The sequence below is a fragment of the Calidris pugnax genome, unplaced genomic scaffold, assembly GCF_001431845.1.
Source record: "Calidris pugnax isolate Ruff unplaced genomic scaffold, ASM143184v1 scaffold28, whole genome shotgun sequence".
NCBI classification, from domain to species: Eukaryota; Metazoa; Chordata; class Aves; order Charadriiformes; family Scolopacidae; genus Calidris; species Calidris pugnax.
The window spans coordinates 19,209,538-19,335,949 of record NW_015090842.1 but is presented as its reverse complement, the minus strand read 5'-3'; the positions used below and the strand labels follow the sequence as shown (position 1 = coordinate 19,335,949).

The following is a 126,412-nucleotide window of genomic DNA, read 5'->3' as shown; positions in this document are numbered from 1 at the left end:
CTCAATGATTCTATGAAAGGTAGGCAAAAAATGTGTCTGCCTGGACACGTTCCTGTGCAACCTGCTCTGGGTGGCCCTGCTCTGGCAGGGGGTTGGACTAGATGATCTCCAGAGGTCCCTCCCAACCCCATGTCATTCTGTGATTCATTGAGCCATCTCTCTGAGCCAATGCTTTTGCTCTTGGGTGTGTGGTTCTGTCAACCCTCCGAGGATAGTTCTCCGGGTTGTTTCACTGAGAACAGCACGACAGATTGGTCTGTGAGACAGCAATCTGAGAAACTATCCAGGCTTTTATCTGGAATAACATAATGATGATAATAAAAAAATTGCAATATGAGTTTTATAGTTTAAGTTTGTTCTCTCTCTGAAATGGTAGCTGCTGATGGGAGCGGGATGGTACCAGTGCCTGCAAGACAACAGCCAGGAAACAACTCTAGGGTGCGCTCTCTACCGGGTATTTCTTATTTTATTTTTTTAACAACAGTCTTTGCTTTTTAGGTTTTGAAAACCAAAATTCATTTCACTCACACTTTGAAACTAATGGAAGGAATAAAGCTTGTTTATTTGTAAATAGTGTGCTATTTGTAGAGAGAGCATTTTCACACCTTCAGAGGGCTGAGTATGTGCACAAGTGTCCAGCAATCACGAAGGGTAACACCTATTTGCAACCATTCTTTAGGTGCAATAAAAAAAGTTTATGAAAACTTTCTCATTCCTCAGACTTCTATAGGTTTAACTATGAGATATTAACTATTTTTTTACCAAATGTAAACTTTTAATATAAAGGTGCTGAGAAACACATATGCATTTATTCCTTATGGAATTTTATGCATTTGGATGATGCATCCACCTCACAGAGGGATTTCAGCACCGTCTATTACCTGACCCAAGTAACCTATTTATGGCTTCATTATGTTTATTATGAATATCCTTACGGATATATTACAAGAGGTTTTGGGAGGTGATTCTGTGCAATGTGGATTAAAGAAAAAAGCCCTAATTCAGCAATGTGTGGTCCCCGAGGATTTAATAGGCTCCAACTATGTAAGACATCTCTATATATAGAAGGTTCAAAACAAGTTCCTCTGAGACTTGGCTTACGTTGAAGTGCAGGGTCTAAGGGTGCAGTGAAACCTGGAAGTAGCATGGAAAAGGTCGTGTAAGAAAAACATGGGTGAAAAAGGTAATTTCTAGTTGAGTCAGCTTCTGGCAGGGTAACCGAACGATCAGCTGCCGTTCCTGTCCCTACCCTAAAACCCTTTTTTGGTGAGGAGATGAGAACATCACAATTAAAATACAAGATTACAATGTTGATTCAAGCTCTTCGGGTTACACTTAAAGCCCGTATGGTTTCATCTTTTGTCAGTGAGGTTGACGGTTGGACAAGATGATCTTTAAGGTCCCTTCCAACCTAGAAGATTCTGTGATTCTGTGATTCTGTGATCCTAATAATTAATGGGTTATTCAAAAAATCCTCCTGTAACACACGGGCATCAGTTTGCTTTAGCTTTCACCTCCCGAGAACCCTGTGGCCAGGGGCTGGGTTAGTTCCCTCAGGAGCAGTGTGGTTTTCCCCTCATTTCCGTAGCTCCGATGCCGTCACTCACAGCTTTTGCCGTGGCCGCGGCCACCCGGCAGAGGGCACGGCCACCTCCCGCGGGGGTCCCGGGCCGGGGGATGCCACCCAGTCACTTGGAAATTCATGTTGAGTGGTAATTTTTCATGCTGTTCATGCTGTACTTCTTTGAATTCTACATGCGCTGGTAGGAACCGAAACATGATAAATTAAAAAAAAAATTTCCATTTAAACAATGCATCCTCCTCCCCTGTCCCCATTTCTCATTTTCTCATCTGCGTCATCCGTAATAATGTTTGCTTCTTCAGCGGGTCCCCTGGGAAGGGAAAAACTGCCTGGTGCTGTGCTCTGAGGTCAGAAGCTCTCGTTCCCTGCTGGGGTGATTGTCCCCCCCACAGTCACTGGCCCATCTGCTGCTGCCAAGTGCCGCTTCCCCCGGGAGAGGTGCCCAGGGCCCGGGATGTGCCACCTCGGGTGGCAGCCGTCAGGAGCGTGGGGTGGTCCAGCAGGTGATGGGTTTTGGAAGAAAATTTGCCGTCGCAGTCACACTATTCCTGTGTGCCTTGCCAGTGGACAATTGACTGTGCCACCATCCAGCATGACCTGGACAGGCTGGAGAGCTGGGCAGAGAGGAACCTAATGAGGCTCAACAAGGACAAATGCAGGGTCCTGCACCTGGGGAGGAAGAACCCCAGGCACCAATACAGGTTAGGGGTGGATCTTCTGGAAAGTGCTACTGAGGAGAAGGATCTGGGTGTCCTGGTGGATAGTGAACTCTCCATGAGCCAGCAATGTGCCCTTGTCACGAAGAGGCCAATGGGATCCTGGGCTGCATAGGGAAGAGTGTGGCCAGGAGGTGGAGGGAGGTCATTCTCCCCCTCTGCTCTGCACTGGGGAGGCCACAACTGGAATCCTGCCTCCAGTGCTGGGCTCCCCAGTTCAAGAAGGACAGGGAACTGCTGGAGAGAGTCCAGCAAAGGGCAATGAAGATGATTCAAGGATTGGAGCATCTCCCTTACTAAGAAAGACCGAGAGAGCTGGGACTCTTTAGCCTGGAGGACGCTGAGGGGAGACTTTATCAATGCTTCCAAGGATCTCAAGGGTGGGTTGAAGGAGGATGGAGCCAGACTCTTTTCAGTGGTTCCCAGTGACAGGACGAGGGGCAACGGGCACAAGCTGGACCATGGGAAGTTCCACTCAAATATGGGGAAGAACTTCTTTGGGGTGAGGGTGGCAGAGCCCTGGAAGAGGCTGCCCAGGGAGGGTGTGGAGTCCCCTTCTCTGGAGATCTTCAAGCCCCACCTGGATGCTCCTGAGTGATGTGCTCTGGGCAGCCCTGCTTTGGCAGGGGAGTTGGACTGGATGGTCTCTAGAGGTCCCTTCCAACTCTGACAATTCCCTGATTCCGTGACTGAAATGGAGTCTATGGTTGGCAGTTTCTGTCCCAAATTATCTCTCAACCCTTAAAGTAGAGCAGGTGGGCCTCTGGCTGCCAGGAGAAGTGTTGCTGGGGCATGGCTGCTCCTCCAACTGGAGAAGGTTCCCACTAGCCCGGCAGGTACTGCTTGCTCCTGGCTGGCCTGATGCTCATGTCTTGGCTCAGTACCTGCAGGAAGCTGCTCCTGGTGCTTCAAGAAGTGCCCGACAGCCAGTGGGCTTACCGTGTGTGGTGGGGTAAGCCTAAGCGGAGAACCAGGTGACAGGCTGAGGAAACAGGCCAAGTTCAAGAGGAACCTGGCTGGTGCTGAGGGGCAAAGGCAGGGGTCCCTGACTTGTCTCTGCACAGGGCTTTGGCTGAGGTTCTCTTTCGCTTCTCTGCACTGCCTGGTGGGACTCCAAGGACATCTGTCAGCTCCTGACCCATGGGATCTCGGGCTCTCCAGCTCGCAGTGACTGCTGCTGGTCCCTGGCAATGTCTGGAATACCGATGTCACCCCTGCAATGGAGATGTGGCAGGATGTGTCCATGGCCCAGCGAGATGGCAGTGTGAAGGGGTTAGTCACAAAGTGAGAGACCTCGGGCAGAGGTCCCAACCTTTTAGAGGTCTGTGCCTGCAAGTAGGGCAGTGACGTTAAAAGAAATGTAAGAGGATGGGACTGTATGCTGCAGAAATGTCATCCATCATTAAATAAGTAAAACAAAAATTGATCTATCTCACCAAAGAAAGTGTTTTTACAGAATTGCTAGAAGAGCTAAATACCAGCTGGGTCACCAATCTTCTATGTGATGGCAGGCAGGATCTATGGCTGCCTTATTCTGGGTTGGCTTCCACAGGGAGCTGAAAGCATCAAGCTCCCATTTTGGTGCAGATATACTCAGTGCTTGGACACTAACCATCTGTTTCCTCTCGCCCAACCCTGCGGTGCTGATGTTTCTGCTGCCAGGTACACGTACAGCCATGGAATTCTTGCTGAACATTCCTCTCAGCTTAAACCTAGGAAATTTCACGGCGGGTTTTGGGTTGCCATAGCTTGCTACTGCTTCGGGAGGCAGTGCTGCCTGCCCTCTCCTGCTTCTTCTCCTGTCTCCTCCCTCTGCCCATCCTGTGCTGGCACAGGCAGGCGTACAGCAATGGGATGTCCCTGTAGCAATGGGATGGGATCATGCCTTTTGGCAGCAGTGACACACTATGCCCATTTAAACTCCTCTTTAAAGTGCAGCATTGGGTGTGAGATGAGATAAAAGTTAAACGGCTGGCAAAGTCCTCATAAAATGATGCTTTTTCAGAAGAACCAAAGTAGGCAATTCACCACATATTTGCCTTCCAGCTTCAAGATGGGAGATGCCCTCCTGATGTAGCTTCTTCTCTTTCCAATAAAATATCACTGCCAGGAGGGCACAATATTGACTGTACACCTCCAGATATACGGCAATTTCCAAGATTCAAATACAGTAAAATATTGGAGGGATTTGAACCGTAGCTGTCACAGTGTAGACAATGCACCACATACACTCGTAGTTGGAGGGTTTAAGATGAACATCAGCTTTGTGGTTTTGTACCATAGGGGTGGCCTTGGCACTTCTGCAGCTCAGAGCAGTGAATCTGAGTGAAGGTTAAGTTCTTTTTTCCAACCCAACCCAGGCATTCAAATTTCAAAAAACAATACCTTTGAAAAGCTCTTCTCATCAGCAAACTGGAATGTAATGTGATTTAATACCACAGTATCTGTACCTATTGTACAGACCATGACTTACACTGCGCAGTTGTGTATGATGCATATGACGTCAATAGATGTGTGCTCCCTCTCTGACAGCTTAGTCCCTTGCATTGTGTATCAACAAGAGGCAAAGCCAGTAGCCAGCAGAGTGTGTGAATGAAAAAATAGCTCATAGAAATAGAAAAAGGAAATAAATTACCAAAGTCAAGAAGCTTATGAACTGATCTGGGTTATTGTTCATTTTTCGGTTGGATCTGTCAAACGTCAGGAAGTTACTGCTTCTACAGGAGACCCCCTCTCAGTCTGCAAGCAACAGTAAGGATTTTCAGAATTACAGTTTAAAATACAAATTCCAAATCCAAGACTTAATATAGGTAACAAGGGTAACAAGGTAGCAAGTCATATGAAAGCAGTACTTTGCCAAAGCTGCCTGCTTTATGTAGCCAAATACACAGGATTTTCTTGTTACACGTCTGAAACAATTTCCGAAGTGTAGCAATTAAATTCATTCTGCCTTTAAATTTACAGCTATGATTAAATATCTCTATTCCCTTCCATTAGATTAAAAAAAAAACTCCGCAGTTAATAAGGAATCAATTGCTGGGGCTTAAAAATAAAAGAAATCCGCCATAGAAGCACTAAAGATCTAAATGGAATATGTAAATAGTACCCATCAAAGTAAGCTGGCTACAATCAGGAATGAATGCATTTTTAGTTGGCTCCTTTCATGTCCTTCAGCAGAGTCCACACAAGCTGTTCCCACAAGGTAACTCTTTGTGGCTTCTCTGCTCTTTTCTCTTTCAAGGACGAGCACAATGAGCTTCCCCAGAGGCAGCTGTGCCCCGGGTGACGTGCCGCCCTCGGGATTGTGTGTGGACCATAAACTGGCACAACTTCTCTCTTGTCAGGGTGGCTCTGTTTTTCATAGAAGTGTAGCTTGGTTGGGCTCCATTCATTACCTTTTTCAACACCTTGCTTGCATTTATGGAGATATTTTTCACCTCAAAAGTGCTTATTGAAGTGGTCAGCCAGGCCAGCCAGCTAAAATGCACAGGCTGGAAATAAAAAACAGATGAGCTTTACTCCCACCTGTCTCAGGTGGGTTCAGCTTAACTCCTGTGGCCTGTTTTTCACACCCTAAAGCCAAAGGTGTCTAAGATTCTGTTGTGAGCAAAGCTCAGCAGTTGTGCTGTTAACAGAGTGCTGCACAGTTTCTACAATGTGGTTTTTTCCCCATGATTTAGCAAAGCTCAGCAGTTGTGCTGTTAACAGATCGCTGCACGGTTTCTACAATGTGTTTTTTTCCCCATGATTTCATGCAATCAGAGGTCCCTTCCAAAGTCTCCTTTGGAAGGGACCTTAAAGATCATCCACTCCCACGCCCTTGCCCTGGGCAGGGACCCCTCCCACCAGACCAGGTTGCTCCAAGCCCCATCCAGTCTGGCCTTGAACCCCTCCAGGGATGGGGCAACCACAGCTTCTCGGGGCAACATGGGCGGGTGTCTCACCACCCTCACAGTACAGAATTTCTTCCTAATATCTAATCTAAATCTCCCCTCTTTCAATTTAAAACCATTACCCCTCATCCTATTGCTATAATTCCTGACAAAGAGTCCCTCCCCATCTCTCCTATAGGCTCTCCTCAGAGATTGGAAGGCCTCTATAAGGTGGGGGCAACCACAGCTTCTCGGGGCAACATGGGCTGGTGTCTCACCACCCTCACAGTACAGAATTTCTTCCTAATATCTAATCTAAATCTCCTCTCTTTCAATTTAAAACCATTACCCCTCATCCTATTGCTATAATTCCTGACAAAGAGTCCCTTCCCATCTCTCCTATAGGCTCTCCTCAGAGATCGGAAGGCCTCTATAAGGTGGCCAGAGCCTTCTCTTCTCCAGGCTGAACAACCCCAGTTCTCTCAGCCTGTCCTCATAGCAGAGGTGCTCCATCCCTCCGATCATCTTCATGGCCCTCCGCTGGACCAATTCCAACAGGTCCATGTCTTATTTAAGTAACTGCCATCTCTTATTCTTCCCCTAAAAAATGAATGCTGTGATATTTAGTTCCCTCACAGTAATAAGCTTATTCATAGAAGTTCTAGGAATCCTCCAAAGGAAATTTAAACCATTGCCCCCTGTCCTATCACTACACTGCTTGAGGTGGGCAAGATCTCGAAATCTGAAGAAAAACACCATCACAAACTACAAAAAAAACCCAAATAAAACCACACTGTTAGTGTGATGTCCCCTGGTTTTGGCAGCACGGGCTGATTTTTGAGTGCTAATTCCAGTAATGAGACCTAGGTCCTTCAGCTGTTTCGAGGGGTGGGAGTTTAAGCCTCAAGTACTTTGCTCACACGCCTCAGAGTACGTCTTGGTTTTGGAAAATGCACTTAGCTTCCTCGAGTTTATTCTAAATAAATTGTCCCTGGATGTCACAGTGGATAGGCCAAAAGGCTAAGCGTACCAATTATAGTGAATAATATGGTGCAGGCAGTATTATTCTTTGCTATTTTTCACAACTTCATCACTAAGGGGACTCTTCCCTTATGGATGAGCATGATGAGGTCTCCCATGGAGCTGTGCTTCCTGCATCACTGTTCTGGGTCATTCAACACTGGGCATGGGCTCTTCTGTGAAAACAGAATCACAGAACCTTCATGGTTGGAAGGGAACTTTGAGATCTGAGTCTAACCACAAAAAATAAAACCAAACAAACCAAAAAACCAAAGCAAACCAACAACAAACCAAAAAAAACAACAACAAAACCCAACCACAAACAGACACAAACCCAACAACCTCGGGCACTAGAGCATGCCCTGAAGTGCCACGTCTACAGGCTTCTTAAATCCCTCCAGGGATGGTGACTCCACCACCTCCCTGGGCAGGCTGTTCCAGTGCCTGACCACCCTCTCAGGAAAGTCATTCTTCCCAATATCTCATCTAAACCTCCCCTGCCCCAACTTCAGACCATTTCCTCTGCTCCTGTCGTTATTCCCTTGGGAGAAGAGGCCAACCCCCCCCTCTCTACACCCTCCTTTCAGGGAGTTCTGGAGTGCAATGAGGTCTCTCATCAGCCGCCTCTTGCTGTAGAGGGCAATGAGGTCTCTCATCAGCCACCTCTTCTCCAACCTAAACATGCCCAGTTCCCTCAGCCTCTCCTCGTATGACTTGTTCTCTAAAATGCCCAGGCCTGCGGCTTCCTCTTGAGGTGGGCCTATGAGGGAGGCCACCATTTCCCTCCGGCAGCCCTCGCCCTACCTGGAACCACCCCATAAGATCTGGAGAGGAGCAAGAAGGAGCAAAACCAGCTCTGAGGGACTGAGCTGGCTTGACCTGAGGGTGTTGGTTGGGGGGGAAACAGCCAAGGTGTGTGAGAGACCAGGGAACCCCGGGATACGGCCATGGCCACAATGACTGGGGATGGAACACTCACTTCACCTACTTTTTTCTTTTTGTTTCAGTAATGAATGGAAATGGGCATAAAATCTCCATAACTGGGTAAAACAGAAGTGTTTTACCTCAGCATCTGTATGGTCAGGGCATACAACTTAAGACTGCATAGTGATGTGGACAACATTGGCTTGAAAGGCAGTATGGCTGCACCCTCACATGGCTAAATCCCATCCTGATGTTTGCATCTTCTGCTGCCTCCTGCACAGAATTCCCTTGGCTTCCTGCATAGACTGTACCTTGGGTACGTGGGCAGCTTGGGGTGCTGGCTTTGGAGAAAGTAGATTATTCTCTCTGCAATAGTTAGAGATCTTTCACTCTGAAGGCTCCTTGATCCCCACAGATGTAAACATATGCAAAATAGGGGAGATTAATTCAAAGCACAGCCTCTGATCTAATGCACGTGTCAATGGCTAATGTACATAAATAAACGCTATTGCTGTTGAAAACTGCCTAAGACAGATCCAGTTACTTGTCTCATGGCTGCAAAGACTAGTACTTGTTGGAGAGGAGGTGGAGGAAGGACAGGGACATGAGATGAGAACATCAAGTCACAAGTTTTTTACCACATGCCCTCTAGGGCCATGAATTTATAGCCCTGCAACTTCCCCCTCCACTGTAGCGTTCTTCTAATAGAAGGAGGGGTTTATTTTCCTGAAACCCTCACTTTGCATGAAGTTAGGACAACAATGACAGTAGAAGTGACAGAGAGGCTCTTTAATATCATTCCTGATCTACACAGAAGAAGTAAGTCAGAGAAAACTTACTGGGAGACTGAAGTTAGAGGCAGTCTTTTTTCTGTGTTAATTTGCCTCTGTCGGTGAAGCCTGCAGAGAGCACAAATCCTGTTAGAATTCACAGTGCTTGTTTAATTGGACATTTGTGATTATGCCAAGAGTTTGTTCTAGTAGGAGTATGCGTGGGGTGCCCTTTCTCACATTGCAAGTCAGCGCTGTGGGGTTACAAAATGAATAAATTTGGGTGTGTGGTTTTATAGCTAATACAGCATGTGCCTACATTTGTCAAGTTACATTTAGTGTCGCAATCTAGTTAAAGAGAGGCAGCTCTTAGTGCAGAGTCTGTAAGGACGAAAAAGTCACTCCTCTAATCTCTTCAAAGTCTAAAAAGATTAAGAGGCTGACCCTTCTTACACCAGGCTTAAAGTATCAAAATCTAATTAGAATCTCGTTACTAACCATATGTCCACAATCAAATCCTGGGTACTACAACTTGCCTGTCAGTATTTTTAGGGAAACTCAATAATGTTTTTAAATTGGGTAAACAGTGGCAAATTTTCTCAGAAGCGGAGAAGGCATCTTAGAAAAAAAAAAATTAGAAGTCAATAGTCCTACCGATAGAAGGTTTAGAGGACAAAGTCTACATATTTTAGCAAAGTTGACCTTCTCTTGGTGCTGACATTTCTTTTGCTTTAAGATACCAAAATTGGCCACAAAATTGTTCTCACCTAACTAATGAATTAGAAATGCTTCAACCCCGGATGTCCAAGTCATTTTATATACTGGCATCATGAAGGAAACTCATGGCAAACACTCCAAAAACTCCATGGCAAGAGACTCCAAACCGGCTGCATTAGTGTACTTGCCCTGTGCCATCTGTAAGTGTCTTGGAGACAGTAGAGCTCACGGAAGTAGGTGAACTCCCCAGGAAACACGACTCAATTGCTATCACGCTACTCTGGGCCAATATTTCAGTTAAATTTTGGAGTTCAAAATGACCAATCGCTGTTCAGTTTAAAATCAGAAATTACTCCAATGCAATACTGTAAATCCGACTTACTGGACTGAAGTGGAATTTGGATGAAAATTTTGCAGGCATCTCCACAGGATACTCGTACCACAAATAAAACAAAAAAAAATCCTTAACTAGGTCCAGGTACCACTGCTAAGCCAAAGAAAGATGCTAGAGTTTTTCTTGTGTTAAACTCCTCTCCTCATCAGAATTACATTTGGAAACCTTATTTACTAGAACAAATACATGGTTCTTCATACCGCTTGCTTTACTGTTGAAAACCAAAGAGACAGTAGCAATAAAAAAAATACAACTTCTATTTCAGTCAGCAGGTCCAATTACATTTGGAAACCTTATTTACTAGAACAAATACATGGTTCTTCATACCGCTTCCTTTACTGTTGAAAACCAAAGAGACAGTAGCAATAAAAAAAATACAACTTCTATTTCAGTCCTGTGCTCAAAAAACCATTCATTTCAAAAGGACAGTTAAAATACGCTAGGTTTAATGTTTTCTTTGTTACCTTACCAGAAATGTGAAATAAAACTTGTCTCCGTCTTTGTCTCCCCTGGGAGAAGTTGAGATTTCTCCTCTCTGCTCTCAGCAGAAAAAGAGTCTCTGGCTCGAACCCAGAGGATGTAGTGACCACCCTCAGCACATAAACTCAGCGGGGTACAGGAGCTGTTCTGCAGCCACGCTCAGCAGCAAGGAAACCCCCATGCTTTTTATTTGTTGGCTTTTATTTTTGGGTACAAAATGTCAAGCATGTTAAGAATGGGCACTAGTTCCATTAATGTCACTTGGAAAGTGACTTTTTGTGTGTCATATCTCTAGCAGTCTCTATAGCCACTTCTAAAAGCCTTCTGAATTCTGAAAGAAGATAAGGATGTGCTCAATATATTGGTGTAATGTTTCTCAGGACATGCTGTAGAAACAGAAGCCTTGGGAATTTATGTAATTTCTTGTTCACGACTGAAATTGTGCAACTAAATGCTGTTCTTCCACATTTCAAAATGTGTTGTTTATGTGTTCACTGGTAACTTCATGAAGTTTCATATTTGAACACTTACTTTCAGGAAGAAGTTTTTTCCTCTGAATAGATACATTTCAACAAAAGATTTCCTAAACATAACTTGCCAGATGCTCAGAGTATCACTATGACCAAATGTGAATAGACACAGCCTGTAGTGCCACTCTGTACGGCCTGTTTGCCTGAATACCACTATCTGGGCTATCACATTATTGAGTTCATTTCTGTTCCAGCAACTGTGCTTGATAATATTAAGATAAGGGTTCTCTTTCCTCAGAGAAAGGCTGATCTTCTCTGCTCCACAATTTCCCTTGCTGGGCCTCCAAAATTTCCTCTCTAGTACCTTCTCCATATGGTATGCTTGCACTCTTTCTGAGATACCAAGGCTTAAAATCCACCCTCCAGGTTGCCCTCTACATGCTGCTTGGTTGTAGCCTCTATCTACTTTGGAGGTTTTGGACCATGAGAGCTATGACACCCACCACTGGGTTACTAGAAGTGATCAGAAAAAGGGTCCTGAATACCCAGAGAGGGCACCTGGGGGGACAACAGGTGAGGCAGAATTCCAAGGCCCAGATAACAGCAATGACAATTAGCTAGTTGGGTTTTCTGTAGACCAGCAGTGATTGCCACTCAGGTCTGCATCATTTCTAACAAGTATTAGCACCCGCTTGTGGAAGGAAGAGCCCTGTTTTCTCAAGGTTGTGGCTGTACTCTTGAAGTTTCTGTCTAGAGCAACTTCTGACTTGGTTCAAGTGGAGTCTTGCATACACCAGAGCATCTTCCCTGAAAGCAAAGTTCTTGGGAACAGCATGGTGCTGTGTGCCAACAGTGTCTGCCTGTGGCTGGTAGTTTATCTTTCACTGCTTTATCTCTTTGGAAGCACTGGTTGTCATCTGAAGCTTGTAAAGAACTATTTTCCTTGCTGTTCCTTAAGAAAGCAAACTCTGCATCTCACTTGTGTTAGCCTCTGGTGATTGGGGGGCTTATGATTAGTGTGATTTGGGATTTTGATTATTCTTTGATGTCTAGAAGCCCTAGTGCTCTGCTGCAGATTTCTGTTATTAAGGATTTTAAGCCATTAATGGTGCAGTACTCCAAACGTCTTTGTGAGAATTCTACAAGATTCCATCTTTTGCTCAACACATTTGTGAGAGGCATTTTATGTAATACATGTGTTGTCTGTGACTAAAGCCGTTCCTGATTAGTAGTTTCTCTTGAGTGCTTCGGTCTTTTGGAGAGCTTGAAAGGAAGCTGTTGTCAAAGTTGCGACTCGATCCTTGGACTAGTTGTACTGTCTCTATGAATGTCTATTATTTCTTGTTTTTTTAGAATAACCTCAAGAATCACTGTGGGGACTGCTTGTGCCACCTCACGTGTTTGGCATTAACAAGCATGTGTATCTCTCCTATGGACTCGTAACTGAGGAGGAGGCAAGACCATTAAACACTAATAACACAGATGGAAAAATGTAACTCTTCTTCTGATTAGTCTATCAGCAGATAGGGAAATGGTCTCCTTGGTGTCCATTCTCTTTGGTCAAATTGCTTTTAAATGTGATTATATCCTCCTGAAAGACATGACCAAGCTCCTGAATGAGCAGCCCTATAAGGAGAGGAAATGTGTGGAGGCACCTGAAAAAAGGATGAAAGTCCTCAGGCATCTGGGAAGAGAAGGGCAAGACGTATACGTGGTATCTTCTAGGATGGTGAGGTAAAGCACTACTTTAAAAACCTAAGATCTGCGTGTCAGTTTCGTAAGAGAACTAACTGGGAAAGATATAAAGAAGAAAAGCTCAAAACCTCTAAAGTGACTCATCCAAAACTTTTCCTGTTGAGAGAGATGCAAGAAGCAGTTTGGCTTCTTGCTGTTTTGCCTGCACTGGTCTACAGATCTTTATGGAGAAAAGCCTGGGCTTGCCCTTCATACAAATGATAAGCTGGACACAGAGTAAAGAAGCTTCCTTGCTTGTCTTCCCTGCCCTGTTTATGTCCATACCTGCATTACTGACTGCTGGTAGCTGCTGTGGAGCTAACTGAGCACTAGAATGTTCCTTCCAGTGAGAGGATAGACATACCTTCTCAAAACACTGTGCCCTGGGAAAAGGTGCCTCAATGAGAAATAAAAAAGCTGCTGGTGCTACCTGCTTGTTTTCCTGGTTATCAGAAGCAAGAACAGGATTATTGAGGGAACAGCCAGGAGGCTTCACAAGATGCCCTGAAGCTAAGGAAAACCAACCAGGTCCTGCTAGATAGATGAGCTAGTGGGAGAAATCTAACCCTAGTGTGAGGCCTCCCAGCTACAGGAGAAATGAGGCACTACAGAGCCATACCTTTGCCTTCCCTCTGTCAGTCTAAGCAAGGTATGAAGTACTCTTCAAGAAAAAGCTGCAGCTCAAGAAATGGGATTCCACAGCCTGCCATTTTTGCTTTGAGGTAATCCCAGTTTTCTCCTCCTCATCTGCAAGAATTTGTGCTGCCCCAGTATCAGTATTGAGCAGAGCTGGCACTGATTTCTGTAGGACCTGGCAAAAATATAAGGCTTTTGCTTGATTAAACTTGTGGTCCCACAGTCACTGGAGAGTTCAATCCTTTAAGAAGTAGCTGTATGAAAGTGAGGAGGTCAAAGCAGCATAGAACCCAGTAAAACGAACCAAAGACAACTGGTCTGCAAGTAATCAGAATAAAAAGCAACCTGTTGCTAGTGCATGCTGTTTGGGGAATACTGAAACCAAATCCTGTTTTTGGTGCAAAACCTGGCTAGTCTATGGGAAAGCTGCTGAGACTTATCTGGGGAAATGGTCAGAAGCTGCCACTGCTGCTGCTCATAGCTGTACTTTTTTTTAAAAAAGTCTGGATATACTTAGCATAGACTTCTGTTTGAAATATTTAATTTTTCAGGATGTATTTTTTCTATATGGACAGCTGCAGGAAAAAGTGATATGCATGATTCAATATACCTAGATTTTTTCTGCAAATGAAGCAATAGGAAAAAAATCATCCAGTTGAAAAATAAAGACAATGAATTGAAGGTGCAGCTGGGACAGCTCAAAGCAGCAGGATTCTGGTTTCTTTATACTTGAGAGACAGTAATTTTGCCCATGCCAAAATACATGTTTATGATATATTTAGTGTGAGAAGCATAATTGGAGCTGGCTGAGAGACAAAATTTCCACATTACTCAAAAACGTTTTGTTTATAAAAACATCTCCCAAATGGAGACAAAGTAAAAAATAAGACTTTTTTTTCTGATTTGTGTTGCCTTTTCCAGATATGCACATGGTACATATGTGAGTTGTCAGAGAACAAAGTAGATCTTTGCCAGAAGTTTTTATGTGAGGTTTTTGTTCCACAGAATCATCACTTTGACAGCCATTGTATCCGAATAAATGATTCTATCTACATCCTTTCTTCAAGAAAGATGTCAAAGCACTTGCTAGAGCTCTATGGTCACAGTGTAGCCATGTTTCTGGAATGCTGGTACCCATGTGATGGACGGCACCAGTCTCTACTGTTGCACTGAAAGTTTGTTATAAAGCTGGGACCTGTTGCACTTCTTCCATGAAAGCTGCAAAGCAAACACGTAGATGTGAAGTAATGAGTGTTAAAGATGTCCTGTGAGCTGGTGGTAAGTCTGATTTGGAAAGAATTTGCTGACGAGCTGGATGGTTGAAAGAGTGGGGAGACAAATGTTAATTTGATTGAACATTAAATCTGAGAGCAAAATGAAAAAGGAAGGAGGCAAAAATCTGCCTTTTCCTCTACCAATTCAGCCTATTTTTATTAACTCTCTTCGCCCAGTGGGCTGTCCATGAGCTGCAGTCAGAACGTGATTTGTGGTTCAACTGGGTAGGAACAACTGTCAGTTATGGTGGATGCCTACACTCATCAGTATTAAAGGTTGTGTAGGGTGGGGAGGGGAAAAGAAGACTGTATTTCTTTACAGTTTTTCTGCAATGTTTATTTTGTCTCATTAATCTGTTTGGGGTGAAAATTTTTTTATCCAACTACAGGGTAAGATGGGATGTAGTTTATGTGGTAATCACAAGCCCCTTGTGAACTTGACTTTATGAACTAATATCCATCATCTACGGATAATGCTTCTGAGTGTACAAAGAAATTAAGATTTAACTTAGATGTTCTAAAATTAGCCATGTTTTTGATAGAGCAGGAGGTAGTACTAATCAAACTCTAGTTTTGCTTGAATACCCAATTGCCTCCAGGAAGCTTGTGTGGTTTTATTCTGAGTGGCCATATTAGAGTTCCCAGTTCTTCCTGAACCTTCATTTCACATGGGAACTTGGAGTTTTCAGCTTCAGAAACGATAGGGTCTGCTCAAGGCTACTGCCAGCAATGGAAGCAAGATAAACTTAACAGTAGTGTGACTTTCCTAAACAATAGAGAACTCAACAGAGCTGTGAGTTGATAAGCACTAGTGATCTCATCCTGGAAACCCAGCACAGCAGGGGATGATAACGATGTCCACAGGGAGAAAAATCATATTCAACTCTGGTTTTGTTTGGGGTTTTTTTTTGGAGGAGTCCAGCCTCTGCTGTTTCACTCGTAGCAAAGACTGGTTTTTGCAGTAAATATGAAACCATTATACCTCATTTGACAGCCTCAGTGCGATGCTGTGGGATTTCTTTCAGCTGTAGGAGGGAAAACTGTACGGAGAAGTTATGAAAAGGTGAGTAACTTTTAGAAGGCCTGTGGGGTTTTTGCAATAATGCTTTGTGGTGAAGAAAGTAAGTAAGTGCAAAGCAAGGAAGGAGGAGTGTGTTAAGACAGACAACAAAAGGGTGAAATCTGTCATGCAGTAAAGAGTCTATTCCCAAACTGTGCTTTCTCTACCCTCCTCCCCAAATATCAAAATATCCCCAGGCTACTTTGTGCCAACCATTGCGACTTTTGTTCAGGCTTAGCCCATCCATGATGTTAACTTAATAATATTATTGTCTATCCAGGACAACACTGTTACATTAACCTAGTGCTAATGTGATCATTGAAGAAGAAGAAGGCGAGATAACGTGGTGCCCTTGTTCCCTGCCATTAGGAGTTTTTTACCACAAGGAATAGTGGAGAATTAAAGGAGGGATGCTGGTAGGACAAAATCCAGAGCAGTTGCTGAAGCCTGAAGATCTACATGGAATAAAGCTTTCTATTCAGTGCATGAGTATGATTGCACTGATTACTAGTAATGAAAAATGTAGAACAAAACAAGTTAAGTACTCATTTCTTCTCATCAATGACTATGACTTTGTTTAATCAGGGAATGCACAGCAAATATCCTCAGTTCTCAGAACAGCAGATATAAAATAACTGGTTCATATATCGAGTTTAGGGCAGCCTATTGGTTTGCTCAAAGGTAAGTTGTAAATGATGATAGGACTGAACTAAATCTAATTATTCTGTGACTATGGCAAAACAGGATGCATTCCTTTCAAACTTGAGTTCTACATTTCAAATAGCTAGGATTTTTTTTTGTCTAGCTACCAAGACATGCAGTCTAGTTGAAGAACTCTTCTCAAGCCCTCTAATTTCTACCTTAGACTTATTCCCAGTTTATAGCCACTTGATCTCATAACAAAACATCCCTTCAGCTTAAATAACTCTTCACCTTCATGGGGGTTTTTATTCCCGGTAATATTTAGATATGACAACAGAGTCCCATTGTTTAGCTTTAATTCAGCTGGTTTTTCTAGGCTGGCAGAGGCAAAGTCTGTAGGGGAGAGTTTACGATCTGTATCAGTTCAAGAAGACAAAAAACCCAACTAAAAATAAGAATGGGAATACTGACTTTACTGAGATCCTAACAACAATTCACTGGATTCACCTGGTGTTTGGCAATGCTGTCTGACTGCAGGATGGAAATAAAGTAAGGAATATTCACCTGATCACATTGCTTATGAGCCTTCATCTATGCCCATGTTAGACCATGTACAGTGCTAAGGAAGTAAAAGGTGGCAACTTCTGGCTAAATACTCAAGTTCTAGTTTACCTTAAAAAACCCACTACAACAACAAACAAGCCTCAATTGCTTTTCCAACAGTGAACAAACTGTATAAACAGTCCCATTTGTCGCTTGTGCCTGTGATTAAAAGAAAATACTAACTTCTGTAACTTAATTCCTTGAGCTGAATCAGACCAGATGAAAGACCAAGGGGAGGAATCTACTTCAGAAGTAGAAGACTCAAGCTGTTACATGTGCTACACAGCCTTCAAGAGAAGGAGAAACTGCAGACTACTTCTGCTATAACTTGGTACTACTTTCTCTTATAATGTCTTATTCTCTATTCATGCTGTGGTGAGCTAAGGGGACCTGAGTTTTTTATTCTAAGCCCTGATATGCAGTAGATCTCATCAACTGAATGTAAATTCTAAGGGACTCCATCATAACGACTACACTTATTGTATGAAACTTTCTAGCGATCGGAAAGCTTGACAATATCAGGGTCAATAAAAATGATTAGCCATGTGCTCTTGAATGAGCGTGTATGACTACAGACCATGCCCAGAGCACTCAGCGTGTTCCTGCTCCTTACTGTATAGGAAAAGCATTTAATGCTGTGGTAGGTGAAAGCAAAACTCTCTCACAGTTAGAGAACAGAGAAACAAGAGTGGGGGACACTGACAGAAAGTAAGCTCAGCAAATGAGGCTTTGTTCTGTTTGAGTTTGGGCACAGCTTGCTCGAGTAAGTGGTACTTCAGGATATAAACCCTTCTGAGACTGCAAAAAGCATTGTCCATGTGTGGATGTTCAGTGGTGATCTTACAGCACTGACCTGGGGCTCTGCTCTTCAATGGGTTCTAGTACCTTGTGTGTAGCTGCAGCTTTTACGTGGCTGCAGACCTTCTCAAAAAGCTTGTCTACAGAAAAACGGAGTAGAAGGTATCTGTGTAGCAATAAATAAAACCTCATTTTCTCTTGCAGTGTTCGTCCTTTGAGGACATTTGTGATATTGTAGCACAAAATATACTTTGAGACAAGACACAAAGCAAACACCAGGTGCAAAGGTCACCTTAGTTCTAATTGTTTAGATGGAAAGACATAACAGGAAATCTCCTAATTTGCTGTGTTTACTAACTGCTTATAAGTCACAATTAGTAAAAATGTTCTAGTGAAAAATGGTATCAATAGTCAATCATGAAACTAGTCCAGAAATCTGGTTGGGAAGGGGGAAACAGTAATTCTAGTTTAATGATAGCTGAAGTGGCTGAAGTGCGGACAGGCAGATTTTTGAGGCACAAGCGCAGAAAAAACAGACACAAAGACTCTACCTTTTCAGATACTGAGGGGGATGCCTCAGGGGTGGCCATCGCTTGTCTCCTCACAGCACCACAAGTCTCCTTCTCCAGCACCACAGTTAAGTTTGTGGTAGCACTGCTTGTCTGCTTCACTGAAAGTGTTTTTTTTAAGCACCAAGCAGAAAGTGGTGGTGTACTGGGCCATAGAAAAGCTTGAGGAGCAGTTTGATAGTTGGTCCAGACATTTGATCTGCCTTCATTTGCTGGTCCACTGTGGGGCAGGCACTGGAGGCGCGTTAGTTTCGAACAACGGCAAGCACAAAGATCTGGTGCCATAGTAGAAGATTTTTAAATTCTGTTATTAACAAAGAGCAGACCTGTGCATGTGGTGGCACTGTTGATAGCTGGCGCTCTGAAGGAAAATGTAAGAATCAAGTAATATATCCAAACCTACGGCTTAGGTTATTTGGGGGGTGTGGAAGTAGAGATGGCTTATCACCCAAAGCTGGGATCTAAATGTAGCTCCAGGCAAGGATCTGCTAATATATTTGGCAATAAACTAGTCCTGACTTAGTGATCTGTAAACTTTAGCTGGGAAATTCTGTGACTGTATAAAACTTTGTTTGTACTTTTGTCAGTACTTCCATTGTTTTCTGTTTCTGTGAGACAAGAAGAGCTTTTAATTTTTGAGAGAAACCAAGATTTTGGTTTGGGTTTTGGTTGTTGTTTATTTTCTCCCCACTTTTACCAATAAAGAAAGCCCTGCATTTCTTCCTATTTAGCAGATTGTATACAGTTTAGATGAGAAATTGTGATTTAGAGCTGGGTAAGCAATTCTGAAAACTTTGAACAGTACGATACTGGTTGTGTAGTACTCCTGGTGGGTTGGTACGATTTTTGCCCATGTATTGAAATCATGTCATGACAACATGAATTAACCAACAGAATTACAGTCAAAAGTTATGTTTTCAGGCTTATATGTATTTTTTTATTCTTTTGATTCCATGGGAGGTATTGTATTTGAAACTTATCTTTTTATGTAGGCTGTTGTCCCTAAAAATGAGAGTTCAAAACTGCTTTTTATTATTCTCTTAGTTTTACTGCTAAGACCTTGGTGAAATAACGCTGAGATAAATTTTCAGGCACTTCAAGGAGCAGGCTATGACCCAAGAGAAATGGAACTTCCTACAACGAGCGTGTTATCCAGGTAGGCCTAAAACATATACTTGAATAAAAAAGCTACAGCTGGTACTGCAGAAACAGTCTTCAGGGTGGCATGGATTTGATGCCTTTTTTTTTAATACTTGCTGCTTGCAATTATGGGCCCTGCTGGGATAGTCTGGGTTGTTTTACTACTATAATAACACTAAGATATCAGGTATGTTACTTATTACAAAATGGTGGCTTTTAAAAAAGTATTTTCTCAGAGCTTTTCTGGCATATAAGCGGTTCTGCTGAAATCCTAGCTAGTTATCTGTGAAGTCTCTGGCTTATAAGTCTTTTTGACATTGTTTTGAAGCATTTAATTTCTCGCCCAAAGAAAATTACATAGGGAGTTAGTGCTGTTGACAGTCTCAGCTCTTATTTTCTTGACCGTTGGAGAAGCTTTTAATTCTGGATCTGAAAGATTTTAAGTATGACACCAATGTTCTGACAATGTTACGGTTTATAAAAAAAGCCCCATGTAGTGGGGCTTAACTACAAAATCTTCTAAGAGGGCACAGAAGTACAAAAGGGAATAAAGCAATGTACGTTTTTCTTGCTTTTAGTAAATGTAAATATCATCAAGAAAAGAGAATGTGTGCCAAAAGCAACGGATAATTGTTTTCTGTTCCAATGTAAGCATCTGTCCTTAAATAAGAGCAGCAAGTGTACCACCTTTCTGATGATGAGCAGTTCCACTTGCCTAAATTGTTCAGGGAATATCAGCTGATCCCTGCTTCCTGCTATTTTTCAGATGTACTTTTGGTTGTGTGATGTTGTAATGTTACAGGCTTTTAAAGTAAGAGGGTGCTGATTTTACTGCCTTGAGAATTGGTCTCATGGTTAGTGATGAGATGACTTGGCAGTTTGGAATCTGTCTCCACTGGAGCTGACCTGCTGCAGTTACCGCTGGAGACAGAAAGAGCTCTGTCCTCGGTCTTTCCAAGAATGGCAGAGTGTTGGCTCGGAATAGTATTGGTTCCTCCCTCACATCACAAGGGATTAATTTATTAGAAAATACTGACTGTTAATAGGACTTCAGCTTCCTAAGTTTGGCATTTCTTTACTTAGCCTTCTGGGTATTCCTACAAAACCAGTTTTTCTTCCGCTGTCAGTATTTACTTGGCTCCTGGTATTTTCCTAACTGAAAATGTACCTCTGAAGCTCTAAGCAGTGCTTGCTTGGTGCTATATTTTGAAAGTGAAATGAGCGAGAAGTGTATTACCAGGCAGGTACTTCGACTGCCATATTGTCCCAAAGAAACATGTGAAGAATAGCTGTGGCTGGAACGCACCCTTGCTAGCCACTGAAAAGCAGAATCCCTCCCTCCATTCAGACTCAAGGAGAAACTGTAGAAAGACAAGCAGCAGCAGTTCCAGCCAAATTAAAATCAGGATAACCAGCAGAAAACTAATTTAAAAAAAATTAAAACATTTCTGATGCATCAAAACTCTTTAAATAAGAACTTTACTCCAAATTACCCCTGCATCAAAACTCTTTAAATAAGAACTTTACCCAAAATTTAATTGAAAATACAGTTTTCTGCCAAAAGTTTTGTCAGGGAATTATTTATCATCCCTTAAAGACGCATACATAGTACCTGCCAAGTAGGCAAACGGGTAAGTAACAGCAGACTAAAATTATAATGCTGCTGTAAGTGGGGAGTGTTTGGAATCCCTTAAGAGCTTCTATTCATTAATTATATGATTAGGCAGAAGTGAAATAGAAATTAACTGTGGCTTCTTTTCCAAAGAAAGGGACAGAAAGGTTTTAAATAAATTTTTCCGGAACACCCAGCATTAGAGTTTTTACTGTGGAGATGGGCTCAGGTTTCTGCTTCTTTGGATTTGGAATACAAAGAGGAGAATCTGTAAAAGGGGTGCCCTCTTGCTGGCTGTAGTTGTTAGTTTTTGCTTCTTTGATTCTGCTGACTTTTAAAATTAATATTTATATTATTAAAATATATGAATGAAGGACAAAACTGTAGAAACCGCACTGGTTTTTTGAGCAGAAGAATTCTTGGTTTCTGGCCAGGCATCTTTTAACAAAACTTAAGTTTTAAAATGTTCCTTTTCTTTTTTACTATATTACATTCTAGTGTTCTGCTTCTCTAGATTTCATCCAGGCTTGGATCCAGAGCTATGAAATGCTGTAAGAGAAATTGCTTTTTCTTTTCCCCCTTCTCTTCCACCATGCTGTCCTACCTTGTGAGATATTAGAAAGCTTATGAAAATGCCTGCACTTTTGAGATTTACAGGTCAGATAAAGAGACAAAAGCTCAACCTTGTGTGTTAGGTCATATCCAGACCTTTTGAAGCTCACCTTCACAAATTGAAAGCTGAACTGACTTTGCTATCAAAAAATTCACCTCTTTTTACTTTATTGTAATAGCATTAGGGAATGTTTTAAGTCATCAAATCTAATTTTCTGCTATACTATGTACCATTTACCAGTTTTGCTGTGTACTGGGTGCTAGATCCATGACTTTTCTGACTCAGAGAAAAAATGTATATTTAATAATAAACGTGTGACTCTCTATACTCTCCTCAGCCAAAGCAGTTGCTAATGTAACAATACTGTTTCCCTGGATCAAAAAATGTACTAATGAACATATTTTGAGGATCCTGTAAAACTTGATAATGTCTTACAGTAAAACACCTATAAGATGCTGCATATTTCTTCAACTTCTTACAGTACAGACAGTCACAAATAAATTTGAAACAAGGTGTTTCTCTGTGAGTGAAAATGGTTATTTATTTCGGGTCATTGGTTTGGGAGAAAGGAAACCAGCAACTTTGTTATGGTTGCGTGGTGACATTTCATTGTATCTTCGCATTCCATTGCTCAAAATCAAACCAGTCTCTGACACATTTGCTGGTTACCCATAATGTAATTTTTTCCTTTCAAGGAAAAAAATGAAATTTTTGACCATATGTCAGATGCTGTAATCTAACATGATCCTAGATGCTCTAGGGAGAAAATATTATCACAGCGATTAGGAAATCAGTCCTTACTGAAATGTGGCATTGGAGTGCTATAGGGACAGTCTTGCCTGGGAAGACATACAAGACTAGTTCTTGTAAAAATCAACTTCTACTCCTTTTTCATCTGTCAAACTATTGTCATCTCTCTCAAACTATTTCACAGCTCTGTGAGAGCAAGGCAGTGGTAAGTTAGTTTTTGAAGAAATAAAGTCCCCTGGAAAAACAAGGTGTAGCCATGATGCAGAACCACTAAATGTGGTCTAAGAGCTTGAGCAGTGACACTTCATCAGGCTTGGTCCCATAGCTAAAAAATTTCATGCTGGTTTATGAGTAAGTTGACTAGTATTCAGTAAGCGAAAAAATAAACAACCAAAATGGAAGTGTTAAAGCTGTCATACTGGCTGTGATCACCCACGGACGAACGCTTCGAGCTTGAACAGGACAGGCGCTGTGTGAGCTACGGTGTGTTCATTCATTCAGTGGTTTGTTGGTAGCTATCCTTGTTGCTTTGCACCTGGGAAGGGTGGGAAAAGTTGTATCTCCCTCTGGAGTTGTTTTTGTACGGTGTAGTTGGACTGCAACTGAATGAAGAGGTAGGACAAAAAGGGCACTTGGAAGTGTAGAGGAAAGTCTGATGTGTGGGAGGCAGTGGGACCTGTGTTAATTTTCCCATTGGCTCAGCAGAGGTGATATTGAGGCCTGAGACCTCGTACTGAAAGAACCTCTTTTGAGAAAAGCATTTTCTTCAGGTGCTAGATTGAACACTTGTTTCATTTGGTGCCCCCATGTGTTCTGTTTGTTGACAGTGCACAAGCTTGTGGATTGTGAATTTTGTTAGTAAGCCTTTCTATTTAGCTAATAGTGCTGTTTGTAACTGTTACTGTATTTGAATAGTTGAGGTCAAAGTCAACCTTCACGTGTCATTTGTTATGGCACAACAATTCCGGATAAGCTTACTCCAAACATTAAGTTATATGGCTTCAGAAAAAAGCTGTGTGCCTTGAAAAGCTTTTGTTCAGTAGTTAGTCTGTATTATGCTGTGCTATCCTTGATTTCCAGAGTGACCAGGTTAATCGGAAATAACTCAGAAGCATCTTGTTGTGGCTTGGATTGATTTTTCATAAATTCCTGTTGTGACGGTGTGGTAACTTCAATAATTTAGAAAACTATCTTGTGAAATGCTGCCCTGGCCCCACCCCCTGCCAGGCCGCACGTTCCCACAGCTGCCGCAGTTTTCCATTGAGGGTATTTTTCTGGAAACACCCTTGAAACTAGACCACTAAAGTCGTTAGACTTAAACAAAAATGAAATTTTTAGAGGGCTGCAATCTGTGGAGGATGCTTGAGACAATGACCTGTAAGGCTGCTTTTCTGGAACGGGGCCTAGGTTCCCCACTGTGTGTTGATGGAGATGCTTACAAGATAGTTTTTTCATTTGCTCTAAGGCACCGAATAAGGTTATCCTTATTATGGCTGCAGCTAGAGTAAGAAGGCACAGCTGCAAGCCTCCAAAGGGTGTTAGTTGTGTTCTCTGTCCAAACAAGGAAATATTTTCACACCCGATCTGTGGAACTCAATGCAGTAAGGTATAGAAGCTTGTTTGATTTAGAGGTAAGTGTTCCTCTGAATTGCACTATGCTCAGCCACATGGCGATTAGATGGATGCAAGAAATTACAAATCCTTTTGCAGCAAAAAAAAAGCTAGTAGGTGATAGAGGTTAGTGGGAAAAAGAAATCCAACTGCCAACAGTTTTGTTGGCAGTAATAGATTATCTAATATTGACCATGACCCAGCTAAGGAGTTGGTGTTTCTTTAAAAATCTCCCAAACTTAAAATTACTTTCTGGAGTTTGTTTCAAATGTTTGTTTGAAGTTCATATGTGGACACGTAGAAATGACAGTTACATAGAAATGACATTTCTAAAAACAATAGATAAGGCAATTATTTACTCTCAACAGGATTACATTTTGTACTAAAAGAATTCAATATTTTTTTCTAACTGCTGAAGGACTTTGGCTGCAGACTGAAGCATAGCTGCTATGGAAAATTCCAGGAAAAGGTGTAAAATGATGAGTGAAAAATGTCAAGGGTAATATTTGTTTAATGTTATTTCATTCATAAGTTTAGATCAAAAAAGACTCTTTAGACCATCTGGGAGCTGTACTGTTGAGTCATGTTAGCCCTTTCCTTTTTCACATTTACTCCATTTTATTTGTACTTCCCAAATCTATTTTATTTTTCTCATTTTCTTATACCCTGCTGGTTTGTTCTTTCTTGGCTTTATTTTTAATTAGTTAAACATAAGTGGCCTTTGACATAGCAAAGATTATGAAAACAGTGGGACACTGGTTACTGCTTTGAAAGCGTAAGGCAAATATTTTTGTGTGTTTGCTCTCCTTTGTCTGCTACCTCTCTCCTGGGGTTGTATTGTCAGCGAGTGAAGCAAAAGAGCCACTTGAAGGGGGGAAGGGGGTTTATTTCAAACCTTACTTAGTTTTCTGTGTATTATGGTTAGAAGCCCTAATAAATCTTAGATCCTTTGCTATGCAAAGCTATGAACATGTATTGAGAGCCTCTGAAGTTTACAGCATGAAGCATTTTGCCAGACCGGACCCAGCAGGGAGGTGAAATTTATTTTTATGCGTGTGGAACAACAACCAAAGATTTGGAGTCGGCATCTAATTGTGTTTAAGCTCTCGTGAAAAATCTACCCTCCTGCAAAGGAAGCTCCTATATGGAAGCTAGCCTACTGGAAGTCTCACCTTCTATAGTCATTTCAAAGTCACAGAGGGAGAGGGTGTCATGATGTCAGAAAGTGCTTTCTAGCTCTGGTGCAGCCCAGCACTGTAAGCTTGAGAATATACCCTTTCACTCACTTCAAACCTTGTCATACCCAGTACCAAAGGTTGTCAAGACTGTGAGCGTTTGGTCTCCATTTGAGATTTGTATTGTACATAATGAGATGCTGCAGATTCAAATTACAACTGGCAATTTAGATGGCTGATTCTGTTGCAAATGCATAATAGAGCTCCCTGAATAACAAAGGTGTGCATTACTGTTCCCTCACTTGACTTACAGCAAAAGTTGTTACTAAGATTCTGCTAGTTAAGTAGCACTTAAATTTTTGTCAAAGGGAACATGTAAGATAGTCACAGAATCCTGCAGCTGTCTGTACATTTCTCTGTAATGGGAACAAGTTACCTTCAAAGACGTTCAAGGGTACTTTCTTAGAGATTTATCAAAAGACAAACTCCTGTTACCTGTTTACTCTTACAGAAGATCCATACTCATGTTACCTTCCTAGAGAAAGCCAGGGAAAGAATGGGAATGAACCATTGCTGCTCATCACAGGTGGGAAGTATTAAGTGCCTTGGGACTTGCACAAAGGAGTCTTTACAGGTTGCCCAGAGATGCCCCATCAGCATTTGAGATCAGGCTGGATGGGGCTCTGAGAAACTTGGTCTAGCTGAAGATGTCCCCCTGCCATGGCAGGGGGGATTGGACTAAATGACCTTTAAAAGTCCCTTCCAACCCAACTTATTCTGTTTCTATCATCTTTTGAACAGGTCTGTTTCAGGCGACCACAAAAAGACTAGTTTTTTTCCCGAGCTGTTGGTGCCTCAACTCCAAAAGGCATTACATTTGGAGCATAACTCATGGCCTCCCACAGTTTTTATACAATGCACCATAATTTACAAAAGACTGGAAATGGACATGTGTCCCAGAAAAAAAAAAAAAAAGAATCACATGCTGTATTTGTGAAGGTGTGCATGAAATATACAGTGGACTGCTAAACTCACAGATTTTCATTCATTGCCATCTATACATGGTCATCCGTTTGTACTCAGACACAATAGTCATTTATGTTAATGTGGACTCGGCCCTCTGGGCCTCACAAATCAAGGATGGGATTGGAGTTCTGCTTTTGGGAATGCCTTGAAGTGTCAATGAACCAGTAAATCCTCAGTTTCCTGCAGCTAGTCAGCAGCTTGGGTTTGAAATCTCCTTGGAGATTTTCAAGACCCGCCTGGATGCAGTCCTGAGTAACATGCTCTAGCTCTAGGCAATCCTGCTTCAGCAGGGGAGTTGGACTAGATGATCTCTATGGTCCCTTCCAACTCTAAAAAATTCAATGAAATTCAGTGAAATTCAGTGAAAAGCAGCAGACAGTCTATTGCCCTGCTACTGTAGGTAAAAGCTAGGTGGTGGTGTACAGGAGTGGAGCACTCCGTGTTCAGCTCCATGGAGATACCTATATTCTTATAAAACATCCTCCATGAAAGAAGGCTGATAACAAAAACACTGATTCAACTGTAAGGAAGCCACTGCAAAGTTTCCCCTGCTGCAGGACCAGAGTTCTTAAGAAACCGCCAACCTTTAAGCTGTTTAAATAATTTTAGAATATAAAGGCGTACGCTTTGAAGATTATACAGATCAGACCGAAAAGCAAAGGAAATACAGTCAGTAGGAAATTATATTGTCTGGGGTTTTTTAGCAGTGACCAGCTACAATCAGTTACACACTTTTTAATGTATTCTAAGGTACTTAACAATGTGGGCTATGAAGACGTAAACAAGGATTCAGAGGTAATGAGCTTCTTTACCAGTCCTGTTCATTCCAGAGCCTTTATCCAATTCACACACCTCGATTTCAGTAGAATGGGATTTTTGTTTCTGCTTTACAACTAGTAGCATGAGAGAAGCGCCAGTTTATTTTACTAAACTGGCAGAAGAGGCCCCCATTTGCCTCCATATGAAAATGGGATCAGTTCTTGCCCTAAACTTGTATAAGTCATGAGAGAAGTGGTGAGTGAAGCTCAGGGGAAGGAAGGCCAGAAAGACTGTTCCTGAGAACAATGTCCAATACAACTCTGAATGTACTTTACAAATAGAAAGAAGGGACATAGAAAAATGTGCAGAGTACAAAAAGCAAGACCCAACCTTCAAAATCCAGTATGTCTGCTCAATATTTTAACAGCTGCTTGAGTAACTTAACTCTGAAATGGTCAAAAATGTGATTAATTTTTAGTCTAAATGTGGGCCTAGAATTATGGGGTTTGAGCAGTGGAAAAGCATCATTTAAAGTAGTATAGTGAAACTACTGTGATTTTTTTATCTCTACTTTCTTTGCATGACATTTGACATGGGCGGATATAGGGAAGAAAGTTGGAATCCCTTTTTGAATAACTCAATGTCGTGCAGAAACAATAATATTTCTTCTGTACTGAGGGAAGTAAGTTTGTATGTTTATCCAGTTTGTGATGCCCCAGTATGTAGCTCCTTGGAATTAAAGCAAGCAAATATAGCCTGTGCATTTTTAATGCTTTTATCCATTTTTACTAGGAAATCCTTATACATTTGCATCTAGAGCATAATCTGGTCCTTGTTTGTTTGAAACAGTGCTATTTTCTCCATGATTCCTCCGCCTAGTTCTGTTACAATCTGCGTTTAAAGGTGACTGAAATGTCAACTTTATAGGCTGAAGCAAGTATTAATTACGGTCTAGAGATTTGAATTAAGCATTACAGAAATGAAGGAAAAGTTTGAGGCGGTGGAAGTATTGTGGGAAAAATGAAGGTGGTGGAAGGAGTGTGGAAGAGGCACTGGAAAGAGGGAATGCAGTCCACAGCATTTACCTATAGCTTAAGCACATACCAAGGCGTGCATCTGAGGATGATCTTAAAGCTGCTCATCTAGGGATGTTAGTCACTCCTGGAAATAAAAGTCACCGTAACTGTCTGTAGCAGTGCAGAAACGGGGAAACTAAGAAAGGAACCTGGTGCTGAGGATCAATGTGGAACGGGAAAAATTCTCCAGTGCCTCTGTTTAGCAGTGTTTACCCAGGATGTGTTTGGCTTCACCTTCTTCTGGGACACTTATATTTGTTTGTGTAGGAAGCGCTTCTTTCAAGGGCTGCTTGTAAGCATGTAGCTCCGATGAGTCCGACTGCCAAAGACATGCCTTGTTCTAGTCTGTTGTAAGCAGGAACAGAATCACAGAATCATCATGGTTGGAAAGAACCTCTGAGGTCACCAAGTCCAACCATACACACACAAAAGACCCCCACAATCTTGGGCACTAGAGCACGCCCTGAAGTGCCACGTCTACAGGCTTCTTAAATCCCTCCAGGGATGGTGACTCCACCACCTCCCTGGGCAGGCTGTTCCAGTGCCTGACCACTCTCTCAGGAAACTCATTCTTCCCAATATCTCATCTAAATCTCCCCTGCCCCAACTTCAGACCATTTCCTCTGGTCCTGTCATTATTCCCTTGGGAGAAGAGGCCAAGCCCCACCTCTCTACAACCTCCTTTCAGGGAGCTGTAGAGGGCAATGAGGTCTCCCCTCAGCCTCCTCTTCTCCAAACTAAACATGCCCAGTTCCCTCAGCCTCTCCTCGTAGGACTTGTTCTCCAGACCCCTCACCAGCTTGGTGGCTCTCCTCTGGACACGCTCCAGCACCTCAATGTCCTTCCTGTAGTGAGGGGCCCAAAACTGAACACAGCCCTCGAGGTGAGGCCTCACCAGTGCCCAGTACAGAGGCACCATCACTGCCCTACTCCTGCTGGCCACGCTGGTCCTGACACAGGCCAGGATGCTGTTGGCCTTCTTGGCCACCTGGGCACACTGCTGGCTCATGTTCAGCTGGCTGTCCACCAACACCCCCAGGTCCTTTTCTGCTGGGCAGCTCCAGCCACTCTGCCCCCAGCCTGGAGCGCTGCAGGGGGTTGGTGTGACTGAAATGCAGGACCCAGCACTGGGCCTTATTAAACCTCATCCCATTGGCCCTGGGCCATTGATCCAACCTGTCCAGGTCCCTCTGTAGAGCCTTCTGACCCTCAAGCAGACCAACACTCCCACCTAGTTTGGTGTCACCTGCAAACTTACGGAGGGTGCACTCAATCCTCTTCATCCAGATCACTGATAACTATATTAAACAAGATTGGCCCCAGAACTGAGCCCTGAGGGACACCACTGGTGACCGGCCGCCAACTGGATTTCACCCCATTAATCACAACTCTCTGAGCACGGCCACCCAGCCAGTTTTTTACCCACTGAAGGGTACACTTGTCTATGCTATGATTCGCAGCTTCTCTAGGAGAACGCTGTGGGGGACAGTGTCAAAGGACTTACCAAAGTCCAGGGAGACAACTTCCACAGCATTCCCCTTATCGAGAAGGAGTGTCACATGGTCATAGAGAGAGATCAAGTTGGTAACCTTAAGGGCCGTTGGCTAGGAGCACGGTGGGGAGAGATCTTTACTGCAGCCAGCTGTCAGCAAGATTTGTGAGACCGCAGATTTGTGGTAAAGGCATTTCTCAGACTCTCAGAACTCTCAGAAAACTAGGTGTTACCTTCACCTATGAAGTGTTTTTGGTAATTTTTTTTTGTTGTTCTTGTTATTAGGACAGCCAAAAGTATTTATTTTTGCTTAACATTATGAGTAATTTGAACACTCTTCTCCTCGGAGGCCTATGGGCTTCCTTCAATAGAAGGAAGAAAACAGAAGCAAAGCAAGCTACTCGTGTGGAACAGTTCCAAGCATTGGAGCCTGTATGGCCATAAGAATGAATTTGTGTAGTATTTCCAAGAGCTGTGTGTTGGTACTTCCCGATTCACTTACTTTAGACCGGTACAGTTTTCAAGCACGGGCAGTACTGCCCTGGTCCTTCCACAGAAATGAGCTGAAGGAAAACAGAGGCTGAGTTTGGAATGAATCCTTTTGGAAATATCACTGTACCGTAGAGTTGATCGTGGCGAGATTGCTACCAGTTTGGCAATAGTCATGCACAGTTACAATTCTGCACTTGGAGATGATGCGCTCTAGACAGAAGAAAGACAAGTGATGACACTGTAATAAAAGTTACCAGAAAGGCTTTGCCTTAATTTGGTCTGGCTACCATAAAAGGGGTAATAAAATAATCTACATTTGGGACATACATGCTTGAATTAAATTGTATGTAATGTTGTCTTGAATGAACTGACGAAAATAAAAAGGAATTCCCAAATGCAAAGTTTTAAAAAAATGGACAGTGCCTTTTGATTTATAAAGGGCTCGGGCTATAGTATTAGAAATATAAAATAGTTGACATTTAAAATGTCAATAGTTTCAGCATTTACCACAGACTTCTGACATTTTAATAGTGACCATTAGAGATTTTATTTGTTTTAAATGCCTCACTTAAATTTTTAGCAAATTATTGACACTCTAGTCACCTTTGAAAGGTGGCATCCTCTTTTGGGACTACAGCTATGGGGGAAACAGAGCTCTTAATTTTGATGGTTCCAGTCAGTGACATAAGGTCACCCGTATGAAAATGGGCACTTATTTCCTATTGCTTGCATTTGCATTTGCTCTGGGCAGGATGAAAGACTCAGCACTTATTTCCTATTGCTTGCATTTGCATTTTGCAAGACTCAGCAAGTGGTTTTTTGTTTTTTTTTTTTATTTTGAAAATGTAATGTGTATTAAAACCTTTCTTTAATGGTCAAAAGTAGTGGGCTGGAGCTTCGGAGATCTCCCTGAATTTGGTCAGTTGGCTGGCTTTTGTGCATCCCTTCCCTCTCTCTGCCTTAGTATTCAAGGTTTAAGAAGTGTTAATGATTTTTTTTTAAATATTGAAGTCAGTGTTAGGAAGAAATTATTTTTTTGGTTTTTAGAGACTACAGAAGCACCTCAAACTATTTTAGAAGCTGACAACTGTGGTTTCCCTATTGAGAACTTAATCTATACTCAGTTACTCAGTGTTTTATGACCATTACTGAAGGGCTTCCATCAAAAGTTTTTCTTATTATAATAATGTAAATAACATTGAACCAACACTTCTGTCAGGGAGATATTGGGAAAACCAGCATAACAAAACAAAGAATTAATTCGGTGCCATTCTCACTTCCAGTGCATATCCTTGTTTCAGATATACTTTCAATACAGCTTTGTATCTTATGAGCATCTGAGTGCCAGTTTTAGACCAACAAATAAAGGGTCTGGTCTGAGGATCCATTCCACAAAGTTTTATGTCTACACCATGTACACAGTAAAAGGAATCCCCATCCTCAGTTTCGTATGGGGAAGTGAATCAAAGTGCAAGCGAATGCCTTTTGGCTGAAGAAAACTGCACATCACAGCTTGCCAAAGTCTACTTGGTCTACATGAAACTTTGCTGGGTTGCGGCTTTTTCTGTAGAATGAGGAATTCCTGTGAATACATAATGTATTTTGGTTGTTGCTATTCTTGGCTTTCTTCATAAAAAACCAGCGCAAGCTATTACTGCTATTTATAAAAGCACTTTGACCCTATACTATAGTGTTGAACTGCAAACAGATTGCCTGCCAGTTTTTAATCCAAAAATCTAGCATTGCAGCTGATAAAAAGCTGATAACTCTGACTCTTTTTAAAAATACCTATTTGGTTAAAGTTCATTGGTGTAGGAAGGGTCTAAAAACCCATTACATCCTTTTTTTAACTTCTAAACCACTATGTTTAAGTGTTTGGTCTTTTTTTCTTAAACGTGATTTTTAATGTTGCCTGGAGATTTTGTTTATTTTGGCATAGCTTAGAGGTTTTTTCAGAGCCTGCTAAGGCTTTGGGAATCCTGACTGTGACGTTCTCAAACTAATTGATTTGTTTCACTTAAGTAGAATATGTGGTGGGCGTCTTCTGGCTTCTGCACCTGCAGAGATGTGTGTAAGATTCTTTAACTGTGCTCAACTAATGGGTTTATATTGAATCTTGTGATATTTCATCCTTTTGAAGGAAATTGCTCATGAAATTTCAGTTGAGATTCTTTTCCCTTTGAAGTGAACGCTATTTAATAAAGGGGACGTATAAGCCATCTCTAATTCCATGAACGGAATGATTTAATGATTTGTATTCTCTGGGATATTAATTCATTATATATCTTAAATATTGCATGAGCAATTTGTGACCCAAAATGTCTAATCAGTACCTTGATTCAAGGAAATCTAAATTTATTCAGCACAATGGAAGATAGCATCTTCTCTTCTGCTGCTCCTGCATAACGGAACTCCTGAGGAAAATGAAAGAAATGTACTTCTGAAGACTGGGTTAGTCTGAGCAAATCCACCCATTTGTTTTGAGGTCTTTGTTTCTTTACTTTTTAATCCTCAGGGCCAAACCATCTACTGAACCCAAATATGTCGTCTATGGCAGAATGCTTAATAAAATTAGTAATTTCAGAGGGTTTTGCCCCTGCAAAATAGAACTGCATTAATGTATGTCAGGATTGTATGTGAGAAGGGCAAGAAAGAGTTTGGCTTGCTTTACTGAAGTCTTATCCTGACATAGAGAGCTGTTATCTACAATAAGAGACCTTAACAAAACCCACTTTGGTATTTTATTTCTGTCTTTCCTATTCTGATGAAATAAATGCATCAACATGTTTTTTAGTGAATTTATTAAATCCATGATTTGTAATTTTGATTCAAAAGGAAAGATTTAAATATCTGTTCTGTACTCTCCACCAAAGTATAACTTCAATTGGCATTAATATGATATATGTGCACATTTATGGACATAGTGCTTCATATAATATTTTATGGGCTTACACATGAAAGGCACATGAAATCTCTGACTCAGCTGCGATGATAGTTTTAAAGCAGCATTTACCAAACTTTGATGCACAGATTGATAGCCATGTTTTGATAAATTCTTGGTTTTGCCTGCTAAGTTACAAGATAAGAATTTAAACTCCTTTGGCTTGGCATAGTTTCTTTGCTATTATTGGGACAGAAAACTGTGCTATTACGAATGGGCATGTAGCTGGTTCCCAGATATAACTATATAAAAAGATTAGAGACTCCCTGCTATATAAAGTTCAGTATTGAATGTTTTCCTTTGACCAAAATCCTACGTTCACTGATATGAAGCTTGTCTTTGACTTAATTGGGATCAAAACAAGTTATGTCCTATAGGTCCTGTTAAGTGGCCTCATTGGGAAAGTACTCTCTTGCTGGAATTGTTGTGTAGGGACAGAGGGGATGCACGATGAGTCTATGGAAGTTGTGATACAAAGTCCTGGAGTATTCAAGTGTTCTATAGTGTTTGGCAAAATGGAAGGGTCTGTAGACCCTTGGTAGAATACAGTAAATGAGAAGAAAAATGTAAAGGGGAGAACTGAATGGGCAAACGAAACGTGTGTAGCCGTAGGCAGATATTTATACACAAATCTTGAATGGATTGAGCAAAGTGAGATGAGAACTGAAGTGAGGCAACAGCGTCCTGGCTTCTTAAGAAGAGACTGTTGGGAGGACCTATGTGAGCAGTAGATGATAATGGCAGATGGCTCTGATTTGGCAGTCTGAATGTGCAGGATGTAATACACACCGGGGGTGAGCCAGCTCTCCCTGAGTGGAATCAGTGGAAGGGATCAGAAGCTAATCTTGATATCCACCCTCTGATTCCTTTGGAAGAGAAGGGGAGCTGGGTTTGTACCTTCCATACAACAATAAGCGCTACGGCCTTTGCCTCTGAAATAATCTTAAAAACCTGTAGAGATACCAGCATTCTGGTGCTATGTCACAGTTCCATTTCTGCCTGAAATGGTACATGAGGGGTCATCGGATCCCTGAAGTGAAAGCTTGTAACTTTTTTGCATCTTTCTGGCAAACCCAGTTATTCTGTCTCTTTCTTAAAGGAAAAAACCAGCTTGCAGCGTGCCTTCTGCCCAGACCACGGGGAGGAGAGGAGCTGGCGGAGAGACTCATGCATGAGCGAGGGGCAGGCTCTGTGTGTAGAATGTCATGGGAGGAATGTCCATTTCTCAAAGAAAAAGCTGTAACTGGATCTCTGCTTTACACTGTTTCTCTCCTGATGTTGCTATCCCTCACCTTTCCAAATGGGAAGCCACCGCAGCTGCGCCTCACCATAGATGTGAGTGCCCTACAGCTATTAAGGGAACAGATACAGATGGAGATGAATAAGTTCTGTGGAACACAGTTCTGCACACGCTGATTAATTGTGCTGTGTCAGTGGCCTTGAAATGCTGCTGGAGACACTGTGGTGCCTGCAGGTTTTCCCAGCAGCTTTAGTCTCTTGGTGTCATGGGAAGATTAATGCTGTGAGACACATGACATAAGGGTATAAGCTGACCTCATGTGCCCCCGATGACTTTTGGAATTGGTAGATAAGGATGTTCTCCAGTTTTCTTGTTTTTAATGAACTATTATCTTTCTGCAGGATCCTGCAAATAGAGCAATGACTTCTCAGTAATGCATAGGGGCTAAAAAGATTCCCTTTTATGGCAATGCCTTAGATGTGATACAGTTTTCAGTAAGGAGTTAATGTTGGAAGATTATTGTTACTGCTACAGTGGGTCACACAGGCAAGTTTACTTTTTGTCCTTGGTTATAAAATCTAGAAGGAGAGCAAAAAAAACTTGAATCAAAGTTCTTGATGACATTAACTCCTATACGACCTACTAACGACAGGGAGAAAGGGAGCGTCAGCCTGTTTCTCCAGGCAGAGAGAACTGAAAACAGCAGCAGTAATGGATTCTTCTATCTTCAGAAAGCCTGATCCAGACCAAACTCTTCAGGGCCAAAGGTCTGAAGCTTTGGATGTTCACCTTTGACTGGAAGGCAAGGAAGAAGCAGCTTTTTCCTTGGAAGGCCCTCTTGGTATACTAATGAAATCTTTCTGCAGGTGACACTGCATCAATAGTTTACTCTGCTTTTTTTCTCTGCTTCCTTCTGTTTTCTTTTGAGACCATGTTTTTAGAGATGTTTAAGTGGCTCCTCTAAGAATAAGGTCTCTGAAAATTAAAGATATATTTTCTGGGAGCCTTATCTATTGATCTTCAACACATATCCGTAGCCTCCCTTTGTTTTTGGTGAGCATGAGTGGGAAGGAAAGGGTTTGGAGATCTAGTCACAAATCTTACCATGTTTTAAATTGTCCTAGAATGGCTTTCTCCAGCCGAACTATTTACAGTCTGTGGTTTAAGAGATGACAGTGTAAATTACTCTTTTTCATTTTTCTTTTTCCAGAAGGTGAATCTGCCAGTTACAGCTCTAGTTGCCATATAGCACACATCAGCTTCAGCTTATAAAGACCCACAAGACTGAGGAAAGTTTCGGTGTGAGGATACTGAATGTTGAAAAATGTCTCTCATTCAGAACACACTTCTGTCTTGCTTAAATACGTTCCATTTTGCATTATTTATTCTTTTTACTTCAATTTGAACAAAATTTGCCTGAAGTAGCAAGGTTTTTGCTCAGTTTTATGTGCATTTTTATAGCCATCAGATTCCTTTGGTGTGCTTATTTCCATATTAAAATCAGGATGCAAGAACAAATAAGGCTTTCTTCATTAAAAACATGTTACAAAAGATTTGAAGGATATGAATTGTTGTCCATTTTTATATGTCATGTGTCTTTGCAAATCTTATGACATCACTTGATTAGATTTTGTCTGTCTTTATGGATATAGCATTAAAAGTTCTGTTCAGAACTAAATCATGTGGTTTTGTGTCTGGTGCTGTGGCTGCTTTTCCCGGTAGCACAAAAGATGAGAAATTTTCTGATATTTAAAATGCATATTTAGTTGTGAAGACTTTAAAATATTGGGGGCGGGGGGAAATTCCTGTAGCAATGTCTCTGAAATCTGAAAAGCTTTCTTGCATGCTGATGTCCTGTCACAGCTGTCTGCTGCAAAGTTGCCTGGTATTTGTCCTAACACTATTTGCCCTGGTGGTCAGTAGATGGGTAGGGAAGAAAAGGGAACAGACAATGACTTGGCTATCCAGCCTTTGATTCTCCCTTGTTTTCCAGACTCAACTGTTGTGGGAAAAAAAGCGAGATGAGGTGGATCACAGCTGTTAGTTTACTTCCCAATCTCCCTTCATTGTTTGTCTGTTGTTTCCTTCACCTGCATGAGGGACCAGTGTCCTACCACCGGGGTGTAAATGGGTCTTAGTTGAGTGAAAAGGCAGCAAGATTGAGACCTGCCTGGTAGTAAATACAACTTTGGTCTGAAGTCCCGTGTTCTTTTTGTGATCACATCATCTAGAGTCCTGCAGGAATCTCTGCTATATCTGCGTTGGCTGAAATGTACTTGTTGCTTTCACAGATGTCAAATAGACTGAAGTGGCACCTTTGCTGCTTGACCGAGCTCTTGGTTTGGGTTTCAGTGCATGCCTTATTAAAATAAGAGGACCTTAACTGGTCTGAATCAAACCAAATGAAGCTTTTTAGGTGATGGTAAAATGGCTTTTTAGGGCTTCTGGCTTTTGCTTCTCACTTGCATTATTACAAGGGTCAGATTTTCCTTTGAATAGAATGACCTGGGTCTAATCTTATTTTCCTGACGATCCCATGTTTCCAGCCTAATAAGGATGTCAGAAATGTGAGCAGGGGAAGGTTTCTGAATAACCCCCATATCAGAAGGGCACTGATAAAATGCAAGAGTAATCTTCTGTGTAAATTGATATGTAGATGACCAGGAGACTTGGCAAAGAGAAGGCATAGTGAAGAACTGGAAGTTAGGAGTCAAAGCTTGTAACAGACTCTTGGTATGTGTATATATACATATTTAAAATTATCTGCTGAATTGCAAGGGGCATTTAAAATCAGTTTAATATAAATCAGTTTAGTATAAAATTTATTTGAGGTCTGACAATTTCTAAATTTTTTTTCATTTTTTTTTTCCCCCAGCAGCTCTGACAACAAAGTTTATGGGGTTGTATTCTGAGGCCTCTCATTTAGGCTGGCAGAGCTGTTAGTCCACTTTAAGTTAGGAGGTATCTTGTTATTGACCCAGTCCTCCTGTTCAGCTCCACACTGGCAGATAAGCTTTATCAGGAGTTGAGAGCCCCAGTATAACTGAGAGACAAATTCATGGCTGAGGTAACTCCATTGGAGTCAGTGGGTTACAAAAGCCCACAGGAATATTCAGCACCAAATCTATTTCTATGTAACTAATGAGTTTTATTAAAGAGGTAGATTTATGGGACTTAGTTTTTAAATCTCATGGTCTATTATCTGCTTGTCTTCTCAGCCCTGTTTACTTCAACAGGAGCTGCCATTCTGGTCAATAGGAAGTAGTGTGTCTCTATGGCAACTTTGAATAAAGGAATGATTTATTTGTACACACACACATTTTGTACCTCATTTGTAACTTAAGGGATATGACTGAATCACTGCAAACATGAAGATTTATAGTTCTGTCTCTTAAATAAATAAATCTCTACCCTGTTTCAGGCCCACCAAGAGAAAATAATAAGCGATGGAGACTTGCACACAGAGCAGGAAGCTATGATGTGCTGTAGGAATGTTACATCTGGATGGGGTGATAGACACTGATGCTTTACTGAGCACCTATAGGTTCAGAGACTTCAAGCTGTGTACTTTCTGTTCATTTTTGATATTTGGAATTTGAGGAACAGTTCTCAAACAGATGGAATCTGTAAAGATCAGCCCCATGGGCTTTCTAAAAGCATTATTTTACTAGTCATAATTACTATTTTTCATCACTGTTTATAAGTTAAAATATTTTAAAATGTATGGAAAATATTAATGTTTATCACCTTTGGTTAATGGGAGAGAAAACCAATATTATCCAAGTAGAAGGCAGCAACTGAAATGAATCAAGAACGGTGGCTGTGTATAGTGTATTAATCAGAAAAACTGAGAAATTATATTAAATTCACTATTTTTCCTTTGGAGGATTCCTAGAACTTCTATGAATAAGCTTATTACTGTGAAGGAATTAAATATCACGGCATTCACTTTTTAGGGGAAGAATAAGGCATGGCAGTTAATTAAATAAGACATGGACCTGTTGTAACTGGTCTGGGGTGGGGGGGTCATAAAGATGCTCAGAGGGCTGGAGCACCTCTCCTATGAGGACAGGCTGAGAGAGCTGGGGTTGTTCAGCCTGGAGAAGAGAAGGCTCCAGGGAGACCTTATAGTGGCTTTCCAACATCTGAGGCAAGCCTACAGGAGAGATGGGGAGGGACTCTTTGTCAGGAATTATAGCAATAGGATGAGGGGGTAATGGTTTTAAATTGAAAGAGAGGAGATTTAGAGTAGATATTGGGAAGAAATTCTGTACTTGAGGGTGGTGAGACACCAGCCCATGTTGCCCCGAGAAGCTGTGGCTGCCCCATCCCTGGAGGGGTTCAAGGCCAGGCTGGATGGGGCTTGGAGCAACCTGGTCTGGTGGGAGGTGTCCCTGCCCAGGGCCGGCATGTGGGAGTGGATGATCTTTGAGGTCCCTTCCAACTCTAACCATTCTATGATTCTAAACCTATGCCATGAGTCTGATCACACTTTCAGGTAACATTATGGACCTTGGTGATGTGCATTTAAAATTGCAAAAATACTTATTCCACGTTATTAAAAAAAATTTAAAAAATCTTTGTACTACTAGGTACTTCAGAGTCTTATCTAACACCAAATCTTGGTAGGGGTGGGATATGCTAGAAGTGCTTCCTGAGGGTGGAAGTACTGATTTGTTATTGCTATAAGAGCCCTCTTCTGCCTCTAGATATTGCTGTCTAAATAGTTTTTGTAATAAAAAGCCCCAGTAGGTCATGTCAGGCTTGTTTATTATGATTACTTCTAAAATTTCTTTGGTGTTATTTTTATGAAAGCCGCGCAGTGTCACAAAAAAACTGTGGAGCTCTATGGTGCTAAGAAACCCTGAAAATGAGTCAGCCTTAAATAATTTGTAACAAACAACAAAAGCTCTGTTTTCCAAATATGTGAAAACTATTAGCAGTTGCTACGCAAGTTAATTTGACATTAATTGCGTGGTATTTGTCTGTGAGCCAGAAAATATATGGAGCGAGCTTTGTTTATTGTCATGTTAAGCACCAAAAGCATGTGTGTATCAGCTTACCCCTAGGAGAAACACCAGCTTCTCCAGCAATGATTTTTCATTTGGGAAACCTGCTCTGTCATGGAACTGAAACTTTTTTAAAAAATTTGCTGCCTAGAAATGATATGTGACCTGGTTTACTTACAGTTGGCAAGACATGGGGAAAAGGATGTAGGAGTTGAAGTAAAATTGCATCTCTCTTATTTTTACTGTGTGGATAATACGTCTTGGGCATCTCTGGCACTGTGTATTAGGAGACAGAAGTCACAATATTTGTGCATCTTGCACATCAACATAAAGCAATATGTATCTGTTGTAAGACCAGTTCTAATAGTGGTCCTGAAGGTACCGCTTTTCCTCCTGGTCCAGCCATGTCACCCACAGGAGCTTGGGGATGGTGACTGGTTTCAAAGACAGGATTACTGCCAGTGCTCCTTTTTGGGGCAGTAAAATCGTTCAGCAGCTCAACACGGTCCTTGGTAGTTTGGTTGTCTTCATGTCTGCGTACAAATTTTATTTATTCAGGTTGGAGTGGTCATTTTGTTTTACAGGTTATGGATTTTTCTTGTGCTTTGGCTTTGCTTGCCAGGTCAGAGGCTTGAAATTCTTTGCCCATGTATAGCAGGAGCACAGTTTTTCTTTCTCTGTTTCTAAACCCTTTAAATATTTTAATCTGGTGACTTGGTAACAATTAATAATGTTTTGGTAATGGATTTTGGTATTTGACAAGAAAACTGTTATTTATAGGGAATGTATTGCATAGCCCATAATAAACGCTGTTTATAAATGGCTGAAGCTTTTTTATTAGAGAATGCAGTTGAGTATTACTAATATGGGGAAAGGAAAGCTTCCTTCTAGAATTCTAATAATGTTGTTCCAGACTTAAAATAAATAAATAAAATAATTCCAACAACTAATGAAAAAGTTTTTTCTGCTTGTTACAACAATTATATGTTAATAACCTGATGCTTGTATAATCCTGGAGACATCTTTCTGGGAGTTTAAATATGCTTTTTCTTTGGTTTGAGTGAAATCATGAGAGGAGTCCATTTGTTTTCTTGGGGCAAAGGGCACTGTCATAGCTCAGAAAAAGTAAGATAGCGTGCGTGATTCCTTAAAAGTATTTGGAAAACATTTTCACATTTTCATTTACCACGGCCTTTACTGTAGTTGAAAGAAGCATGGAATAAACTACAGATGTTGTTCTACTGCCTCAACTGACAAGCTAACAGTACGAGTTTGTTTACTATTTTAAAATAACACAGAATGCAAAGTATAGCCACACTTAGTGTGAAATTAAGTAAGTGTGGTTTCAGATTAAATGTTCAGAAATTTGTTTGCTATGTTCTTGAATTGATGCCCTTTTCATGCATTTGTGTAAAATATTTTATAATTCATAAGATTTAAACAAAACAACAACTCTAAACAGAACGAAGTCTAAATTTCTTCAGTGTTAATAGAAAAGCACAATCACTATGATCTGTTGGATCTCTGCTCATCTGCTTTGGATGTCGGGCTGCAAAAACCAGCTGTCAAATCTGTTAGCGGCTCACAAAACAATCCCTCCATCCCACCTTTTATTCCTGGTATGAAACTTCTGTTAGACAGATAAAATCCTTCAATGCATTTATTGTTCAAGGTTCCTTCTCGTTATGTCTTTCAGCAATTTTATTTTTAATTATTCTTTGAAATGGTCAATTCAAATGTATGCCTGCGTATCTGCATCACTCAGGAGTAGTTGTGGTCTCAGACTGTCCATATCAGAAGGTATCTCTGGAGGCACTGCTTGTCTACACATCCAGCTTTCAAGAGAGTTGATGTCGGGGAAAGTGAAGTTTGGTGGCTCAGTTAGGATGCTATTCCAGATGAAATGTGAACCTATCATACCATAATTGACATTCAGGATTACAGGATCTAGTTGATGAAGAACAAAGACAGAGATTGCAGACAAAAATTCAGCCTAGTAAAGATCTGAATCTTTAATGCTGTCTGGTGATGCCCTTTTCTACTGACTGCAGAGGAAGTCTAAATGTGTATAGTTCAGTATTTAAATTCAAATTGGGATTGTGCTTTTAACAGACATTTCCTATTTGTGTCTCCTCATGTTTTGGCTTGCATGGAGAGATATTAGAGCTGTCTTCAGTGCACCTTACCTTCTGTGGTGGTGTCCACAGAAAGTCGTGGTCACACTGTTTTCAGTAATGTATTAGATGTTTGCCTTTTCCTATGACTTTAATATGTGACACAAATACATGAAGACAATATGGTCATCTAACTTCACTTTTACCAAGGTGTCTGGTTGCACAGCTTTGTGGTCCTAAATTATTCCACAGGAGTTTAACATATGCAATTGGTAGAATGGAAATTAGCTCCTCAGGGGCCTCTTTCATTCTTTGAGCAAAAAACTTTCATGTTGGCAGACACTTGTCCATTCAAAATTTCATGTTGAATTCTAATAGATATTTGTGCAAGACATTCCCCTATATTTCCTCCGCCCAACATTTTTTTTTTTTTTTTGTCTTTGTGAACATTTCAAAAGAGATTGGCTATTTGGTGAATGACCAAGCTTGGGAATTTTCTGCAAATCTTCTGAATGCATTTTGCTGGACAGATATGGAAGTGTTTGCAGAGTTGAATCTGGGTATATTTCTGGGTTCATATTTTATGAAAGTATTGCTGCAGTGGAAATTTTAGTAAATAATGAAAGTCCCCTCTGTAGGGATCATGCTAACTGTCGTCAGTGGATTTGAGTTTATACTTTAATATAGCCAGGTTTAATATAAGAATTTTCTCTTGGACTAAACATGCATCAATCCAGTTGCCATTGGTTGGGCACATAAAGTACATAAACAAGAAATTAGGAGGAATCTATAACTGTGCATACTTGAATGGTAATAGGGACAGGATTGGAATCGAGTGTTCTCTGAGAAACGGAGAAAGCTGGAACAGCAGCTGAGAGGTTGTTTTATGAACTTCTTTTTTTGTGGAAGTGCTATGGTAAAGAAGCTTCCTATAAATGGGCATGTTGCATTAAGTGACATCAGACTATTGTATCTTGTATGTTGTATGAATCTTACAAACTATATTAATTACAATTATATATAGAAGAAAACTAACTGCAGGAACTTTAGCTTCAGGAATTACTTTGCTTTCTTGGATATTTCTTAACTACTTTAAATTTGGGACGGTATTTAATGTTTATATTTGTAAATCATGAAAAGGGCTTTTCTGGAAGCTTGTACAAGAGTCAAAATAGTGTACTTGCACATCCTTTTTCCTGCTAGAAGATGTTTGACAGGTTTTTATACCGCTTGAAAACATTCAAAGAAGATCAAGTGCAAGGTTTTGAGAATGGTGGCTTTTAGATCAGGAACCAGACAGATTAATGTTTTGTGAATTAGATTAGAGTGGAAATTGTCTGAATGAGTTTGATACCAGACAGCTAACAAAAATTTTTTTCCCTCTTGAATTGGATTAAACTCTTGTAGTCACAGCAATTATGCTGTGGTTTGTGGGCAGTTTACTGACTTTTATTATTTAAATAAATTTTAAGGAATTTTGTAAGTTTGACCTTTTGTAACATCAGATAGCAGCAGGAGTTTGGAAGGAAACCAGCTGGCTAAAGACCTGTTGAAATGCCAGGTTTTCTCAAGCATATAATCATTATTGAAGATGGATTATATTAAAACTACAGAAGATCTTTGAAACCTCTCAAAAAATTCTAAGGGATACTTTTCTAATTTTTAGTGTTTAGCTCACAGCAGTTTGTCTTTATTTCTATGTTGGAAATTAAGTCCTGAAAATTAAGAATTGGTGGAAATTGTTATTCCAAATACTTTGATACCCTCCTGATGTATTTGTTTTAGCTAGGTAATAAGTACTTATTCTGCTATACAAAATCTGTTAAATAATAACCTCCAGAAATAAAGGAAGAGCATCCCTGGGAGTGTCTGGCAATCTCTGTGGAGCTCTTATTTATCATTTTGACTCAAAATAGAAATATAGCATGTAGAGACTAAATTATCAATTCTGCAAACCGAAGTTTTAAGTACAGAACTTTTTCAAGCTCAATACAAGTAGAGGAAAAATCAGAGACGTTAATAGCAATAAATTTCTACCCATTTTATGTGTATAGGATCAAAATATGTATGGAACATTTTTTTGGTATGTGCAGTCCAATAAACATCCTTGTAGATTGTCACTTCATTTTTGGCTCAGAAATGGGAATGCAGTACCAGAAAACTCAGGATCCAAAGTTGTTTAACTTTCTCTATTGTACGTACTTATTCTGTATTATGTAGTCTGGTCTTACTAAATAAATGAGCAAAAGTTAGCTATTCAATATACATAAAAGGACTACTTTTCCTGAAATCATAGCAAAATGTTACATAGAAGAAAGCAGTAAATAATCTCTCTCCTGCTTTCTAAAGAAAAATTTTCTGAAACAAAATTTTCGGAGTGCTATCTTAGTTTTTAGACAGAAGATTTAACTTATTGCCTGAAAATACAGTCTATATTTTACAAAATGCTTAGCTCACAAGCCATTTTTGTGACTGAGGCCCTCATCTGGTCAATTCTAATTTTAATCTTATGGAGACTGAGATTGCTAACAAGAAAATAATCCAAAAAGGCTGTTCTGGTGTAGCTATACAATGAGTACCTGGGTTGAAGATACTCCTGGAAATCAAGTTGGTGGTAACAGGTGCTAATGGTAGTTAATGAAAAATAGCAGTGATAACATCATGGACTAGAACTCAAAACCCAGGGAAAAATGAAATAAGTCTCTTTAAAATATGAAACTGAAATATCTCAGAAGTCTTTGGAACAGGTCTAAAAAATGCCTAAAAAGATGTTTCAAGGGATATTGCTTAAGGCAAAGCATCTGGAAGAGGTGATGAGTTATGTTTGAGGTTTTGTCATACATGGGACTCCTATGTCTGGGGAAAAAAATGCGAAAAAGCCTGACCCACAGAACAGAGCCCGAAATGAACTCTTCCTGACCTGAACTTGCCTGTGATCCTGGTTTGTATTGTGAAGAATGTCAGAGCTGATATATCTCCAACAGAGCTCTGCATGGAAGGGGTGAATGGGAGCAGAAATGGTTGATCATGATTCTTTTTTCTTTATTTTTTAGTTGCTTAATTGTATCTTAGCTTTGTATCCAGTGACTTTTCTGTGCTGCCTCTTTCCTGATAAGGGACTTAAAGGTACTTAAAGGGTAATGTCATTTGGGCCTCAGAAAGCATTGAAAAGTCAGTGGAAAATGTGAACTACTGAACTGGCATATTGCAAGGACAAAAACATCACATCAGATGAGTTGAAAACAGCTCATTCTGTTCTTGGATAACAAAGAATATCCTTCATGCCTAGGAGGGACATTAATATTTCAGGATGAATTTTTAAATAAAATATTTTAAAACAAAGAGCAAAATAGTTCAAGGGAATCAGGGTCAGTTCAGTAGGTACACTCAGTTATTTGCTCTGTAACATGCTTAACAAAAAGCAAAAGAGCAAAATAGTGATTTATAGATGGAATTTGAAATTCCTAGGCTGTTTAAGTGCTTCAAAAGAAACCACGGCTGGTGAGGACTTCTGGCCTTTCTAGGTAGGTACACTGGCACTCAATCAGCGCCCAAGGTCTTTTCGGCATTCTTCTGGATGAGAAAACCTTAAATTGAAAAACAATTTGTTCTTTTCCAAAAACAGAAAATCAACATTCTTACACAGTCAATTCTCAGCCTTATTTGCTCTCCCAATAGGATTGGCGTCATTGATGCCCATTGAAGCAGGAAGCCCAATTTAGTATTTACATAATAAAAATAAAAAAAAAAAACCCACCTCTTTCTAGCATTCAGACTTCATCGTTTTCAAATCCAGACCCTCATCTATGTTTTCTTAGATTTTGGAATGTTTTATGGAAAACTTAACACATCGTTCTGCTTCAAAGGGATGGCAGGTTACCTTTCTCTCATGCAACTGCTCTGTTACTTGTCCTAGGCCAAATGAGCTCCGAAGGTCGTACATAGCACAGCTGACTCCCATCCTTGTGAGTAAAGAGGACTAGGAAACCCCGAGAGAGGTTGCACAGCCAGCAAACCCGAGGGGACAGCAAAGGCAAGGCAGTCACCTGTAGCACGGTGCAGGTAAGGGCAGTATTGGTGTCAGTGGGTAGAGCTGATGCCAGTCAACGTGTGTTGTGGCGTTACCTCATTAAAACTGTATGTTCATTTAGAGGGCTCTCACTATGAGAAACTCCTGGTGAGCTGTGTACTTCACCATGCAGCCCTTCAATGCTTTTGTCCCCTTCAGAATCTGCGTTACTGATGGTGACAGCTTAGTGACAGCAGAATTAAAAATTGGCTGTAGAGTTAAATCAATATACCCTTTACAATCAAGTTTAATTAACTTTAAGGTTTGAAAGCAGAAGCTTAAGGGAAGCTGTCAGTGACCTCTTAGCAGAACATGGAAGACTTAATGTTGTTCAGCTCTCAGGACCAAAGTTCTAATGAAGACAGTAGGTGGCAGAAAAATCAATCAGTTCTAGGAACTAAAACCAGGAAAGATCCATTATCTTGCAGTTGGTGCCTGTTTCACCTCAGGCTCAAAAAATTCTAGTCTGTGGTTCTTTTAATGTGTGTTCTGGAAAGAAGTCAGGAAATGGTTTAGATACGTGTTCATTTGGTTGCAAGCAAATCACACATATTTAAGTCTTGATTCAAGATAAGCTTCCCTTCTTGAGGAGGGAGGAATTAGCCTTAGTTAAATATATACTAAACAGGTCTCCAATTTTTTTTTTCCTTTATTGCACTAGGAGAAAGAACATAAGCTCTCTTTACAATTGGGCCACCTACACTCAGAGTAGCTTGTGAGTCAGGTGTTTGTAGGGACCAGCTTTAATTTTCTGTCTCTGTTTTGGTGGGTCTTGCACCATAAAGAGAGTAGGTTTTTTGCGGAAAATATCAGTCTCCCAGGATTGACTCATGCATAATGTTTAATCGCCACAATGAAATATTTGATCTTTTGTTTTAGTTTTTTGGGGTTTTGACATATAAATATAAGAATGAAGCATCATTCTTTTGTGGTACTATTTTAAAAAGTGATATTTCACTTGCATCTGTTACTTGATGGAACACTGGGTGCCCTGGCAGGGTTGTGGTCATCACTGTCTGCATGTGTGAAAGCAGTAAGTGGGGAGTAAGGCTTGCTCTGTTATGGGCCGGAGTTGTCACAGACTTTCTTCTAGAGGAAGCTGCTATTCAGGCAGGTGGCTGCCGTGTTCCAGCTCATGGGCTCTCATTTGCCAGCTTTGCCAAAACTGTAGCCTTATTTTTGTGTCTCTTTGTCTCTTGTCTGCTCTTGGGGTGAGATGCCAGTATAAGTTTTTTGTTGAGCTCCTTAGTTAACAATTGACTTGGAAGTGATTAACGGTCACAAAGACATCCCTGGACCTTTTGTTCTTCCAGAGATTTTTTTTTTACCTTTCTGTTCTTTCTCTACACCTTTATATACATGTGTATGTGGTGATGTGCATTTGGCAATGGGTGCAGTTGTCTTGGAAGACTTTGTCAGTAGCTTCCACTTTATCTTAGTGACTTGAAACATCTTTTGCAAAATGCACGTTTTGTTGTCAATTTTTCCATCTACCAAAGAATAAAATCATTATTTGCAGGAAACCCCACTGATTTTCAGAAAGAAAAAAATATCCTTACAAATATCCTTTTATATCCATACAAATACACAGAAAAAGTTATCCTTACAAATATCCTATATTTGTACCTAGGCACTCCCTATTAGAACTTTTGTGACAAAAGACCAGAAGTAAAATACCACCTTAGAAGGATGTATGGGATAGCTTTCCTATTTGTAACATTTTATTGGTTTAAAGATAGATGTGTTCATATTTTTAAGGTGGCCTATTGCTCATAGGCAATAGTTGCTCAGCGGCAGGCGCTAATGAGAAAAGATAGATACTTGGCAATGAAAAAGTATGTTGTTGACACATGTGTCAATCTGCAGATTAGGTGCTTCAGCTGCTCTAGCAGAGGTTTTATATACAGATAAACTATAAGCAGTAGGTGATCTATATTTAGCGTGGTCAGCAGTAGCCAGACAGCTTTGCCTGTGGAGGTAAACTGCTTCAGGCCTTTTAAAAGGTTGTGCCAACAAGTGTGGATTTAGTTTGGGGTTTTTTTATTCTTAAAACTTGCTTGACACTCCCATTCTTTGAATAGGCTTATTATATGCAATAGTAGTACTGCTGATTAAGATTGTGTTAATGACAAGTAGCACCACATAGTTTGTGATATTTCCCAAAATTGTCTTGGCTGGCTATAACATTAGTAGGGCATCCAGTGTGCTTCCATCAGAAGAGAAAGAATTATGACAGTACTAGCACAGGAGTGTGTGGCTTCTGCTCTTCTAATCTGTGCATTAATGTTTGAAAAGCATAATAGTATGTGATTTTCTTACATGTAAAGTTCTTACTGTATGGAACATTACATTTAAGTGTTCTCTCATTGTAATTTTTAAGGACTTTTCAAACCATAAGATCCTAAAGTAAAGTTAGGGTAGACATAGAATTTTTACTTAAGGCTGCTTGAGAGAAGAGATGGAACTATGGAGACAGGGTTAAATTTAGTCCCACGTTTGTCCTGTATCTTTTGAGTCCTTGGGAATCCCTGGGAAATTCCATCTGTGTTGAATGAGGGTATCTGAGTCTCTCAACAGAGCTTTTTGGATTGGCGGCCCTCACTAAGGGGGTCAATACTATCAGAGAATTCTGCTATTGCAGGGATGGATGTTGTAATAGAAACACATTTTTTATTTGTTAAGTTTTTCCTGTCTATGATTTTTTTTTCTCTTCTTCAAATTAAAAATGTGACTGAAATATGTTGTCTCAATTATGAAGTTTTCAATTTTGTAACTGCAACCCTTTCCAGTCACCATCAATGTCAAAATACACAAATTTCTCAAAAGACTTGCTTTCATGGGCACCACAGAATGAAGAGTCAATCATCTCTTCTTTGAAAGGTAGTAGTATTGTTTATCTACCAGAAATGATAACTTTTTTGTGATTATTTTTTTTTCCTATCTGCATGAGATGTATTTCTACTGTAGCAGTCTGGGAAGGTCTGGGAAGGTTTAGGTAAAAACTAATGAGTCATGAAAACCAAAATGGAATGGCACTATATTGGTGTAGGTGAAACCTTCAAAGGGAACGGGATTTCCAGTCAAAGTTACGGAGAGGTGACAGTAACAGATGTAACAGGTAACAAAAAACCTCAACCTGCATAGTCACTGCCAGGTTCGGAACAGGGTGAGGAGCAACTTGATGCAGTATCTGGGCTGAAAATCAGCCTGTGATGCTGACTCATAAAGGATGGTGTTCTGTAGACAGACAAGCCGCTTGAGAGTGAGATTGAAAGCAGGCCTGCTTGAACTGGAATAGGACTTGGGCCTAGATCTCTTGCATTCTGTACAATTCCCTACCTATTAATTGGATGTGTGGAGCGAGGGACACAGCGACCTCCTTCTTGGTGTATTGAGAGTACACACGTGCAGGAAAAATTGCAAGGATGACGCTTTCAAAAAAAGTATTCTTGTCCTTGAGCCCTACTCCATAACATCCATTGAAATGTTGAATATGAAACTAATGACTAACACCAATTTCACTCTGTTCTCAGTGTTCCCTGAAACATGTGCTATTTTCATGTCCCCTGATGCAGGTTTCACTTTTATGGTATTTGGAAAAGTTGGTGGGAAGCACCTTACTAACTTTGTGTGTAAGTGACTATTCAGCTTGAACTTAAACAGCCAATCTGCAACTTAATTGGTCATTTGGCAAGTGGGATTGTGGCTTTTTAGATTTTTATGGTTTTTTCTAAAACATCTGCTGCAAATACAACTATTATCTTTAGAAGCAATCTGTTGCAGTCAGAGATCATTGCATGTGGTTTATCTAATGGGATCTCAAAATTGGTTATTACATCTTCAGAGAATAGCTTGATTAAAAGCCACTCATTGCATCCATGGGATGAACTATTAGGTACGGCTTAAAAATAAGTGTAATTTTTCTTATTTCTTTAGCAATGGTATAATTGGTCATTGTAATGAATATGTAGATGTCCCATGTAACTTTTAATGAGGGAATGATTTGTGGTTATTCAGACATCCATGATCTACATCCTTTGAAAATGACACAGAATGAGCTATTATGAACCCTTCTTTAGACGCGCTCATCTTTTTCTTTGTCCAGTTTATACAATAAACAAAGCAGTGACACGAATTGGATTTTTTACTTAAAAGCCAAGTTGTGAGCCAGGTTCTTTCATGAACTTTCTTCTATATGAAAACCAGTCTTTTAGAAGTACAAATATTACAAGAAAAAATGCTTGCATGAACTGGGTTGGAACTACTGAATTGAAGCATTCAGGCTGGGAATATTTCACTGAATCTCAGAATATTCATGGTTGGAAGGGACCTTTGAGTTCATCAAGTTCTTCCTTTTAAATTTTAAACTCAGCCACAGATTTATTTTTTTTTCTCCATTGAAGCATTCAGGCTGGGAATATTTCACTGAATCTCAGAATATTCATGGTTGGAAGGGACCTTTGAGGTCATCAAGTTCTTCCTTTTGAATTTTAAACTCAGCCACAGATTTTTTTTTTTTTTTCTCCGTACTGAAATAATTACACTGAACTGAAAAGACAACCTGTTTAAACGTGTTATCACTCTGTTCTTAATCTTTCAAGTTGAAGACTTGGGAGCTAATAGGTCAAGTGGGGCTTTAATTCTACCTGCCTTATGTTCACTGAGGCTGACCAATCTGGAGTAAAAGGTGGAATCAGTCTCCAAGGACTCTAATGACTCTTTGTACAAATTAGGCTGGTGTAGCTGTTCTTTCACAATTCACAGCATAGCAGGGCTGGAAAAAGAGACCAGTCATGTCAATAATGCTGGTGACCTAGTCCCTGCTGGATTTCACACAATTAAGATTCCATATGAAGGTACTCTGAATTCATCCATGACCCTTGATGTGTTGCTCAGTTGCCCAGAATCAGTGAATTGCAAAAATGGCTTTACAGTAGAAATGGTCGTTCTGCATATTTGATTTGGCAGGAGAACGGCACAAAGTCATTTAATAATAAAAGGCGTTCTATGTGTTACGATAAAGGAGCACGGAATGAAATGTGATTTCCAGAGTGGTTTTTAAGTGCAGAGGTATGCAATGTGTAAGCTCCCGAGGGACAAGAACACTCCTCTACAGCAGTGGAAATTCAACAGTGGCCATGCGCAGTCACAAGGACCAAACATCAGCCTGTGAACCTGAGGAGCGTAGGGTTGTACTCCAAGCTGTCTGAATTGCAGAGGCACAGCTGAGCAAATATTTCCTAAAATTGTTCACCAATAACCGTTTAGACCAAAATGTCAGTTTTGTTCTCCGTCTGAAAACCGTTGTGTTCACATTTGTTAATATTGTTGCAAATAGTTGCTTGCAGAAATATCTGTAGAAGCAATAATTTTCATGTTTAGTATTTGTGAAAAGCAAATGCTTTTTTGGATAAACCTGAAAACCTAATCTGAGCATTAATCTCATGAATTTTTCAGGACTGATATTGTGTGTCAATTGCTAAGACAACTTGAACCTCAAGTGTTGTTTTACAAGCCAAGTGGAAAACTCATGATAAGGAATTTACAAAAACGTTATAGACCAACAATATTCCCCATTTGATTGTTTTGTGGCTTTGGCAGAAAGAAAGTCATTACAAAAAATGGATTTTAATTTTAAAGGGTGTTTCACTGTTATGTAGGTATCTTAAATCATGTTTTGCTTTTTTTCTCAGTCTCAGTGACTACAAGTAATAAGACCTCAATATTGATGCCTTCTGAAAATGTATGCAGTGTCATATATTTTGGTTAAAATTGATTTCTTTCTGTGTAGTTTGAGAACTAAATCTTTACTGAAATGGAAATCAATTGGCTTGACCATACATTTTTGCCTGAAATGACAGTAAACTTTACAATTAATTTTAACAAGACGCTGAAGAGAGATGAATTAATGAGTGGCTGCATATTTAGTCTGCTTATGTGTGTAAGGAGAAATTAAGACATCTACTGATGTTTAGCTTTCCGGTTTGGTTCAATAGTGGGGATTTGTATAATGTTGAATAACTGTTCATTAAAATATCTGTGGAAACATTCACACACTGTGTAGACATCTAAGAAGAATATTATTGCCTTCTTTCTATTCTTTATCACAGACCATGAGAAAGGGAGACTGAAAGTTGGGTCTCCCCTATCACAAGAGCTACTTACTCCATAGTGATTTATAAGACAAGGAACTTCTTTTCTTCAACTAGTTTTCTATGTCTACATCCAACCAGCCCCCTGACAACTGTATCTTTCCAGGGACTCAAGTTATATTCTTAAACGTAGTTTTGAGGAAATGTTTGCTTATTTAAATTTTTCATGTTTTTTGGGGGGACAGTTCTACAGTTGATTTTGTAGTAAGTTGCTTTAGTTGTCCTTTGGAGGTGATGTTACTGTGAAAGCTTGAAGGACAAAATGACAAGTGGTAGGTGGGAGTTAAAGGAGTAAACTATTCATCATGCATTTTCCAGAGAATTTCCTTTCATTGCTTTAGGATGGAGTTAGCAAAAGTGTAATGAGCACCAAATAGCAGTGTGTGCTGGTGTGAGGAGACCAGGTCCTCACAAGAAGTCACAGACCCCATCTGACTGTGATCTGAGCAACAGAGAAGCAGGTCACTTTTCTTTAGGGTAACTCTGTGTAGGAGGAAAAAATAAATTATTCTGTTTATATGTTCCGTTTTAAGATCACTGCATCAGACCAGTAGAAAAACATTTTAGAATGAATCAAGCAAACCCTTGGAGCTGACACGGTCACCAGATGGAAACACAACAGGGGATGTTCCTGCAGCATGGCATGCTTGTTTGGTGCCTTGGGGTTTCGCTTTCTGACAATGGACCCAAAGCAGGACAGTGATGGCTACGTGAATAAAAATTCTTCTGTGCTGTAGTTAGATAGGAAATGAAGTTCTCACAGAAGTCAGTTTATAGGGAAAAAAAATGTTTGCCAGCTGTTTTGGTATCTATGGTTAGCGTTTAACTAATTCTCTATATTGGGAAAAAAAAGAGTTGTGAAAAATAGATTCCACTTGTTCCTCTAGAAAATCTGGCAGGTAGATGATTGAAATCTGAAGTACTGAGATTTCTGTCCTCTAATGGGAAATGCAGTTGTGTATCCAGAAAGATCATCTAACTTCAAATACACTGAAGGAATTGCTGCTTTATTAAGCATTCCAAGTATAGCTATTGGAATAGTTTTCTTCCATAACAACAAAAACCCAAGAAAAAGGACAGTGTATCTGCAAAGAATTTCAAACATCATTGATTTTGGGGGAAAAAAAAACCACAAAAAAAAAGCAGGAATTCTTGAAGACAAAAGGTGTATATAATTTATGTATCTTCCTCTGGCCAATAATTTTTTCCTCTGCTTTCCAAGTATTTCACTCCCACAAAAGAGGAGAGGGCAGAGCAGCATATGTCTTCAGCCTTGTGAAAGCTGAAACAGCGATTTTCAAAGTGGTTGGCACCTACAGGCTGATCAAAATTTGTTTGATGGGTAGACTTCAAACCTGGATTATTTTTGGCTCTCATTTATTTTTAATCTGACTAAACAATAGGAAAACCCTTTTAAATCTTAAATGCTGAATATTTTGGTTTTGTTCTTTTCTGCTTTGTTCTCTTACCTCTGCTTGTGATGCAAGGCAATCAAGCTAAAAATTCTGTTTATTATATATTTATTTTTTAGTTTTGAAAAGTGTTTGTTTTCCTATGGAAGTATTTGGTTTTAACTTTCATCTTCTGTGTTTTCTGCTTTGTGTTTGGCGGTATAAATACACAGTTCTGTCCCTCTGGGATGGACCACTTCCATATTTTTAAACTTCAGCTTCTCTTATGTATTTCAAGCCTTTCGAATGGTAATGCCTGGATATGAGACTTTCTCTGTAGTTTGAAGATATTTAAAACTTAGTGCTTAAGTCAGAACAAAATGACTTCTGTAGCACGATTATCCTGCAAAAAGTAATTCTGAAAATAATCTAGCACGATAATTTATTTAGTCACGGCACCAGCTGTGGATGTTTCTGTCGCATCTCATCACATTCTGTTTGTACATCTGCCCACAGCTGATGTTTGCCAATCTGAAATGAAAGCGGCCATGCAGATTATGCTTGGATTTGGCAGAACGGAGTTTTTGGGGTAGATATCAACTTTATGCAGCTCTACAATGTGTCAATTTATTTTGAATGTGCAAGAGGAAGATATGATGATGGCCCTTCCCTTCAGCAACTCATTTGTGTATGCTTATGTAAATGATACTGCTCCTTTTAATGGGTCCATGCTGGCTCCAGATTTCCAGTGCTGGCTGAGGTGGAGACTTAAACCTAATGAGCTTCTTATAAGACCAGAAGATTGATTCCTTGTCCTATTGCTATGACATTTGAGAGAACTGTGCTTCAGAATGCTAATGTTAAACATAATCTATTATCTAGAATAATTCAGTGGAAAATACTCAATATTTGAAGGTATGTGCTGTCTGGGCCTGTAAGCTTATTGTATGCTGTTATTCCTGTATTCTGAAGGAACATAGGAACTGACCAGTTCTGCCACGCCAAAGAATTATTAATCTTATGGCAAGAGTATAAAGATGATGTTATGGGAAATGGTTAGACAACAAATTGTGATAGGATAGGGAAAGATCAAACTGAGGTAAGAAGAAAACTGTAGTAGTCCCTCTAAATGTGACTCTCTAATTTCAATTTCATGTTTTACGTTCACAGCTCTTTAAATACAGAGGTGGATACCTGAGCCAATTTTGCCTGTCTCTTGACTTGCACCCAGAAGCATATTGAGAAACAATTGAATATAACTTGACAGCTGCAGTGGTATGGTAGCTGAAGGGCTGTGACTGGCCATTCTTCTCCTAGTCTGTGTGACACAGTGATTTTGCAAGTTTCTCACTGGCCTTGTGAGAGAAATTATCTCTTTTGCAACTTTGGTCAAGTTTGAGGGCAGGACCCATGAGGGGCCTTGGCATCCCAAGGTGTATTTCTTCATGTCTTGACTCTCAGACTGGGATGCGGAGTGCTGAGTTCGGCAGTAAGTTCCCGTATATTGTGTGTGGGGAAACCTTCTCCGAGAGGAAGGTCTCTGGGAGGAGATGGTGGGCTTCTGAGATTGCCAAGGCATCTCCTGTGGATCTGGACCTTTGTCTGCCTGGGACTTCTGTAAGCACTAATAGCATGCTCTTATGAGGATGTTAGGAAGATAAAGGGAGAAAGAGGCTACCTGGTTGCTTTCAGGAGGGTACTAAAACCCCCACAAAACATATAGGTGACTTTCAAAATAGCACTGAAGAAAGTAGGAGTAAGAGGAGCAGGTGTGTGGCTGGATTGGAGAGGAGGAAGCAGGCACCAGCAGATAGTTTCGGCAGAAAACGTTGTTGAAGTTACTTTCAGAGCCATGTAAAATGCAGACCCTTTCAAAGGCAAAGTGCTTTTGCCACTTGAATGATTTAAAGACCTTAACTGAAAATAATACGTTTCAATGCAAAAAGGAAAGAAAGTGAAGGCAAATTTCCATCCAAAATACAGGAGAACTTATAGGAGGGTACAACATGCCGGGGGAGGGGGGTTGGTGCTTTAGTAAGTTTTAGTAACTGTAAGAGTGAAGTAATATTTGGGTCTTGTGTGCCATTGCTCTGGTCTGTCCAAGACGCTGCAAAACTTTGTGGAGATATGCAGTATTATCCCTGGTTTTGCAGTGGAGGAAGCAAAGCACTTTTCTGTTCTCTAGGAATTACTTTTGATTTATTGCTGGAGTTACGCATTGGTGGATTACACGAGCATTTCTGGTTCTCAATTATATCAGTATATTTTTAGTTTTTAAAAAAATGGCTAAACTAGTTTTCTTTTTAACTTTTAGAAAACAGTTACTCGTAATTACTACTTTTAAACATATCACATCTGTTTTTCTCTTTTCATTCTCTTTGCATTTACAAGAGCATAACCTCCTAAGTTTTTGGCAGCATTATTGATTTGTGTTATAATGAAAACAGGAGCAGATGTATTCTGACTTTTTCCCAGCCTTCAATTTTCTTTTCAAAGATAATTTTTGTTGTGGTTCTACATTTTAAATTAATTTAGGCTATAAACATTAACTTAGGTAAGAAGACAAATTGAAATGTCAAGTTTACTTGCGAGAATCTGAGACAATGAAGACTCGGGTATGCTGTTGTCTTTACTGCTAGAAGCATCGGTACTGAATCTGCCTCTTCTCTTTTGGGTGTTGAAAAAGGATGTAAATTAAGTTTCTGCTTTTAGAGTAGATTAGGGGAGTATCAGAAGAGATGATGTAGTTATTCAAAAGCAGACAGGAAACTTGGTTAATATAATACTTCCAGGACAAAATTCCTCCATGAGTTTAAGTAAGCCCTGCCTAATGTTACTTTCACAGTGCTGTGCTAATGCTGAGTCTAAAAGACTTCTCAGTTCACTGAAGCTCGGTGAAAATAGTGAATGGGAGAACGACGACTAGGGAAAAATGAAAATTTTGTAAACAGGCTTTCGTTAAACAGCAAAATAGATTAAAAGAAACTTCTGTGAAATCCTTAGAGTATTTTGAAATTAATTAACTTTTAATTCTTTTAATACTAATTTGTGGTTTTAAGTGTTCTATGTTACTGAAACCTGACATAGGAAAATTTCATTATTTGTTTTTTCAGATGTAGTAGAAAATAATTTAAACTATGTTTTTCTTACTTGCTTGAAGACCGTGGAGGACCGTGGAGGAAAAATTGAAGGCTGTACCTTAATAATTGAGATCTGTTTGGAAAAAAAACAGCACTGAGGGAATAGATTAGTCTCTGTATGTGCCAAATATGAAATTTACATGGAGATAATTGAGATTGCCCAACAAAATGTGCTTCGGAAATTGTGCTTCTCATATTTTTGTGATGTTTCTTGTGGAAATATAAGAAAATGGTTTAAGTTTTAGTAAAAAAAAATAACAGTCTATTCTATCTACTCTTCCTTCATATCACATACGAGTAGCCCTTTCCTGGCTGATCCATAAATTAAGAATAATGCTCTTACGGCTATTGCTACTTATGGCAAAGTTAATGAGACAAAAAGAATTGCTTGTAAAAAAAGCAAAACAATGTAGCCCTGGGGAATTACAGCTTTTGTGCTATGCATTTTGGTTCATGTTCCTAGGTGGTCTTGGTTATTTCCTTTCAACGTGTGGTTGTGAAAGCTTCGTTGCGTTACTCCTATCCCCTGACAGGAGTTCAGATGGAGAAATGAATCTGTTCACTGCACCCCCTGGACACCAAGAGGATGTGAACTAACTCAGGAAGGTTGAGAGCTACATAGGGTGGGTGCTCCTGCTTTGGGGCTATATTTTCGGTTGTCTGGTAGTCTTTAGGGTGGGCTCAAGACTGGCTTCTAGAGGCCCTTTCCACATGGGTGTCCGTCAGTCCTGCTCCAGAGACACCTGTCCCTGGGAGGCACATGTGCCACCGCTGGGGAGGCCACCGCAGAACCAGGGGCTGGCTGTCACTGTGAAGCTTTAGCTGCAAATAGTATCCACAACAAGCAGAACTTTCATTTCAGCTTTTAATTGACTGTCATAAGTAAATTCTTGGTACATAAGACTTTTCTTTATACTCTTTTTATGTGCATATTTGTCAGATTTTTATTTAAATAATCTTATACACAATATTGGAATAATCTGTTACATTAATGCACAGCTTAAAACAGATCTTATTTACACTGATCACAGAAAGACAGAGGAATGAGGACAAATACTTTACATTCACCATCTTTATCAGCATTTTAAGTATAGTTAACCAGCACACATCACACACATCCATATCCATATTTATAAGAAATGTAGTTGTTTCTAGTTACACACATGGGCATGTAGGTGTCTCCCTTTCAAAAAAAAAAAAAAAATCATTGAAATGCCATTTCCCCCAGATAACCAAAGACTTACAGAAAAAAAGGCAAATGGACCTGCAGATTGCACAATTAATGGAACCAGGCATGGAAATGTGGTGGCTGTTGGACACTTTTGGTCACTGGGGCACTTTGGAGAGTATTTTTATCAGTGGCAAGTTTTGAACTCCTATGAAAACCTATTCCTGAAAACTGCAATGTGATCTCTTGCTTTTGAAGTAGACCTACTGGACACTAACACATTTGGTTTAATGTTAAGTCATATAACAACACAAAATTGCAGCCAAAGGATGCTCTAGATTTTTTGGTGTTTTTAGAATATAAATTAAAAACACATGACTTCGTTTTATGAGATTAAGGCAGCAATGGAGAATATTGTGCTACAATGTGCATTAGCTGTAGATAATGTTCTATTCTCCTTTATCACATTTTTACATTTATCATCAAAGGCCAACATATTATTGAACTAGACTGGCTGACTACAAAATCTTATAATGGAGAAATAGGTCTTGTGTGATAACCTTGTTACATCAAAGTTGAATTTCTCGCCTTACAATATACACTTATATTCTATGAAAATTAAAAAAACTGTTAAAAGTATTAAAATATTTCCTATACAGAGGTACCCTTATCTAAGGTAAAGTCTAGTCACTGCTATAAAAAGGCATTAAAAATTAAGTAAAACACTGGTGTAAACCAAGTAAATGCTCACTATAAAGCTTTTATTTGTAAGGCAAATCTTCACCAGACCTATTAGAAGTTGTTTTCAAAAGGTACTATTTGGAGATTCTCCCTTTGCAACTGATATGACCCATAGCAAACAAAAGCTTGCAGATAGATTCACAGAGTGTACAACAAAAATTACAGACGCAGGTCACCTGCAAGTTTGAGGCCTCTTGGCAGTGACCAAGGAACAACGTGACACCTTTAAAACAGAGCCAGCTTAAGGCTTAGTAATTTTCTTAGTTCAGTGAATTTATCCTGTTCCCTTACTAAAGAAATTAAGCAACTTTTGTTTCATATGGTGGCTAAAGGAAAGGAGGAAAGCGAAGCACACAGGTGGCCCAGCCTTGCTCTCAGTGCTTAGGTAAAAAAGGCCCACTGTTCTCCACGTGAGAACTAAGGGCAGTAAGGGTTAACACGCGTGAAGGCTGCTGGACTTAAGCCCCTCAGTTTCTCCTCTTCTTGGCTCCATCCCAACCACTTGCACCTAGACACCTATGTGTTCTTCTAAGGAAGATTTTCACTGAATACAATTATGATATCTGTGTTACTTAGAGTCTTCTGGCTTTCTTTCTCTGCGGGTTCCTGCTAGGTTGGTCATACAGTGATTGCAATTTGTCTAAACATATTCCGTTTTTAAAGGGTGAAGGAACACTGATAAAATTCTGTCCTTAAAAGCAGCTATATTGTACTGTTCTGTTTTTCTGCTGGTTGAAATGTCTTTATTGGCCATCTAGTTCTCTATAATAGAGAATGCTTCTAAATTCAGTCTCGAGCAGGGAGCAGCACCACTGTACAATTAGTCATCAGCTGAGGATCTTGGTCTTACGTTGATTTAATTTTTATTAGGAACACTGTGAAAAAATATGAATTTTTTCAGCCTAGTAAAAGTTTCTCTGTGCATGGCATGGCTTTGAAGTCTTGTCATTCCCTAGCTAAGCTTAAGCAGGCAAAACCGAGTAATTGCTCATCTAATCACAGCTAAGGGACACGTGCACGCCTTGTTGGTCAGTCTGAGTGGTCTTGGCCGACTGTCAACAGAAACTCCTCTTTGAGAATATGGATTAGAGGGGAGCAAGTGCTTGGCGAAATGTTCCAGTTGAAGTCTGAGTTACAACAGACTGAAATGGTTGAACAAGTCAGAAACACTCAAACATGGATGTTTGAGATACAACTATTCCTTCTATATGATCCTCTCTGAAACTCAGTGATATGAGGTCACAGGCCTAACAGGGCTTAACTGAAGGATTACCCTCTGTGAATTAAGCTCGAAAATGTTTTTCAGACTGTTTTGCAGTATCCTGTACTAATGCACCATTAAGCTGGAATGTGACTGGCTTTCTCATGTACCAGCACACGTTAGTTCACTAAATGAAGACCTGTAATAACTCAGGTATCCAAGCAGCTCACAGATTCAGTCCTGTACGGTGATCTCTGGCCAGCTTTGCTTAAAATAGTCCATATTCTACACTCAGCTTGTATATTGAGATGAATCAAGTAAAGTCATCATGGAATTTGAAGGTTCTGTTTCTGACTTTCTAATAAACTGTTTACCTTCATGTTCTTACAACTCAACTTTCCACTGATTAGCTAGATCAGCCCACAGTTGCCAACAGGAACACTGCTACGAGTCAGAAGAAGGAAGACTTTTGAAAGAGTGCTTTCCTTCAGAGGAGACTTTCTGGAGGTGTTTCCAGAAGATCTATCTCCCTGTACTGCCAAGGCTCCAAACTTATTCAAGGGTCTAATCTAAAACATCACGTTGGCCTTTAAGGAGGTGGAGTTCTTGCACATGAGCTGCTTGATGAACCATAAATATTCTTAGCCCTGAGAAAATAAACTGTATTAGAATAAACATATCCAATTTTACTGCTCTGAGAGGGTCAGAGTGCCCACATAATTTCTGCAGGTACATCATATGCTGCCATTTGTTGAGCTGTGATAACTTTTATCTGAGTCCTTCAGGCACAGTTTAAAATGTTACACTGCAAGTAAAACATTTCTAAGTCTCATCTCTCTTGAAATTGCTGATCTTGGGTTTAAATTTGGTTGTTAGGAAAGAAATTCTTAAATGTTTGCTAATGCCTCATGAAACTTAATGAATTGGTCCAGGTTATGAAGGAAAGCTATCTACTCCCATAAAAGCAAGTATCTGCTAATTAGTGCTGTATGAACTGGAAGAACTGCAAATGAGACATTAAAAGCAAAAGAACTTTCTGTGTGGCCTCCTATAACCTAACCGTACAAAATAAACTTAATTCATGTCAAAACAATAGTGTAAGAAGTGGATGTATATACAAAATGTTTGGGCTTGACCTTTTTAAATAATAGCATTTAAATGGATTTTGCTGAGAAGAAACGACCAATTATATGGCATTTCCTCTGGGAAAATTACATACAACATACATTGCACGTGCAGTCAGGGAACATGTACAATGGTAACTACCAAGAATTTCTCTTAGATTCTATATTTAGAATATCATGTTTGACCCGGGTTTCCTGCAAGATCCCTCACTATGGTAAGAGGCCTTTCAAGTGGTGCCAAGGTGTATGCCTAGGGACACGACAGAACACAAGGAGGACTCACAAAAAAGATATGGTTCAAACAGGGGCCAAACACTAAACAGCACTAGTGCTTTTTGGACTGTTGCCTATGAAAGACTGACTGTCTCTCTACCCGAAATCTACACCTCTGGAGTTTTATAGAGCAGTACCAAGTACGTGAAGAATTATTCTGCTGAATGACAGCAGGAGTACAAAAAAAAGGGAAGATCTCTTTTCTCGGTGTGAACTAACTTTCTGTGAATTGATGGAGCAATATGGATCACAGGTGGGTCTTTTTCACTGACAGGAAGGAAGGTCGGAAGAGACATGTTAATGTATGACAGCTGCTTCCTTTATCAAATAAAAAAAGAAAAGGCTTTCAAGAAAATATTTTCTGGAACTGTCAAATGAGCTATTTAATTGCTTCACTCAATTCTTCCCACTGGCTTGTTACCAAAAATCCAACATAATTAGCAAGCAGATGATACTGCACCTTGAATGCGCTTGTATCAAAAATGTTCATCTTTTGGAAGTGGGCTGCCTACTCCCTCAGCATGTCCTTGCCATCCCACAGGGATATCTGGGAGAGCACCAGCCCCCAGAGCTGTTCTGTTCCCACAATAGGTGTAGCTGAGGGAAAGAGGGAGCTGCTTGGCTGAAAATTCAAGACTGAGTTAGAGGAAGACTTAGTTAGACCAGATGGGTGATAAGGACCTGACTGTGTGACTGATTTTTTTTTAATTTTTAAAGTACTGAAGGTTGAACTGAAGGGGCGTGAGTATCTTGGTAGCATTTGATATTTTCCATATTGAAAATCTATTAGCTCAAAGCAGGTGCCTAAGAAGGGCTGGGTGCCAGAGCTGTGGCTTCTTATTGAAATGTCTGTACCATATCACTGGAACGAGGAAAAGAACGTAACCTGGTCTTTGCAAAGGTGTTTGCCATTTGAACGGATGCTAGTTTGTTTCTAAGGGCATCATTTATTGTCCAAGAGGCGTGAGGTAGTTGATCATCTTATTCTGCGTGAAGAATTGAAGACATTGTTCTTCATCTCTGGGACAGAAGTTGTATTACTTTTGGGGAGACTTCCTTTGGGCAACATCTTGAACTTAAAGCCTAGCTGAGCAGGCATGCAATGTGTATTATCTTTCTTTCTCACCTGGGCTATTCTTGGTAATAAGATTCCCGCTTTCTCTGATTTGCCTATTTCTTCTGTATAGGTTGCAAGTCTGTAAAACCTCAGAACAAGATGGCAACAGTGCAATGGAGTCCTGAGCTATAAATACTATGCTGAACCTAAGAAATTATACACTAATAAAAATAATGTAGTAGGTAATTGCCTTGGGAGTTGGTATTAGAAGTACAATCAAACCCTAACACGCTGGGTAAAGCTGATTTCAGTCCCATGTTAAGATAACTTTGCTGCTATTTCAGTGCAGAGTGGTGATGAACTGCAACTTTTCCTGGTGAGGAGCTGTGTCACAAGTGCACATTGATGCAGGTTCTTAGCGTTTCCAATCATGAGCAAACCAAATAATGTGTAATGTGACGAGCTGTTAAAGCCCCCAAGAGTTTCAAAACTTGATAATTATATCTGTGCTAAGATATGCTAAGAAGCTTTTGAGCCATGCCAAGCCAGTGACTGAAGCAGCTGTATTATAGAAAAGTAAAATTTACAGCAATGAAAAGATTCTAATGTAGTTTAGCAAACAACAAAAACAGGATTAACTATGAAGTTTGTGGGATGGCTTTTCTATATTTTCACTGTTTGGCCTCTTCTGTAATTATAGAACTAGAGCTGCAACATTTGAAACTCCTTTATTATTGAAATATATTTAATAAAAGGGTTTAAACAGCTATTGGCCATCAGCTGGGCCAGAAAATATGACTTCCTTTATCATGAGAAGAAAGTATCCTTTTGGTTTAAAACCCTGTTTAAATAAAACTGCTATTTGTCACAGAGATTCTTTAAGAAAAGGACAATAACTGATACATTCCGAAGTATTGATTATGTTGGATGAAGAGGATAAATAAGGAGAGAAATTTCCCTTCCATTATTTTGAACAGAAATCAATGTTAAATGGAAAAGGATAAAATCAGTTAGGACTTTTAAATTCGGCTATTTATAAAAAGGAAAGAAAACCCTAAAAAAACCCTGTATTATAAATAAAAAAGCCCCATCCTTTTAAATGGTCTTTTTAAAAAGAGGCAGCACTACACAAATTTAAAAGAAAAGCTGAATTGAGCGTATAAAGGCAAAAAAAAAATAAATCAGAGGTAAGGTCTAGAGGTAAACTCTGGGCTGGATTTGGCTGAGAAGCCTCTGAAAATTACTCTAGATTTAGTGATAAATAACTACAAGAAATAACTCAAAGCTACCAAATCTAGTGATCACTGGGAAGATACTACAGTGATAAGTGACCACAGAATAAGAACAGCACCCAAATGCAGAGTTTGTTCTGTATCTTCTACTTTGCATAATGCTACCAGAGAGAAGAGCTGGAATAGGCTTAGAGAGCTGAGTATGCCTAAAATAGCCTTCTAAACTATTCAATGCAATCTTACTATGGTTTGGTAGGTGAATCCAGGTTAGATTATCATAAAAGCATGTTCACAGCAGGAGAATAAAGCCAAAGTGTGGTATTTTGGTGCCTCTAGCTAGATTATGTAATTCGAAGAATCATTCTTCCTATGTGTCTTACATTCTTTATTTGGAACAAAATCTATCAAAAAGATGAAAGTCTGTCTATGTGCATCTAACTTTCATACTTAGCTGAAAAAGTCTGTGGAGTATGGATCGTATGAGAAAGCCACTTTAGTTGCTGATATAAGGGAATATATTTTTAATGAAGTACAGTGGTAGTAGACTGTATTCTGTACTTAGCTGTAACAGGAATTCTGTTCCTGCTGCTCTTCAGCTTTTATAATTAAATTGGACAGAAAATGGCATGGACATCTACAGGTAGCAAAGACAACCTTCTTCACCAAGAGAAGAAACTAATAACAAACCACTGAAAATGAAGCACTGAGTCTTCACTTCAGAAGGATGCAAACTCATATCCCAAAGGATAGTATGGCAAGAAAGCTAATGACTTTAGTACATAGTTAAAGTTGCTCTTTCCTCATAATCGAGATGTATTCTTTCCTTAGATCTAAAAGTGTTCAGGTGTTGTTGGTTTCAAATAGGTCGTGGCACAAATATCTGAAGTAATTATTACTCTCAGAAAAGTTTCATTCACTTCTTCATGATAAAAGAGCATTTAACTTACGTTGATTGCTTTTTTTCCCTCTGCTCCCCCCTCCTCCACTTCTGCCAATAGCAAAACTCACAAGTTTTGGTCATGTAGGGATCTCATGGCACCAAAAGATATAAGGAAAATTAAATAGAGTCTTTAAGGATCGTTTGAAGCCAAGTAATAGAAGGGAGGCATTGAGAACAGAGAGCAGATGTCTTCCCTCAAAGAGTCAGTAGATAAGCTCTGAGCCAGCCTGGTCCAAGCATAATCGAGGGAGCTTTGAACTTGACTTTTCTGTATTCCCAGTTTAGCTTAACTTATTGGCTTTTTCCTCAACCTGTTGGTTGTCATATAGTTAGCCAGTGTTGAAGCTGTAAGGGAACAAAAGTAATTGTTTAATAACATTATTGATTCAAGTGATGATAGTGACAGATATTTTAAACACATTAGTTGACAAATCTGGAGTTACAAACAGGTTTCAAAACAACGTGCAGGTGAAAACTAAGTTTCTGGGGCTTCGGTTTGCAGTGAGAAGTGTGCTGTATATAAAGGCTATTTAGTCAGCTCTTAGTTCAGTTTCAAAATTCACAGCTGCCAAACATATGAAAAGAAAGTTGTTGTACTTGTTTGGTTATGGTACTCAGTGTCCTTTTTACAAACTTAAACATCATGAACAAAGCACTAACTATGCTTTAGTGATAACAAAGCTATTCCTAGCTGTTCGTTGAAGACAGCAAGAAATTAATATGCTCTAGTATTTAACATGGTTGGATGTATCATTAGGAATTTATTTCTGAGCGCAATCTTTTCTAATTTAAATGAAACTCATTTGCTTCCTTTTCGCCGTTACAGATTTGGGTTCAGAAGACCAGTACTGTGTAGGAATGGCTGTTTATAGCCCATTCACAGAGGAACTTCTGCCTCTGGAAAAATCAAGTTATTACTTACAGCTGGAACATTAAATCTTTGGACAACTGAGGGCAGGACTGAGGGAAAGAGAAGGCAGGAAGAGGTGCTGTGCTACTGCATATTCTTGGCCACATCAAATAAATTGTGGTAATAAAACAGGAAGCCTTTTCTTCCTGCTTTCATCCTGCATCCCATAAATCTACACTTGGATTATTTCCTTTAAAATTCAAAATTATACTTCAAACAGTATTTTTCTCCATATTTCTCCGTGTAAGCAAAAGGCAGATTTCTTTTTTCAATACCAACATACAGACCACCACTATAAAATCTGGGTCATGTTTTGAGGTGCTGCGCATAATTCTAGTTGCTTTCAACTTTGAAGACAGAAAGTGGTCCAGCATGAATGCTGATAAGTGTAACAAGCTTCATATTTGCATCCGTTTTATCTTCTACAAAAAGGACTTTGTTTCAATAAGCTCATTTTATTTGCTAAAAGGAAAGCAGTATTTGGAAACCTATAGCATAATTTCCATGGCTGCTTAAGGAGTCTCCAGCAGTGTTTTCAATCAACTGCAGGCCTGTGGGGAAAGCCTATTCCACATAACCTAGCACATTATTTCATCATGGATATTATGTCTAAGCCCTGACACTGGCTATTTATTCTGCTGTTTACTGCGTGTTGTGGTACATAATTTGAGTTTAGGAAGCATGACTTCAGATTGCTGTGCAATAACTGAGGGAGAGACTATGACTTGTTCAAATGCAGATGATAGCTGGGAAATACCTTCATCTCCAGCCTAAAATATGTCATTCAAGTGACCTGTAATATTGGGGGTTCTGCTTAGTCAAGGAAGGAAGGTGTCAAAAGCCTTCCAACAGAGCTGATGTATATGGTAGTGAGCCTCCTGCATCTTGTCATGCTGCCAAAAAGAAAAACAGAACCACAGACCTGCAAAGGTATCCACTGTGAGGAGACTGATGCAAACCTGTAGCTGTTGCTAAAGACAGGAGAGTGTTGGTACCAGGAGAGGAAGCACGGTGAAAGGAGTACAAACCTTAAATTGCCTGACATTTCCTTGGGCCACAAGTTGGTGCTCATTTTCGGGTGTGATGCAGTAAGCTAGTCTCTAAACCAGATGGGAAGAAGAAGAAGAAGAAGAAGTCAGTCATATGAAGTGGGATTATGTTTGTAATCCCCAATCTGTAATGAGGAAGTAGCATGAACTTCATTTAAAATGGTAACTTAAATCTTTAATATCACTGCATTATGTGCCTTTAACTTAATTATTGAGAGAACAAGCTTATTATAAGCCCCTTGATATTAGCCTTTAATATAAGAAGCAACAGTAGAGAGTTTATGCAAATACTAAGTTCAAATATTTAGCAAATGCATATGGAAAAGAACATCAGGAAGAAGTTGGTATCACAGGCCTTACATCCCCTAAAATCACACTTTTCTGTTAGTGCTGTCCCAGTGGGAGAGGAAGGAGGTACTGACTATTTCCCAGCTCATCTCCTTTGTCTACCCTGTGCTGGGCCATTTGGGATCATATATAGATTTTTGTTTATCCTGAACTTCCAACCAACTTAAGGAGTTCCCATTAGACTGAGTATACCTTTACCCATACCTGTAAGAGCCACAATTTAGGAATCATATCTTAGGATAGTTATTTGGATATAATTCAGTAGCCTTTCGCTGTATGTCTTACAAGGAGACTGCAGAGTTGCTGTCTACCAGGGCTGTGAAAGACAAACCAGAACATGCTAACACTTCAAAATGAAGGAGCAAATGTGGTTTTGGCCAAAGGCTTCTGCATCCCGATATGAGTAGACTTGTGCAAGACTGCAAAAGCCTGTTGGGCTGGTACAAATTATTTTTTTGACATGTAGGTGCTCCTAGAAAATGGGCTTGTAAACTCCCCAGGAGTGGAACAAAACAAAGGGCGCATTTTATAGAATCATAGAATGGTCCAGGCCGGAAGGGACCTCCCAAGGTCATCTAGTCCGACTCCCCCGCAGTCAGCAGGGACACCCCCAACCAGACCAACTAGACCAGGTTGCCCAAGGCCTCATCGAGCCTCACCTTGAATATCTCCAGGGATGGGGCCTCAACCACCTCCTTTGGTAACCTGTTCCAGTGTTCTACCACCCTCATAGTAAAGAATTTATTCCTAATATCCAATCTAAATCTGCTCTTCTCCAGCTTACAGCCGTTGCCCCTCGTCCTGTCACTGCAGGCCTTTGTAAACAGACTCTCCCCAGCCTTTCTGTAGGCCCCTTCAGGTACTGGAAGGCCGCTATTAGTTCTTCCTGGAGCCTCCTCTTCTCCAGGCTGAACAACCCCAGCTCCCTCAGCCTGTCCTCGTAGCAGAGGTGCTCCATCCCCCTGATCATCCTTGTGGCCCTCTGGATCTGCTCCATCAGGTCCCTGTCCTTCCTATACTGAGGGCTCCAGACCTGCACACAACACTCCAGGTGAGGTCTCACCAGAGCAGAGTAAAGTGGCAGAATCCCCTCTCTGGACCTGCTGGCAACACTTCTATTGATGCAGCCCAGGATGTGATTGGCCTTCTGGGCTGCAAGTGCCCACTGCCTGCTCATGTCCAGCTTCTCATCCATCAGCACCCCAAAGTCCCTTTCTTCAGGGCTGCTTTCTAATACCTCACCCCCTAGTCTGTATTTTGTTCCAGGAATGGAACAAAACAAATTGCTGGAAATGAGAGCTAGAAATTGTGCCCAGTGTTGAGGTGTTGGATGGAGCTGATGAAAACAGGGGAGGTGAAGAGGTTTCTCTCACCCACTTTGGGGTGACTTTCTGAGGTCATTCTGAACATTAAGTGAGGGGACGTTAACGTTTCAGAAACAAGGCATTTATCCCTTTGGGCTTGCCAGGTTGATTCGAGGGGAATGTACCCTCTCTAGGAGAAGGCTGAGATGCTATTTTTTGCTAAATTCTCTGTGTGGTGGTGTTCAGTGATTTGCCTAAGAGCGTCAATGTCTTCTACACAATTGAGTAACTCTAGCTGGAGGAAAGGAGACCAATAGAAATAGGTATAAAACAGAGTCTAGATGAGGTTATAAAATTATGACATGTGACAGGACAAAAATGGATGATGTATAGTCGTGAGGAGTCATACTTCTGAGCACTATTAAAGATTTTAAGACTATAGATAATTTACTATGACAGTCATGGTAAAATTAATATGATCAGTGAACTTTAACCCTGTGCTATTTTGAACTGATAAATAAAGTACAGGGGGGTGAATGTCAAGGAAATATAGCTGTGTTTTTTCCCATTGAAGCACGTTCTTTTAAATAGAATTAATATATTAATATTACACATAAACAAAGTTAAGAGAACACTATTAATGTTGTAATGTTAAACTGTTATTTTGCTGTTAGGCAAATAATTAGAGTAAGATGGTAACAAATTGTTTCGCCCTCGGTTTCTGCTTTATTCAGTGCACACATCAGGCATATTATACACGAAGTGGGTTTATGTAGTGCAAGATGGTGCTGTCTAGTATTCTCATTCTTTTAATGAAGTAGTTAAAAAGCAGCAGGCTAGATGAGACTGTAAGCGGTGCCTATATCAGAATTGTTTCTTGATTTCCAGATCTACTTCAGCACCTTGGTCTACCTTGAATATTAAGTTTCTTCAAGCATTCTGATATTAGTGATGAACACAACAGAAAGATCTGCAAAGATTCTAGAATGTTCAAATAATTCCAGTAAATAGAGGAGATGGATATGGATTTGACAGAGAAAATTAAATACAAAGTGGCTGCTGTTAAAGAGAGAATACTGGGCTAAATAGAGTTATTGCTGTGACCCAGCAAAGTATTTCTTCTGTCCTTTCCAGATGCTCATTAAATGAACAAGGCTCACCTGAACACAGGGATGGTTTGGGGGCGCATCCCACCCTCTCAGCATGTGGATATGTGTTTAGAGACTCTTACAATGCTAAGATAGGAGGGATCTGAGTTAACTTTGTACATGTAATGGTTCACAACAGTCTAGTGTACAGTGATAAAGCGTACCTTGGACTGACCTCTGTTTAGGTAGAGTCGTGTGAAGATGATAGCTCTGAGCTGAATATGAAGACACCATAATTTGTATTTTTTTTTTTTGTTAATAAGGAAAAAAATAATCTCGTCAATTGGATTAATTACTGGCACCAAAAATATTTTTTTCAGAATTATTACAGTGCTTTCTGGAAAGCTAATTTTTATCTAGAAACTCAAACAGCATGTAGTAATCCTACCTCAAAACTCCAGTCTGTCTGATGGTTGGATCCAAAAGGTCACTCATAAGTTTTGGGAGTAAGAGAAACAAACTGCCGTCTTAGATCCAGCCATTTCATTTCATAGCAACATTTAATGACATTTTATTAGCATTCCACTTACTTCTTTAAAGGTCCCACGCACGCTCATAAATTTATAGATAATATAGGCAGGCACAAGTATCATTGAAGACAATGCTATTCCCCAGCCAATTCGATTTGCCCAGAGAGGGAAGGTGTAGTCATCGTAGGTCAGAGGTTTGAAATTTATTATGCTGACTATCACGACAAACTAGGGAAGAAAGAATAAAATGAACTACAGTTTTGAGATGAAGAAATTATTTCATGTGTTTTATTAGGCAGACACTCTCAGGTATGTTTCAACCCAGCTTTACCATTTACCTTCATCCTATTTACTTTTCCCCTATAAATCAAGACTGTAATGTCCACATTGCCTTTTAGAAAATTGAGAAACTGTACAGCTGTAACAAAGCTGCCCAATGTCCCCTACCCAGTCATCATGGGATTTAAAATATATTGGTTCCTAGTAATTAAACTGATATGTTCCAAGTTTAGCACTTCCAGATGGAAAAAAGAATCTGTGCATTGTGCTGGCTGAAAGATGCATTACCTACAGATTCATTCTGACCCTTATGTTTATGGGCTTCAGCAGGAAGTTACTGGGCCCATTTCGCCAAGAAATCTTAAGCCACACAAAGGTTAGACTGACAATCACTTCACCTTTCTCTAGCTAACTTGCTAGATCTCTGCTTCTTGTAAAATTTAAATTTTCAATAATCTCCTAATGCACAAAAACTAATGATCCTTGGGGCAGCATTTTTCCCTTCTGTTTGAGTCAGCCTGTTTGAAGTGCTGCAGGATATAGTTCCATACAAGCTTCTTTAGAGAACAGTATTTGAAAGGATAATTAATACATGCTTGATAGGTGCTTACTGATGAATTGGGACCAGAAGCTTTTATATAAAAAAAAACAACAAGGGGAGCTGAAGGCTGTCATAAAAGCCTACCCAGTGTATCTTTGGAATACCAGTGCTGCTTTAAGAATGCACAGCTTTAATGCAAATAATAGTCTCCTAAAATCACAGCGAGGTCAAATTTCCATATTATTCCTCCTGACCTTTTGATTTACAAATATGCATGGGAAAAGGAACCAATATAATACTGTAGTTTAGTTCTGAGTCTAACCTTTACACAAAGCAACGGAATTCATACTCTGGGATTTTTTTTCCCCAAATGTAATGAAGCACTTGTTTTTCACCTCAAGCTGCTTACAAGGTATATTTAATGCATCTCCTCAGTGTTTCACATAGCTAATTACTGGGTGTAATTGCATATTAGCAACTAAGGTGTCATTCCACAATTTGGGGATCTTGCTATCATCCAATGAAAACTAAATTCTCACTAACAGTCTCTTATCCCTGGTTAGTTTATTTTCCCAACAGAATGATTTATGTTTAATATGCATAGGTGCTGTGGGGACAGGGAGAACACTGTCAAAGTGCTCTGTGTTCCCTAAGAAAAGCTGCTTTCTTTAAATCCTGTTCAAGTGAAGGAACAGAAGATGACCACAGCCACAATTAGCTTCTCTTTCACAATGGAAATGTATTACATAAAATATAACCAATACCACTGAGGAGGAAAAAGAATTAAATTGGAGCGTCTTCTCACCCTGACAACACCAGGTATAGCAATGCGTACCTTGCTCTTGGTGCCTACTCTATATTGTAGGAAGCAACATACTGAAATTCTTTTCATGATGAAATAATTATCAACACTCACCAGTAGAAAAGCAGGGCTAACAAATTTCCAGCACAATCTCCAGTAGAGACCTGGCTTGAAGCCCATCATTTGTTGGATATCTTCACTGAATCTGTCCACACCTAGAAGGGATGTGAACACCAGACTGGCATAAATCTAAACTGTTGCAAAGTTGCATACCCAAAACCATCTGCTTTTTCAGAAAGCAGACAATAATGACTTTCAAATCAGAAGGCACATATAACAACATTGATCTCTGAATGACTAGTTGTGTCTTTGACATCACTGTATCCAAGACAAAGGCCTGTGAGCACTTAAGGTCTGTTGCAAATAGCATTACCATTGAAAAGTGCCATTTCACAAACATCTAGAATTTAAGTTGTGAATGGGATACACACATTTTTAATAGTTGTGGATTATTGTGCCCTAATTGCTCAATACTATTATGAGTACACCAAAGCAGAACCCAGACCCTTACTCACACATACTGCTTACTGATAATTATGTAGACTCAAATGATTCTTAATTTATCAAAGGGTGCTTATTTGTTCCACTTAAAGGCATACTTTACTTATCTTCCAGTGTATACACTAAATACCGCAGATTGTTATATCTATGGCAAATGTAATTTCATCTTCTATCAGATTTCCAAGGAACTGGCTAGATGCTTCTGTTAGGTGTAAGTATGTACAAAGCTACAGTAGCTAGAAACAGGTGGCCTTTTTAGAGTATCCTGTGTGTTTTTGAAAATTATAATACCAACTAGAATTTTTTGAAATTGTTACCTCTGTATGCATCTAAATATCTACTAATGTAGCTCTTGTAGATACCTTAGAAGATACACGATCTGTTCGTGTGAGTAAAAACCAAGAGTAGTCAGAAATTTACTTGCTGCAGTAATTAAAACAGCAGAGGAAAACATGAAAATCATTAAATGAATCCATGGGTAACATATAAATCCTGATAATTATACCAGGAATACAGAATATGCATTTAGAAACATGGATGACTTGATTTCTTGATTATTATCAAAACCTTAATAGTAACATACAATACTTCTGTGTAAGACTTTGTATATTAGCATGCAAGAAGATAATACACAAGATTTCCACTGTCAGGAAAGATATGTAGCAGTATTCCATTAAAAACCACTCAAACATTAGGTACCTGCAGTGGGATTCGCTGCAGTGCAGAGGAAGGGAGGCACCAGAGCACAGTGTTTATCAAGTGACGTGATGGCCAGAGGGGAGAAGAGCTGTGAATACCCACTTCTCAGCCTGTAATGTTCCTTGAATCCATCTAGCATGTGTGCGTGTGTGTCTGTTAATACATGTGTTTCTTTAGTACTTATGCCAGTTGAAGCATTAAGGGCTATAAAACCAGTGTAAATAGCTGCAGTAGAAGTCTCTTCCCCCAGCCAATGCAGGAAGGAGGATCCTGTGACCTTGTTGACTCCCCTTCAGAAGCACCCTCTAGACAGTGACCTCAAAATCAGAATAGGTCATGCTGCAAGGGGAAAGCAAAAAATTCTGCTGTCCTGGGTTCCTCAGCACATACTGAATTCTGTAATGGTGAAGAAGGAAGAAATGGCACTTCAGTCAGTGCCTTTTAATTCCTTGTGGGTTTTACACAAATGTTACGAATTCTGTGTCTGAATGCCTTAGGAACAACTGCACAACTATAATGTGCTTTCTGTGAGTGGCACGAGCCTCATCTGGACACTTCTTTAAGTTGCCTAAAGAAGGCTTCATCCGCTTCCTGATCCTGATCTCTGTAACAATATTCCCCACAATGTCACTCTTGATGGCCTCTGCCCTGACCCAGAAGCACTCTGCCATCCTGTCATCCATTCATTACATTTGAGTTGCTCTTCTGCACATAAAGATGACACGTGTCTCCTGCTCCTGTCCTAATCAGCATGTATGTGTCTAATGCGGAACTGCAGGCTCTTGTCCAGGAGAAGACGAGGAAAGAGATAGGGTTTTTTTATGCAGTTCATCAATTGTTGGCATTGGGCACATTAAAATGAGGGGATAAAAAGGAATATAAAAGCCATTGTATGGCATTCATTTGCAAATCCTACAGAGCACAGAACAAGGTATCTGTTGATTAGCTATGGAGTGGAGTAACAGCAACTGTCCCTTTTTGTTCCTGTGTCTCCTTTATAACTCTGGAGCAATACTGATATTTGCTGGTGGTGACCTTCACCTGGTGGCAATGCTGGTCCCAAAGAAGGCCAGCTCTGCTAGTGTAAAAGCAACCAGAAGAGCAGGAAACTTTTCCCCACCACAACAGTGCAGTAAGCTCTCCAGGTTGGTTTGTCTGGTTTGAATTTCCATTTTGTGGAAATGTGTGCATTCCCACTATCACACTAGGCACACATCCATGCAAAAGCATCTGTGAGCAAAAGATGAGTTCCAGCAGACAGTACTTGGTTAATTTCTTCCCTTTTGCAAAATCAAAGAGTCAAACAATTTTTTTTTTTCAAATAAATGCACCTTTTGGTCTAAAATTTCAATCTAAGGGATCATTTTTGGAAATTAAATGAAAGCAATGAGATTAGAGGTGAGGATGGAGGTCATTGCTAGCTCATACTGAGCTTATTGTAGTCACGCAGGGAGATGTTCACATCAGAATCTGAGAAGGGATTTTCTTGCAAGTGAAACCAAAAAGCAGTTTTGTGTCAGTGGGAGAGGTATCTCAGTAGAGAATGTATCAGAGGGATGATACCAGGGTTGGAGAAGAGGAAATATGGTACCAAGCTTAGCAGTTATAACTAAAATACATCTGCATAGTAAAACAAACTAGCTCTGCCTTCTCTTACACATACCGGTGGCCTTTGCAAGAAGAAACTTCACAGTAAGTGGCCATAGGTATAATTTGAACTAAATTTCCACCTTTTTTTTGGTCTGTGGCAAAATGTCAGTGCTTGCCTTCAGGCTGGCTTAATATTCAGCTGGGTCATGAAGGCAACTGGGGTCTGTCAGAAAGAAGAGGTAGACAAGACCACGCCAGATTTAATCAGTTTACATAGCACCCGGGGCTGCAATAAGTTCTTTATAAAGCAACAGGTCATGCTGTCTCAGTAAAAACATCTGTCAGCTGCTTAAGACAGATGAGTAGATATTTTCCTGGTTATGGGGGGGCAGGAGGGAGAAAGGAAAGGATGATGAAGGACAGAAGGTGCCACAAACAAAATTTGACTAACCTTGTGATCTGTGAACAGCATACAAAGCCTAGCTATTGTAAAGTGCAGTAAAACCTATTTTAATATCAGCAGATAATAACTCGTCCTTACTAACTGAAGAATATTTTTATGGCTCTGCTCCCAAGCAAAGCTATGGTCCCTCTTCTGCATTCAGCTCTTTTCCAGGGATTACAGACAGTTGTCTGTGAAATCCAGTGCCTCCACTATTTTGAGACAGAACAACATATGAGCTGCTAGCTCCATGCTGATACAGGGTGATAGAATTAGTACGTTACAGCTAGAAACTGGTTCTTTAGTACATTGAACAGCTTTATGCATGAATGCCCCTCTTTCACCTCATTCCCTCATCAACAGTTTTTAACTGCAAGTGAGAATTTGTTCGACTAGAACAAATAGAGGAATATGGTGGCACAGCATGGATAGATAAATAAGTGACTGAAGGAGGTAAATGGCAGTAAGAATGATAATGTCTAAGAACCTTCTGAATCACACAATAACTATAAACACTGTTTCTGAATAGAAATGAAGATGACTTTCAGGGGAAGAACAATCTCACTGTGAATCTGGGCAGCTAGTTCAATACAGACTTCAATGGGAGACTTGCAGGCTGCTATGGCATTGAAACCAGGTAATAATGAAAAGAGGTGGGACCAAGCAAAAAGTATGATGTGAAAATTAAGAGGAGATGCGAAACAAAAACAAGAGCTCAAGAAACTTGATTAATCTTAGCACCAAGCAATTTCAGATGTAGCTGATAGCTTGGACTGTTGCAGTGAGATGACTTGTATAAGACCTAAGATGCAGAATCCTATTGCTTTACTTGGAGAAAATGAGATATTCCTTTTAGGTCCTTAGAATTTTACTAACCCTGTCTGTGACAAGATAAAGAACTGATAGCACTTTCCCCAGAAGAAAGTAAAAATCACTTTCACTGTTTTTCTAGCAAGATATGCCTAGTTCAGAGTAAATTATGACTTGTTTTGTTGTGCTTGATTTGGTGATTTAACAGCACTTTGTAATTTGTGCCCTCCTGGAGGTGGCATCTTTTTTCAGTAAATAAATTCCAGGCTATGAATTGCCCTACCTTCCTGTATGGATAGGGGAAATTTTGAACTCTGGGTCAGTAGCAGAACATAAAAAGTTCTCCTCTAGGTTGGCAGAGTAGGGAAAAAGGGAAATGTTTAAAACATTGTTTTCATATATTTGAAAACACCTCATCTATTAAATGCTGAATTAGGGATGGGGAGAACACTCGCATGCCAGACACTCTCTCATATAACCAGAGGTTTAGCAGGCTATATATAATAAAAAATTCAAGTATTTCTACTCCAAGCAATATTCAGTTTAACCTTTTGTTTCACTGCTTTGAGAGTAGTAAGACTTGACTTCCTCACTTATAGCAGAGGATTGGGTAAAAACCCAATTTCACCCCTTGGTGAAATCAGTCAATCATTAGACACTTCATGAGACTGTGAAGTTCCTGCAGGCTAAAGACAGAGCTCAGGCAGACTCAGTGTCCTGCTGTGCTGTCAAAATCAGTGTTGTGGTGGAAAGCACAACTTCAATTTGTTGAGTTTTCCCCAGTTAAGATTATCCGTAGGGGTTTAGTGCAGTGGACGTGGCTGTTTGCCCTCACTGTGGTCCTTTACACAGTGGGAAAGAAAAAAAAAATGTTTTTCTTCTTTCTTAAGAAACTTGTGTATCAAGTGTCTTGCTTTTTATTTATGTTACTTCAGGGAGGAGAGAAATATTAAAGACCAAACAAGGCCAGGGAAGTTACTGAATAAGCTGGGCACATCTTCTGAGACCTGACATAAATTGTGAGCTGTGTTTTTTTCAGGGTTCTGTTCTTCACTCTGGTTGGCACACAGTAACCCCAGCCTAGTGCCAGAGATCAGTGGAATGTTCCTAAAGCCTGCCATAATTGAGGATATGCCTGCCCATGGCAGGGGGGTTGGAACTAGATGATTTTAAGGTCCCTTCCAACCGAAACTATTCTATGATTCTATGATTCTATAAAGCAAATTACTACACCTTTCTTGTGGCATAAATTAGTATGAAGTGCTGGAAACAGTATTATTTCTGCTATATAGGATTTGGTATTCCATACCATGCTATGAATAAGGTAAATTTGAAACTTCTAGTGTTTTACAATTAAGTAGAATATCGTCTGAAACAAAAGGGACTACTGTAGGAATTATAATAACTCTCTAAAGGCAAACTACCTTTATTTCTATTGAATGGTGGGAGCTTGAGGTTGGCCCTGGGGGGAATCATGGAGAGGAGGAGCAGGTGAGCCTGAATTTAGGCTACACTACTTGCTTTGAAACTACCAGGTATGAGTCTACTACTGCAAGTCGCCAGCTGTGTTAACAGCTGCAAAATACTGGCCAAAGCAGCAACATTCCCATCCCACCGCAGTCTCTGGCACAAGGCAGTTTTCTTTGGCTTTCTGCAGGGTTTCCAAGTTTGGCCCAGTGAACGTCTGCATTCCTGTCACTCTTCATAAATCAGAGGAAAATCACTGTATGAAACCTGGCCTGTCATGGTTTCCTGTGTACAAGGCTGGGCTGTTTTCCCTTGAAACAGTGGGAAAGCCTGTCACGAGCACTTGGGATTTTAGAAAAAGATTTTGCAGGTGCAAAATGAAGTGCTTACCGTAAAACCAGGAAACTCCAATGGCCTCCATTAGAACGGCAAACAATATCGAAGTCCCAGCTGCAAACGTGTCCAGGAGTGTCAGCACATAAATTCCACCCTGGCGATGGGGAGTTAAAAGATGTGACAAAACAAAAGTTACAGACAGAATCGGCTCGGTAGTTTAGTATCTCATTAACAGGATTCTGCTTTACTTGAAAGATTATCTTTAACCCAAGTGTTTGAATGTGGAGCTGACGCTGCACACCTGGGTTCTGGTTTGCATAGAAAATAGGGGAATAGGAGTTGCAACTCTTGAAGAGGCTTCCTCCTCTCACCGACGTTCTGTTTCCTCCTGGGAAACAGAAGCCTCAGCAGGTGATGAACGAGGGCTCTGGCACTCGGTGTGTGGTGGAAACCACACAAGCCCTTATCCCTGGGTTGGTTCCTAACACCAGTTATTCCGTGGCCAGTCAATCTGCGCTCTTAGGCTGATGTCTCCTTTCCCCAGAGCCTCTGTTTTCCAGAGTTCCTGCAGCGGGAGCAGTGGGATGTGGGGTGTCTGGTACCAGCCCAGCTTTGCCCTCTTCCCTTCCTTTGTTGAGGCATCAGCCAACCTCTGCTCAGTGGAGAGAGCAAACCAGCTCAGCTTCAGTTCGTGACTGAGAAATGCAAATGCATTTACTAAAGCCCTTTTTCACCCATACTTTTTTTAAAAAAAAAAAAACAAACACTGGAATTCGACTACTTTTGGCCTCATTTTACAATGTGGTATGCATTTGTAGAAATGACTGCTCATTTCATCTAGTTTGGGCCAACGAGGAATGGAAGACCGGAGTGTGTTTACTTGTTTCGAAATGAAACTGAATAATGTATTTCAGGACATTCTTTGCCAGATGTAAACAACTGAAATGTTCACAGTTGCAGTAGATTTTCATTAAAATCTTTTTTTACAACCAAACTGAGTCTGACTATGCCTGTTCAATAGAGGAGGAACAAAGGAATTATTTTTCAACTTTTTTACCAATGGTTTAAATAGCCTTTGCACTATTTAGCGCTCTAGATGTTTTTAATATCTGCAATCTATCAGTTTTCTTTTTTTCTTACTAAAAGATAGTTTTCTGAAACAGCTGTGCATATTTACAAAACTAGAGAGAACAGCATTAGGCCTTGTCTAGGTTTTTAATTCTGTGGGGACTTTTCCGGAAACTGAATGAACTTTGGTTGTTGTGTTAGGAAGATGATGTTGCTTATGGGATGACATTTGAGTCTGACCTCTTGTTTGTGTTCTACACCTGCTCTAAATGAATGCCTTTGCTATCAAACTTAGAAAAGTGAATGACAAATGTGGTTTCGTAAGAAACATGTTTTGAAAATACAGCCTTAACATTTCAGGGGACCAAATCAAACAGATTAATGTGATGGTATCACAAGGGGGTTTCTTTGTATTTTGTACACATTAGAAATGTTCTTTAGTTATGTGAAGCAATACATTTGGACAAGTCTGGGCATTTTTGTGCGTTCCAGCTGGTGGGGTGAACTTAAGTCTAAACAGGTGCCATTATTTGAAAACTAGAGCTAAGTTAATATCTTGAACTGCTTTATCTCACTCGAAGGTGGTGGAATTGCACCCATTGGCACCAGTTCAGGTTCTTAACCACCGAGTTCCTTTGGATCTTGTACTTCAGGAAATTTTATTCCAGCTGAAGTTTGAATAAAGAAGGAGCATGTTCAGTTCTCTCGGTAATAATGGAGATAGCATGGTGTTAAAAGATTGGTATTTTAGATGATAACATAAATTTTTAGTGTCTCAGATGTTTTCCACTTAGAGGAAACTAGACTATAAATATCAGGGTATTCTTTTAGTGTAAAGAGAGCTTTGGTGTTGATAAACTCACACCGCTTCTGTAATCTTAATAGACCTGGAAACCATTTCCAGGGAAGGAAAGAGGATTGGTGTCTCTATTACCTCAAGTTTCAGTTGTTTTCTGAGAAATTTGGCATCTTTTTTTACAGGGCTTCTTGATATTTGTCAAAAAAATTTGAAGTTCTCTTCAACATAGAACATAAGGCAAATCATTCAGATGATTGCAGCGATAAATACAGGTTACTAGATGTTCAGTGTAAGTTATCTATCTGTTTTTTATGGTTCTGAGTAAGAGATAGGATCTAGGTACAAGAAGAAACATTAAGAAACACACTGGGGAGAGGAGATGATTATTCTAAACTCCTTTTACAAGAAGTGAATGCTGCTTATTTGCTTCAAGATGAGAATAGGCAGGTGACTAAAGACCTGGTCACATGAAATCCTTAGTTCCTCACACAGGAATAAGCACACAACACAGCTCCATTTAATGTGATTTTAAAAAAACACTAACATACAAATGCAAACAAAACCAACAGTAGCACAGACACTTCTCAGGAACAGACTTGTAGGTTTGGTTGATAGCTAATAATCTTGGGCAAAAAAGCAGAGGAGCTTCATGTAGATAACACTAAAAGTAATGTTCTGACCATAAGTTATTTAAGAATTAAAATTTATAACGAAAGTAGTCACCTGAGCCCATTCATATTTCTATCTGACGGGGTTAACTGCATTTTTAAGGTAGCTTGTTGATGGAAACTTTTGTTGTACTTACATTGGTGATGCAAAAAAGGGCAAGTAGGAAAGTGCCAAAAGAAACACCAAATGTGAAGAGCTTTCTGTGTTGCTTCAGAATTTGGAAATCATCTGCCAAGCCGGTGATGACAGCCTCCATCCCACCCATCTGAGGAAAAGAAGGCAAGAGCTCTGGTTAAACACTGCTGACTGTTCTGAACACACACTGATGAATGTAAAGCAGCTTATATAATTAATTCCCAACCACTGTAGGATTTCTGACACTTCAGCTGTAAATCACTGGAATTCTGAGATATAATTTATTTTCTCATGGTAGAGAACTGAGTCAGGGAACTGGACATCAATGCCATGGTTGGTGGCTCGATAGCCATATCCTCTGTGGACCCTTTGCTGACTCACCAGGACAGTAAGTAGACAGTACTTTGGGAAAAATAATACACATTTTAGTATGCTTTGAGGAAAAAGCTGGCAGCTTAAGTAACCAAATTCCATAATAGGTTTCTAATATAAAGACAGACACACCAAGCACCCTGGACAAATGTATTGATCAAAGATTCAGTTTAGCCATTGATTAACCAAATCCAGTTTGACAGAAATCTGTACAGACCTGGAAGAATCACTACGCAGGAAGCTACATGTAATTTTTTTTTTTTGTTGACAACATGAAAGAATTTTACTTTGTCTTCTAGAAGTTAATGCTGAACATTGACCATTGTCTCACAATATAGGAAAGTTACTTTCCAAGTTTTTGTTGAAATTGTTAGGTTATGTAGGTTGTTACGAATTTTAATATCTTAATTTCTTTCCACCAATGAAAGCACCTTCCCCCGCCTTCGCCACCCCCTTCTCCCCAGGGAGAGGAAGAGCTCTCCCCTGTGCTATTTCTCATCTTGAAAGATCATGGCAAGGCCTGGACTGCTTGGTGCAATACAGTAGTTGGTTACCAGGTGCTGCCATAGCCTGTCTCCTTCCTGTAAGAATTTGATGTAAGAACTTCTCTGGTTGAAATCAGTAGCAGAGAATTCTCTCTAGAATTTGAATGATTCACATCTAGAGAAAAATTGATGGGGGCAGTGGACCCTTTTTTTTTTATTAAAGAAAGGTAACTAATATTCACAAGTAAAATGTCCCAAAACAGAGTGTAGGCTTGTATTTCCTAGTGTCTGGGTCATCAGGGAGTGTCCTACAGTTAAGAAGGGCTAGTATTTGATGTTCTCAGAAGTCGTTACCTTGTTGGCACTTAAATGGTCTTGGAGAAGTTGAAAATGGAGGCAACTTGGATTCTTTTCGCTAATACGTCGCGATTTATTCCCCTTGTTAATTCCTTATGTTGAGCTAGATACCTACTCCAAAAATATTTGCAAACATTTGTTCAATTTTCTATCCTTTTCATTGTTGCTTGCTTAAACTTGCAGGTCAGATTTCTCTTTCCTTAAACATTTTGACAGCTCCATTTTTGTACAGATGTCTGTATTTCTGTGCCAGTGCAGGTTTATATGCATGAGTAAAACTCATCATATAAAATTCTTCCTCTTTAGCTTTGGGGTTATTTGATGATTTTACTTTTTTGTGTTTTGTTTTTTTTTTTAAATTTACAAATTTTTAATTTTCCCATCAGGGATTTGATCAGTCAAATTTGGGGGGGGGAGTTGAGAAGACCACCATAAAACAGTACTTCATGACCTGTGTTTTCTTAGGTAAATGATGAAAAAACCTAAACAAAACATGAGCAAGCAGATCCCTCCTCTTTTAGAAAGAAGCAGCTAAACTTGGCCACAGTTCATCGGCTTGTACTATTTTAAACAGCTCCACAAGAAAAAGCTTTCTCCACTTGTAGGAAAAGTGTGTTCTGCAATCTAAAGCCATGTCTTTGTCACTCAAATGTTTCTTTACATTGCCTTAAATTTACTGCTGTTGCAAAGTTAACTGTATTGGATCTAAATGTTTTTGAGCGTGCATTTTCTTCTTAATTCTGCCCTGTTCCTACTGGTCATTAATGCCCTCCCACTGTGCTAAACCCTTGCTTTCCATCCTTCATGTCTGCTTACAGTTGGAAAACGGCCAAGCTGCAAACCCAGATATAATCTTGCCTCAAACTTTTGAATAAGGATCCCGATCTTGGTGTATATAGACAAACTTAATTGAACGTGAGCTGGAATCCAAAAATCCAAACACTTCGGAAACATTTGAATGAATTTGACCTTTACAGCTCAGACCTTGCTCCACAAGATCTCATTCAGCTGTCTGCCAATGATTATCAAAGCTTCCTGCTGCAACCTTATTTTTCTTAGTTTTGCTCTCCTCCGAGTCAGTTCATTCCTTCCCTTTCTTCTCCTTGAAAATGAATGAGTTTTTCTGAAGTTGTAAGCAATGGAAACACTGGTTTTTACCATTTCCAACAAGAAAATTCCTAGATCAGTTCTGCACATTTGGAACTTCAGAATAGACTTCTGTGCTTTAGAATAGTAAGAAACCCCTACCCTACTAAAAATGAGAAATGCTTGTTCATGGTTCACTATTCCTTAAAGACCCTGCTTGTTTTTCCCAGAAATTAATCAACCTTTAAGCTAAATATAGCAGGATATCTTGATGCCTGTTTGGTAAGAGCAAAGCCGTATACAGTTGTTAGGGGCCTTAGGATATTTTCTGGGCTGAAGTTTCTGTGATCCTGAATATCATGGTACACTAAAAGCCACATTATGAAAAGAGCAAATACACTCGTTAGACTAGACATTTTACAGTAAGATAGTAGTAAAATGAAAATTCTGGTGTGATTTTTAAATTGTGTCTAAATTTACAGGAAATTCTGTGTCATTGCATGTAGAAAAAAATCAGACTGCCTTCAGACATTGTTTATCTTGAGCAGATTAATGAATTTCAGCACATGTAAAAATCTCTTCTAGAAACCACTCAATGTCTTACTGTGGCTTGTGCTTTGCAAGTCGGGTTCCAAAACCTTATTACAGGTTCCTAGTAGTAATAGTTCATAGCAGTTGGGTGATACTTCAAATAGTAATAATTGTTTATGAATAGCCCCTCTGTAAAGTCATAAAAAAGCAGCTGTGAGTAATTATTTGCTGGCTTGTAAAAGACCTGATCTTTTCCTAAACCTCTTTAGTATTGTGAGCCTTTAAATATACTGCCAGGAGTAATACTATTGGTATGTTGGCTGTGACTGTGAAAACGGGTTCAGAGAATGCACAGAGTGTTTATTTGAAAAGTAATAAATCCCCTGTTTAAGATTGATACCTCTCCAGTTACAGAATATAAAAGAAATATATGAAAGCTGGAAGAAAAAAATACTCACAGAACTGTCAATGCCAAGAGTAAGGAGCATGATGAAGAATACCACGGCCCAAAATGTAGATCCTGAAAGAGTTGAAATTGCCTCTGGATACAGGATGAAAACTAAACCAGCTCCTGAAATAGAAAAGAAATAGATCAAAAAAAGTATTACTAAATGACTTTTCTTAGCTTCACGAAAGTGTTCATTTTAATAAATTCTGACCAAGTTGACTCTTAACACTAAATTCTGACTGAGTCTTGTCCACATCACACTCTGAGTAGCTGTTAAAACTTGCATTATACAAAAAATATATCAAAAAAACTTTAATAATGTATTAAAAAAATACTTGTCCCATTCTTTTACACTTCTAGTAATCTTATATGGGATTCACAGCCTTCCCAGCTATTTTTCAAGGATGTATTAGAGAAGGAACTGTGTGGATGTGGACTCCAGTGTTTCGCAGGAGAGCTCCTGGATGTGATGAGAGAGATGGGAACTGAAATGATGGGTGACCTGATACCAGTGAAAGGACTCCACAGCTAAGCCTATCAGAACCATCCAAACCAGTAACCCACTTTGGCAAGGTACCGTGGAGTGATAAATGCCTGCTCGTTGCACGGGCTGAACTTGCCAGGAGCGAGATGCTGGGAAACCTCAATTCAGTAGAGGTGAGATGAATCGATACCATTTAGAGTTCACTTCTCAGCAAGGCATGTGCTCACAGAGTTTTGGTTCCAAGTAATTTAATTCAGGTCACTTCCATGAGATTTTCAAATACTGATTTGAAACAAGTACAAACACATTTGCAAAGAAATGGTGGACAAAAAGTGATAAAACTAATATAGCATTAACTTCCTACCTTCAGTGGCTACATCCTCAATTTTAACTTTGTGCTCGTGAGCCATGTAGCCCAATATGGAGAAAATTGCGAATCCTGAGATAAAGCTTGTGACGCAGTTAATGGTACTAGTCAGCAAAGCATCCCTAATGAAGGAGAGAAGAACAGCCCAGTGAAAAAAAGCACTTGAAGAACTAGATGGGGATTGTCTTAGAGCGATAGAAAGTTTCTTGTGAAAATGCTAATTATGCAATTGTCTTGATGATCAAAACCTCTTATCAGCATACTGCGCTAGGAAAATATTTACGGAGAGAAGAACAGCCCAGTGAAAAAAAGCACTTGAAGAACTAGATGGGGATTGTCTTAGAGCGATAGAAAGTTTCTTGTGAAAATGCTAATTATGCAATTATCTTGATGATCAAAAGCTCTTATCAGCATACTGCGCTAGGAAACTATTTACTTTTTTTTAATGTTTACTATTTTGATTTTAAACTATTTTGATTTTAAACTGAGTTCTGTAAAAAAAAAACCCAACAAATCGGCAAAGCTATATTAAATGTTAAGGTATTAGAGTGATGTCATCATCCTAGCTGGGAGCTGAAGCACAGCAGGAGAGTGGCCTGAGTGGTCTTCTCAACCTTTTCATCAGTTCATGGGAGCAGGTATCCAGGAGTACTTTCAAACAACTCCAGCAGTGCATTTTTAGCAGACAGATTCAGACGGCACTGGATAACCATCCTTAATCTGTAAGGATGCTAATTAATCATCCTTAATCTGTAATGAGGTCCCTTCATCTAGGAAGTTGGCTAGGCTTTTCTCAAAATAAAACAGCTGTTGTTTATCAGATTGATATAATAGATAACCTAGTTTAAAGGTTACATATTATACAGTGAGCATCATACAGTAATGAATGTACAAAGTTGTGTTTTTAATCAATCTGCCATAGTATTATGATAGATATATGAGTTCTCCTGGGTATTAATAATTGTTATTACCAAACCTGGCCTGAAGATAAGTAGAACACACATCTTTAGATGTCTGTCTAATCTGCACAGTGTCTTGTATGTAATCTTTTGCTGCATATGACCTTTAGAACAGACGACATGGTTCTATGAACATCAGTAATCCCAAACAGTGCTTTAATGAGCAGAAAGTAAATACGATTTCCATTCATCAGTTACACGACCCAAACCCATAGGTGCCATACACCAAACTTTATCCTCTTCCTTACATTTCTTTAGTTTGATAACATTGACGAATTTATGTCCTGCATTTCTTATAATGTTTTCTTGGGGGAAAGCTGCAGGATCAAGAGAGACAAGATTGGACCCATAAACTCAAATTCTTTTCAGTCATTAAAGAAGAAAATTGCTAGGTATTTGTCACTGATAAGATGGCAAGAGTATTTCTTGTTTCCCACAACTCTCAAACATTCTTATGCAAGTGACTAATGCTTCTTTTTGCTTAGTCAATGACTGGATTATGTGATGCTTATCTCCTTACGAACTGAGCTGAGCTAGCTCTCAGTCTTTTGCATGTAAAACCAGATCATAGTTTCAGTACAGATTCTCATATTTTCTGGCCCTGATTTTCAGTATTGTTACCCTGCGTGACGTTACTGACACTGTTCCTCCCATGGAAGGTGTGTTGAAGTGTAGATGGGACAGTACAGTGCTGGGTCAGGGCCTTTATTTGGGAACAGCACTATTTTCAATGTCTTCTGTTTCAAGACGGCCTTTTGAACAAAATATGTCAGCACATTATGGAGTTATTTGACCAAAGAAAAGGATATTTGTAAGCATTGGAAATGCTACTGAATTGAAGCTTGATTTTATGGTGAGAACTAAACCACAGTGTTTAATGAAACTACAGATTATTCCTACAGGGAGGACAAGGCTTGTGAAGCGACTTTGAACAAATAAAGTAAACTAGCAGCTAAATAATACAATTTTGCATATAGTTTCTGGTGTTTTCTTAGTTTTAAGTGGATTTTTTCCATTTCAGAGCAAGATCAGAATACAGAAGCAAAACAATGCTGCTATGAGATTAATGCAAAATTATTTGCAGAAGATGATAAATGTTATTTTGGAAGACTGCTATGGCTAGTGTTCTAACTGAAGGCTTCTCAAACCTGGTAATATTACCTACTGCAAATAATCAGCTGACAAACTAAAGCCACTCTGGGTTAAGCACAATCTTCCACTGACTTCAGAGAGCTATTCCACAATTTCAGCTTTTAGTCTGTTTAAGGCACTTCAAATCTATGTATTTTCTTGTACCTTTTCACTTTAACGTTTTTGCCATCCTTCAGTTCACAATGTATTTATAATACATACATGTAATTTCTGAATTTGTATTTCATGGGAAATTTGAAAGTGATGTTTGTTTTCATTCCAAAATGGAATGTTAATAAAAATTCTAAATGTTGGAAGTTCTCAGAAAGTGCAGAGGAGTTCTGGTTGAATTTCCATGGTGGCGATTCAGCAAAACACTTACAAACTGACTTGATTTAAAGTGCATATCCTAAATTAGAGCTCAACATAAAATATCAGAAATACAATCCCAAAGCACAGAAACACTTCTGGAAACTGGAATCCTTCTGCTTTTAGTTTCTGGACCAATAAGATTTCATCCTCTGTTCACTGTTGCTCTTAATGGTACTTTTGAAAGGCAAATACAAGCACAGTTTACACAGCTGTCTAAAGTCCAAATCTAATCCCATTCTGTTTTGCTGTATAGCAGGTATCTTGGCAGGTTCCTGTTGCTAAAATTTCAGTAAGGAAGTCAGTGTTTCAAGACTTGGGTCGGTTGCTACGTCCACACAAGACTGACCATCATTAATAAATGACTGAAGACAATATGATAGCTTAGTACTTAGCCCTGCTGCAGTTATACAGTGCCATTCTGAAGCAGTAATGAAAGAATAGGCTGTCTTACCTGTAACAGTTGTTGTCAAACTTATTGTAACTGGCAAACGCAATTAAAACACCAAACCCGGCTCCTAAGGAGTAAAATATCTGAGTAGCTGCATCAATCCATACCTGCATAATGACACCAACATTGTCTGCGTCAGCTCACTCCAAAAGACACATCAGGGAAATGCAAGAGTGTATAAGAAAACTGGTTTTTGAAAAACGATCAGCGTTCACGTTTATGGGAGAGTTAGTGCTTCTCAGCCCCCAGGAGATGCCACATGGAGCAGAGTCATGGTCTGGGACGGCTTAACCCAAAATGGTAAGGGCTGAAGCTGGGGGGAAGTGCTCAGCTGCAGGCACCCTGCTACCGCCCTGGGTGTGCAGCTTGGGTTAGACCGCTGAGCTCCTGCTGAGGAACGAAACCATGACATGATTTTTCTCCTGGGTGACACAAATACACTTTCAATAGTTCTTGTTCCAAGTTAGTTTGGAATGTACAACCAGAAAACTAAAAATAGTTAATGGGTTACAGTTACAGGACATTTTCTTTCCCACAAGAGAGCTTTCTTCACAGGACTGTTAGCACACTTAATACAATGCTTTCTTGTTTCAGAAGCTGAAGCACAAGTGACATGCTGTGAACAGAGCCATGCAGGTTAGCTGTCGCCTTTCCCACTTAGTTGGAGATGGAGTTATTCCTGCCATAGTCACTAAATTTCAGTTTAGATGCAGCTTGGTCATTTTAAGAATTGTCCACCAGGGAATACATGTTTTTAATGCTCTAATGTTTTCTAAAGTGACCCTGGAGCCCAACATCCACTCAAGATGTGCAGACTGCATTCAGGAGCAATATCACAGCACTGGTCTCCTGAATCAGAAGGTTTCACTTATTCAGTTGTTACACAGAAATATTTAAACAAGCATCTTCCACAGGAATAATGGAGTGAATAAAACTCAACATTTTTCAGTTTCTCTTCACTGTTTGTTTGAATCGGCCAAGTGCTCAAGACTACAAAAAGCACTGGATTTCATCTCTACCAATCGGCCAAGTGCTCAAGACTACAAAAAGCGCTGGATTTCATCTCTACAGAATCAGATCCAATGTGTCTATTCAGATTTAGTTTTCTGACAGACCTAGGCAGCTTCTGAGCTCCATCTGCATTGGGATCTTAATGCTAAGCTTTCACATTTGGCCCAGGAGAAAGAGAGCAAGCGCCTTATCCCATCCCAACATGATATATGAACGCATCGACACTAGTGATCTATCTCTTTCACAACTTAGATACTTTCAACTACTGCCTGCTGAAGACTCTGAACCATTAATTGAACTCTGGATTTGTATAGAAACTTAATGTTATGAACTGTTGAGAGTTAAGTACTTGAAAGATAGTAAGAGCAGCAAGGTATGATGCGTTTATCACAAACCAGTGGATGGGTGGGTATGATTTTTCCCAAATTTCAGTTCGTATAGGGCTTTTAGATGTCATGGTTTTCTTTTACTGAATAGCAAAACAATCCTGTAAAATTAATTCCTTGCTCGTTCCTTTTATATATCTCATTATTTCTTAGTGCTCTATTTCTACACAAAGTTTGAGATCAAATAGAGTTGTACTCTCTGAGGAGTGTTTATGTGGGTAAGAGTGCAGAGGGAGGGATGCAAAGCCTCCTATAATTATTCTAGTTTTTTAAAACTTCTCACAACTTGTGTTGTTAATGAAGTTCCTGACATTTTTTTTTTTAAAAGTTTTGCTAAAACTATAACTAAATGTACAGGCTGCCACCACAAGGCACTTGTTTTTAGCAGTTTTCAAGCTCTTTTGTGTCTTGCCAGTGGAGCGGTACTCATGATACTTCCCCTTTCGTACAATTCAATAACTGTTAAGCATCTGCTTAAGTTCTATTGATTCAAATAAGAGGTTAGCACCTGCTGCCTGCCAAAGGAGTTCTGCATATGCTTAAGTATCTGTTGAGTAAGAATTTTGGCTCATAGTAGCTGATTAGGAAACAAATTGAGAAGATCAAGGTGAAAGGAAAAAAAGAGCAGAAACCAGAAATTCCTTTAGAACTAAGATTAAATGCAAAACATTCCCTTTGTTATAACAAAGCAGAACATGAAATAGAGGGTGGGGCTGGTTCTTCTGCAGTTCTCTGTTCACTTCAGCTGAATGGCTTCTGATTGATGCACAGTATAATATACTTTTATGGTAGGATATTTTTTTTATATGCATTAAAAATGAAAAAAAAATATTTTATAGGATGCAGTCATCAATATTTCCAGCTTTCTTCATGGTTGTTTATGCTCTTATAACTTTTGAGCTTATTCTTTCTTTTGTACATGGATTTAAAGAATTACTGTGCTGTGTGGAGAGGAAACACTGGGTGCACCCCCAGATTTTATAATCTTCAAGAAACTTGTTAAGGTGTGTTAAAGCACGAGCGTCTCCTCATGTCTGATTTAACTCTGTGTTTAATGCAGATTCCTTTGCCAGAACAGAAATGTAGCTGCTGTTTTGCACAGATTTTTAATATATCCATTTGTGCAGTGGAGATAAGCATCATGGCTTTGTAGCTCATGGACTTTCAGCAGGGAACATAGGCATTGGTCTAGTTAAGAGGTTCTCAGGTGAATATCTTTCTCTCCTTTTTATAAAGATACCCTTTGTGGATTCAATATGCCTGAAAATGAGGTGTCTGGGGGCTTGCTCAGGGCTGTGCAGTATGTGGGCCGATAAAATGAGGCAGACCTTGACACGAATCAAGATGCTCTAAGGTCTTTTAGAAGAGCATTGGCAGAGCACTCTGTAGGTCATTACTGTTTGTGACTTACAGTGTTTCTCTGTTAGATTCTTCATTTGGGAGAATAAAAAAATAAATCTGAAAGATTCAGGGATGCATTGACATAGAACTGAAGCCGGAGTCTATTCTTCAGAGCCTGAGGACAAAGATTAAGCACAGAAGTCCATTGCAGCAGCGGGTATCCCAGTCTCCAAGCAGAAGAAAGGCTGACATGACAAAGCAGTTTGTGAAACTTCTCCTTATAAATGATCTTTAACCTCTTATTATTCTAGAGCAACTTTTTTTGTTGTTGTCTGAAAAATTTAGTCTTCAAAACAATTAACTTCAGGGTCATCCAAACAGCAGCTGCAAAAATATTAAGCCAAGAAAGAGCAGTGCACAGAATATCCTTCTAAAAGCAGAAGGCAGCTATGATTATGGAGGCCCAGATCCTGACCTGATGCAAGCTGGCACAGCCCCAGAGACATGGAGTTGACCTTAGGACGGTTTTTGTTTTTCCAAACAGCACTTAAAATATATAAGAAAAGTATAAGCACCTCCTTTGTTCATCCTTGCATTTTTGTATTTATGTATACGTATAAACATGAACTACTGAGGTGGCTACTGCCTTGGTGACAAAGGTGGCTGAAAGTCATGTATTTGAAGCTCAGTTTCGCTATTCTGAAATGGAGTGAGATAGTTTGGATTCTGGTGGTAACTTCTGTTGTTGAAGAAATGCCATATTCCAAATTTAGTATTAGAAAACCAAGGAAGTATTGTTTTGCTAGGAGTGTATGTACATCAGTATGCTAACACTCGAGGTCTTTGTTTGCCTTCTTAATTCAGGAAAAATCAAGACAGGAAATGTACAAACTGCTAACATCTCTGAAAGCTGCAAATTTTCAAGACAGTTTATTACCTTCTACTAGAACTATGTCCTCACTTTTGAGTTTTGTAAGTGTTCGAATGGCCTTGTGGCCCATCCACAAAGATACCACTGTCTTATAAATGATTCATGATGTTTTTAGTATAGCATAGTGGTAAGATCTATCTGTAGTCACCAGATCATTGTTCTTCATAGAGCTGAAATCCTGGCCATTTAATGAGTTAGTGACTGTACTTGTAGATCTTGCTTTACAATGAATGAAGTAATAATAAGTTCTAAGATACTCCACAAATTGAGTTGGTTTGTATATATTTAATGAGAACGTCTTGCAAAGTGGTTAAATGATACAGGCAAATGCACACTACATTCAATAGTAAGATAAGAACATCATACTATTGAAAATCTCATTTATTTGAAGGACACAGTTAGATGAGTTCCTCCTGACTTCATATATTTAGCAAGGTTTTCATAGGCTGGGATTTTTGTTTACCAGGTTAATGTTTAACCTAGCGATTCAACAGGCAAAATTTTCTTCTTGAGGGAATTCTTAGCATTTTGAGAACTAAATTTTTGCACGACTCCTTTTTAATGTATAGAGGATACTGCAGTTTACAGGGTGCACAGTCAAAGCATGGGCTTTTAAGAGACTGCCACATCTGAATCTGCTCTCGTGCAGGTTTTTTTTTGTGTGGTAAGAACTCTTTGGGCTCAGGCTGAGATAGTCCTGTTATGGAGACTGGTGGAAAGTTAAGACTATCATTGGGACAGTGGACTAGGGCTTATGCAAAAGCACAAGTGTGGCTATATAATTTCAGAAATGAACTCTAGTATTTTCAATCTAATAATAACAGAGGAATGAGAGCAGAAGAGTACACTTACGGTGGCTTCTTTTAATCTTCTGAAATCTATGTGCAGGTATGCATTTATTCCATTGTATGCGCCAGGCAGGGTTATTCCATGTATTAACAAGACAAATAATACAACGTAAGGCAAAGTGGCTGTTATCCAAACAACCTGCAGACAACAGAGATCCCAAAGGTTAATCAACCGTTATGGAAGATTGAAGAATGTGTGAAAAAATACAGCAGGCACTTTCTTGGGTTTGTCCATTCAGTTTGGTGGAGAAGCTGGTGTCTCATAGGGAAATGCTGCTATCTACCATGAGTCTTTACATATGCATGTTTACAGAGAGCAGTAGGAGACAGTTTTAACAAACAAGACTCGGGGTGCTTATACATTCCAGTGTGTGTGAGGCTGCTGATTAGCTGTACACTTGTTTACTGAACAAGTGCAGTCGTTGCCTGATCTTAGGTGATGCTTTTATGAAAGTGTACAAAAAGCCCTCAGATGTATCCAACCCTAGAATTTCTGTTGAAGTGTTTTCTAAGGAATATCAAATTAGTTTCATCAGATATTTCTCTTATCATGGCATTTTATGTAATAAAACCAAAACATCTTCTACCATTGAAACGTTAGTACAATTGGTTAAGGATAGGAGGCACACTTAAGACAATTCAAAGTCTTTCAAAATATTTTCTTGACAAGACCACTAATGGTGAATTGAAAATAATATGCTAATAAAATTTCCAGTTGGAACATCACACAAGCAAAACTTGTAAATAAATGTTCAATCTGGATTGTGTATTTCCACTGTACATATAAATGAAGGCCTCTCACATGGTTTGGTCCCCAGGGATCACTCAGAAGCAGTGAGTTTAGTTTCTTGCTTTCTAAAATTAGGAGAATTCTTAAAGGAGGCAAAGAAAGTAGTTGAGATAGAAGGATAATATTAGCTCTACCTTTCCTGAAGTCTTCACGCCTTTCCACAGACTAAAGAAAAGAATGATTACCACCACCAAGAGGCAGAGGGAAAGTTGCCAGCGAGGCAAGCCAAGGTCATGGATTCCACGGCTTTCATGCAGGTGCAGAACTCCTCGCCTACATACCAGATACACACAAACAAAGCCAAGTCACTGGGGGAAAAAAGGTTTTGCAAATCTCATCCTGTGGGCAGCAGAAATGGATGCTGCACTGCAGTAGCTGCCCTACCGATATCACTGGCAGTTAGTGAAATCTGTTTTGTGAAGCTGTGTAGTGTGCTTCTTCCCACCATGCCTTTATGTTCTCACTGGCCCATCAGTGTCTGTTCAGCACCACACTGCAGTAATCATAGCACTCGCTTCTCTCCTTCACTGGAAGTGTTTGAGGATTTTGGAAGTGTCATTCATTGATTCTTGCTTGAATACTGAACAGATGCCCAGAGAATTTCCATCCTTACAGATTTTAAAACTCAGCCAGTAAAGGCCTCCAGCACCCTGATTTACTTCTCAAGTTAGTCTTGCTTTGAGTAAGGAGTTGTATTAGATGACCTTCAGAGACCTCTTTCAGCCTAAATTATTTTGTGATTCTAAATAAGCAAACAGGTGGCTCCCTGCAACTTGGCCAGTTTCAAAGTTACTTTCAGTATCTTCTTGAATAGTCTATTGTGAGGCTGCAAAAAGGTAACAGTTGGTAAATTTAAATTGGATATAGCACTTTGTGTTGTTCACTGAGATAGTGGAGTGATAACAGAGGAAATTCTGTTGCTTACCAGGGCAGGCTAATTCTTTTGAGATGTTCACAGTGAAATGGGCTGAAGTGTAGAGAAGAGCGTTTGTCCCTATGACTGGTGGTATCTACAGTTAGAGCTGTCGAAACACATTTTGTGCAATAGGCACAGGGATATGGGAGAGATTTTAGTGGATCTCCCTTGCTTTAGCTCAGTTCTATGCTATTTAAGTGTCTCTTGCTGCTTTTTCAAACCTGTATATGCAGAAATATTTTGCTTTACTGAAAGCTGTATTTGCAAAGGGGAATGGGATTGCGGCTGGAGCCCTGCACTAGAGGAGAATTGCAGAGCTAACTCCTGGGTCTGATACAGATCTACAGGATGCTGGCCCAGGGATTCAATTTCTTAGTGTTTTAGTTACCATCCAGCTGAAATGGTCATGACCTTCCTTGTCTATCACCTTTTATTTGCTATGCACCGCTTGGATAAAACAGAAAGTTGATCTCTTTTGGCTTCTCTTAGCACTGTGATAGTCAACAAACAAATCAAATCGAAGAAGCCCCTTTCACTGGAGGAGCTTGACATGTTTTATGAAGATAATTACATTTTAGAGAAGCTGAAGCACTGAGTGATCTGCCCTGCGTGACTGCAGACGTGCAGAAACTAAAGCCTGAGGAGCATAATTCCAGCCTTATTGGCTGTCTGCATATGATCTCTTACTAGATAGAGGGTGCTTCAGAATTAACTTACACCCTTGTCTTACCAAGTCAGAGATGAGTGAGATAGTTGAATAAGTTCCACTATAGAGCAAACCTGTGTCAACTTAAATGGGGACAACTGAAAAATGTCTCTGTACTACTTAAACTGCAGAAACATGCTGGGAAAATTAAGGCCCATTAGAACGATCCATCTAGTAATATGAGAGTTGCATACAATTCCCTTCTGATCCCTGAAGCATCAAGATAAGATCAGTTAAGAGTGGTAACAGTTCTGCTTCTGTAGTTTCTCATGTTTAATAACAAATGCTGTATTTTTAAACTTGTTTCAATGCTTTATCCCAGGTTGGATAAAAGATACTTGTAGAAAACATCCTCCTAAATTAAGCAGCTGATCTATTTCAGTTGCATTGTAAGGCTAATAACAAGCGAAGCATTAAAAGGGTAGTGACCATGTGTTTGTGGCGTATATTCAAGAACGTTCCTATTTAGAAAGTATGAAGTGAGTATTAACTCTTATTATATAACAATATAGCTGTTACTCATGGAAACAGTCAAACCTAGAGGCAGACTTCTTGATATCTCATCTGAAAACCCATTGTATTTATTTAAATGTGAATAAATAGGTAGTTCTCATTCAACTTTTGCTTAGAGTGTGAATGAAAACTTGTATTTCTGCTAATGAGATACAATTTGCCAGAGGATCCACAGGTGGAAGAGAATCCTGGGCAGGAATTCCTGATTCCATTCTAAACTTACCAGCTTGGGCAGTGAAAAGTGTAGCTGGGAAAAGCTTTGATGGCTCCTGATCAGAACATTTGTCCAAGATGTTGGGAGGGTTTTGGCAATCTGTGTTACACTCTCGCTATCAGAGCTGGATGTTGGAAAGAAAGTTGTTTGGATTATGATGTGTAGATGTCTACTCAGAAAAACTGAATTGGAATTTGCATTCTTTGTGCCCATTTAATTTTTATTCTTCTTGCCCAAATTTTTTCTGGATTTGTAAAGAAGCCTGCTTCCTTGTGTGTTTGCTTTCCAAGAAGCAGCTTGCAATGTGTCTTACTGCTTGGAACATGTGCCAGAACTGCCATTTCAAATGTGGAATTCCCAGGATTTTCAGGAGAATCTCCATTCCAAGAGTTCTGCTCCCTTAATCAGAGTAAGGGATCATAAAATAGGAAGAGCAAAATACTTTTGCAACCAGTCAAAACAGCTGTGTAACTGGGCTAAGCAAGGAAATCTTCCTAGACAGCTGCTGTTTCTGAGCTATAATTCTAATGGGTTTTGTTTCCGTTTCCTTTTTTCTTTTTTTTTGTTGTTGTTGTTTTTTTCTTTCTGACCTCCGAAGGTAAGTCACAGAAGCTTTCCAAAAGCTTGCTCTTTTTGAGGATTGCTAGGAATTCCTGAATGTTTACCTACTAGCAGCTACGCTTCTGTTCCAGCAGCACCATAAAGTATAAAAGATCTAGTGCTAAACTGATTTAGGGTAAAATGTGCTGATATCTGAAGAGATGGAGGAAAGAAGCAGCAGCCAAAGCAATATATTGACTAGACCTTCTTGGCTTGAAGGATATAGCTTTGTAATATTCTTTGGAAAAAGAGACATTTCTTGGAGGAGGCCAAAATTGAAAAGAACTCTGCAGTCACTGTGTTCATCCAAGCTAGCATACATGAGTGATGCTACAGAAAATCCAGTTAGCTCAATTATGCCATGATTATTCTTATCTCACAACAAGGAGTACTTATTTCAGGAGCACCTGAGGCTGTTTTTAGCCCATTTCTGTTGAGGCAGGTTGAGTAATAAATCCCTGACTGGCTCCTTTAGATTATATTCAGTCACTTCCCTTATACTGGTCACAAAAAGGAAAAAGTGAAGTAAGAAATACTGCAAGATTCCCCATTCAAGAAGCTCTGAGGTCAAAACACCTGAATTTTCAGCCTTTTGATAGTACAGCAGAATAATGCAATGTGGCCAACGTCCAATCCTGAATTGTGGTTTCCTTCACTTGCTGCAGGATTGTCCCATTTCTCAATACTACAAGGACATGTACAAGTCATGAATAAAATGGCATAAACTGATCTCTCTTAAATCCCTAAGCCAGGGAACTGTGTCCAGTTCTGGGCTCCCCAGTTCAAGGAGAACAGGGAACTGTTGGAGAGGGTGCAGCAAGGCCTACGAAGATGATAGGGGGACTAGAACATCCCTCTTACGAGGAAAGGCTGAGGGACTTGGGTCTGTTTAGTCTGGAGAAGAGAAGGCTGAGGGGGGATCTGATCAACACCTATAAATACTTAAAGGGTGGGTGTCAAGAGGACGGAGTCAGTCTTTTTTCAGTGATGCCCAGGGACAGGACAAGAGGAAACGGGCACAAACTTGAACAGAAGAAGTTCCACCTAAACCTGAGGAGGAACTTCTTTCCTGTGAGGGTGGCAGAGCCCTGGCAGAGGCTGCCCAGGGAGGGGGTGGAGTCTCCTTCTCTGGAGACATTCAAACCCCGCCTGAACACGTTCCTGTGGGACCTGCTCTGGGGGGACCTGCTCTGGCCCAGGTGGACTCCAGGAGTCCCTTCCAACCCCATATTATTCTGTGATAGAGATATTTGCCTAATTCTGCTAACAAAATAAACTCTCATAATTTGCAAGTCTCAGTCAAAGAGAAAGGAAAATATCAGATGCAGTAAGACAACTAGAATTAGTATTTTGCCTGCAGGTTGTTGTTATTAAGAACAGAATGAAAGTAGATGAGAAATACGTGCAAAAAGGAGAAGAAAATGTTATAAGCGAAAGATTGAGAATAAACATTAACAGATGGAGCTGACAGAAAGTAGAACAGGGACCTATTATATTTTGCTGGGCAAAATACAAGAGGAGCTAATGAATTGTTTAAGCTCTCTGATATTCTAGTCAGACCTCTAGCAATATTTAGTTAGTACAGCACCAAGAATCAAAGAAAATGCATTAGAGATAACAAATTAACTGGCTTTTAATGAGGGATTGGTGCAAAGGAGCCTGATTTATGCTAAGACTGTATTCCATGTAAGGAAGTATAAATTATATTTGCAATGAATTTGAGACTATACATCTCTGCAAATATGGGTCCCAAGGGTTTTTCTGCCTATCTGCACGAGCAGCAGGAATGTGAAGAGGTTTCAGATTGAAGCCGCATTCAGACATTCTGGTTTTGCTCTCTGGGAAATTTCTTTTGGTCCTCTCCTTCCCCATGCTCTCTGCTGGGAAGACTCCCCTGGTCACCTACTCACTCTGGCACCAATTCTGGCCTTACTTCCACACTGCATTCACATAAAGGGAAATAGTTCAGCTCTGTTGAAATCAGTTCGTTTGCTGGTACCACTGCCTTCTGTTCTGTCTTTGTGTGGCACTTGGGTCCCCTTTAATTTGATGTCAGATCATGAAGAGACAACAGGAAGCCCAGCTGCTTGGTATTGACACATAAATCCTACTAAAGACAAATTATTATGGAGGAGGTGGGCAGCTGCTTGGTGGGACTCACTAAGTTATGGCTCCTGTCATAGTTCTAATAATAGGTAATGTTGGAAGCAATAAATTCTTCTCTGTGTCTTAGTGTTCCCATCTATAAAATAACAATTATTATAAACCATTGCTTTGTCTCCACTCTGAGCAATTCAGAACATACTCTTTATGGAAGTGGTGAGTATTTGAGTATAAACAGGGAACCAAGCCAAAGGAAAAAGAAATGCCAAGGGTCGTGATCTGAAAAATATTCTGTATCTTGTTCACTCTAAAACATTTAATCCATAGCCAGAATATGGGATGTAAGAGTTTTAGGTGTGGAATTCTCCTAGAATTTTTTACCAAACTGGCTCTTTCTAAGGACCCTTTTGTATTATTCATCCCTAGACAGATTTACATGACTGTATTTTGGAAATTTAGAAGGTTTTGCACAAAGAGATTGATTAAAGGTCTTGAAATAGCCCTCATTTTTCCAATACCAAATCAATTATCATTTTAGGTTTCAATCTGAATATGATCACACACCTCTTAAAGGCTCATTCTTTCTCTTTCTATAAAAGGCAAAAGTTAATTTGGCTAAATTTGATGTGATCAATATAAGGGTGCCATTCATCTAACCAATTTTTAGATGTGCTATATCAGCTTTGTTCAGATTGCAAAAATGTCATCAAATTGTCAGAAAATTAGTATGTTAACAAACCAATGTATTTGTTAGTTGACCAGTTAAGTACTTCTACAAACCTAAGCACTTCTAAGAATTTCCCAGTGCTTTTGAAAGTTAGTAGTCACTTTTATAGTGTCAAACCCAAATGGCTTGCATAGAGTAAGTATCAGCAAATTGGCTAAGATATAAATAGACGTAGTCCTGGCCTCCTGAGCTCTATTCCCTGTTCCGGTAGTTAGACTAGTTTTTTATAGTTTAAAACTTAAAGCAAATTGAAGATCCTACAAGGACTCTTAGTGTATACAGTGTACAATCTATAGAAATTAAATTACATACTCAATTTAGAAAGCAGTTTGAAGCATGATAATTGTGCTTAATTAGAAGGCACTCCTACACGCATCTCTTGTGTTACATATTTGGACAACCACAGTTCAGTTGTCATTGCTGCCAGTTACCTTCAGAGTGTAAAATTTGGTTGGTTCTTTTATCTGTGGAAGGTTAGGCTATCTGCATTGAGCAGATGTGGACGGAGTTTTTTTTGCATAGAGTTTGCCAGGTTCACGGTATTTTTACTTCAGGTACAGATTATCCTGGCTGTGCTGGGTGTACTCCCTCCAGCACCCATGGACACTGCGTTGTCTTCTGCCAACATCTAAGTTGTCTGGGTTTTCCTTTTCTCAAGATATTTCAGCTCCCCCTTGTGTTGGAGAATGGACCTGTGGGATGGACTTCAAGCTAGATTTTGGGAATCCCTGACAGAAAGATAATTTACCAATGTCACCCCGGCTGGCATATAAAAATTATTATTTCTACTGAATGAAATGGTACTTTTTGAATCATTATAATCTTGAAGTTATATGTGGCTACTCTTCATTCACTGAGAATGTTGATCTCAACTCACTTAAGTCTTTACCCAGCTTAATTCTCCCGTTAATTTAATAATTCTGACCTCCCCTGCTATTTATCCCACACCTCAGAACATTCAAGTCTGAGCAGCAAAAAGTCTCAATTTAAGTCTCTACTGCAAAAAAGAGATTTTCAAAATCTGCTCTTAAACCCATTATACTGAGATTTGCAGATAGAATGGAAACGCTTGAATTTCACCCCTCTGTAGATCTAATGAATACCCAACTCCTGAAAAAAGTTTGTTTGAGGATACATGGAAATCAGTCTGAGCACGTGTGCTCCCAACCGCCCCAGCCCTCAATCAGCCAGTGAAATGGGGCTTCAGGCAGCGTTCTCAATGGGCCACCCACTGCCCGAGGCAGGACAGTCATGAGAGAAGAACCCCAGCTGCTCTGAAGAGGCTGTTGAGCTTTCATGAAGCTTTAGTGACTTCAGAAAACCTGCACGGAAGGAGGACACACAGTTGCCAGAAGAAAGTCAGGCCCAGGAACAAGCATTCCCTGTTCCACAAACTGGGGACCGCTGACAAAGGAATGTTCACTTCATTGCCTGACACTTGGTGTAACGCTGGGTGCTTTAAGCAGTGAGGCCAAGTTCGTAACCTTTTCAAGGATTGATGCTTAGATGGGATAGTTTTGGATGAGGAAACATTTCCCCTGTAGGAAGCAATGCATAAAACACCAGCAGCGATACTGTCAGTGCTGTGTTGGAGAGGACACTGGATGAGAAACAGGTGAAGCAGGTGTTGAGTTGTGTGAGACACCTTTACAGGCTCTGCCTTGGGCCATGTGTGCAGGTGGAGATATTCCACAGAGAAAGGCCCTGCTGCTGCTGCTGCCGGAATTCCAAATGCAAGGTGATTTGTGGGAGGTGCTGCAGTACTGACCTCGGCTGCTGAAACTACTGCTCAGAGCCTGGTACCGCTACCAAAGCAGGCAGGCTTCTGTATGGAAAGATAAGCACTTAGGATGTCTACAAGTTAGTACAAATTGCACGCAGCGCAATGTGCCTAACCCTAACCCCCTCCCTGAAAATTTAAGTTGGAAAAGTGATGATTCTTCCAGTCTTGTGGACTTGCTACAGAGGGGCGTGTTGTGGTTTAAGAGCAATTTCCATGAAGCTGTCCAAAGCCTAAGAACACGTGTACATGCTTGTATGGATTAACTTCCACTGTACTCACATTTAATTTCTTTTCAATTTGTGTACGTAAATAAACGGTCAACAAACGTGAAGATGTGAACATATGCGAAAACTAAATTTCAAAGCTGTGCATGTAAATATTTGGGGATAGCTATTTTTAATTTATGCATGTACATACTGGTACCAGGATTTTCTGTGTGCTCAGTCAAAAAGAGAAAGACTGAGTTACTTAACTGAGTCCCAAAGAGCCAACACAATCAAAAAGTAACGATACAATATTTAGGGATGCAACTATGTCAGTCTGAGACTATGGATGAACTAACAGCACACCCAAACACTTCTTAAATATGCCTGTGCAGTTAATATAGAATTGATACATAAAGCACCTTGCTAATTGCTGTTTCAGCAATATGGCCATACATTTCTCACATGAAGGATTTAATTATGTGCCTGATTCTAAGCCCACCGAAACCAGAGACTAGTTCTGTTACATTACTTTCAGGGGTTTTTATAGGGGTAAAGGTACAGAATCTATCCAGAATTATTGTTAATCTTTGATTGCCTGATCTCTATGAAAGTGAACAGCTGACTCCTACCCAACTTCAGACCTGTCAGAAACATCTGGCAGCTTTCCTTTCAATATGCAAAAGATGAGTAAGTCTAGATGTCTAGAGAGGTTCTTAATTTCTCACTGCTTATGAGCTCTCTAATAAGTTTATAGGGTATGGATGTTGTGTGAAGAAACCTCTTAAAGAAGCTTCAGACATATTCATTGGAGGTTTGCTGTCCAGAAAAGTTGTAAATTGGTCTATTGAAAACTGTTGGTCGTGTTTAGCATGAGCTTAGAGTTGTTTCTCACCAGATGTGATCAGCAGAATATAGGGCTATCCACTCTCATTATTTTTTTTTAAAGCACTTATATGCAGAATTGCTTATGCTTACTTTTGGAGTGTTGTTTTCTCTCTTTTGGGAGAGGCTGTTTCACAATTGTTTTATGGAAAAAAGTTCTTGCATCTTCCTTTGTTGCTCCCAGTCTTGATGCCTCCATTTGACCTGATAGCAAACTATGTGGCTCCTTTGGTCTGTGGTGGTATTTCTGGTGAAGGCCCCAAAGCACAAACCTATTGGTCTATAAATTAACCTTTGCTGAATTAGGGTGAGGGTGTTTTAAGGATACTCTTGGTTCAAACAATCCTCATACATTTATGTTCATAAGTATGATAGATGTAGACTGCTTCACACTTGTGAATTTTCTTTACTGGATATGGCATGAAAATTTCCCTGTGTTTTACTTCTTGTGCAGGAAGAATGAATTACAGCCCTGAGAAAAAGTACTTTCAGAGGAAAATAGCAACAGCTCAATACATTTGTTGACAATTTCACTGTTTTGTTTTAAAAATTGTCCGGATTTGTTCCTAGAACAGATCATTATTTTTTACAGGCACATTACCTCATGAGAAGAATAGTGCTTTTGTTCCTCTAAACTGGTATTTTTTAATTGTCAGCGTAAATGAAAGCAAGATGGTAACAGACTTTTCCCAGGCACAGGCAAGAACAAGTACAAAGTACGCCTGTATGCAGATAAAGTCTTTACATAGGACTGATATGGAGAAAATAGGGGAACTTTTTTTGCAGTGATGCACTTGCGTTCTTCCAAAAAATATTTATAATGAATTGTTTTAACATATGTTGAAAGGATAGAAGGTCCTTTGCATTTTGAGTGTTTAATTCCAAACCACTGAAGAGGGAAGTAATTAAAGTAATGTGCGTCTCCAAAGAAATGTGGAATTGACAGTTTATTCCTAACTGGATTTCTCTTATGACTGACTGTTACTAGCAGAAGGGCACTAGCTGTTATTAGATTTTGGAGTGCTTGCTTTGTTAAGTTTGCAGTGTACAATTACTTTATAATTGATTTTAACCATCTCTAATGAAGTAGATGTCCCATTCCTTCCTGTTGTAAGCAACTGTCCCGTTGATGTCAGTGGTACCTTGGCCTGAATTAAGCCTGAACAACTGAATCCAGACTTTGTAAAATGAAAACACTCTAGGAAGGCTAAGGGTAGAACCACCTCAACCCGAACTATTTGCCTAACTCTTAAGGCTTTAAAACAAAAGGCAAATATGCTTGTCAAAGTCCACCTGTCACTGTCTTGGCATGGAAAGTGCAATCTGAAGTGACTTCTTCCAAGTCTGAGGCTTAAAGGTTTCTCTCTGCTTTCCCTCCCCTTTTCTAGACAGTGAAAAGACTTCACCTAGATTCTCAGCAAGTGTTGCCTTCTCTCACTCAATGTAAGTGGTGAGAAGCAGGATGTATCTGTTGAACTGCGAGGTGCCTTTCTTGAAGCATTAGATGAACTATCACAGAACTCCCACCTCTTCTTACAGTTTATTCCTGTGCTGGTGGAGATAGAGACAGTCAGCTCTGGCAACTGCATGGTTTTAGGAAATAATCTACACTAAATTCATGGTCAGGCCAGCTTTCTGTGAAGGAATGATGTCCCAAAGAGCAGAAGTGTCTGTTTCTCTTAAGGGTAACCACACCAGCTTTCTGCCTGTGGCCTGTTTTGGAAGTACCTCTCTTCAGCTATTCTCCAACTGCAAAATAGATGTTTAGTGTTTCTGGTCTCCCTGCTTCCAGTTCAGCCTGCCCACCATAAGGCAAAAATGTACCTATGTTCTTCATGAAAATACACAACCTAGAGAATCCAGTTCAAGCTGTGCCACTTCCCATGCAGCCTTGACACTGAAGACTGACGTGCTTGCGCGTGTTTAGCATCCTGAACAAGTTCTCCATGAGCAGTGCATCCCAGTAACACAGAGCAGCAAGTTCTTGCTACGCCAGTTACTGTCGCTGGAAACATGGCCCCAGATACTCCAAACTGGAAACATGGCCCCAAATACTCCAAATTAGATAGTCTCCCACAAGCCTTGGTAGTACTGAGGAGAACAGTGAAAATATTTTAACCTCCACTGACAAAATCGCTCCCTTTCTTTGATACTTTTCCAGTGGGCACCAGTGCTATTGCTGTTTTCAAATCCCTGTTTTAAAAATGTTAATTTTCATACCTTGCTGTGTTAGTGCAAAGGCTGGGCTTCCATAGGTATCCCACTGAAGTTTGAGTGGCATAGTTTGATTTCCCTCTGGTATAAAAGTAGCTGCTTTATTTCCTTGTTTCTCTATTTAACTTATCAAAACTCAAAATCTGAAATCTGTCATATTAAATCTATTGTTAAAAAAGTAATTGGTTTTGTTATTGCTAATAACAGCTTATATCGCTAATATCTCACAAACCTTAAGGAAGTAAACATGATCACAGAATTTGGAAAGCAGCGTCTTTGTGACACTGATACTTAAAAATTCTTATTCATCTGCAGTGTTACTGAAGATGGATAAATTAGCTACTCAGTTGATAATTTAGGATTTCTGGCTGTAAGGAATAGACTGACCTGACACAAGCTATTCTGTCAGGAACTGTAGTTCTACTCTGGCAAAGATTTGTTTATTACGAAGAGACTAGTGGACTGGTGGACTATCAGGAAGAATCAGGTGTGATTCCTATACAAACACCTGGGTCAAGGTCAGCAATCCTTCAAGCAGTAGTGCCATATGGTATAAGCACACATGCTATGAAAGGAATATTCAGCCTTTCCTTGAAGGGGTTTTCAGAGGGTGTGTAGCCAGTCAAGATCCGTACTTGAACTATTACTTAACATACTGCATCCAAAAATGGTGCCTAATTTTGTAAACCCACCATACTGATGCAAACAAATTTAATGTTACATTATCACATCCATCTCCTGACCCTGTTGCACATAACGTGAAACTTTGTAATCAGGAGATTCAGCTCTCCCTGTTGTAAATAGACCGTGGGAATGAATTGGTCTGTCTTCTTTAGATTGGACCTGAATACACTAAAACTTTGCACAGTTTGGGTCCACACCTGAGCTGTACAGCTGGGCTTGATGAGCTAATCCAAATACTGGGTAAGTGAACATAATGCCCCTTGTGATTCCCTGTTTTTACATCTGGGGAAGCAGATGTTACAGATTGTGTTACTTGAGGGGTTATTCTCAGTTTTGTAATATAATCTAGTTGCTAATAAGTACAGAGCCTAGGGACTTAATTATAGCCCCAAAATTGAGGGATCAAAGCATAACGAAATGTCAAATTCCCTTTTTATTCTTACCTTCTCAACACTGCACTTTGAATCTATTTCATGGTGAGGAAAGAATCCTAATATTTCAAATTTCAATGTACAGACAGAATCACAAATTGAGCTGTTCCCCAGATTAGTGGAACTAAATCAAAACATTGTGAATAGATTCTACCACAACCTCACCCACTACAAGGTCAAAATCATACCCCAAGCATGATGTGAAAACAGAAAATGCATAGAACCACTTTAAAGGAGAAATGCAAGAACATAGAGATTGCATTTTGCTTTACAAAGGCTTAAGCACAGGAAATTTATTGTAAGGAAAACTTTTTTTAAAATGCTGTTCAAATGAAAATTCTGTAATAATGCAGTTCTTTGTTTGAAGATGCTGAATAAATTACTTACAGTTAACTTCAAAGTCAAGTTCTTCGATGGCAGGCATATATAGCTTTTTGCTATAAGGGATCTATCTTTACATTTGAGTTATGAACACGTCACATATTGTCTTTGTAGGGGCAGTAGATTTCCTAGCTGTCATTACTTGCCATTGTAGTGAGTTCCTTTGAACTCAAGCCCCCTTATTGTTTTCAAAGCACCGAGTTTAGTTTACCCAAACCCCTGCCAATGGTTTGTGTATCACTACTGATCTTTCCCTGGGCTGCCTTCAGAGCAGAAATAGCAGCCACAAATGTTCCAGAGCTATAAACACAGAACCCAGGATCCCTACTGCAGCCAGGCATGCTGTAACACACACTAGGTTATTTGTGCTAGGAGTCGTGTCCCTTTGTTTCTATAGGGTTGGACTCGCTGCTCAGCAGGTGTGTGCCCTGATAGCCTTCTATTCCCAGCACAGAAATATTAATTGAGTATTCAGATTAATGCAACAGCTGATTTAATTAGCCCGATGCCCATCCTCCTCTCTTTATCCTAATCAAATTCCATTTTCCCCTGGAGGTCCATAATGTAATTATTTATACACAGATTGGTATCTTTGTTTTATATTTCAGTTGTTAATTTATGGACCTTTTTGGTTGTGATTCCAAGTGTTTGATTTGAGGGTGCCTTTGTCTGTCTTGGCCCGCATTGCAGAATGCCCTTTTGCTTAGGAATTGGAAAAAGCCCATCTTTCTACAACTGTGGTGCTCTCCTCCTGCTTCCTCTCACTCCATTGACCTACTGAAGCAGCTGAGCAAACAGAGGTCTGCTCTGAGATATTTTGCAAGTCGAGAAACGGGCCAAGTCTGTTGAACGAATGATTGTTTTAAAGCCTTAAGAGTCAGCTCAGTTTGGCACGCAGTCGCCTTTGTCAGAACGTTGCTGCGTTTCCTTGCCCTGTCAAAGCTGGTGCAAGGAAAAGGGGTGCACTGGGGACCATCTGTGTCTTTTGTCCAATTCCATTTTGCTCAGTGGCAAGTATCGCGTTCGTACAAGAGAAACAAAAGCTCACAGAGGGAAGAGCCTCAATCACCCAGGAATACAGATCAACACTACAACTGCACTTTAAACTTAGCCTTCTGATGCTTATTCTGGAGGCCGGATGGTGAGCTCTTTTGCCTTCCAGAGGAAACACTCTTAAGACATACAATTTTAAATAAATAGCAAAGTCAAGTCAACACTTACTCATAAAATTCAGCTGCAGGAGTGAGCTTGTACTTTGAGTATTTGGTACCGTTGCCAAGCACTGATGCGTTGAAGAGTTTGGGATCTGTACAGTTTGGGCTGTTCCAACTGTTGTCGCAGTTTGTCCAGGGGAGCTCAAATGTGAATGACGAAAATAGATAATACAGAGACCAAGCTATGATAACGTTGTAGTAGAAACCCACGTAAAGAGCTATGAGTATCACTGCATAGCCTACACCTAAAGACAAAGGAAAACTAGATTATACATTGCATTTTACATGCAGCAGTACATGCAAACACTGTAGTTAAACCGAGACATGTGCTTGCAAATTCATTTCAGATCTTCACACCAATAAAAGGAATTTTGACATTTACATATGCGCATGTGGACACGGTGTCACTGACCTTAAAATAAACAATTACAGTAATGATTTTGGAAAATGTCTGGCTTTTAGGAAATCCAGTTGTTTGCCAGAAAAAGAAATTAAGCAGTGCAATGTCGAAATTTGCTCTTGTACAACTCTGTTGCTGATTTGCTTCCAATGCAGAGGATTGCAAGCCCATGTTAGGAGTGAAACTCACTTCATCTTTATAATGTCAGAGTCCTTGGCAACTTTTCTTGGAAAAGTAAAGCTTGAGACTTAAGTGAAGTTTCCCTCTGCCTCACGTTCCCACCCTCAGCCAGTCTGGAACAGACACCGCTCCCTCTCCCGTTTCTTTCCCATTGTTACTCTACAGATTGGCTTCCACCAGTGTCCAACACACACATGAAACAGTCTGTGCTGTTCCACAGAGGGGGTCCAAGTGGTTCTTGGGCATGCCAGTAAATCTTGGTGAATATCAAGGTTGGGGCTAAACTATGTGTGGACCTTAAAGCTTTTTTATTATGTGCCCAGGATTACAGAATCCCCACTGTAAGCATTCTCTTTTGACTTTGAACATTTCTTTGTATTTTTGCACACTGTGGTGTGCTTGGAGGGTCCCTTTAGTGAGAGAGCCCCAGAGAGCACATGTTCTCCTCATGAAAATGGACATTTTGCAATGATTTGGGAGGAAGCTTTGACACTAATTGCAGAGCAGAATGAGAGTTTGTTGCCAGAATTGTTGCTTTACTTTGGCCTATATCCTTCCTTCTTTGTGAGCAGCTTTGTTCTCTGAATCCTACCCCAAAGCTGCATGTATGACATAGCACAGGTAGAGACTAAGCTGTTTTATGACTATCATCACTGTACTGTCCAAGCACCTAAGTGTAAACCTTTATTTCTCATTTTCTTCAGTTTAGTTTTTTGGAGATACTGTGTGGGAGGCCTAGCAGTTGGAGATTATTGGGCTTTCATATTTCTTGCTAAAGTAAGGAAGTAGCACACACTTTGAGTACTAATCCTTGGTTTAAAATTTGCATAAGGAACAGATGCTGACCCTGAAGGAGTTGGCAGTTCAAAGACTACTGTTTATACCAAAGTTACTCTTTGCTCTTCAGGAGGCTCTCAATACATAGACCAGTTTGCTCATTCCTGACACTGGGGAAAAGATTGTGAAAGTAAAGATGAAACTGTCTATTCAAATCCTTGGTGCTTAAATTAATCCAGTACATTAACCCTCTAGTGACACATTATGATCGCTAGAATGGAGTGGAGGGGGGAATGACCCAAAGGGACAACTCTTACTGTGAATGTTCACATATAAAGTACAAATAATGTACGTTGGCCTGTAATTGCATAATTTCCAGAAATTCCTCCAATTCAGGAAGACATTTAAATCTTAATATTTAATATTAAGATTTAAAAATGCTGGATCAAATGTATCTTAAATGTCACTCCTCTGAAATCATAAGAATGCTCAGGAATTAATTTGCTCTCCTCTTTCTAGGTCTAGCTTTTCTTGAAAGTAGCGCTGCACCACCCACACCCTAAAATAGACCCTGAAAAATGCAGAGATGGAAACAGACTGTTTCAAAGGTTACAGGGTGTATTTTTAATTGCATGCATTATGAGAGCATCTCATTAGAAGCAGAGTCCTTAGAGTTCATAGCAATAATATTCATAGCTAAAATTAGTACTATAGTGCTGTTCATTTAGAGCAGCTGTTATAAATTGGTGTAGACTGTGTGCTTTTCATTTAAGTGAGAGATTTGCGTTATCCCAGAAACCACTTAAATGCATTAGCAGTAAAATGTGTTTGCATGTAATCAGAAGATTTGGTCAAATCTTTAACAGTACTGAGTTTATACTAGTGCTGAGGTGCAAATGCAACACAATGATTATTACTTTTTGAGAATCAAATAACTTATGCTATTCTATATCCTAGTAATAAGAACACTTAAAAATCAACAGTGATGTATGTTTAGTCCACCTTGAAAATGTCAGCTTAAAAACACAGCTGGAATGTCAACAAGACTATACATGAAATAAGTTCTATTTTCCTTTCTCATCATCTTTTCAATCCTGAAGTCAACAGATAGAGTACCTCTGAGCACAGTGGTATTTGGCTCAAATACTTTGAGATCCTTAAGGTCTAATTTTTGCAGTTAGGTTTTCAAAATCCTTATTGCCATTCAAAGGTATTAACTGATACCGGCAGGAATTTTGATTGAGCCAAGGGTCTTCAGGTTCCACGGTGCTGGGATGAATTTTGTCTCCCGTGAAGGGATTATAGAAGGGCTAGGTAAATCTATACAAATTCATTTTAAAATTTTGGGGCACATATTACCTCACTTATTTAATTTGTTTTTTATCTCTAATTTTGCTGTGACTTTTAGGTTTGGCTAATAAAAAAAACCCACAACAAAATCCTACAGTTTTCCTATTCTGCAGTTCTAGACTCCTTGAAGAGGAAAGCTGTATTTTGAGAGAGGCAACTAACATTTACTCAGTGTAACCTATATCCAAGCACCGGATCCGCCAAGTTTGGATTCTATTGTTAAGCTCCTCAGCTTTTGTCAGTGACAGGATGAACATGATCTGAATTTTAAGCTTCTAAGATCAGATGAGTTTGACCAGTTTCATTTCAAGTAGCTTTGTGTTCAAAAGGCTTTTACATAAAATTTTAGATACAAGCTGGTATAGATACATGGGAACTTACCATTTTTGCTGGCAAGCAATGCTCAAGAAAATTCTTGAGGCTCCTTAAATATTTGTTTCATGTACATGGTTTCTTTCACCCAGGGAGATCCCTTTATCCCTGATTAATGCCAAACACCCCGATCAGTATCTAGACACCTTAACCTCAGCTATTTCTCCCTTGCAGAATGATTGCAACTCCGTGCACAAGACAACACTCCACAGCCTTTTATTCAGTGTCGCTGGAGAGTTAACCCTGGTGGAAAACACTCAACAAGGTTCTAGTAAGCGCTTTTCATTGCTAGATCTGAAAAGCATTTTGCAAAGTCTACCCGAGTCATTGTTCCCATTTCATAGGCAGGAAGACTGAGGCACAGAGCGGGGATGTTACAAGTCTAGTGGCTGAACTACAGTCTCCATAACTCCACATTAGTGCTCCAGCCCCCAAGGCACCCTGATGCTGCAGAGAAAGCTCCACACAATGAATAGAGTTGGAGTCGGTGGTTATTTTGGTCGCTGGGGGAGACAGGGCTGACCTGACTTGGATGGGATTTGGAATTTCCAAATGTTTGCATTTCCAGCCCCTCCTTCCACCTGGAGATACCCAGTTCCTCCCACTCCCCAAAACGCAGGGGAAAGGGAGGATGGGGCTGAACCCCTCCTGCTCATTGCTCTCTGTTGCTCAGCCGTTACCCCCAAGATGATTCCTGTGACTTTTCCCATTTTGTGCTCCACCTGTGATAACAAAAAGACTCCTGACTACAAGGGTTGGGGAAAGGTCAGCAAATATCACGCTGTCTGTGGGAAGATGAGAGACCTTTACTTTGTTTGTGATCACGAGTGTGTAGCACCCTCACGGGAGCAGAGGGACACTTACCTTTGAAAACTGGGCAGATCTTCCACACAGTGGCAGCCCCTTCTCGGTTATACTGTCCCAGTGCTAATTCCATATAGAACAGGGGCATTCCAGCAATGATTAAGAAGAGGATATAGGGAATAAGAAAAGCACCTGGAATGAGAATAAAGTGATATTATAGTCTTGTTACGTTTTGCTTTTTCCATTGCTTACTTTTACAGGCTAAAGACAAAGCAACTGCCTTTGGGAAGCAGAAAGGAAACATCAAGAAGGACAATCCCATGTTCTCTTGTCCCTTTCCTGTCATTTTTTTTTAAGGTCTCAGAGACAAAACCCCTGAAAAAAGCTGTAGACCATGGCTTCTGTTTCCCTTCTGCTTTTGAGTTCAAAGGGAAAAAATGTGTCCCTGAAAACTGATCCCCAACTGAAGAAGAAATCATGCCAAATATACTTGCAGAGCAAGTAGTGAAAGGGACTCTGAAAAATTTTAAGGGTTTTTTTTTTTAATGTAATATGTTCAAAAGGGAACGTGGAGGCCAGTGATGGGAAAAAAATGTCGTGCACGTTCTTGCAAAGGTGGTTTAAATCGTACTGTGTGAAGTGTCTGCAGGAACCTCTGGCTTGAAAATGTGTTACTACTGGTCAATCATATGGAATTTGGGGTTTTGTGGCATATTTTGCTTTGTGCTGTAATAAATTCCCTTACTCTTATGAAATGTATTAGATATAACCCCCCTGTCCAGCCTAGCGATCCTATGTGATGTGAATCCCATAGGAATCCTGATGTGTCAGTGACACTATCATAAAAAGTATTGCCAGCTGAAATACAAAAGGATCATCGAATGTTAGAAACTATCTGAAAATTTCTTAGCAATTTTATACGATCCAGGTCACAGAAGGAAGAGTCCCCCAGTGCATGGTTATATACAATACCATTAAACAATTATAGAATCACAGAATGGTTAGAGTTGGAAGGGACTTAAAGATCATCCACTCCCACCCCCCTGCCCTGGGCAGGGACACCTCCCACCAGACCAGGTTGCTCCAAGCCACATCCAGCCTGGCCTTGAACCCCTCCAGGGATGGGGCAGCCACAGCTTCTCTGGGAAACCTGTTCCAGTGCCTCACCACCCTCACAGCAAAGAATGTCTTCCTAATATCTAATCTAAATCTCCCCTCTTTCAGTTTAAAAGCATTACTCCTTGTCCTGTCACAACAGTTTCTGACAAAGAGTCCCTCCCCATCTCTCCTGTAGCCCCTTCAGGTACTGGAAGGGGCTCTAAGGTCTTCCTGAAGCCTTCTCCTCTCCAGGCTGAACAACCCCAGCTCTCTCAGCCTATCTCCATAGGAGAAGGGCTCCAGCCCTCTGATCATTTTCGTGGCCCTCTGCTGGCCCCATTCCAACAGGTCCATGTCCTTCCTGTGCACTTGGCCTGGTTGAACTTCATAGTTGGTGTCATTAATAACTGGATGGTCTATCTGTCCTCTGCTTTGTGGTCCCTGTGAAGTGTAGCTTTTATTTTATTGCAGAGGTTACTTAGTCCAGAACAGTTCAATTCACGTAAAATTTGTCTGTATAAAAAAAAAATATGATTAGACTTTTTGATAAATAAGGTCCTGACAGAGTAACTACATATCCTGAATAACTGACTGCTGTCTTTAGGAATTACATGTATGAAAAAGAAATTAGATTGTGAAAATCTTGGTTAAATTGTTCAGGAAAAGTAAAAAGGAAAACCAGCAGCAGCTATTTCTCCCAACAGCAAGTAGTAGGAACTATTGCAAACCTTTAAACTCTGCTGTACTGGTTTAGTACTTTGAAAACTTCCCTTGCAAAAGGAAGCAAGTTTGCATTGCTTCTAAATATATAAACTTGCAGAAGGTTTGTGTAGTCTATAAAAGTATAAAAGCTAAAAGCATGACTGCAGCTATCTAAAACATGCCAGTAAGCAGAATTAATTGCATATTTAAAAAGTACTTCTGAAACTACTGTCGTGCTTTTAAGAGTCTAAATTGTTGTTGCTCTTTTACCTTTCGTGTTTGCTTTTCACAGATATTACTAGTGTGAGCTGCCTGGCGTGACTGTTCAGAGAAGGAATTTTGAGTGTATACTGGAGAAAAAGAAACTCTGTTCTCTTAGTCACACCACAAATCTATTTCTAAAAGTAACATGCTGTAACATAATGGTAAGGACAATGTATTCAGCATTCAGTTGTAAGTTTAGGCATTTGAAAGTTGAAATTTTGCAATGAACCAGAGACAAGGTATATCAACAGAAATAAAGAATAGCTTGAAGCTTTGAGAATGTATCCTAAAAGTTGAAGTATATTGGTTTTATCACTTTGGGGCAAGAATCTTCTTATTCATGATGTTTATATGGAGTGTAGTGTGAATGCAACCCGCATTCACATAAGCTACTACAGTACCAGTGATACATGTTCTAATAATATTTCAGCGTCGTTCATAAACTGCTTTCTATGGTTGTCATGTTGAACTGTCATATGTTCGAATATTGTAGAGAAAAAAATATTTATATTCAACAAATACTTGATACCTTGTGGTTCTGAGCTCTGCTCAATGTTGAAACATACTCAGCTAAATCAGCCTGGGATACTACATATTGCTCTCACTATATGTAGAAAAATTATTTTAGGTGATATTACTGTCAGATTTCTTGCAAGTGACAGCCTTTGAAGCTCCATCCCTGTCTCACCTCAATAGTATTACAGCGTGTGGCACTGACTCACAAACCTCGCTCGCGCTCGGGAGGTACGGGGTTTGCACAGAGAGCTGCCTGATTAACGTCAGTGTCAAGAGACTTGTGGAAAACACGGTGCCACAAATTGAACAGGGAAATTTGCATTTGAGAAAATTAATCCTGGAGATGTGTAGTGGACATACGTATTAAGTGCTAGTTTAAAATACGTGGCTTTTAAGTATGACTAATATCATGATGAACTGTGAAGTGTACTGTACTTAGCCATACTTGCTTAAGCGTCATCCATTTGGCTGCGAGTCATTCCAGGCATTAGTTAAAGGAGTTTTCTTTCTTTTTTTTCTTCCCCCGCCCTACCCCCGCAAGGGATTAATAAGGTGTGGTGTAATTTTCAGCAAAGAGCAGTATGGCAGGGTTTCATAGCTGGGTAACTTTTCAGGTAACTAAATGATTGAAGTATTTTGAAATTGAGATAAATACCAAAGTAAGGGTGCTGCTTAGTCACATTAAGTTGACTTAATGTTTTGCAGACTTCTGGAAAATTCTTGTTTAGCAGCTTCTGATTAGGTAAAAAATGCCCCAAAGTCAGGGATTTTGTAAATATCTTGATATTTGCTCTTCTCTTCCTAGCTAATACCCGGGATCAAACTTTGTGGTGTTCACTGAACCCTTTCTGATATCATGGGTACTTCAAAGAAAAATAAATGATGGTCAACGTACCATGCAAATTGCTGCAAACTAGACTGGTATGCAAACGGCTCATAAACAGCATATGTGTGGTATACGATCACCCTCCCTCTGTGATTGCATAGGGGCTTCATCACAGGACTGGATTGTCTACAGTGTCTTATGAACAAGAGGTGGTGTTTGGAAGGAGCCTTCATACCGTCCTGCCTGTGTGACCATCCTGTAGGCCAGGGAGGAGGCAAACCAGCATCACGGTGAGCCTCTTGCTTTAGGTCCACTGGGGTGAACTGGAGCATCATACCAGACTTCTCTGAAGGAGCAGCTTCGCTGTTAATGCCTACCTGGTCTATGGAGTCAAAACGTGATGACACGATGCCAGCTGTGTCACCCCGGCCCAGTGCCACTGGCCACAGAAACTGCTGGGCTTTAATTGCCTGGATCCAAGGGGTCAGTCAGCTTTGTCTCGCCCGGGTGGCTGAACTTGGAGGGAGCACACAGTTTGGCCAAGGCTTCAGGCTGGCTTGCCAAGACCTACCTACCTCAGAGAGCTGATGGAACACAGTCTGTGGGATTGCTGCCTTGGCAGTAACACGCTGATGGCACTCAAGGGGATTCCACTCCCCCACGGTGTGACGGGATGGGGCTGAGCACACAGCTGCAGCCCACGAGGCAACACCGGTCTCAGCAATCCCTAATGGTTCCTCATTTCCCTTAAGAGCTAAAAATCTGAAGTAATTAACATCTGTAATGCAGCCCTGGCATAAGAGCCGTACTTGACTTGCTACTGAGTCACGTGCAGCAGAACGGCCACAGGTTGGCCTTGGACTGTTGTGCATTGCTACATCTCTCTCTGAACACATTTCATCAGATCCACGTCCATCCCTGAAGGCATCAGTGTATACATGGAGTTAAGACAGCCTTGCGTGTTATGCAAAACTGGATTAGGTCAAACCCTCAGCTTCTACAAGAACCATCTGTGTGAAACTTCAAGTGGAAACTTTCACAGAAGATTTTTTTGTTTTGTTTTTTTTTTTTTAAAACCCACCCTATGACATTTAATTAATGAAGGACAAAATACACGGCAGGCTTTGCTTTCCTGTGTTCAATGCCAAAACAACTTCTTAATTTTGGTCTAACAGAATCCTTGCACAGAGTGTCTCCTCCCTCTGCTCGTCAGCATTCACAGCATCTTCTAAGGGGTGGGAAGCACAGAGGAATACAGCTCTAAATACTCCTCTCAGTCCTACAAGGAGGTCGCATCTTGCTTTTAAATACCAGAAAGAAAGAAGCATTAATTTACTAATGACAGAAAGAAGATAATTTAAACAGCTGCTGTTATCCTAAAAGGATTTGTTGATGCACATACAAGGAGCAGGCCAGGATAGGGGTAGTTGAAACAAGCTTGAACTATTTGTGCTCATTAGCCTTCTGCGTTCGTTACCATGGTTATTCTAGTCAAAATGTTAACTGGCGGGGATCTCTGCTAAAACAACAAACTTTGAGCAAATATGACAGTATATATTTTCAGATAGGAGTGTTTCCAGTGCAGGAAAACAGTTTGAAAGCAAAGATCTCCCAATTAGTGAATTGAAATACAACGTAACTGTGTCCAGTTCTGGGCTCCCCAGTTCCAGAAGGACAGGGAACTGCTGGAGAGGGGACAGCAGAGGCTACAGAGATGATGAGGGGCCTGGAGCATCTCCCTTATGAGGAAAGGCTGAGGGACTTGGGGCTTTTTAGTCTGGAGAAGAGAAGGCTGAGGGGGGATCTGATCAACACCTATAAATACTTAAAGGGTGGGTGTCAAGAGGACGGGGTCAGTCTTTTTTCAGTGATGCCCAGGGACAGGACAAGAGGAAATAGGCACAAACTTGAACATAAGAAGTTCCACCTAAACATGAGGAGGAACTTCTTTGCTGTGAGGGTGGCAGAGCCCTGGAAGAGGCTGCCCAGGGAGGTGGTGGAGTCTCCTTCTCTGGAGACATTCAAAACCCACCTGGACACGTTCCTGTGCAACCTGCTCTGGGTGGACCTGCTCTGGCAGGGGGTTGGACTAGATGATCTCCAGAGGGCCCTTCCAACCCTGTGTGATTCTGTGATTCTAATCTCTATATCTCAACAACACTGCTTGTTTCTTTCATACAGAACAGTACTTCAAACAGTATCAGCAAACAGCTGATAGAAAGTAGTACGTTTGCTTGGACAACGAGGAAAATGGGTGGAACTTCTAATCTGTGCAGACTCCTGTGAATGGAAAAGGAAGTCCCCCACGCAGAGCTCTTGAAATCTAGATTGTACAAGATCACCACAAGTAGAAAAATGAGGTGGTGGAAAGGCAGGGGTTTCTTAGTGCATGAACATTAGTTCTGGCTCTTCAGCAGGCTGGCCACCAGCTGGCATGCACAGCCAGTGGAGGCCTCTCTGGAGGAGGCAAGCTTGAGCCTGCTGCTGGCTTCTGGGAAGAAGGGGTGGGAGGGTAGACCTTTTACTGACCTGAGATTAAAAGCAATAAGGGTTTGTGTGGCCCAGCAAAGAGAAGTCAGAGACACAAAGGAGCATGATGTAACCTCAGTGTCCAAGCCAAGCTGATGATTTTAACAGCAGCTCTATGATGATGTTGAGCCCAGCCAGCAATAGATTATAGTAGTCAAAAATAACATTTTTTCTGCAAAACAGATTGCATGACATACTATAAAAACTTCAGTAGCACTTTGCACATATAAAATCTTCCAAGTATGCAGTAAAATCTTCCAAGCATGCAACCTTTTTCATGGAAAGTATTTCTGTACCATAAAAGCAGTGGAGCTATACCACGGTGAGTGACATGTTTCTTTTGAAGCCCTTATATTTAGCTACTCCCTCTAACAAACTGTTGCAAGATTTGAACCTATTTATATTTCTACTCTCAATTTGGGCCCGGACCCTTCAGTTTTTCCAGAATTCCAATTTTAATAGTGTTCCTTTCACTCAAAAGAAAGTGAAAACAAATAGTTTCTAGAAATGTTTCAGTGTTGTTCATGGGCTGAAGCCAACTGAAGCCTGCATTTTTGCTGTGAGCTGTTAACCTGCTGCTGCCTTGAAATCACTTGAAGTGGCTTGAAGTGCAGTGTATTTATAAGCTGGTCACCGGGTTGTAACAGAAAGGGTTACCCAAGCCCTTCCATGCAAACCCAGTCATCTCGTTGGCTTTTTGTTACAAGAGTAATGAGCTAAAGAAACCCATTAGTAGCTATTTTGAAGAAATTAATGAGAGTTAAATATACCCAGCTACTCAGAGCAGCATGATTCATTCATAAATAACACCCAAGTCATTGGCCAAGGTCCTATTTACATAAATTAATGAAATGATCACATTTACAACAGTGTGTAGTTTAAAGATAATCACAGGAACATACAAGAACAGAACCCTGGCCTATGTTGTCTGATAGGAAATTAAAGAATAAATAAAGAGACCTGGTGAGTTTGCGAGAATATAAGTCAGGTTGGTCCAAGGTGGCCAGTGTGGCCATGGGAGCTCTGGAGGTTTGTGGGAGGGTTTCTGCTGCTGACCTTCATGAGACTCTCACTGCTGCTTAGGGAAGTAGGCCATTCCTGTCTTCTGCTGCGAGTGTGACCACAGAAAGTCCAAAAATCTGCTTTACAAGGTTCAGTGATAGCTTTTGTTTTTACACTGTGCCTCCTTATAGCAGAGCTACTATTGGAGCTGGCCCCTTTGTTCCTAAATAAATGAATTACCGTCAAAGTGAGTTTTGACAGTATTTTGGTGAGTAAATAACCTGAAGTTTGTAACAATGTGAAGGTCTAGCTACTAATTTTCCTGCCGCAATCCATCTTGTTGATTTTGTGCCTTTTTCTTTTTTAACTACCTGTCTGGTTTAAGCAAGAAATGAGAGAATAAGTGAGCTGGAATGAGGAGCCAGCTTGTAGACTGTTTTGTTATGTGATTTATGAAATCTCTATTATTAATGTTCAACAGGACAGGGTTTGTAGGAGTGGTAGTACCCTTTACTGGAACAGATAATGCTGTTGGGAACAAACTGGCAAACTTTCTAGTTCACAAAGTCTTCAGAAGGTGCTGGTAAAAGGAAGTGCATGACAGTGGAATGCAGGGTCGGCGTGCAGATGCCTAGCTGGAGAATGCTGCTGCTTCACAACAGACATGACTGGAAGCTTAAGAGATGCTAAACTGAGAAGAAAAAATACTACTGTATCATTTTATTAATAGGAGTGTTCTATTCATGTTTTTCCCCAACCTCGCAATTATTAGGGGTGACACAAGGATATATCCACCTGCAATTGCATATCAACAAAACCACCCACATAAGGTGTAGGCTGTTCTTGAGATGTACAAAATCAAGTGTCTGTCAAAATGTACCCTGATCTATTGGTGGCAGAACATCTATGGCTAAAAATATTTTCCAGTGAAGACCACAGAAGTTATTTCCTGTGAGCTCATGGGTCAGGATAAGCAGGATTCCAGCACTAGAAAATCCATAATAACATCACCTCATTTGAGAATTTTTCCTTGAAATGCATGCACTGAAAAGCTGTTTTCTGTGATGTACAGAACATTGTCATGTATGTGAAAGGAAATACTGCTTCCTCAGCTTTAGCTGTCTCTGAAGCATAGACAAGTCCTTGCTTGATGCCAGGGAGACTTTGGCAACTACAAGTCCTTGCTTGATGCCAGGGAGACTTTGTTCAGTTTTACTTTGTTCAGATACAGACTGTTAGTCATGGTTTTCTCTCCCTTCTCTGAGAACCTGTATGTTCATTTGTGTTCGTTTTGTTTCAGTGAGCTGTAAACGAAAATCAATATTTTCAACATTCACGGATCCATCTGATTTTGATGCCAGGATGGATTGTTAGATACTTTGATCTAACTTCCTTTCTAACATAAACCAATGTTTCAGTCAGGAAAACATACTACCCTGATTTGAAGGTGTCAGGCAGATCCTTTGCTTTATTTTTGGTAGTTTATTTCACAGGTTAGTAGCTTTGATGCTATAAAAAATAATTTTTTAAAATTACCTTATTTCTAATTTGATTATACTATGACATTTGATTGTGGCAGTGCTTACCCTGATAAATTAAAATACCCTGCAGGACTTTCTATTTCCTACTTGTGAAGGTGCTTAAGCACCGCAATCAAGTGTTTCAGCCTTCTTTTTATGATCTGAAGAGACTGAGTGAACTAAACTAACGAATTACAGTGTAACAGAGATTCCTGCTTTTCTGTCTAAAATCCCCACCTTACAGGTAGTTCTTGGTGCAGCAGGTTGGTAGGTTGGCAGGTTGGGGAGTTCAGTGGGCACCTTCTGTGCACACACCGACCTGCGGTACCCACTGTCTGAGCGGCGCATTGGATGCTTCAGGAATGCCAAGTCTGTATCCCTGAGATGCTCCCCCACTTCACTAGAAAAAAGCCTGGGATGAATCCTCTGGATTTCAGCCCCTCATTTAGGCCGTGTTAGTCCTTGCTTTTGGTCTTTCCACTCTTTTTAACTTTCTCAGGGTTGCCCCTGCGGGAGCTGCTCGCTGTGCTGTGTAGGTTGTACAGGGTATACAGGGGAGACCCACCTCCTAGTGATGCCACCTGCCTTGGGTGCCCAATATGAGGTGATACGACTGCTCTGGCAGAGCTAATTAGAGCCCCAGTAGTAGCTAATGTATGTAGTGAGACAAGGCATGTTAAATGTGCTTTGTCCTGTGCATGTAACTGCCATTTCTGGTTGACAACACAACCTCAGATGGAGGGTGTTTCTCCTAAAGACTGCTTTTTCTTTTGTAGGTTGTCAAAATGAAAAACAGCCCCAGAGTTAAGCACCCTCTGGAGAGGACGCAGTACCCATTTTAGGCAGCATGAGATTCATAACCGTGCCAGGGTAAAACAAAGTGCTTAAGACATCTTAAATCAGCTGCAGACAAGTGCCAGGCAGCTTTCAGGAGGATTAATGTACAAACCAATAGGAGGTAAATGCCTTGAAATTCTGCTAGAGAAGAATCAAGTATAAACACTCTGAGGTACACTTAGATCTTGCCTTACCATTTAGTGATTAATCCAATTTTAAAATATAACTCCAATTTTTGGACTCAATCACCAAAGCAAAACATTCCTTCTCCTTCTAGGCTTTATTAGAGATTTATTTGCAATAGTATAATACTTTCTGTACTATCTTAATCTTTACAAACTCTTGCACAACAGAATCCTCTAAATATTCTCCCTAGGAATCAAGGGTTATGTTCTATCACAGAAGTATGAGACAGTTATACATTCCTCTCTATAAGAATTCTAGTAAATTTAACCTTCAGTCTCAGTCATTATACATGAAGCCTTCAGGATGAATGTTCTTTCTGATGCCACTAAAGGAAGCAGAATAACTATACTGTAAACTACATATAATGCATGTTTATACAGGGCTTTGAAGTAGAAGGCAAACAGTTACATACACTATAAAGCCATTCTCCATGTTTTATTGAAACCCATCTATGTTTTCTGTCAACACTACTGGGGAGTATTCTTTATGTACAGTTTTCTCATACATCTGTATTTCTTAGACATGCTATATAAACTGCATAGGACAGTTTTCACACATATTTTGAAATGGACAGTATGCTGTCTAGCCATAAATAATATTTTCTTATGTAAAACAAATGTTGTATCAATTTAAACTATTTGTAAACTTTAATGGCAGTGTGTGATGCTGTTAGCAATGACTTTGGCAAATTTACCATGACAGTGATGGCTACTACCACATAATTGCCTAGAACAACACAAACCCCTGTGCTCTTATCAAAGATTATAGATGCTCCTGGATAGGGCTAAAAGTTTGGAAGGTGGGGATGACGGTGCCTTCTAAATAGCTGTGACTTCTTACTTTGTACCTTTCTATCAGCACTGAACACAAGAATTTCACAAAAACTGCCACACGTTCTTCACAGAAAACTTTTCCATTTGGAAAAAAATCTGTATTTGGCCTAAGGTAGTGCTGGAAATACTCTGGAGGCAACGCAGAGCCAGCAGGTGGGCTCTCTGAGAATCTGGGCAATGGGGGCACCAAGCAAAACTTCTCAGCAGCACCCCTGCAAGAGGAGGACTCAGAGAACTACTTCCTTGACATTCCCTTGCTCCAAAGGGGAAACTGAGTCTCGCCTAGACCGGTACAAAACCCTAACAATGCTGCACCACCAAGCAACACCCTGCCTTCCTCTTCTCTGTGACCTCTCTCCCTCTTCTGGGGGAATTAATCAGACAAAAGTTCTTACTGAAGTTTGAAACCTGAGCTTTATGCTCATTTTTATTTAGTGGACTATTTTCCTAATAGGCTGCAAGCACCAAAGTAAATTTTCCCCTCAGCCTGAGCTGTGCAGAACATACTCTGTCACTGCCATTCTGCACAGGGCCTCTGAGCTTGAAATGCCAGAGAAGAATGTAGAAACGACCTCAAGGCCCATCACAGCTCACTGCCAAGATGAAGCAGAGGCCTATTAACAGTTTGAAGCAAAATCCTTCTTATTCCATCCCAGAGCAAACGTTCTCTAAGGCAGATTGTGGGGCAATTTTGTTCACTCATTACTCAGAGCTTGTGACAAATCAGTGTGGCTGAGCTTGGTGCTTTCAACTTATCACACAGCTATATATATATAGTTCATATTTCTAAACAGCTTTTAAACACATAATACTCATGACTGTAAAACAGTATTTAGAAAGGAAAAGCAAAGGTGATCTTGAATCTCCAAATCTCTTAGTTTAGTGTTAGAAGCAATGGCTTTGTCACCAGCCTCTGCATGTGTCAGTGAAGGGTTAACCTGCAATCTGGGGATAGCCCGTGACTCTTTTCAGTCTCTTTCTGTTCAGGAACAGTCAAGGGAGAGAGAGTAACTGATGCCAGTTATATTCCTACAGCCACCAATTTCAAAAGTTCCAAAACAATGGGTTAGACCCCAGAATAATTTAAAATGTCTTAAAACAAAGATTTTCTAGCCCAACCTTTTTATTTGCCTGGTGGATTTTAGTCTTGTACTTGCTTTGTATTTTCCCAGCTTTTCTCTTCAGCCTGGAGAGCTAGAAAGAATTCTTGCCTAATCATTTGTCTCTACGAAACTGTGAGAGTAAAAGCACTTCTTAAAATAGTGCTTTTTTTTTTTTTTTATTGCTTGAGCCCTGCACAGGAGAATGCCGAGGTCATAGGCTAACTCTCACAGAGTAAATTAATTTTGTGTAATTATGGCCATCTTCTATGTAAGTCCTGACATTTTGCTTATTAGGTGAAGTACTGAGTTATTGCACTGAGTGAAGATCAGTGGAAGTCTTCTGTATCAGTTTAGTCTGAATAGTTTTTTATTACTTTACTCTGTTTTTCTTCTCACATAATTCTTAGTCTGGAAATTCTGTCTACTTAGGAGTCCTTAAGAGAGAGACGTCTGTTATTTGGGTTGAAATCCTGGCTCTAGTGACGTCAATGGAAAAAAACCACCCATTGACTTCAGCTGGGTCAGGATTTCTCCCTTGTGGTTTATGAATCTATTGATTTTAGCTAAGGCTGTAGAGCCATACATAAATGAGAAACAAACTGCAGAAATAGAGCAAATGATCAAACTCTTCCTCAAAACAACATCCTGGAGTGTCCCTGGTCTCACCAACACCTGCCTCATGATCTCATTGACACATCTGCATTTCTCTTTAGAGAGGAGACAAAAGCACTGCACAGTACAATCTTTTCCTCAGTTTTGTGATAAATTTTATAAATAAGATGCCTGTGTACGGTTATAATCAGCCCTCAGCTGGGGGCATGAGCTTTTGAAGTCTCTTCTAGCACCAGTTGTATTGGACATGAGTAGACAGATACAGTCCCGGGTGCCAACAAAAACTCATGTAGCAAGGATACTTTAAAGTAACTTCTAAGCTGTGAACTTAATGTTTTGATAACACTTGGCCTTGAATTTTCTAACACTGTAGTTAGTCTGTTATACTTAATTGTTCTTTGTCACTGAGACTCTTTGCTTTCTGTTACTGGTGTTGTGAAATAACGATGCTTCTGCCAAGAAGGCAGGGTGGTGAGACCTGCTGGAAGGCGGGTTACATTGACATTGAAGAAGAAACATTCTTCATAATTCTACAATACAGAACTAACATTCTATATTGTAGAATGACAGTGAAGATCTGTGTGGAGCTTGTTTGCTTTCCCAAGACAAATCTTTTGAGGGCACTGCATAGAATGACCTCCTAAACTCAGTATTTGAGAAATTATTTCCTCCTGTATCATTCCGTGGGGTGGAAGAGGCTGCACCTCCATCTTAATGTTGCACTTATTTAAAAAAATGGTGTGCGCAGGGGTAACATCTTGTTCTCAATGGATTGTCTCCTTGCTGTCATTAAGGCCGTACTGAAATGAGCTCCTTGGTGGGAGTTAGGTATCCCTAAAATCTGCCACTTCTATAGCGTCCCAATAAATGAAATGAATCAGGAAATCCAAGAAGGGTCTGCTTGGGAACAATCACTGCTATTACTGGGCAGCGCTGCATTTGAAACTCATGAGCCACCCTGTTAGGTCCTCCAGTAATTTTTTTTTATTTCTAGAAACACAGTAGGTTGTTGTTACATTAATTATCAGGTTTGGATCTAATAAGATCTATAAGGATCTACTGCTCCACCTTGTGGTCTGAAAAAAGTTTTCTGTTATTCTATTCCTGAGTGGTGTGTCAGAAAAAGTCCAGCCTCTCCCTTTTCTTTTTTTTTTTTTTAATTAAAGTGGAATTTGGCTGGAATCAGTATCATACTTTTCCTTGAGATACTGATCTTAAGGGCAAGTAATGTGTTGTCACCTTTGGCATGCTTCAGGATAGACACTGCAAGGGGTGGTTGATTATCAAAGAGAAAAAGAAATAAAAGTTAAATCAGTGAAGACTGCTATTCAGTATGCATAGTTCAGAAGGTGCAGAATAAATTATAAATAGCTAGAAATAAAAGGATACATAATACTCGGCTGTTTTTTTCAGTGCATACACTGTACTGCTCTTCTGGTGTTGCCTTAGGGAAGCAATTTATAGCAAAGCAGTCCAAGGTAGTCTAACACCACCAGTCTGGAGTTGGATTCTATTTTGGATACTTAAATTAGTGCATCTTCTTCAACAATAGTAACAGCCAAGCAATAGCAACCAGTTAATACCTATGTTAAGAGCACAGCTTCTGCAGTCCCTTGTGCTTTTGGAAGTGAGTGGTTGTGCTCATAAAGCCTTAAGGAGTAGGAGCACTGGAAAAATTACCATCTTCTATAAAAAGGCTTATTGTATAATAAGGGCAGCTTGTCTTACTGCATACCAGCAATCAGAATGCTAGTCATAAAAAACATTTATGGACTGGCAAAAGACAACTGCTTGCCCAAGGCTCTCCAAGTTTTCTTTAGTAATAGGTTATCAGGAAATTCCGTGCACTGGAGAGTTGGTAGTGTGCTTTGGATGAATATGAGTGTAAAGAAGAATGTAGTTTACGTAGCCAGACCTCCCCGCTGACCGTTGCTGTTTCTGAATGGCAGACCCTGGTTCTCAAAGTGAAGTACTGTGCTGTCACCTTTGTCACGCTTCAGGAGAGAGATTGCAAAACTTGTTTAAATAGAGAATAGGGGAAAGGAGAAGGAAGAGTGACTATAAAACAAAGGATAGCCTTGACAAGTAGTTTAGAGGTTCTTTCCTATCCTCTTTGTGAAGAACAGTGTCATAAGGCAAGGAACTTAACTCCTTCCCTTCCATTTCCCCCACCTCCTTCCCCCTTCTTTTTGGATTAAAGATTTCAAAATCTGCATGGCTAAAATTAAGTATGTTGAATCGATACAGAAGTTAAGATGCTGAATTATACTATAGTTATCTCTCCAGAATTTCCATGAGAACAGGGATTATTCAGCATTACTGGGGGCCTAGGCACTTTTCATGCTGGTTGCCTGCAGGACTTGGATGTCCATCTTTAGGAAGTAAAGTTTTGAGTGTCAATAAAGCCTTTCAGTTGAAACTACTCTGACCTGGTGCCAGTGCATAAGATGTACACAATTAAAATGAAAAGTTGCCATGAAAGGTTCAAGACTTAACTTGGAGGCAGGAAGAAGGAAAGGGGAAGATTAAGGAGTTGTAGTTGGAGGAGGGAATTACAGGTTGTCAAGACACAGGTAACAGGCTACTAACATGAATCCTTTGTCTCCAGATGCCCTGAGGAAGGGAAACAGAAGGTTTATAATCAGTGTGATATTCCTGGAATCTTTACATACTCCTTGTTGTTGTTGTTATTATTATTTTTCATTGTCACATTTCAAGTCAGGCAATCAAGAGTCAGCTGCAAGATTCCCCCAAATCCATTATCATGGTTTTGTATATTCTATATGAAGGATGCAAAGTACTAAGAGCAAGGTAGTACTGAAAGATCTATTACTGTATTACAAAGACACTTCATTTGAATTTCTCTCCTGCATCCCGAATGACAATATTTTAATATGTATCTAAGTATAGAATTAATTTGGTTATGGTTTATTATTTTGTAGTAGTGTGGAGACTAGATAGGTACAACATAATTACAATGTATGTAAATGCTATGAATTTTACAGTGCAAACCGCTATTAGACAGCCATGCTACAGTTCTTAACTATTTAATCAATTGGTTAACCTGGGACAAAGGCTTTAGAACTGGGAGTTGTTGATGTGCTTCCCATTAGACATAGCAAAAACGAAGGCATGCTGTGTTTGATCTTGCTTCTCAGAACTGCTCTAAATTCTTTAAACTATTTGTTTCCATTCTAATTCACAGCAAGTGGTTGAGTAATTCGTGGACTGATTTTAATCATGACTTCCCTCACAGCATATCTAAATGCTCACTAAAGCTGTGTGTTCCCTCTGATCTCACATGTAAGTAGTTGTATGAGCGTTCTGTTTGTGTCAGTGTAAGTATGGGGAAGAAAGTATCTGTCTTGAAATAACACCTTTAGACCAGTGGAGCTGTATTCACGTAGTCACTGAACTGTCAGACAGGTTTGTGATATTTTGCCAAAGAACAAAAGGGAAATTCTGCCCCAAAAACATGTAGCCCATCTCTCAGCATCCGAAGAGGTATTTTGGTTAATTCAGTACAGCAGGGCTGTTGGCTACTACACTCCTAATATGGCCTTTCTATTTTCCATTGCTCCCAGCAAATTTAATAAAGAGCTTAAGAAGATGTTGGTGAGAAAACAGACTAGAAACAGATGAAGCTTAAGAGCCTGCTACTTCAGCTTGAATGAGCATCCGGAACCTGAGATCTCTAGCCAAACTGTAAGAACCTCCTGTATCTGTTTCAAAAGGAGTTAATGTGCACATAGAAGGCTTCCTAATGTGACTTTCAGAATTTACTTGTTCAAGAGGGATACATCTCCTGTTGGAATGGCTTTTTAGGGATATTTCAGTACCTCTGTTTCTTGGCAGAATGGAGAAGAGCATACAGGAATGAAGTGGGGGCAGGGGGGCAAAGACCTTAAGCAGAGATTTTAGACTTCCAAGCAATGGAACTAAGTTTACTACTTGATGTCTTTTCTGCCTCTTGCTTGTGAATAAGGTGCTTCTGAGTGGTAATCTCAAAGTGTTCATTCAGCGTGATCAGAAAGAGGTATCTTTGCTTTTCTCAGAACAGCTCAGTTGGTTCAGACCAGCTTTTTTATTGTCTGGGTAACGTGGGGGAGCAAAAGTGGAAATCCAGTTTTGGAGATCAGTTAGAACTTGGATCAGTTCGGAACGCTTTCCCTGCTTTAATCACAGGATGGTCCTTTTAGGGTGTAACATCAAGCTGAATGCTATGCATCTTGTCTAGAACCTGTCTATGTTTGTATATGTCTTTGTAAAATTGTCAGTCTAGGGGTTGCTAGAATTGTTCGGAGACAGATAAGACAGGGACAAATACCTCCGCTCAGACAGGTATTTAGCTGAGAGTCCATATAGTGGACCACTTACACACTATTTCATGGTATCTTACCCCCGAGTCAGAAACTAGAATTTTAGAACTGATGAAAGATTTGGGTAAGAAAGATTCAGTTGTTCCTTATCAACTATTGATAATGCTGTGTATGCAGCAGGTGTATGACATTACAGTTCTGAAGATTTGTTTTGCAGAGCCACCAAGGCCAATAGAGGAGAACAGTGAATTTCAGAGAAGCAGATGGCAACTGGCAAGTGAGCTACGATGCTGATGGCCTCAGTGAATCAGTGAACGTGGGCTCAGAGGATGATTACTGGCTGATCAAGGAAAGGACGGGGAAGGGATGAAGCTGTGTGAGGAAGGGAAGAGAGCAACTGTGAGCTGGCCACTGAATCCAGCTCTGGGGAAGGAGGTGCTGTCACACCACACAACTGAACGTTGTCCCCAATGTCACACAATGTCTGGGAGCCCAAAGCTCCTGGACATGGTGTGGGGATCGGTGTAACCTATGGGTTTGATGCGCAAATAGGAATTGAAAACCCCTTATTAGGAAACCAAAATCACTAGATTTGCATCTAAGCTTTGATTGAATGATGAGTCAAACTCTTGGCGTAGGCTTTGCAGTGACATTACTTCAAAGTTGATTTATTCTTATCATTGTCAATGCTATTTTGGAATGTAAACCCTGATATTACAAGGCAAAGGTCATCCACCTTTGAAGTGCAAAGTACCAGATTATGTTCTTTCTCAAAATAGTGATGAAATTTGCTCACAGACATTTGGCAAAATGCAGGGGGCAGAGCCCAGTGGAAAGGCAAGGTGCTGCTGGTGGGCACCGTGGCTCGTTTTTGGGGAAGCGGCGCTGGCCAGGCTCACTGCTCTGTGGGAGGGGACACTTCCACGGGTGTCACCCTCACTGTGTGACAGCTCTTGGCTCCTGCCTTTGGGCTGGCCCTGTCTGGGGATATTCGGATTTGCCTGTGGTACCTGTGCTGGGAATTGCTCGGTCCCA

The 126,412-nt window shown here is 40.1% G+C and overlaps 1 protein-coding gene across 1 annotated transcript; it reads right to left on the bottom strand.

Moving 5' to 3' along the window:
- Positions 1–56,914: 56,914 nt before the first annotated feature.
- On the bottom strand, positions 56,915–117,835 carry SLC6A2 (solute carrier family 6 (neurotransmitter transporter), member 2). The gene is made up of 14 exons (XM_014942168.1): positions 117,730–117,835; positions 109,091–109,222; positions 105,155–105,392; positions 91,708–91,846; positions 90,788–90,922; positions 86,270–86,373; positions 83,354–83,478; positions 82,516–82,628; positions 79,228–79,356; positions 76,610–76,709; positions 70,765–70,865; positions 69,089–69,256; positions 65,738–65,809; positions 56,915–64,144 (listed from the first exon to the last, which is right to left on the bottom strand). Exons 1-14 carry the CDS (start codon positions 117,833–117,835, stop codon positions 64,121–64,123), a joined length of 1,686 nt encoding a protein of 561 aa, XP_014797654.1. The 3' UTR covers positions 56,915–64,120.
- Between the last annotated feature and the right edge of the window lie 8,577 nt (positions 117,836–126,412).

Bases quoted from the DNA above. Each gene is read 5' to 3' on its own strand.
- SLC6A2 (XM_014942168.1), bottom strand. From the start codon at position 117,835: ATGCGCCGCTCAGACAGTGGGTACCGCAGGTCGGTGTGTGCACAGAAG. The intron at 82,629-83,353 runs GTAGGAAGTTAA...TTTCTATTTCAG, and splicing joins TGAGGATGTAGCCACTGAAG to GAGCTGGTTTAGTTTTCATC. The intron at 70,866-76,609 runs GTAAGCACTTCA...CATCCCTTCTAG, and splicing joins TGGAGTTTCCTGGTTTTACG to GTGTGGACAGATTCAGTGAA.